The sequence below is a fragment of the Aulostomus chinensis genome, chromosome 19 (assembly GCF_037954235.1).
Source record: "Aulostomus chinensis isolate RoL2024-O1b breed Wild chromosome 19, RoL_Achi_v1.0, whole genome shotgun sequence".
NCBI lineage: Eukaryota > Metazoa > Chordata > Actinopteri > Syngnathiformes > Aulostomidae > Aulostomus > Aulostomus chinensis.
Window position 1 is genome coordinate 24,636,902 of NC_141338.1, and position 144,179 is coordinate 24,781,080.

The 144,179-nt window shown below is 44.4% G+C and overlaps 1 protein-coding gene and 1 long non-coding RNA gene across 2 annotated transcripts; one reads left to right on the plus strand and one right to left on the minus strand.

The window, feature by feature from the left end:
* Window positions 1-14,040: 14,040 nt before the first annotated feature.
* lyz (lysozyme) lies at window positions 14,041-26,930 on the minus strand. The gene is made up of 5 exons (XM_086186839.1): window positions 26,760-26,930; window positions 20,253-20,572; window positions 16,176-16,337; window positions 15,180-15,258; window positions 14,041-15,102 (listed from the first exon to the last, which is right to left on the minus strand). Exons 2-5 carry the CDS (start codon window positions 20,377-20,379, stop codon window positions 15,036-15,038), a joined length of 435 nt encoding a protein of 144 aa, XP_086042965.1. The 5' UTR covers window positions 20,380-20,572; window positions 26,760-26,930; the 3' UTR covers window positions 14,041-15,035.
* Window positions 26,931-27,103: 173 nt separating this feature from the next.
* On the plus strand, window positions 27,104-58,311 carry LOC147244475 (uncharacterized). The gene is made up of 3 exons (XR_015110313.1): window positions 27,104-27,198; window positions 27,307-27,377; window positions 58,118-58,311. It is a non-coding gene; the product is annotated as an uncharacterized LOC147244475 (long non-coding RNA).
* Window positions 58,312-144,179: the final 85,868 nt, after the last annotated feature.

The following is a 144,179-nucleotide window of genomic DNA, read 5'->3' on the forward strand; positions in this document are numbered from 1 at the left end:
TCCTGTCACTCTATAGAAATTGTTTCAGTACAAATTTACCTGCTATACAATTAACCATTCAATTGAACGACACCCATACTTCTTTTCTTCACATCCTGTGTTATGCGCTGGAGAAAAGATGTGACCCACAGAGTCCTACTGAATCGTATTTATCAAGGTTCCCTCATGAAGTACATCCCTGCATCTTCAACTGCTTATCCTAAGTTAGGTTAGGTAGCAGCTCCATCAGGGAACCCAGAACTTCCCCTTCCCTGGCCACATGAACCACCTTTGACTGGTGGAGCCAAAGGCATTCCCAAGCCAGTGTGGAGATATCGTCCCTCCACCTGACCCTCCTCTTCCCGGCTGGATGTAATCCTGACCAGATGCCTAAACCACCTCAGTTGGCTCCTTTGCAAAGGAGCAGTGGCTTTACCTGGAGTCCCTTCCAGAGGACTAGACTTCTGACTTGATCCCTCAGGCAGACAGCAGCCACCCGTCTGCTGCTTGTACTAAAAATCTCGCTCTTTCACTCATGCCCATATTTCCTGACCACAGGTCAGATATGATTTCGTCCATAATTCCAAATTCCACCTTGTGAGCAATAACAGTAAATCATGATCAGAATAATCACCTGTACATTCACAAATGTGTAACTTATTGTATATGAAGTGATCGTGAAGCAGTGAGGCAGTTAATACGTTTGCTGGGGACCCAAAGATCCCTAGCAGTCCCCAAACCCTGTATTTAACACATAAAGGAACAACACTGTCAGAAAAAATTGTAATAGGCTGTTGAAGTCATTTACAATCAGCAACACCTACACAATAAGCTGCAGTTTTAGATGACACTCCAAACTTAGTGGAAGTTAACATATTTTTACAATTTCAAGAAAAATATATTTGCATAATACATACCATATCCATGCAAATACAATGTTGATTAGATTGCCAAAGTAAGAGATGTTATGGTTGTGGGAGGCAACTGTGTTTTTATGGGGTTATTACATGAAGAGTTGCACATGTGTTTTACCTAAGTGCTTGACAGCGTTTATCCATCCATCCATTTTCTGTACTACTTCTGCTAAGGTTTGTGGTGGTGGATGAGGGAGACCCAAATGCAGACTGAGTTGGGAGGGTCCACAAAAGAGGTTGATTGCTGAGACAGGTGGAGAACTGTGACTTGAGAATGGAGATGAAACAGACGACTTGAGGCTGGAGACCTGAGACTGGAGACTTGAGCCCGGACACTGAGAACTTAGGACTAGTGACAAGACTGAGACGTCCAAACTTGACGATAGCACGTACCGAAAACAACTAACAGCAACAAACAACCACCAACAATGACCCAACACCAAACAGGGGAAACACGGAGGTGAAATACAAGTTGGTGAATGGGGCACAGGTGTGGAAATCAACCAGGTGAGACACACAAGGTAATCACAGGAGGGAGGTCAGGAAGACAGGGCATGACTTCAAAATAAAACAGGAAACACGAGACAGGGATCGTGACAACTTATCCATTAAGGGTCGGGGGGGGGGGGGGGGGAGCCTGTCCCAGCTGACACTGGGCGAGAGGCGGGGTTCACCCTGGACAGATCGCCAGTTAGTTTCAGGGGTTTATTGTTGGTGGCATGTTATTTCTTTTGTAGGTACCAGGACAATGGATCTGGCTCTCCTCAGACAGAGGGAAGTCCACCACAACCAGCCAGAGTCCAGCAACAGACACAAAGGCTGGTCTATGGGAGGACCAACACGGGTCCACAGTTATCAACCTCTGCTCACAATGTTCAGATGTGTTATTTGAAACAAACCATTTTTCACAACATTGTTTAGGTAGAATGCAGTTCCTGTTTAAAAAGTCATTTTTTTTAAGGGAGGCCTGATGTATTTTTTGAAAAAAAATCTTTTCAGCTTTGGGTTTGCTTTGATAGCACATCTGGAATCTGTCCATCTTTGTGATGTCAAAATTGGTCCACCTCAGTTGAGGAGGCAAGGCAAGGCAAGGCAATTTTATTTGTATAGCCCGTTTTCACAAACAGTTTGTCTCAAAGGGCTTCACATGGCATCATAACAACATCCTCTGCCCTCAGAGCCTCACATCGACTGAGGAGAAACTCCATAGAAAACCCTTTTAACAGGGAAAAATGGGAGAAACCTCAGGGTGAGGAGGGGAGGAGGATCCCTCACCAGGAGGGACAGACGTGCAGTAGATGTTGGTACAAACAAGAAAACAGTTTACAATGCAGAATGTGAGAAACACGGAAATGTTAATAACAGCTGAAGAAGGAAGCTTCTGGAAGGGGAGGCAGGGAGAGCAAGCCAGCTTGATGGGGGACTGGATGGTAGACTGGTTCATGGGAGGGGAGGCAGGGAGAGCAAGCCAGCTTGATGGGGGACTGGATGGTAGACTGGTTCATGGGAGGGGAAGCAGGGAGAGCAAGCCAGCTTGATGGGGGACTGGATGGTAGACTGGTTCATGGAAGGGGAGGCAGGGAGAGCAAGCCAGCTTGATGGGGGACTGGATGGTAGACTGGTTCATGGAAGGGGAGGCAGGGAGAGCAAGCCAGCTTGATGGGGGACTGGATGGCAGAGGACAGGACAGGAGGAGCCAGACTGTGGTACAACCCCCTGTACTTGTCTCACCTTCTCTTTTTCAATAATTATTTGCTCTGTCATAACATAAAAGATGACATTTTTGTGTTCAATTAAAAATATGCCACGGTCTCGACAATACTCTGTACTGATTGGCTGAAACAGTTGTATGTTCGTTAATCTCAAGAATGCCCTACATCTGTGTTTCCAAGCCCGCCCCTGGACCCCAACCTTGTGTAATTTTACAGGTTTCTCTGCTCTCACACACCTGATTAAAATGAATTGGTGGTTATCAGCCTTCTGCAGAGCAGGGACATGCAGGGATGGGGTTCCCCAGGAGGGTTTGAACAAGACGAGGCCAAAAACAAGTTGATGGCAGGACTGTAATCACTCAGCTGCAGTGGTTTCTTCTGAAATGTTCTTCATGGCAGGAGAAGGAACCTGGAAACATTTTTCCATCGTAGTAATATTTGTTTTTTGTCTCCACATTAGGTAATTGTGACAACAATCAGCTCATTTGAATAAATCTTTCACAAAATGATCATGTTGACACATGTCGAATTTTAAATTGATGACCTGAAATGCTGGAGCTTTCATAGCTGTTGTACTGTAAGGGTGGGCCTTCTGGTAGACCCCTCCACAGAGTAGCAGCACTCTAATTTTAGGTCGAGGCCTGCTGCAAGTCCATCAGCTCCCACTTAGTTAGTTCCAGGGTCATGAGCAGGGGACCGCCGCTCACAGAGGTTTGACAAAAAGATTAAAAACACAGCAGAGCTCCCCAGTCCAACTTGCCCAGTTTGAGCAGGTCTTTGAAAAGTGCTCAGAAGCGAACAGCAGCAGGATGTATTTCACCTGCAGATAAACTGTTTAAATGGGTGCTCTATATGTAGCATTGTTGTTGCTTTACTTTTAGGCTCAGCACTGCATCAGCAGCTGATGTGTGGTCGTACGGATCAGTGCTGAGCCAAATCTACTGAGGGGAAGACCTTTACCAGATGACGACCTCATACAACCCCCTTTGAAAAAAGAAAAGAAAAAGCAGAATTATGCCTTTAAGACTCACATAGCAGTGTTACCAATCAGTTCCTTGTCATAAATCCAGCATGCAGGATCAAGCACTAAAATAGTACCACTGTGGGCCATAAAAACTAGCAAATGAGCTAAGAGGAACTGCATCTGCTCTCTTGTTCACTCTGATAATAGAATGACTTCCTTTTTGTTCCTGAAGCTCTTTAATTTTTTTTTATTTTTCAAAGAGGGTTGAGCCTTCAAATATTTAACAGACAGATGTTGGCTCGAGCTGACCTTGGCTGTGTTCAGGATTTTGTCCTTGATTCACAATGTCTGTGTTCTTTCATTCGCTAATTTTGGGATTCCTTTGTTTTAAATGTGTGACATGTAATTTTCAACCATATTTTACTCCTCCTTGTTCCCTAATAACTTCAAGGTGCATACGGACAGACAGAGTGGAATCAAGATGCCCCCCTGTCGGCCACCAGGGTGCTCTGCTGTATTTGATCCTCATGTTACACCCTGTGAAAACAGCACCGATGAGAATACTGACATGATCTGACAAATGTTGCACAGTGAAAACAGGATTTAGAAGTTAGGAGGCAGGTTTTTCTTTTTGCATGCTGCTGATTTAGCTCATCTAAACTGTGGTCGACTATTTGGCAGGTATGAGTGTTGTCAACCATCTATCACATCAGCTACCACTTTTGTTTGGGGGGGGGGGGTGCCAGTTCAATCCCTACGACTGCCAGAAAGAATAGCTGTGGGAGTAATTGTATATCAGCACTTTAGGGGGAATTCAGGGGGACCAAGATGTGCAGAGCCAGACACTGGAGGTGGAGATTCATGAAGGGAAAATGAAGAAGCAAACCAGGGGCCTGAACTACTGTACCTACTTACTACAGTTTAGTCAGGGAACTTGAGGGTCACCCTGTGAGTTTTCAGTAATTCTGTAATAAGTATATCACCATGACATCTTGCACTGCAAACCTTACCTGGGGCTTCATGTATCAATACTTGCGTGGTTCTCACACTAAAAAACTGCGGGCACAAGAATTGCAAAAGTTGCGTACGCACAAAAAAATCCGGATGTCTCAATCTGTGCAGGTGCCGGAATCCACGCACGTTTCGTTGATACATCCCAATCAGCGTGGAATTGAGCGCAGATGTCGGAGGACTGGGCCCGCCCCCGTTACGCCCACCTATAAATACGCAAATTCATTTAAAGAGGGTCTCTGCTGTCGGCGCTCTCAAAATAATGTCAAAGAAAAAGAGGTTCACGGCGTGGAGCTGGAGGTGCTGGTAGGAGAGGTGGAGGAGAGACAGCAGATTCTGTTGGTCAGCCTGTCCAGTGGTGTCAGGATGAACAATGAATGTTGTGAGTGGATAAGAAGTGAGAGGGTGAACGAGGTGGGTTCAGAGCCACGCCCCCCGCAGAGATGAAAACAGTGGTGGGACCTGTTATTGGCTAAAGTTCCCTTCTCATCAGCAGTGTTGTTTATCATCATGTTCATACATCTGAACCTCTTCTAATGACGGAAAGAACGAGTCGCTACGTGTTTGAGGTTTGATGACGACGGTAGAAAAGTGTTGGCTCCTCCTTTACTGAACATCAAAGTGATACAAAGCTCAGTTTTCCTCTCTAAACCTGCGCCAGCATCACTACGTCATCAGCTTGCACCTCTGCTGGCGCTCTGAAAGATTTCCTCTCTGTTTCTAATGCATGTCTGCAATTCTAACTTCCTGAACCATGCAAGCTAAAGTAGGACTACATTCAACACTGCACAATCACTAAATGAACAACTGCAATCATCAACTGGCTTCACTCTAAATTGAAATAACAACATGGAAAATGGCACTAACAGGACCTCAAGGTGGAGCTCAAGCGGCGTACAGCTGTGGGGGGATTGTCGCCGCCACCCACGCTGACTCCAAGGGCCTGGAGGGCAGGGCCGGCCCAAGCCTCCATGGGGCCCTAAGCAAAATTTGATTTTGGGGCCCTCCATTACTGCCAATATTGATCACTCACATACCGACTATAACTCATTTCATGTTCTACTCTGTCATTACACTTGTAAAACTTGATGTCAGATCTTTTTGTCGTAGTTAGACTGTAATCCACAGTGATCAAGGCCATGGAAGCAGACAACAGATTTGCAAACTTGCAGAAAATTCTTTCAATTAATATTTGGCAAAGTCAGCAACTTCCCCTATTGGTCACACGGGAATCAATACATAAAACCTCAAAGAGCAGCCTGGCATGTTTTACCTATGGTTTATAATCTGAAATGGTACGAAGTTCAGCTACAAGAGGGTTGATTTGCTCTTAACATTCAAAGTGATACAGTACTAAGTGGGATACTGAAAGTAATCTGGGCTTAATTTAACATTTTTGGACAAAATTATTCATCTCAGAATGTTCTGCAGTCCGCTGAGCACTCACAAAGGCTGTTTGTTGTCAACTTACCAGGCAGAGCTGAGGTTGCAGCAGACACAGTGGGCACAGTGGATGAGGCAGAGGATGGAGATGGACCGAAGAGGAAAATCAACAACAACAAAAGCTCGCCATGTTAGATGTCATATTAAAATTATGCTGCTTATTTTCTAAATACGTGAACAGTAAAACATACAATATATTAAGCCAATTATATCTTGTATTAGCAGATCTTAATGAGATACTTTGACTAGAGATTAAATATATATGGTGACAGTTTTTCCCTCACCTGATCCAGTTGCCTTGGCTGAGCCTGAGGAGGCACTGCCCCTGGGCTGTGGCAGTGCCTCCTCTAAAATACTTCAACAGTGCTCCTGGGGAAATTTCACAGAACTTAGGAGCAGAATAGGTAGTTGATGTACTCACATAAATTACTATGCTCTGCAACAAACAATTGCAAACAACACATCTCCAACTATAAGTTAACGAAGTCAATTCATTAATGCAAAAACATATTGCTCGCAAATGTCACCACGTTTGTGATTGACGGTAGTTTTTATTAAACATTTGCTATCAAACGTTGTCAAAAATGTTATGATAAGACATGCAAACATACCTTTATCTTGTTGCCTTTTTTCCTCTTCCTCTTTCTTCCTTTTCCTCTTTTCAGCACCTGAAGGGTAGGTCCTTTTTTGCGACATCATGTGTAACCTGTACCGAGCCCCTTGGATAAGCAGTGTGCACTGCACTGCACTGCAATTATTCTATCAACATACACATTTAAATTGATATTGTGGAGTTTTATTTGAGTAGCCTAGAGTGTGCTGTGGAGCGTGTAAGATGGTATTTAAATGGCAGGCTAATGGGATCCTATCCACTTGCGCTAGCATTAGTGTTGCAGATAGCGTTGGCAGAGGGACCAGACCAAACTGGTTGAAAACTGATTCCAGTGACTGGTAGCACCCTGGGTAAGCTGGAAATAAGGCCAAATGTCCAAAAGAGTAACCCTCCTCTTTAAAGTGTTTGTTGTGTACTTCATGGGCAAAGACGAACCGGAGTCAAATTTCTTGTTTGCACTTGCTAATCAGCTGCCGGATTCACCAATCTGTGCTTAAGAAAGATCTTAAGAGCTAAAATTAAGAAGTTCTAACGAGAGGTCTTAAGTGCAGTTCCTCGATATCTTCTTAAGAACAGCCCACCACTTACAAATTTCTTTATTTTTCCTACTTACGAACTTCTTAAAATACGTCACAAGTGTAGGCTGCATCGCAGCACCGCAATGAACGCTGACGTCAGCATCATCAGTTACCAATGGAGAGGGAGAAAAAGCGGTCTGAAAACTTTTCAAAACAGGAGCTTGAGGTGATGTTGGAGGAAATTAATTCAAGGAAAAAAACTACCACTTGGGAAAATTGATAATATGGGAGTAACTGCTGAAAACAAGAGGAGGGGGCGGGCCAAAGTGGCTGAGGCGGTCTCAACGGTGGGAGGGAGGCTGAGAGACGGGTGAGTAGTGAAGAAAAAAATATGATCTTAGAGGCTCACCTTTTCACTGAAGCAATTTAAGACAGGTCTGGGTTGTCTTAAACTTGAGGAAAAAATCAAGAAAAAACTTAAGAATTTTGATTTCAAGAATGCCATTTCTTTTTAAGTACTTTCCTAAGACGAAAGATATGAAGAAAGGTGAGAAAATATTTCAGAACCTTGTTTTTTTTTTGAGAATATCATTTTTTCTCTATTTCCTTCTTAAGACTTAATTTAAGAAAAAAGTGACACTTAAGAAGATTTGTTTTCTTAAGAAGGTTTTGTGATGCATCCCAGAGGAAGTTTGGTTTAGATATTGTGAATTTCAATGGAGGATCTCGAGCTCATCTTCCTGGAGAACTTTCGGCTGGAAGAGTCTCTGGAGATACTTTGTTTCTCCTGTCATCTCACTTCTCAGGAACCTCCACCTGCTGGAGGAAGCGCGGTTCTCAGAATGCCAATCACTATCGCGTGTTTTGGGACTGTCCAAAGGTACTCCCTTTCTGGCACAAGATTCACTCTGAACTAGAAATCATATTTGAGAAAAAAAATACTTTCAACTGGGATGAACTTTTTTCGGACTCTTGACATCAATAACCACAAACACTAGAAATAGGAAACCGTTTGGAATCCTGAGTCTAGCTGCTAGAAAAGCTATCTCAAAGAAATGGCTCAAACCAGATACCCCAACAGTTAAAGAATGGTGTGATACTGCATATGAAATCTATGTAGTGGAAAGAATTGCTTTTTCTTTGAGGCTCCAGGACAGTGCATTTGAGGACATTTGGAAGAAGTGGAAAACGTATATCTCCCTACAAGGTCTGGCTTATGTTTAAGAGGTTTTTTTTTTTGAGTCTTTTTTTTGTTTTGTTATTTTTGTTTTTTGTTTTCTCTTGTATCTTTATATGACACCCCGTGTTCTATTCTAATTTACGTTGTTATAAGATAAGTATTGATACTTCATGAAGAAACATATGAGAGAAGAAAAAAATTATTTAAAATAAATAAATAGCATTGATCAGACTGTACAAATGAAAAACAAAAGAATATAACCCATGAAGATTATATGTATGCTATACTGTGAACTTTAATAAAGAAACAATAAAAAAAAGAAGGTTTTGTGAATCTGGCCCCTGGTCAATAAAACTGATTCTGATTCTGATAGTTTCCTCCACAGACTTACAGGCCAGCCTCCCCTTCCTGATGCTGATTGTCATCCTTGGCATCATCACGCTCCATCACTGAGTCCTCTTCAAGAGTCGTGGCAACTTCTGTGTGTGTGGAACTCAGGCACCGTATTGCTGCCCTTGTCAGTAATTGTTGAGAGGACTCTCTGGGGATCCCCCACTCTTCCATTGACTCCTCCACAAGTGCACTCATCGACTCAGTGGTGTGAAGGTGCACCATCTCCTTCAGGTTCAGGAGTTGTGTTCAGCTTTGTTGTCCTCAGGGTTGAAGTAACGGGCACTGACTCCCAGGATGCTGGAAACCCCTTTTTAGTCCAGATATCCAAACGTGTAGTTATTCTGCGTCCCGTGGCCAGATTTTGTTTGAACTTTTCTTTCTCTTCTTTTTACATTTTGACAATCATGTTTAAAGTTGTATGTCTTTTTGGCACCTTAATCTTTTTCCATCATGGCGATGAACTGTGGCCTATCCACTGCGCTATCCCCTCCTCTTTGGTACATTGCTCTTCTTTGTGGCAAAGAAATCTTGAGCACTAACAGTTGGCTGGTCAGACTTCTTTGATGGCCCTCACTTGGCTGGTGCTCTTTCTGGAATCGAGCACAGATACGTTGTTAGGACAGATGAAGCCTCAAGTAGTATTTATAAACCCTTGCTATGATTTTTACCCCAGCATATCAACCTCTGAGTGAGTGACTGTCCGTAAAAGAAAAAAAAAGGTCGACATAATCAAAACAGAAGTAGTCTCTGGGGCTTGCTAATGACAGTACCGTTACGACCAGCTCAAGGCTGAAACAAAGGGGAGGTGCAGCAGAACACAGTCGCGGTAAATGAACATTTATTCAAGTTAATAATCCATCATGTGAGGTGTGGACATCAGTGGTGGAGGTGAGTGTGTGGGTGGATGGTGCAGGTTGTTAGTGTAAACAAGGAAAAACAAAAAGTAACACAAAGGCACACAGGCTGAGGGCAACAGGGAGACAGCAGATACCGATGCGGGCGTCTGGGAAGGTGGGGTTAAATAGGCCTAACTGGGAACACTGGCCTGGTGCTCCCAGTTAGGCCAGTGACCTGGCTGCTTCACACCTGCGAAGACAAACACACCAACAGCACCGTGCACACAGAACTCCACACAGGACCCAGGTCAGGGGCCGTCACAGTGTTGATCAAGAACAAGGCATTCAAAGTCATGTTGTTGATGCCAAATTGTGTTCAGAGTGAATGACAAAACTACGCTATTTGCCCAACAAGGAAACAGAGTACACAGGGAGTCAGTCAGTCAGGTAGGAAGGCATAGGATATAAACCGCTTCACATTTCAGCGAATCAAAGAAGTGCATTTATGTATCACCTGCACCTGTGTATAACATGACCGATTTGTTCCTAGCTCACCTGAGAGAGAGAGTGCATCCTGAAGTTCACGTTAAGATAATGTGTCATTCAAAGGAAGAAAGAAGTTTTCACAGTACGCCATTAACTTGAGTTTTGCCTTGAAATACATATGAATGCTAATGGTGTTGCCTTCAGGTCTTGAACTACACAGACTGTAAAAAAACCTGCTAAATAATCAGACTTAATGCTTTTCCAGCTTTTCAGATGTATAAATATGTTTAAAATGTTGAATACTTGTTTCGACAGCCCAGTGGAGCAGTGGTCCTCACTGTGGCCCCCCAGCAAGAAGGTTGTGGGTGGAGCAGTGGTCCTCACTGTGGCCCCCCAGCAAGAAGGTTGTGGGTGGAGCCCCGGCTGCAGCACGGGGTCTTTCTTTGTGAGTCTCCATGTTCTCCCTGTTCCTGCTGGGTTCTCTCTGGTACTCCAGCTTCCTCCACAGTCCAAAGACATCAAGAGGGACCAGGTTAATCCAGACTCTAAATTGACCGTAGGCGTGGCTGGGAGAGCCAATGGTTGTCTGTCTCTATGTGTTGGCCCTGCCATGGACTGGTGACCTGTCCAGGGGGAAGGCTGCTGGGATAGGCTCCACCCCCACCACCCTCAACAGGAGAAGAGGGAGAACATGGAGGGATGGATTGAGGGATAGATGGATGGATGATGGATGGATGGATGATGGATACCTGTTCTAGAGGATGTGGAAGTGTGACATCATGAGGTCGGCAGGTGTTAAAGTCGCCCCGGGGCAGTTTCAGGCAGATCTGCGCTGCTGAAAACGTTCACATTTGTAGAGATTTTCTAAAGTCTCATTTTTTCACCTCACAACTTCAGGGGAAAGTCCATATACGGCAACTCACCTGGCTCACCGCTCTGCCACAGAAGTATACGGTGCAAACTATAGAGCTACGGTGTTGTCGTCAAAATGGCTGACAGTAAGTGTTTTTTTTTGGGTACAAACACTTATTATCTTTGCATGGACTTCCCAAAAAAGACAAATTTGGTCAGCAATGGGAAGATTTTTTTTGTTTTCAGCGGTGCAAGTAACTCTTCGCCTTCGCCACTCGCATGCTCTCGCCATTGCACGGACAGCAGTTTCCTAAACAAACCTCAGTTTGACGCTGGAAGCGTCAAAAAGCTAACCCTAAAGGCAACTGCTGTCTGTCTTTACTTTACTTGGTCGTGAGGAGGACACCGAACAACAGGCTTTAAATAACATTCTGTCAGTGTCTTGTCTGTTTTTAGCTCTGAACTGTGGTTAAAGAATTGGTCTCAGTATAAATACAAGACGTATAGCTGTATCGATGAAGTCAACATTTTTAAAATGCTACAATTGTTAACAAGCCGGTTACTGGGTGAGACAACTTCCTCGCATGTGAGAGGAGGCGTGTTACTATGCAGTGCGGGAGCAGGCCCCTCGATTGTCGACCAATCTCAGCGCAGAAAAAAAAGAATTCCCTGAACCAAATTGTGAGGTGAGCAGACTGATTGGAGAGCCACATCTGAACCTCGACTCCCGACCCACTTGGCAGCTACAGAGGCTAGCTGGGTTTATCTTAGAAGATGGATCCCACCCACTGTACAGTGAAATTCAGCCTCTCCCATTAGGCCACGGGTACAAAATGCCTGTCTGCAAAACTAGAGCCCCTTTCACACTGCACCAAAAACACGGATCAACACGGGTGTTTGGGCACTCTGAAAGGGTCGACTCGGCATTTTGACCCGGGTCGCTGTTTAGCGGCTCGGCTCGGCTGCAGAGTGAAAAAGGCAACCCGCGTCGTCTCAGGCTTCCCGCGACCTCCCTGTCGCATTTTGATTTTGTCACTGTCAGGCTGTGGAAGCTCCGGAAAAAAATGAATAAATAAAAAAAAATTGGCCTGCGCTGCGAGAGCTGCTCACTCATCTGTCAATCAAGTTTCAGGCTCCTGTTGAAGTCCCAGGACTCGACTTCACTCCTTTTGTTCTAACAGTTTCCATGTGGATGATTTTCCCTGAATTCATCTCTGCTGGGGAACTCCCACCTACCAGGAACCCTAACGTGAACTGAGCAGCCGCGACCGTGTTTATGAACAACTTGTCCCGCCATCTTAACATCTGTTTATCGATCGTGGCAGCGCACTGGCAACATGGTGAAGTCACGAGCTGCTCACCATCCTTGGTGATGAGGAGATCCGGCGACAGATGTCTGGAACGTACGGGACACTGTGATATATGGAAACATCACCAGCATTTAGAGGGAGCGCGGGTTTGACCGGACCACCAGGCAGGTCATCAACAAGCTGAAGGCCCTTAAAAAAAATGTTCTTCTTGGCTTCTGGCCTTATGACAACATTGCAATGCACGACAATGCTAACGTTCGACTGGACAACCTCCATGTTTTTTTGTGTACTTTTAAGTGTTCAGATGCACGTTTATGTGTAATGATGAGAAAAAACACAGGTAGGCAGCCTCACAGCGGGAGCTAGGACGCGGGTCTCTGGAAGCTTGAATGCGCCCTCATGCCGAGCATACGCGAGTCCTAAAACCTGCGTTGACACGCGTTTTTCAGTGTGAAAAGGGTACAAGAGGTACAGAGGCAGTTTTGTTCCCTCAGCTATCAAAATGTTAAATAGCACTGAGGCTATTGTTAGTCTCCACACTAACTTAACCTGTGGACTGCACAGCCTTCGTAATCTGTTTATATATTCTGGTTTAGTTTTTTGTATCTGCTATGATGGTTTTTATTCGGCATTTCATCCCTTGATTTTTGATACCAAAACATTTTTGTATACTTTTTATCCACGTCTCAGTGTCTGGAGCACTGTTGTCATTGTTATGTCACTGTTTTCTGTCCATGTCCTTAATGTTGTCTATGTGTCTGTAAGCAGCCAGTTGTTCTTTACCTGCAACCAAATCTACCATCGGGTACACTGAGAGTTACCTTACCTTACCGAGGAGAAGGTGTGTGTATGTGTGTGTGTGTGGGGGGGTGCAGAATAGAGGAGTACGCTGACTGAGATGTGCGCCAATTATAGTTTTTTTATTGATCGACTCTTTCAATCGTGCCCCATTCGGGTCCAACCCTGTATTGAAAGCCCCTGAATTGAGCATAAGGCCTCTTTAACCATACTGAGCTGAGCTAGGTTTTGTTAGTTGATATCCTGGGTTATTATGAAGTTAACATCTTTCAAAGGATGAATTGATTCGTGCTAATATGAACAAGTGGACATCTTCTCATGTTCGACAACTGAACTGGCCTGAACAAATGGACAGACAGACTGTGGCAAAAGCCCTGATTAACTGGAAAGTGATGTTAGCTTTAAGAGCTAATAGCTAACCTAGCCAATTAGCATCACAAACGCTGTTATAGAATCTGTTCACCATTCTAGCAGGCTATATTAATGCAAACCATGTGTTAGCCGCAATTTAGTATTCGTCGCAGAGGCACATATTTTTGGGGCAAAATTCATGTATTATCCGCAGTTCATTGTTGAGAAATTACAGCAACATTTCTCACAAACAAATGCACACTTCAGTCACAAACATTAGTCTCAGTCCTCTGCAGCTCCAGGGGCTATCAGCTGAAGAGTAAAACTAACTTCTAAATCTAACGTTAAAATGAGACATATTAGCCACAACCTCATGAGTTGGCTTGAGCTTTCTAAAATAGACAGTAATGTTAGGTTTATATCGCGACTTACTTCAATTTCATTGTGGAAAGCCTTGCAATGCCTCTTCAGGTTAGACGTGTTCTTTCCTTTTACTTTGTGGCCGCATTTCTCCCCATCTTTTTCAACAATACATTCCCTTTTATTTTCCGCTCCTACGTAATGGAAGTTTCTCCAAATATTATCTCTCCTTCTCCTCCCAAAACCACCATTGTTAGTCGACAAACATGAAGTTTAATTCAATAGGTTGTGGTAGCATGAAGGATATGAAATAAGACAAATTTTACTTCACTGACTTTATTTACCAGCTTTGTTTAGGTCAATGAAAATGCAGAGACATTTTAGTCCAGTTTTTACAGCATAAACCACATGTAGTCTCTTTTTATTAGTCAACAGTATACATTTATTCATCTCAACGTCACATGACCAGCATTAACATTATGTCTCATCTCATCTTTGTCATGTGATAAAGGTTCGTTGATGATGATATTTAGTCATACATTTTTTGACAAAAGCAACACTCCTCCACGGTGGCAGAGCTCCGGGGGTGGATGAGATCCTCCCTGGGTATCTCAAGGCTCTGGATGTCGTAGGGCTGTCCTGGTTGACACGTCTCAGCAACATTGCGTGGACATTGGGGCGGTGCCTTTGGAGTGGCAGACCAGGGTGGTGGTTCCCATCTTTAAGAAAGGGGACCAGAGGCTGTGTTCCAACTATCGGGGATCACACTCCTCAGCCTCCCTGGAAAGGTCTACCCCAGGGTACTGGAGGGGAGGGTCAGGGCAAAAGTCGAACCTCAGATCGAGAAGGACCAATGTGGTTTTTATTCTAGATGTGGAACCGTGGACCAGCTCTTCACCCTCGCGAGGGTGCTGGAAGGCACATGGGAGTTTGTCCAACCAGTCCACATGTGTTTTGTGGATTTGGAGAAGGCTTATGATCATGGCTGTTTTCACTGGGGTCAATAAAAGCAGTAGTCCAAAGTACAAATACAAGAGTTGTAAAGATAATAAAAAACAAAACAATATTTTGACATTTTACAAGACCATATTTGATGTCTTTATTTTAGACTCAATTGTGTGTGGCTCAGTGTTTGGTTGGGTTACCCAAACCCTTTAGTATAGTTTGATTGTGTAACAGTTGTCTAAAAATGTATCACTTTGAAGTGATTTGACTTTAGAAGTGTCAGGCTTTGGTATTTGAGTCAGCTTTAAAGTGGAAACAGTACAAACATTTTAATGTACTGCTGCTGAAGAAGACATTTTCATGTCCCCGGTTATAAACCACAGTCTGACACATAGGGGCTCAGGTCACGGTTCTGGCAGTGGCTGGTCCAGGCTACCCTGAAACCAGACAGAATGGCATCACTCATCTGCTACTTGTGAGGATTCAAACACATCCAATATATCATTGTTCTTACCAGGCGCGGATGCCATTGGGGTCCCTTACGACACGTTGGGCACATCTGATAGCCGCACTGACATCATCGGTCAAGAGTGCTGTGACAACAATAATAACAGCAAATCTAAATTAAACCTAACTCTTTCCCTGCAACTGCGAGGAGTATTTCAAGTAATCATTGCTGTCACTGCTACACTGAAGGGGGTACTGTTACAGTTTTTTGCTGACAAAAATAGGTCACGAGCAACAGAAGATCCATGGGGATGTGACTGAAGAGGTTAGCAGTCTGTGTCACGAGAGCTGTGTGAGCTTTGTAAGTGTCACACCTCATCCTTGTAAATACGGTGCTGCTTCAACAGACTTGAGCCGGAGATGTACATTTGTGGATCCTTTACCTCTGAACCAGCTGTTGTGTCAGTGAGACACCAAAAGTTGCTGCAGGGACTCGGGCAAGCGAAACTGGACATTCATAGCATTAGCACCACTGATGGCCATACCAATGAAAATTAAAATGTCAAGTCAACATGTTCATCTGCTTGAGAAATAAGTAATAAAGGACCATTGCTATTTTGTGTGTCATGTTTCAAATGCCCGAGTTGTTGGCATTTTAACCAAAAAAGAGGTATTCCTGCGCTCTCTGCCCCATGGCAGACAAAAAGAAGTCTCATGAAGAATGATGTTGAAGAACCTATGTGTTCCCCTTCTGATCATCATTCATCACTGCCCATACTTTTGCTCTCATTTGGAGGGGCTGAACCCTTCACAACAGTAAAATGCTGCGTGATGTGTGGATATTACAATTCAAAGTAAATGTCATTTACAGCATCTGCATTAATCTCCAGAGGCGTATTTGTCTTTGCATTGCGTCTGATCTGAGTAATCCTTCCACCTCTGGTCACCTTTAGCTCGTAGAAAACGGCTAAACTTCTTGACAACTGTCCATCATGAAGAGGCTTTTTGAAAAAAATTACTGGGGGATCAGGACAGAGTTTAGTGAGAAGACCACATAACTGACCACTGCAACTGATCCCACAGGCGTTCACTGATCCTGGGGTACGGCCATCTTCACACCACCAGCGGCTGTTGATCTGGAAGATGCCATAGTCCGTGGATCCATCAGTATTGTGATTAGTGGCTTGGGTGTTGTAGTTTGACTCCCACTGGCTCAGGCAAACCCCTGCAGAGGATCCAGAGCAGACCAACACACACACGAGGAAAGTGAACATCAGGCATCAAAACCTGTCGGTCTGCTGGAAGAACAACACATGGCATTAAAATCTACGACATTACAGTCAGTCATGGTCATGCAACATTGTTTGTTTAAAGCTAAGAAAAAATAATAACTGTATGTGGACTTTATGATCAAGACGAAGACGAAGACTTTATGATGTATTTTTCCAGAAAACTGTGTTTTAACACGATATGTGTGAGACATGCTTAAGAATATAAATGATGGCAAGGAAGGGGAGGGAGACAGGAAGGTTTGAGGTAGAGGAAAAAATGGAAGTAAGTGCACATTGCGATCAACACGTTTAAATTGAACGTAGCCGGAGTACCGGAGGGAACCCACGCAGGCACAGGGAGAACATGCAGACTCACCCACAAAGATCCCGTGCTCCAGCCGGGGCTCCACCCGCAACCTTCTTGCTGCGGGCCACAGGGAGGACCACTGCTCCCCCGTGCCACCCCATTTGATGTTATTTAAAAATTATAATTTCTGAAATATTTGAAAGGACCTCTAAGAACTTTCCGGGTTTTGGTCAAAACCCCAGAAAATACTGTCAAGGCAAAATAGTGAAAAACGTTTTGATCGTAAAACAAAAAAAGATAAAATTATGTCCTTTTTTTTCTTGGGCAAGTTACCACGGTGTAAGCTTGGTAATGTCCTCCAAGATGTCGATAATCAGGAATTATTGACTTCTCAGAGGCAGATGTTAGCCTGACCTCACTTGTGGCTCCTGCCAGCCATCAGAGCAATGAATAAATTCGCTGTGTTTGGCTGTCAAGCTCTGTATTGTTCCCAGCCATCTCCTGTAGTTGTGGACGACTCCAGTGCTCAGACAGTCCTGGTCAAATACCCTTTTATTGGAAAGGAAAACTGCACGGACTTGAGTTACGGTCCTGAAACCACCTTCTGAAATGAATGATGTCCTTGTAGAACCATGATGCAACTCAGAGCAAAAACAAATGGCTATAAAAGCTTCATCACAGAAGTGTAAATCAAATCAACAACCAGGGACAGTCTTGTGGTCTCTCACATGGACTTATTTATGACTGAACGTCACTCAACCCTGGAGGGTGGTCATTTAACTGATCTCAACTTTCAAAACAAAGTAGATCTGAAATTTGCTCTTCTGTATTTATACATGAAAACACACTTTTAACAGTGCCGCTGGCCAGTTTTGAGAACTGCAAAACATCCTGTAGCATTGAATGGTGGGGGAAAGTGGCAGTAGCATACAAGAATGAGACACTGCTCATGAGCATTTTGGGGTAATTTATCACGAGACTACAATCACTTCGACAAGTTGCCCCAAGCTGCCATGTTTATAAATGATAGCTGTATCTTTAGCTTAGCTTAACGCATGACAAGGACTTAAACTTCCCCTCAACCTAGTACAAATGTTAAGTTGGTAAGATTTGTGATTTAAAGATGATTATTACAAAAAATATCAAGTTCTTTTTCCCCTTTTTTATCTTTTGAATGTGAAAAATGATAAATTGGCGCTCACCACTCTCAGCAGTGTGGTTTGTCTTTCAAAGACAGGAAATATCTGCGATCCCCTATGTGCCGTCTGATGGTGAAAATACTAGCAAAGTGACAACTTACCCAAGAAACATAACCTAAAACTTTTCAAAGGAACCAATACTAAAGTGCAGATAATTGAAAAAAAAATGTTCTGAAGTACATGACTCAAGTAAAAGTTCTTCATGACTCTCAGAATCAGTAATGCTTCACGGAGCCCTGGATGGGAAGTGTTCTCTCCATGGTGGACGAGGCAGGTCATGCCTAGGCCTGCAGTAACGTCCTACTTAGTTCTACCACCAATATGGCACCACAGCTTGAGAATCCATACAGAATCACACTTTACACATTACATCACATTAATATAGACTAGTCGAGCAACACTCAATTACCCGAGCATTTAAAATAAAAAAACTCACATTCACAATTAAGAATTCAAAACTGAGATCAGGGACACTGTCAAAGCACAAAAATAAAAGGGGATTTTAAGAAATGAGTACTTAAAAGTTTTAACAAGGCCACCAAAAGTACACCGTAGGCATGGCTGGGAGAGCCAGTGGTTGTCTGACTATATGTGTTGGCCCTGCCATGGACTGGTGACCTGTCCTGGGGGAAGGCTGCTGGGATAGGCGCAGGGATGTTATGCCCCGGCCTGGAGCCAGACCCAGGGTAGGGGTCCATTGATGAGAGCCTGGTGGTCGGGCCTTAGCCCATGGGGTCTGGCTGGGCCCAGCCCAAAAAAAGTTACATGTATTCATCCTCCCATGGACCCACCACCCTCCTGTGGGTGGTGGGTCACAGGAGGAACCAGAAAAGTCTGGTGCAGTGTGTTTGGGCAGCAGACCAAGACGGGGGCCTTAGCTGTCTGATCCCCAGCTATGAAAGCTGGCTTTTAGGACATAGAAAGTCACCTGTCTGGCAGGGAAAGAGCTGGAGCTGGTGGAGGAGGTTGAGCGTTACCAGCTAGACATAGTCGGCCTAACCATGACACATAGCTCCGGGTCCAGAACCCAAGTCCTTGAGAGGTCCTACCTCAGGTGGAGGAGTTTAAGTATCTCGGGGTCTTGTTCACAAGTGAGGGTAGGATGGAGCGGGAGATTGACAGGTGGATTGGAGTGCCATCTGCTGTGATGCTGGTGCTAAACCAGTCTGTTATGGTAAAGAGGGAGCTTAGCCAAAAGGTGAGGCTCTCCATTTACCTGTCAATCTATGCTCCAACCCTCACCTGTGGTCATGAGCTCTGGGTAATGACTGAAAGAACAAGATCCTGAATACAAGGGACTGAAATGAGTTTCCTCCTCAGGGAGCCTGGGTTCTCCCTTAGAGACAGGGTGAGAAGCTCAGTCCTTCAGGAGGGATTCAGAGTAGAGCTGCTGCTCCTCCATGTAGAGGAGTCAGTGGAGGTGGTTCGGGCAACTGGTGAGAACACGCTGGAGGGATTATATCTCTCAGCTGGCCAGGGAACACCTTGGGATTCCCCTGGAAGAGCTGGTGGAAGTGGCTGAGGAGAGGACAGTCTGGGATTCCTTGCTGAGGCTGCTGCCCCCGCGACCCGGACCAACCAGATTAAGCAGTACATGATGATGATGAATAAAATTTACTTTTCTAAGTTTATGTAGAGCAACAGAGAAGGCCTTACTGGCCCTGATGCCCCACCACTGGTTCTCTCCACATTCAGATCATGTTAATGAGCAACAGTAAGCAAACAAGAGGCCAGGTAAAGATCTGGGTAAATATAATGTTTCAAAACTGTGGCCATAAGGTAAACAGTGAAATAAGAATTCCTGGATTTTCCCCAGTGGCCCCAGAATGTTGTTCAAAGCGTCCAGTCACAACTGGAGTCAACACTACGTGACACATCACTCTTGCAGCATTTATAATCATTTCATCCCCTGGTGCAAAGCTGTGTTGTCCCTGCAATCAAAAAATGCCACAGAGTCCCTGTGCTAAGAGTCCCCCCATACCCAAACACACACACACACACATGCTTGCACAGACACAAACACATCATGCACACATACACATACACACACACACATACACACACCATCCCTCACATGTCTCTGATAAATGATTTTTGGTCACAACTGTTTGTTCTGCTTGTTTGTTTTCAAAGATGTGCTTTTACGAATCGATGAGTACCTGTCTTAAGATGGTTGACCAATATTTGATATTAAATGAATCTTTGCAAGGTAATGAAATAAATAAAGAAAGTCACTGAAGTGGCTTCAACTCAGTAACTGTAAATGTACGTAAGTTACTTGTAGTCGACTGCTGTTCCGATGTAGCCCTTAGTTAAGAAGAGACAATGCAATTTTTCCTACAGACTAAAAAGGTGGTACTCACAGTTGGCCAGGCTGTAGCCACGGTATCCGTCCATCCCATTCTTCTTCAGCACACGGGCCCATTCACAGCGGTCGTAGATTTTGGTATATGCAAGAGAAACCAAGAGCAGGAACACCAGACTCCTCATATTGGACTCCAAAATGATTCTCCAGCTGCTGGTAAAACTGTTCCAGCTGCTGCTGTGATTCCTCAACAATCCTTTTCAGACAGCTTGTGACTGGGCTTTTCACTCAGTTGGGATCTGTGTTCTTGTGCTCTTGAGCCACTATTTGTGAGTGTTATCAATGAAGTGGACTGCCCAGGTAACCTGTTGCATCAGTCTGCAAAGACGAGAAGATTAAAAAAAGTCACATATTTTACAGTACTTCTAAGTCAGATTGGACCCTTACATCTACATTTCTTTGACTAAAAATAAATTAACTGTTTGTTCTGTATATCCTTTTTTATTTTATTTTTTCATATCCACATTTGCTTTTATACAATTTTATTTCTTTCATTTCTTGGCACATTACAGTCATTAGATGTCACTGAGGTGTTTAAACTGGTCGGCTGCCAGCGCACCAAAGCCTACTTTAGATGGGTGGTGAAATATGGTAGGCTACAATTTTAGGCGCTCAAATTTTGGTGAAACGGTTATATAAGAAACAAGAATTCTCTTTTGAAAAATCAAAGTCTGAACAGAAAACATCTCAGGTCATTAATTCATGATTTGTTGCGCACGGAAGCAAAAGGTCATTATGTAAAAACACAAAGTGGATCAGATGGTTTTCCACCCCGTCTCACTTCCTTATGTGGTCTGTGGTTGAAGACTTCACAGCCTGGTGTGGATGCTGTCTACCAGGCTTCCACTCGAGGTTAGGTGCACAAAAACCACCTTCACCCACCTGCGCAGTTCTGAAATAGGCTCTGCCCTCTGGGCTTTTCATCTACTTTACATCAACCAACACAGGGGTGGGATATAGATTTTCCTCAGGGGCCACATGAGAAACCCAAATTGTTGCCATAACAAACACCAAAAGTTGATGATTAAATATAAGAACGCAAACTGCAGACTTACTGTTATTCCTCAGCTTGTATTATTTTGAAAATCCCTTCCACCAGTGTCTTTTACAACAATAAATCAAGCAGGAGTCTTTGAAAATGCTTAGCAGCCAAGTAATTGGCTGTAACTCATAATTTATTAAATAAGATGAACTGTCATTTCAGTGCCCAGTGGGGTTTTGCTGTCTCCCAGCCTCCTACAGCAGGTCGACAGGTTTGTGTAGAGGCTCACAACTCTTGGAGAAACATTATCATAACCCAACTTTAACACACAAGTATGGCAAGTTTGTTCTTACAACTGCATCTGAAGCCTCTGTAGTTCAATCACTCAAACTTTATTTATAAAGCGCTTTTCGTACATATATGTAGCTCAAAATGCTGTACATAGAAAAAAGACATTCCCTCAAACCCCACGACCCACCCCAACCTTTGCATCGCATCGACAATTAAAAGCAGTCCCTCAAACACACAAGCACCCCACAGTTCACACACACACACACATGCACACACACGCACACACACACACACACACACACTAGAATAGTGGACATTCAGCTGAGTAGAGATGAACCAGCCAAGCAAGCGAGAAAGCGCCATCCCGTCTGCACCAGGAGCAGAGAGCCAGCGCTGGAGAGCCTCATGATGAAAGAGTAAAAATAGGTAAAAACTAAAACAGAAATAAATGCTAAGAACTAAAATAGAAATTGGTATAATTTAAAATTAAGATAGGAAATAATAAAATGCATAAATGAATACAAAATGAAGGCCTAAAATAAATAACTGTCATGAGTAAAATGAATATGAGCCAGAGCTCAGCTAAAAAGATGCGTCTTGAGCTGCTCTTGGAAACCTTAACATTGTCTGCGGCCCTCAGGTCCTCGGGCAGGCTGTTCCAGAGATGAGGGCCGGAATACTGAAAAGACGCCTCGCCATGAGTGTGTGTCCTGACTTTAGGAATGACTAGAAGCCTGCTGCCAGAGGAGTGCAGGGTCCATGAGGGCTCATAAGCTAAAAGCACTTCTGAACCATAAGAAGGCCCAAGACCATTAAGACATTTAAAAACCAGTAAAAGAACTTTCAAATCGATCCTGAAACACACGGGAAGCCAAAGCTGAACTATGTTATGTGTTTCTCTGCTTTGGTGCTATAATTGAACCACTACAGAAAACACACAAACATAGTATATCCAGGAATACACACGATGAACCCAACTACAGATTTATCTGGAAAACAATTCCTCCATATTTGAGCACACTGCCCAAGCGTCAAGCCAGGTTTCTGTTCAAATGTATCGGTGGGAGCCGTTGTTGCCAGTTATTTGGGAACTTTCACTGTGGGAACGCATGGTTTCTTTACGCATTTACCAGCGTGGGTGGTGGACTTCATCTATGATTAATGCTCATGTGAGTCTCACTTTAGTGGCATTCAGAAAAACTGGGCTTTCTGTGCATTTTACAGTGTCCCATAAATACGCGGTCACACGACACCGGTGTGCTCGATTTCTTAAATCATAGCTGATTTTTCTGGTGCTTGCTACTTTTTCTAAATCTTTACAGTAACAAGTCATGTTGACTTTGGCACTAAAGTTGCTTTCCTCTTGGAACTCTCTTTCATATACAAGGGCTTTGTAATGAGCCATTTAATCACATTTAATCATGTATGATGTCGGAACAAACCCTCTGTGCTGAGGGCAACGGATTGACAAATGAATCAGATTTCACAGGAAAAAAGAGGTTTCTAAATTTATAATAATTAAAAGAAATGTGCAACTAAAGCCCACAAACTGGCAATCACTCAGACTGGCACAGACTAACAGAAGAGGTTACAAAGTCCAAGAGCAGATGTTGAAAGAGGCCAGTTGTGATGTAAATGTGACCGCAATCATGGTCATGAGCCAAAGTCCCACCTTTCCAAAGACGGATGGAAACACCTGTGGCCCGGCTTTGTCAGGTCTATTCACCGGTGTGTCGTATTCCCATCGCCTTTCAAATAGGACACGACTGAATGAGCAGAAGTTTAAGAATTTATCATCATTTCTTTAGCTTAAGAAGATGCACCAGGCAAACACTGCAGGAGCAGTGATGTCTGCCCTGTCGGATAGTTTGATCCTCAACACTGAATCCGATTTAATTGAATCAATGTCATCTGAAAAGTAGTGAGTGCTTGGACTGTCTAGTGTGTGCACTTTGCTGTTGTTACTGAGGTTAAGACACATCCCTTTGGGGAATTTGAGAGAGGAACTGCTGCAACCCAGACTGCTACTGAAAGAGAAGTGGGGACTTTAGTGTTGCACAATGTTTGTCGGTGCAAGTCGACAGTCCAAACAAGACAAATCCAAATATGAACTACGAAACAACCTCCTTGGGGTTCTCATCCACGACAGCAGCCCAGGGCCAAAGTCAGACCGACACCATGGACATTGGAAAAGATCTGAAAAATAATCTGGTGATTTTCTCTTTTATTTCAATAAAGTCTTGAAAAGAATTAAACTTTTATTGAGATCTAATTTTGAAGTGACAAAATATATTTTGATTTGAAATCATAGGGAAACTGGCAAAACAAACAAATGTGAAGACATTTTCAAAAGTGAAGATGACGACCATTCTGACGGTATTTCAAAATTGTTGCTCGACGAATCCGCATGGTGGACGTCCCCTTGCTGAGTATAACAGTGATGTATGTCGTGTGAAAAGCAACAAGCGGAATGAAGTTGAGGTGATGGCACGGCTGACGTGCAGCAAGCGGCCTCATTCAAGAGATTATTTGCCTTTTGGGGCCAGTAATCTCTATAAACCCTTTAAATAGTAAATATGCAGAACAAAATGCACTTTAAGCACCAATACTGACGTACAAGAGTGCGTATGTTGACTCATGTTTTATGATCATTCATTTATTAAATTATATTGAGGGGTGAAATTGTTTTTTATCATCAAGTCAAGTTTGGTAGAGCAAAGGAATCCTGCTATCCTGTTTTGTACCTTCATCTATTTTATTGATCCTTATACAGAAGCTGCATCCCACTTTTCATTCTCCTGTGCTTCTGACACTTTACACACAGAACAGTAAGAGAAAGGGTGCTGCTGATTCTATTCAGTCACCCTTGATCAGACAAAACTGTGCTGCTGTAGTGAGTTCCTGAACTCCATTTACTACCCTCCCAACCACACACACACACACACGCACGCACGCACACATGCACGCACACTCCCCTCTGCCTTGGTCTCATCTCAAACCTGAAGCGCAGGCAGAAAACGCAATTAATCAGCCAGCCAAGGCAGTAGGATCAATTAATCTGCACACAGAGAGGAGAGATGAGAATGGATTCACCAGAGTCTGAGAGACAGAAAGGAAGGAAGAGTGTGAACAACCTGCAACCAACTGTGGCTGAGCTCCTGTTTTGTACGTTTCTTTGGAATGTAATGAATCTCTTGAAACCAAAATTAAAAGAGAGCCGGATCAGAGATTATTCTTTGAGAACAGTCTAGAATGGGGAACAAAACACCCATTTTAATTTTCAAATTTCATTTCCACTTTTCATGAAGATATAAATTAGTCCAGCCCAAACAAATATCTTGACAAACACATCAGCACATTTTGCCTCTGTGGACTTTGTTTTGTTGAGGGAACCAAGAGGAAGATCAAGCTCAGGAGGTGCATGAGGAACAATGATGCTCTGGTGGCATCATGGAGGCATCATGGTGGCATCATGGTGGCATCATGGAGGCATCATGGTGGCATCATGGAGGCATCATGGTGGCATCATGGAGGTATCATGGTGGCCTCATGGTGGCATCATGGAGGCATCATGGAGGCATCATGGAGGCATCATGGAGGCATCATGGAGGGATCATGGTGGCATCATGGAGGCATCATGGTGGCATCATGGAGGCATCATGGAAGCATCATGGTGGCATCATGGAGGCATCATGGAGGCATCATGGAGGGATCATGGTGGCATCATGGAGGCATCATGGTGGCATCATGGTGGCATCATGGAGGCATCATGGTGGCATCATGGAGGCATCATGGAGGCATCATGGAGGCATCATGGTGGCATCATGGAGGCATCATGGTGGCATCATGGTGGCATCATGGAAGCATCATGGTGGCATCATGGTGGCATCATGGTGGCATCATGGAGGCATCATGGTGGCATCATGGTGGCATCATGGAAGCATCATGGTGGCATCATGGTGGCATCATGGTGGCATCATGGTGCTCTCAAGTGTGGACCAATAATTAGACAGGAGACCGATTCAGGGAGTTTCATTACAAACCATTGTTTCATCAACATTTCATATTTTGCCACACTGCCAGTTAGTGGTGATATAAAGTGAAACGCTTGTGGAATAACGGTTTTGACACAAACTTCTCCTGGTTTTTGGGATTCTTGAAGACAATCTAGTTTTCGTCATCTGCAGATTTTGCTGCCAGAATCTCAGGTTGATGCTTGGCTGTAGAGCTCACAGTTGGGTGATTTACTCTCCTCACCCAGGCAAAACGTTACTTCCTTTGCAAAAAGGAACAGAAACGTAGATCATTGGTACTTGAATTACTTGCTGCATTCCAAAGATAAAATAATTTTATGTTAGGTTGTATCTAATTTAGTGTGTTTACCAGAAACACAATGTAGGTGAATTTCTTTTTCATTTTTCACAGTAAGTAATTTGATTGTGCTGCCACCTTCAGCTGATTCTGTTGAAGAGCATTTTCACACCAGTTGTTTGTTGTCGTGTCCGTTTTCTCCTTGGTTTGATGGGTTTTCAGAAAATGAAATGAAGTGAACTTTCAAATGCATCCCTGTGAACTGGGTGGAACGTTCATTCTTAATATTTGAGGGCAGATCGTATAAACGTCTATGGAACATAACCCCACCACACAATGTCAGGACCACTCCCAGCTTATATCATTCCACCTCTTGTTTCTTGTGCTGACGTGCAAGGCACAGTCACGCCATGATCCCTGTCCATCAGAGAAGTTCCTCCATTTCAGACCGCTACTTCCTGTTTCACCGTGTCAAATTGATTAAAGATCATGTTGGAGATCCCAGTGAACTAACATAACCGTTTTCATGCCATTATTCCATATTTTACATATTAAAGCTATCAACATCAGCCAGCCTCAGAAAAACGTTGCCAGCTTGTTACCTCGGTCACCGCTGTGATTGCAGAGAGAACTAATGAGGCTTCATCTGCTGTCCTTTCCTGTTTCACAATCACATTTAACAAAGCTGTTTCTCTGTGTCAGCCTCTCGTCTACAAACTGCATCTCCAATGAGTCCTCACTCATTCCTGCACAACTTAAGTCAGTGAACATAATCTCATCAGTGCCCACAGATTTGAAGACTGAGACTGTGACTTGATTTATGAGAACTTACACAAGAACCATACATACATATATCTAGATATCTATATCTAGATATATAGATACAGATATATATAGACACACACACACACATCTTTTTACCTGTGACTGCTGACTGTCTTGCTTAGTGGAAGCAGGTGGAGGCAAATGCAGTGGTTAAAAAAAAAAACTTGGAGTTCTTGGAGATGGAGTTTTTTTTCCAGAAAAAAGAATGAACCGAACGACAAAATGACTGATCCAAACAGTGGACCCAACAAAAACTGAAAGGACTATTATGACCAAAGAAAAACTGGTGACACATGACCACACAAAGAAGAGGGAAGTAAAGCAAAGCACAAAGGGGAAACCTATCACAAGACAAGAGAACATACACTACAAAAGCAGAACTGAAGTACAATGAGACTAAAATGTTCAGAACACAATATCAACAGTTCAAAAAGCACTTGGACACTAACAGGTGGTTCATAGTTAATATCATACTTAATAACATAATACGTAGCCATGTTTATTCACTTTTATGTCACACCTTTGTTATCACAAGGTAACAAAATTTTATTGTGATCACAGTGTTTGTTTGGATTTATGGTTTTGATATTGATATTTTTGGTTGGATGTTAATTTCACACTCTGCGGCGGCCTGGTGGAGCAGTGGTCCTCACTGTGGCCCCCCAGCAACAAGGTTATGGGTGGAGCCCCGGCTGGAGCACAGGGTCTTTCTGGGTGAGTCTCCATGTTCTCCCTGTTCCTGCTGGGTTCTCTCTGGTACTCCAGCTTCCTCCACAGTCCAAAGACATCAAGAGGGACCAGGTTAATCCAGACTCTAAATTAACCGTAGGCGTGGCTGGGAGAGCCAATGGTTGTCTGTCTCTATGTGTTGGCCCTGCCATGGACTGGTGACCCGTCCAGGGTGAACCCCACCTGTGATCACCTGGCTCATGGATGGATGGGTCGATGGATGGATGGATGGATGGTTGGATGGTCACGCTATGGCAAGGCAATTTTATTTGTAGAGCCCGTTTCCACCACCAGTTTGTCTCAAAGGGCTTCACATGGCATCATAACAACATCCTCTGCCCTCAGACCCTCACATCGACTGAGGAAAAACTCCATAGAAAACCCTTTTAACAGGGAAAAATCTGAGAAACCTCAGGGTGAGGAGGGGAGGAGGATCCCTCACCAGGAGGGACAGACGTGCAGTAGATGTTGTTACAGACAAGACAACAGTTTATAATGCAACATGTGGGAAACATGGAAATGTTAATAACAGTTGAAGAAGGAAGCTTCTAAATATGCAAACAATGACAGTGTCTCACAGCTTTGGGAAACTGCTGAATACGATAATTAGTTTTTCTTCCATTAGCAGTGAGGGCACAGAGCATTGCTAGGAGCTTCAGTTCATCAGCTGCTTGCTTCTTTGGTAGTGGTGCTCTTATCTGCTGTGAAACTCGACTACTTCTCGCCACTCTTGGTGCTGGCAGGGCTCCCTGAGAAGCTTTCACATTGAAGCCAACAACAATGTGTTTCACATTGACTCTTTGTCAGGTTGGCTCTTCCATTCACATGCAAATTCTCTGATCATTGTTTAACAAACTTTTTTGACCAAGTACCTCCTCATAAAAATCTAAACTCTCAAAGAATCACAACTGTGACCAAAGCTAAAAATGTAGTAGCGTAGCAACTCTATTCTGCCACAGCAGGGGTGGGAAAAAAATTTTCTCCGAGGGCCACACAGATAAAGTCGGCGAGGGGCCACTCTTCAGACAATCAGAACGAAACATGCTGGAATACGTCCCTGAATTTGAAGGGTTTTTTCAAACTTTGAATGTCAGTCTCATGAACTCTGAGGTTACAATGAAAAACCAGCCACGGATTTATATATTTATGCCCTGGCTACTGATGAAACACGCTGAATTATGTCGTAAATGTATTGATAAGTAACTGGCCAGTGGCTTTGGTATCAGCGTTCTGACCCAGTGGGACTGACCCACGTGTGAAAAGAGCAGCCCAGCAGACAAGAGTCCTCTCTGATAGCAGTAAGCGCTGATTGCACGTATGCCCCGTGTCCTGCGCACTGCTGGAATGTGCACAAGGTTGCTATGCAACCGAGGTGGGCACCAGAAACCTTTAGAGTCACACACATCAGAGTGTTTCTTACTGTTATTGTGAGGTTAGTGCTGGTTCTGGTTATTCTGTGGCGGTGAAGAAGTGTGTGTTCATCCTCAGGACAATACAGGAGTTGGCAGAGTTTGGGTTGCTCCAGGAGCTACAACTTCATGACCATCTCTTCCATGGTTACCTGACACTGCACACTTTTCCTTCCGCACCACCGTTATGATCTACGATTCCCTCCTTCCAGATTGCCTGCTATTGAGCTACTGGTGGAGCACGTTTGATTTAGGGACCTGGACTGCTTCAATGCATCATGTTTTCCCAGATTAGAATCCAGCTATTTGTCTTTAAGCCCTGGGTGTTTGGTTCAAAGGTGCCATCTTGGGTGCCCTGGTTTCATGGATTCACTGCTGAGGACTTCATCACATACCACAGACTGGGGCTTCGGCTCTTCCTCAGTCCAACTGATCTACACTGGAGATACTTTTGTGTTGTTGCCTGGGCTCTGGTTGTGCATTTGACAGAAAATATCGTTTAATAGTAGCACTTGCGGAAGCTTGCATCCCAAAATGTTTGAGAATTACTGCTCTGTCCAACAGACTGATAAAATGTTTGCGATGACATGATCATATTTAGTTGCTTTTCACATAAACAGGAGAAAAATATTATTTGCAGATATTTTATGAGCGAAGAACTGACTCAAGTTCTTTTATTTACAGAAATATGTATCATTTATGGCTGAATCCCAAGAAAACCATGTTTGTTTCGAGGAAACCTCCAGACAGGAGTTGCTTTAAGCTCAAATCAATGCCCAACAAAGTAGGACAGTGAAGCAGTGTGTATTAACCAGTAGGAATCAATCCTTGCCAGACCTGGAAGCACACACTCATTAAATACTGGGTGACTCTATTAATGAGTGAATTATTCTTTTCAGGATTTACTCTGTGTATAAAACCTAATAACTCAAACGATCAATTTAAATATTGTTTTCTGATTAAAAATTGGAACATAAGAGAATGTCTGTGACTGCAGACAAAGATCCAACAGTTTAAATAATGACTTGGGTATTCAGCAGGGACACACACTGACCTCCCTGTCTGTGTCACTGATTGGTTCGAGCAGAAAGAATGAAGAGGGAGAGGGGGGCAGGTGAGACCGATATGATGTCTGGGATAATGAGTTTTGGCTGAGAAGGCTGGGCTGAAAAAGTGAAGTGGAATTCCACTCCCACTGTTCATTTTACTGTCTGTTTGTATGAACGATGTGCATAACTTTCAGGTACATGAAGTACAATTGAGACCAGCTGAATGGGGATGGGAGCTGTGCTGTCACTTGTGAGTGTTTGTGAGAGAGAGATGAAGCGTAACAGTGAGGTCTTTATCCTTTGAGTTAAAAATACATGCAGGTGATTCTTCAGCAATCGCAATTTTTGCGTCACTGACAAAAATAAGAAAACCAAAAATACATTTTTGTAAGAGCAATATGTAAAGTGCTGCTGTATTTTTAATCTAATGTTATTGACACTCAAATGAGAATTTTAATGAAATGTATCATTGTTATAAGATATATGAATTCTTGATAGTATCTTCAATAAAAAGAACACTTGTCCCTTGAGGTCACTGTCAACCCCATCGCTGCACCGAGCGAGGACCCCCCGGGGCAGCCGGGTGCCCATATAGTCCTCCACGTATGGAGACTCTTGTTCTGCCGTCTTCTTAGCCATGAAACAAAGATGCTCCAAGAGAGTCATTATATGTGTTTGTGTGTGTGTGTGTGGGGGGGGGGGGGATTGTCTGCTGGGTCCTTTCTTGTGGTCGGGTCATTCTGTCACGTTCTGGCTGGCGGGGGAGTCGACCCAATAGCAGACTGGGACAGGGAGAGTTCACAAAAGGGATGTTTATTAATAATGAAACTTGTACGGACACGAGAGGGAAACAGGAGACTGAGGCTTGAGGGCTTGAGGACTGGAGACTAGAGACTAGAGAATGGAGGTTCGTGAACTAATGACAGATAACACTCATGACAACTGACACGAAACTGATGACAAACAACATGAAGATAATCAACACTCATGACAATGACCCGATGCGGACAAAGGGAAACATGGAGGTAATTCGCAAGGGAAAACGAGGCACAGGTGGGGTAATGGCCCCGGTGAGACACATGAGGTAATCACAGGGAGGAGCGCAGGAAGACAGGACACCGACTTCACAACACAACAGGAAACACGAGACAGGGATCGTGAAACATTTGTATACACCCGGTTGATTTTTTTTCTAATTCCTGGTTTTAATGTTCACATTCTTGTAGAATTTGGGCAGTACAGTCTTCAGACTGGTAGGGTTTGAATCCCCTGCAACAATAAATATGCTCCCCAGGGGTCTGTTTTGCAGCTTGCAGATGGCATCATCTAGCTTGCCCATATCTCGGGAAAATTCCCTGGGCAAATAATATGGCCTGCACTACACTCCAGATCAGGCCAGCAATGTTGCTCAATGATTGTAGTATCTGTGCACCAACTGTTGTGGATGTATGCACACATGCCTCCTCCTGACTTACCAGAGTCAGCTGTGGAGTCTGCACAGTAGAGGGAGTGGCCTGCTAGCTCTGAAGCTAGGTCGGGGATGTTGTCATGCAGCCAGGTCTCCATTATCACTGTAATACTGAAATCCAGAGAATTATTGGTGATCCTTATGTCATCCATTTTACTGATGAGGGAGCGAGCATTTGCAAGGAAGACGCTGGGTAGGGCAGGTTTGTGTGGGGCTTGCCGCAGTCTAGCCTGGATGCCAGCTCGCTTACCCCGCTTCTGCATCCTCTCACATCTCCTCGGGGTCTGTTGATCTTTGCACGTGCTGCTGGGTTTGCAATCTCCAGTGGCAAAGATCCAAAGTCACTGGGTGCACATTTGACACCAGTCCTTCAAATGTAAGGTTTTCATATGTATGTAGGTTGTAGTCTTACTAAAGCTGCTAACACAGGGAGAGCGCCAGGCCACTGTGACTGTGCATGCCGCCATCTTTATCTTTATCTATCTCTAAAGGATGGTCACCATTTCTTTAACTTGTTTGGGAGATTACTGCAACACCTTTTCCTGTGAAACACCAGCAGTGTTTTGTGGACTGAAAAACTTAATCTGCGATTCCATGATGATGTGTTAGTGGATAGCTGAATTTTCATTTTTTGGGTGATCAATCCCAAAAAATGAGGCGATTTATGGGAAAGTTCATTCAGTTTACTCAGTCATTTTACCAAAGCCAGGCAATGAACACCAGTCTTCTGCACGCCTGGCAATAATAAACCCACTCAACCACCTGACTAGGTTTGCCGAAGTGGAACTGGAGATGGGGCCTTTGAGCACACAGGAACATGGCAGAGCAGAGCAGCCCAGGGGAAGCTGGCAAAGGTGTCAACAGAGGGTTGGAAAACCAGACACTCTCACATGGATGGTGACAGATAACCAAGTGGTTTCTTGGGGCAGAGAGCCACACCTTCTGGCCAACCTGGTAGTCAGGAGTTGGAGAACATTGCTGCTTGGCTGAAGTGGTGTAGCACCACACAGACCGTTGGAGGGAGGAGCGAGCTTGGTTCCAGGTACAACTACAGCAGCTGACAAAGGTTTTGGCAGCAAGGCAAGCAGTTTCCCTCCCTTTGGAAGGGACGAGTGGAGGCTGGTAACCATTGGCATACTGGAATTGAGAGAGGATGGTGGTAAAACTTGTGCGGGAGTTTGGGCTTACTTGTCCCACATGAGCTGCTGGGACTAGGAGGATGGGTTCTGGGATGGTAGGCAGTGTCTCCATCTCCTGTTTCTTGTGTTCTGTCTGTCTGTTGGACTAGGGGTGGTACCTTGAGGAAAGGGTCGCAGTTGCTCCCATCAGATTGCAGAATTATCTCCAGAAGACTGAAACAAACTTGGAACACCGGTCAGACACTGCATCTACAGGAAGACCTTGCAGATGTAAGATGTGGAGCAAGGCCAGTTGTGCAGTCTCTTTGGCTGCTGGCAGTTTGGGCGGGGACAAAACAGTGTGCCATCTTGCTGAAGCAGTGAACTACAGTCAGGATAACTGTGTTGCCATTGAGAGAGATGTGGGACAAGTGTCTATGTGGAAGAGGAGGAGTCCTGTCTGTCCTCCTCCACATGGGCCTGGTCCCACATTGCACCACCTAACCCTGCTAAGAACCATAGCTATATCATAGCTATGGTCTGTCATGCTCTAATAGATTTGCTCACCAGGTCTATTTTTCTTTTCTTATCATGCAATGGCGTGGTCCACTTGGTGCTTATAAATGACAACATTGCCATAGAAACGGCTCCCTTTGTACTACAAGGCAAGCAGGATATGTGGAGCCATAGCTGGTGCATGCACAAGCTGTAGTATTTAAACCACAGCAAAGGTATTTGTCTAACCTTTACATTTGTTTTTTGTAGCATCACTTACTCGTACATAAATATCATATTAAAATTTAGACGTGGTTCTGGAAATCACTTTAAAAACTGTATTGTTAAGTTGATGCATTAACATGGCCTGAACCATTACTGATTGTTGTCAGTGTTCCTGGAAGAAACAAAGCCGGTTGAGAGGAGAAGAGAAGGCAGTGAATGAAAGAAAGATGAAGGTCTGATGAATTAAAACAGGAAGAACAAGAGCAGATGTTTGAAATGAAGGCAAGATGAGGGTGAGCGAAGAGAGGAGTTAGAAGTGGAAAGGAATGAGAATGGAGAATCGACACAGGAGAAGAGACAGTGAAGGATACTGAGGAACAAAGGGAGGAGGGGAGGAAGTGATGGCGAGGTGAAGGAGGAGGAGGGCAGGTGGTTAATTTCAGGGCTAGTATCTCTGAGACAGCAGAACGTTCAGGGTCACCAGGCCTCCAGCAGGACTTTCATGGTGTAATAGACAGTGTGACCCCAGCACCCAGTGATGGAGCCAGGCATGGCGCTGGACTGGCTTCAACTGTTGTCTTTAACAAAGTCACACCTCTGATGTCACTGCTTTTAATAACACATTTGCATTCAAATACAGATAATATAAAGCAGTGAAACACACTATGGTGTGTCAAAAATACGATATATAATGTAATTGTACAGGTGGTTCAATGTACCAGTATGTCACGACTTCTAACATCACATCATCCCGTCACAATCATAAAAATCCAATAAAAAGTAACTTGGATTTGAAAAATGAAACCTGTAACAACAAAAATCGGACAGAGCGCATAATAAATGGACTTATTAATACTGCCCTTATACTTTTGATTTTGTTGGACTGCCTGCAGCTTTGATCATAGCATGCATTTGTTGTGGCATTATTTCGATCATCTTATGCATTGATGAGCCCACTAAATTTGATCTTGGGTGTTCAAATTCAAGTCAATTCTCAATTCCCCTGAATTCTAAGTTCCGGTGGAATTAAAGATGAGTTCCACCTCATCTGGAGAGGAGATGATGGATCATCAACACAGGTGGTCTTTTTCTCCCCCTAAACTCCTCACATACTGGTGAGGGGGATCGACACCTCCTTTCATTTAGGGTGTACTCTCATTTCACCCAGCTGCCTTGTACCAGGGGGTAGCACAATCATCTCCCCGCACCACTCCCTGGCTGCCCTGTTCTCCTGCAGGTCTGAGCACACTGATGTCATCGCTAAGCTGTACAAGCCTGATATTTGGTTCTGAATATCATGGGTCAAGATTTTGATTTTATAGAGTGACAGGAGTGAGATGGAATGAAAGTAATCATGGAGGACCACAGGATGATACAGGAGTGAGTATCATCTTGTGTGTTGGCTCTACTTTATGCACCCTCTATCAAGAGGTGGGAGGTTTGCACCCCGAACTGTAGTTCGCTTCTTGGTTAAAGCAGGAGTAGGTACATACTGACAGAAAAGCGTCTCTGCTGTGGAGCCTATCCCAGCGGCTTTTGGGTGAGAGGCGGGGCTCCACCCACCATCTTCTTGCTGGGGGGCCACAGTGATGACCACTACTCCACCGGGCTGCCACACCCTGGGGCAAATTTTCTAAAAACATTTCATTCCTAACAGCATACAAAGAAGATTAAAAAGATCAAGAGCAAAAAGAACAAAAAAGCAACCCACAGCTGTCTGCAGCGACTGCAAGATCAGGAGCCAGGCTGGATTCTTTCATGTCTAAACTTGAGTCGAACTTCTCATGGTTACTCACAACTGTGACGTCACCCAGTGGTTTGTAGGTTGTACAGTATTCATGAGAAAACTGCTACCACTTCTTCACATATGAGCTGTGGTCTATTTATGATCCGGGGGACACCAGGAGGCAGAGGTGCCGTGAGGGGCTGAGAACCTTCTCCTTCAAGCAGCAGCTTGGCTGTTCAGATGTGTGTCATCAAGCGATTCAAATTCACTTCATGCTTGCTGTGTTTGTGTGTTAATATCTTTTGTCTGCTTGCTATCTGTTTAGACACCTTTACAAACACCACAGACACAGAATAATGGCTGCAGCGGAAAAGCAACACTGTTTGCTCATTCTGTTCCCTTCTGACTGCTTTCTGTGCCAGTGACCACAGCCTGATCGTGAAGCCCCTGTGGCAGCACACAAGTCACGTCAACTTTGATTGGACAGCACCAAATCACAACAAAATGATCTCATTACACTTCACAAGAAGAGCAGGTACACATTACAGGTGAAACAAAATCTGGAAAGCAGACAAAAAAAAACACTTGAGAGAAAACCAGATAGAAAAAAAAACAACAGTGTTCAAAGAAAAGTGCAAGTCAGGCTGATAATGGCTGGTACAGTACGTACCTGGTATGACAAATGCTGAGTGGCTATTAGCTTTGGAAAACCAACAGCCACAGTGGCTGATCAGCAAAAACCTTCATGACATGACCTGGACAATGCTAGCGACGAGCAACTTCTAAGATGTTCACGACCTTAAACATCCAAGGTGTCCTGTTTGAGTGTCACTTGCCATAATTTACATAATGAACACCATGTGGCATTGAGGACGAAGAATCTAGTGGGAAGAAGGGTCATTTACTCTAAAAACTGGTCACCTCCAGCTGCTCAGTAGAATAATTGCAGGTTGAAGACACTGAATCCAGGCACAGAGGCTAAATGCATTCTTATATAGCCTTTAGTCACCATCCAGAGTGACGGTGAGCGGTGTGGGGGATTCATAACAGGATCTTCAAATTGCTCAAGAGGTTTTAGCTCAGACATTTTGCTATGCAGAAGTATCACGAAGCACACTTACATTTCCAGAACATTAATGCGGTACGAATAGCAATATTCATAAAGATCTATATAAATGACCCTTTTGAGTATCCACTGATGGAAGACAAGAAAATGAACTGAGAACACAGACCCCCTATCGGAGCGATTTATTGTGATGCCTACGTGTAGCATTCTCTCTGATACTGGTGGCCTAGCAGAGTTCCCTCTGAGGAGCGGTTTGGCTGGGCCGCTGCTCCCTTCCACTGCCTCCTGAAGGTGAAGAGCACATCAGGGAGGTCATGGTAAGGCTGCCACTCCTTCGCCCTTCAGCTACTCAGTATCACCTTTTTGGGACCAAAGAGGACCAGAATTTTTTTTAACCTTTATTTTACCAGGTCGTCACATGAGATCAGGTGATCTCTTTTTCGAGCGAGACCTGGCCAAAATGGCAGCATCTAAAACAAACAAAATAACACAAAGTCAGACAAGAACAAACACAGCGACGTGGTACAGAGAAAAAACGAACAGTGAAACAAGGCCAGACGTGATAAAAGTCAAAGCAAGGAGGCAGGGGGAGGCGGGGCTTTACAAAGGGTCACTGAGGAGAAAAGGTCAGGTTCATGGAAATATGACACATTATCCAGCAAAACAATTACATTGACCCATTTCAGTCAGACAAATGTCTAATATAAAACCTAGGTATTTAACTGTCGATACATGTTCAATTTGCACTCCTTGTGAGGTGTGAAGAGAGGCGGCATGTAGTTTTATGTTGGATTTGGTGAAGATCATAAATTTAGTTTTCTCTGGATTTAGGACAAGTTTAAATTGCAGTAGCTGGGTTTCATTTTCCTTAAAAGCAAGTTGTAAAAGTTCCAGCGTCCTAGACGAGGTAGCAGCACAACAATAAATGACAGTATCGTCAGCATAAAAATGGAAGTTTGCGTAAGAAACATGTTTGCCAAGGTTATTAATATAGAGCGTGAACAACCGTGGACCTAAAACTGAGCCTTGCAGCACCCCCTTGTGGACAGATAGAATATCAGAATAGAAACCATCAGCATAAACACATTGAGTCCTCAGACAAATAATTAGAGAACCAATCAACAGCAGAGCCAGACAATCCACTATTACATAGCCTTTCTTTCAAAACCTTATGGTCTACAGTGTCAAACACTTTTGAGAAATCAATAAAAAGAGAAGCACAATGTTCTCTCCTATCTAGAGCTCCGATTATATCGTTGACTACCTTCAAGGTGGCTGAGACTGTGCTGTGAGGTTTTCTAAAGCCAGATTGGTTACAGGATAAAATATTATTAAAATGGAGAAATTCCTTCAGCTGGTTGCTTACCAGTGATTCCAATATCTTGGCTGGTGCTGACAGGATAGACACTGGTCTATAATTGTTGAGGGTGGAGGGTTCACCACCTTTAAACAGGGGAAGAAGGTGGGCCTTTTTCCAGATTGTGGAACAGATCATCAATCGAGAAAAGCTTTACAAGTTGTCCTTTTATGCTAAAGATTAGGTTACCACAAAGCTGTGCTGTAGTAGCATCGAATGTTGCTGTGCGTGCATTCCCTTTTCTTGTAGAGACAGTTGCTGGAGTTGAGAGGCAAGCAAAGATCCTGAGTGAAAACAATATCACAGGTCAATGGGTCAGGAGCCCGATGAACACTTAAAATTTACTCACAAAGGATCTAGTATGGAATATGTTGAAGTTGGACCAATAATGTCAGGCAATTACCTCACAGATTAAGAGTTCTTAGTTTAGTAGTTTATCATTTCAACCTGGAGCATCAGCTTGATCCTCATTAAACTTCAGTAAAATGTTGAAACAGTCTGAGTACAGCAGGACGAGGCACATTGACTCTGTATCTGTACGTGTGCTTGTGCACGCATGGAAAATAAGTCAAGTTTATCCACCTCTCACTCTTCCTGTCCCTCTCTGTCTGTGTCATGCTCAGACACCCTGCACCACCTTATCAGGGGGACTGATAGACAATGAGACAACACACAACACTGTGAAATATTGTGAGAGTGGGACTATAATAATAATTCCACCTGCTGTGAGGGTCTTCCTTCTCCACATTGATCCCTTCATGTAAAACACAAGTTACGCTGCAGAAAATCCTATTTTTTGATTGGCTAGCAGATGTTGTCCGACAGTAGATAAGGGTTATTCAACTACATTAAACATCCCTCACACACACACACACACACACACACACACACACACAGACCTGGATGGGTCACCAGTTCGTCAAAGGGCCATCAGGAGCAGTTAGGGGTTCAGTGTCTTGCTCAAGGACACTTGGACATGGTCACTGGGAGAAGTGGGGATTGAACCAGCGACCCTTCAGTTGCTAGATGGGCCACGCCACCCATGCTAGACACATTGTTACTGACAAAACACAGCAACAGTTGCAGGAGCACAGGACAAGTGAGTGACTGGTTGAGGAGATTAATGGGTCTGGGCCGGTCTGGATTTGACTAGGTCAGGGGTCGGCAACCCATAACACTCAAAGAGCCATTTCGACCCGGTTTTAATGGAAAAGACAACACTGGGAGCCGCAAACACTTTTTATATTTAAAATAATACTATATATGCACACACACACAATTTCCGTAATTTCCGGACTATAAGCCGCACCAGCGAAATTTAGGTAAAAAACAAATGTGTACATGTACAAGCCGCACTGGACTGTAAGGTTTACTGCCGGTGAGTCCTCATACGGGGCCCAGTAAAGCCCTGAACAGATCCCAGGATGTCCAGAACAACAACCCTGGCTGCTCTCCTGCTCTCTCTCCCTCCAACCGGTCAAAGCAGACGTCCGTCCACACTGATCCTGGATCTGCTCCACCTTCCTGCTGGTAAAGGAAGGTTCTGGTGGCTGCTGTTGCAGGATGTGCTTGCTGATGGAGAATTGTTGGGTAGAGGTTCATTGAAGGAGGGAGGTGCTGGACCTGCTCTACTTGGACAGAGTCAGGACAGAACTTTGGTTGGGGTTTGGTGACACACAAATAAAACTGACTTGACTTGACTGTTGGCTTTTGATCGAGTCCTGCATTGATTACACGATTATTACTCTCACCTTAATATCCCTGAAGCATTGAGACAGAACTAGAACTACATTCTTTCAATTAATTTATTTTAGGAGGACCCAACCATTCCCCACGTGCAAACACATCTGCGAAACAAACATCAAGCAGACTCAGGCTCTACAGGGCAGCCATCTGCTTCAGCCGTAAGCACAAAACAGGAAAAAGGGAGAGAGACGAAGAGACAGGTAAGGACAGAGAGGCTCAGACAGAGAAACAGGTAAACAAGAAAAGAGACAGACAAAGGCACAGGGATACTTCAACCCAACAAACAGTAACAACAAGAGCAGAAATAATGAAATGGCAAACAAAAATGAAATCTACCGACTACAACAACCCTGAGCAGAATACAAGCACATTTCTTAAGCAGTCCTGACTATAAGCCTGATCAACAAGGAGGTCTTAAGTCTGTTCTTAAACCTAGAGATGGGGTCTGGGTCCTGGACTGAGACTGGGAGACGGTTCCACAGGAGGGGAGCCTGATAGCTGAAGGCTCTGGCTCCATTCTATTGTTAGAACTCTAGGAACCAGCAGGAACCCTGCTTCCTGGAAGTGAAGGGTTCTAGCTGGATCATAGGGGACTAGGAGCTCTGTCAGGGATGAAGGAGCCTGATAGCTGAAGGCTCTGGCTCCATTCTACTGTTAGAACTCTAGGAACCAGCAGGAACCCTGCATCCTGGGAGTGAAGGGTTCTAGCTGGATCATAGGGGACTAGGAGCTCTGTCAGGGATGAAGGAGCCTGATAGCTGAAGGTTCTGGCTCCATTCTACTGTTAGAACTCTAGGAACCAGCAGGAACCCTGCCTCCTGGGAGTGAAGGGTTCTAGCTGGATCATAGGGGACTAGGAGCTCTGTCAGGGATGAAGGAGCCTGATAGCTGAAGGCTCTGGCTCCATTCTACTGTTAGAACTCTAGGAACCAGCAGGAACCCTGCATCCTGGGAGTGAAGGGTTCTAGCAGGATCATAGGGGACTAGGAGCTCTGTCAGGGATGAAGGAGCCTGATAGCTGAAGGCTCTGGCTCCATTCTACTGTTAGAACTCTAGGAACCACCAGGAACACAATAATTGGTTTTGTGTGGTAGTAAAAGGAAAAATATTAATCAAAAATAACTCCTATTATCCTTCCAGGTTTTACATTGGTGCGTGCTTGCTTTTGCTCCACTAATACAGGGCCTTATTTTTGCCACTGACAGGCTCAAGTTTCTGTCATGATTATCTTATTTGTTGGGGGTCCTGTTTGTGGTAGGAGGTGCAGGCACTATCACACACTATCACACTATCGCCTGCAGGCTCAAATCACTTTTAAAGATATTTATGTAAATGTCTTTTGATGTGCATGAGCATCAACTTTAGAACAAGCAGCCAAGAATCCCTCATAAAAATAGAGTATAGAATTCTTAATTTACTTTTCAGAATGTTAAAGACCCTCCCCAACCTCGTCCTCCCTCCCAGTCCTCCCAGTAGGAGGTGAACCAGTGTTAACAACCTCTAAAATAGTAATCTTCTCTCTATCATAATTGCCGTTCTTGACAAATGTAAAAATGATTTAAAGAAGCTTAGCGGCTTCAGCTTTGCTCCCTGGGGCATCCGTCTGTGTGTGTGTGTGTGTGTGTGTGTGTGTGTGTGTTACTCAAAGTAAGTATAAAGCAAATATAATTATAGACAGCATGAGTGTGAGGCTAAAGCTAACAGGGGTCAGAGCAGATGCTGCTGGAACATTAAACCGACTCTCAACCCAGTGCACGTACGCACACACACACACACACACAGACACACACACAGACACACGCACACACACACACAGACACACACACAGACACACGCACACACACACACAGACACACACACACACACACACACACACACACACACACACACACACACACAGACAAAATAAATGGACTGTTGACCCAAAATTTGCAAAATAAAAATTCTTTCTTGGAGATAGTTCAAGATGTCTCCTCAACCCCAATAAGATGGAGGTGAATGTTCTTACCCCTGGTCAAAGAATAGAATCGCTCCTATATTATCAAAAATTGGACACCAACAGTTCTCCAGACACATTTATCCTGTTCCTCTGGATACAACACACTGAAGACTGTGGGTCACAGGGAAGGTTTGGTCTGTGGATTGTAAATATTTAAGGCTGTTTACTTAGCCCCCTGGATGATAACATAAGAGGCACAATTAATGCAGACAAGCAAGGTGCTGCATGTACCTCTCTCACAAACCCCCCCCCCTCTCTCTGTCACACACACACACACACACACACACACACACACACACACACACACACACACACACACACACACACAAACAGACTGAGATTGGGGAGCTTAATGCTCCTGTCTGCAATGACTAATGTGTGCTCATGACAGTGTCTCTGTACACCCACTCCCCTAAACCCCACAAATGTGTGCATATTAGTTTTCTGATGCAGCAGTAATATGCATCCTGAATAGTGGATGAACTGAGGTCCGATCACTCAGAGATGGTCAGAACCACACTGCAAGATGGGTTACAATGAAGACGCACATAATAAACTGATGTCTCCAGCTTAACACTCATTCAATCACCAAAAACATCAGCATGCGAGGGCTTTAGCCGCAGCAGTTGCTCTGAGTGTCAGATGGAGACCTTAAAGGCTTTTCATGGGAGTCAGTTGAGATGCAGTACTTGACAAGCTGGGATGAGAACTGGCTTGTTTATTTAGATGCTTTATTGTCAACTCTCATGAAAGTTTGTCTTTGTCTTCAGACTGTCATTCAGAATTTTAAGTGTTGTTTGCCTCCTGGTTTGTATGATGCACAACGTCGTCATCTGTCTCTGGTGATCCATTAAAGTTTTCCCGGCTGTGCTAGCTATTTTTGTAAGCGGGCTTTTGCTCCAAGCCCCTAAATTTCTAGAATAATGTGACAATGCAGAAATGACATTTTGCATGTTAGTTGTGTAAACTATCAAAGCATCTCAATGTGCTTAAAAGACACATTTAATGAGTGTTGTAAAAAGCTCAAGTTAATGCTAAAAATCATCCCCTAAATGTTTACAGCTGACAAGCAACAGCCACGAGAAAATTCCAGGAAAACCACGATAGGCCCTTTCCCAATCTGTGACTGGATACTTGTCCTTGCTTGGAATGAGATTCTCCACGATGTCATAGTCAGAGCGGGGCGACCTGTTACACTCCTCAGCGCAGTGTGTGTAAAGCCAGTTGCAGGAACTTATCTATTCATCAGGAGAAAGAGTGATTAAGGAAGCTGAAGTGGTTTACTGCGCTTGAATTTAGCTCTTTGTGTTGGGCAAGTTGTTGAGAGTGATTCCCTCACAGACCATGTTACGAGACCATCATATCATATGGTAAGAAATATTTGAAAGAATTTTGAAGAGATATAAACTGCATGAAATCAACAATGGTAACTAACCCTTGTACATATACATCTTTACATAGTGACCTGATGAATGCAACTCTTTGATCTCGCTGATTCATGCTTTTATCTCTGACACTGTTTTCTGTAGGAGTCAGACTTTGATCTCGCTGATTCATGCTTTTATCTCTGACACTGTTTTCTGTAGGAGTCAGACTTTGATCTCGCTGATTCATGCTTTTATCTCTTACACTGTACTCAGGAGGAGTCCGACTTTGATCTCGCTGATTCATGCTTTTATCTCTGACACTGTTCTCAGGAGGAGTCCGACTTTGATCTCGCTGATTCATGCTTTTATCTCTGACACTGTTCTCAGGAGGAATCAGACTTTGATCTCGCTGATTCATGCTTTTATCTCTGACACTGTTCTCAGGAGGAATCAGACTTTGATCTCGCTGATTCATGCTTTTATCTCTTACACTGTTCTCAGGAGGAGTCAGACTTTGATCTCGCTGATTCATGCTTTTATCTCTGACACTGTTGTCTGTAGGAGTCAGACTTTGATCTTGCTGATTCATGCTTTTATCTCTTACACTGTTCTCAGGAGGAGTCAGATTTTGATCTCCCTGATTCATGCTTCTATCTCTGACACCGTTCTCAAGAGGAGTCAGACTTTGATCTCGCTGATTCATGTTTCTATCTCTGACACCATTCTCAAGAGGAGTCAGACTTTGATCTCGCTGATTCATGTTTCTATCTCTGACACCGTTCTCAAGAGGAGTCCGACTTTGATCTCGCTGATTCATGTTTCTATCTCTGACACCGTTCTCAAGAGGAGTCAGACTTTGATCTCGCTGATTCATGTTTCTATCTCTGACACCGTTCTCAAGAGGAGTCAGACTTAGATCTCGCTGATTCATGCTTCTATCTCTGACAATGTTCTCAAGAGGAGTCAACTCAGTTTCAAGTTCATTGCCATGCAGTTCCAAAAAATATTAAATGTAAATAATGTTGGGGTTAGGCCTCACAAAGAGTGCCAAAATGTTGGGGCTCATAAAGGGGGAGAGGATTGGCGATATCTTAAATTGAACTATAAAGAAAATAATCAATTATTAAATATGATTATTACAATATAATCTATTAACGGGGCACCACCCTGGAATCAGGGAACAGCCAATCCTCTGCTATCGACCTCAAAGGTGAACAGGGTAAGCAAACTGTCAAATTTGCTTGGCCAAATTCAACAGCTATTGAATCAATTAAAATTAAACAATTAATTCTTTAATACAGAGTCAGACTACAGAGTCCTAGTCGCGTGTGTGGAGGTGTGAAGATTCGGAGCAGAGTGGGGGAGGAAAGGAAAGATCTAACCTTACTGTAGATTCAGATTAAATGGCGCCGACAAAGACTAAGTGCTCGCTCCCGCTCGCCGTGTGCACGCGTACAGGTTTCGACCGAGTCTGGTACGTGCGCTTCCACAGACGAGGTTACAGCTCTTTCGACTTCGTAGACGGCCACCGATCATGAACTCAGCTCGGTTGTGGAAACCAAACAGTGATAACTCTTGTTGATCAGAGCTGAGGGCCCGGCGGCCCGTCTGATACAACAGAGTTAACACAGCACAGTGACACAGTGACAGTGATACAGTGATGAGAGCTCGGCGGCTCTTCACTTGCAGCGTTTACTGTTACACTCTTGACTACCATCTCTGCCCAGACACAGTGATGCCTTACTATCGTTGCTCCGCTCCGAGGCGGAGATGGAGGTGGCGCTTGCAGAGGGTCCGTTCCTTGGCTCGGATATGCGCCTCCGCGGTCGACCGGGTCGGGGAATTGTCCTGAGCAACACGTCCCGACAAAACTTGCGTCCTTCTGCAGGGTGGAGGAGATCAGCGGGTGCGGGCTGTCTCCTTTGGATCCAAAACAAAGTCAAAAAGAAACAAAAGAAGGGGCGCACGGATTCTCCGTGTTTGGGGATGAGGAAAACCGCGGTCACGTGACTGAATTGAAAGTGGAAGTCTGTGGACTGGACTCGTCCCGCGAGTTGTAGACTGCTGCTCCACGAACAAGAGGGGAGTAAAGGGAGACATGTGGTAGTTGCTCCCTTTCGGGAGACATTACTTGGTGAAGTTAGCGTACCTGGGCAAAAGCGGAGCTTTTCGGCAGTACGTCTGGTTTTATAGGTCCACCGCTGATGATGACGTAGCAGGGACCCCCTGGGCTCTCAGCCAATTAGAAGTGGGTTTGCCCCTTTGAAGAGGGTTGCCACACCTCAACCTGGTGGCTGGCTGGAAAGTTTTTATTAGTCTTTGTTCTGTCCCATCTTCATGTGGAACAGAGGGAGGAAGAAAATGGTGGATGTCAGCACATGGGCTCTGAATCCCAACAATAAATATTTATATTCCAAATTATGGTATTCATATTTAGTTCTTTTCATGCAATGTTTGAAGCATATGATAGAAATGATGCAGTGCCATGGGATCATTTGTGGAGGAGGGGTACAGGCATGTTTCCAGGTCCAATCACAAGCATCAGTCCAGTGACACTCATTTCAGGTCATGTGACTAATGTTGTTGTTGTGGCCAGCCAACAGCAGTGAATTACTGCAGAGACCTTGACCATCACAGGACTGCCAGCTTTTACCTCAATGAAAATATTTACAGTGCAAAAAGAGCTTCATTTTATGTTGGCACCATGCAGTTGAAGGAGTGGGTGTGGTTGCAGTGGAGCTGAAGCTCACACCATGTGGCTGTTCTGTGGCATGAAAGCAATATGCCTCCACAGTAACACAGTCCATAGAGTGAAAAAAGCACAAATCTTGCACTGTGATTAAGAGTTTCCACCAGATCTCCATTTAGTTTAAAAGCTATGGGAGATTTTGGACTAATGTGTCAGATGGTATCCTCCATCTCCACCAATGGAGAATTATATTTAGGAAGAATGGCATTCACTGGAGTTCTGAAGTTTTGAGGAATGAATGCAAAGTTGCTCTGAAGCTTTTTTCCGTTGCACACAGAACAAAACGGCAGCCCAAATTCAAAGACTTGTCCCCTGAATTTAAGACTTCAAACCCAGTACAATTAGTGCCTGACCAAGATTTTAGACAGGACTTACAGTGACAAGAGTTGAAACTTCACCTTTGTGGTGAGGTGAAGTTGCAGAGGGATTCCAGCTCTGTGGTGGGAACTGGAATCCACTCCTCAGCATTGCTACAGTACTTCCTGAAGTTTGTTCTGTCTTCCTGCATCCTGAGTACCTGCTGGTGTGAGAGGTCCTTGACTCTGCTCTGCTCTCCTGTGACATGTCCACCTCTCATTCTGGGGTTGTGCTCTAGCATTTGTCTCCAGGTGTATCATGCCTGAACACCCCAACTTCCTTTCCATTCTTGTTTTGTCCTCTTTTTTTGGACAGGAGCTGCTTTTTATCTGCGTCCTTTGCATCCAGTTACTCAATGGCACCGTGAGGATGGTTATGATATATTTCAGTTTCACAGTTTAACCTTTGATTAAGCCTATTTTGATAATCTGATGTCCAGGCCAATCATCTAATTGCTGAAAAAAAATCCATACTTAATTGCTGACCCCTGGTCTATGGTCATGCATATGGCTCAAAAAAAGCAATGCGGGAGAAAAAGTGTTGTGAGGGTAGCTGGTGCCATCTGGTCATCGTACAGAACATTATCGAAGCCCTTCTTTCTTAGCTGTGTATATTGACACCATGCCCCATCTCAGGGAGTTTGTTGGACTCACATTTATTCAAATTAAATTGCAAATCATGACTCACATTGTGATTGTGATTAGATTAATAATGCGGTACTGTGTGAGATGAAGGTTGTGAGGGCTGGCCATTGGGCTGCTGGCCATTGGGCTGCTGGCCATTGGGCTTTTGGCCTGCGATTTTCGTTTTGTACTCTTTTGAATGCAATACCAGACACAGTGGATCAACCGCAGCTGTTATTTTTGAGTAGCCAGAACAGAAGCCCTGTACCGGCAGCAGTGTTGGGACTAACGCGTTACTGCGTAACTTTGGCAGTAACTAATAATCAAACTCATTCTTGTTAAAATTCAATAACTCTGTTATAGTCACGAAACGACCCGTTTATTGGTTTATTTTACTCTCGGCTGAGCCACTGTGTCTACTTCCTGTGTCGGGGGGGGGGGGGCTTGGGTGAAGTGCAAGAGACAGTAGGAGAGTGAGACAGGAGGAGAGTGAGCTGCGCTGTGGGGGCGTGTTTGTTTTTCCACCAAGAACGTGCAAGACATCATGGCAGAACCTGGGGCGAGTTTCTCCACGTGGAAGTAGGCTCACAGAAAAATGGTTCTGTTGAATGCAACTCGTGTCTCGGCACTAAGAGCCTCTCTGGGGCCGCTAACAGCAGCTCTCATCTATGGAAGCATCCAGGCATCATGTTGCTAAAGCTAGCAGGGACCAGCACAGACACAGACACAGATGTCACCTCACCCGTGCACCTGAGTTGTTCTTTTCAACGAGGGAGTGCTCCTGCTAGCCAGGCTAAAGTCAATCAATAATCAATCACTTTGAAACATCTTAGTGTTTGTATGAATGTGGACCACATTGCTGAGCAGAGTTCAGTTCAGTGATGAAAATGCATGTCAGGTAGTACAGAGCTTACAATGTTGACAGTTCTGAACTTTCTTTGTAGCTCAATAGTTACTTTTCATAGTAATGCTTTACTTTTTGGTTTGAATAACTGAGTTAGGAACTGAGTTGCTTTTGAATTGCAGTCACTAGGAACTATAACTAATTACTGTTTTGCAGTAACTAGCACAACTCTGACTGGCAGCATGTGTCTTCAGCTCACAGCAGGAGCAAAACCAAGTAACCCTTACAACACAGTTGCCTCTGCATCTTCAGCAAACCAAAAGACGGATAGTTAAGTGCGTCCTGAGACGAGGGAGAGAGAAGCAGAGAGAGAGAGGCTGCTCTTTGAAGATCTCATCATAATTATTTCAGTAACATTGCACAAATGTCTTCCATCACACACTGCATTGTTGCTGTTACATACTGATGTCTCTTAGATGGTGATGATGTGAAGATGATGAAGAAGCTGTTGCTGACAGTCTCAGTTGCATACAAAAAGGCTTATTGCAGAAAGCTCAGTGTCGCTGCTCTCGTGCGTCCATTGAGATTCTTGTGGTCAAATTTGAACCTCTGGCTACTATGCTGAAAGAGGCCTGACTATATACCTTCCTATACATCCCTCCATGGTCTGTTAACTCAGACATCGTCATAATATGTCCCTTGGACCATACATGGTATAACCCAGCTGCAACATCTTCCTTTATACCAAGCCATACTTCACCTAAGGACTACCAGATACCCCAATGCCTTTATAGATTTGTATGTCGTTGTTAAATGTTTCTGTTTGCCTTTGGTATTTAGTAATTTAATTAATATTGGTGGTGAAATGTTAGTTATTGTGTTTTCTCCATCTCTAATGATATAAACCCTTTTATTTACGGTTCACAACAGTTCATCACACTAGGTTGTTAGTGTCATTAATTTTTGATTCATATATACTTTCATTCATCTCAACACTGAAAGTGAAGTCATTTTTTTTAAAGGTGCAAGGGCTCTGATTACAAAGTGACCAAGCTGAGGCTCTATTTCATGCTATATTTCTCAGCCTGAATAACTGTCCCAGTTTAGCCCTGGCTGTTCATCTGCTTCATCCTCACCGTCTCTCATTCTACAACCATTCACATGAACACTTCACCATCAGAGCATCCCATTCATACTGAGAGATCTGACCTCTTTCCCTGTTGCTCACAGCCACATGTTTGTGCTGTGCTGCTGCTTCCTTTAGTCAGGAGAAACTCGCCTAGAAAGACACTCTGAGCAGTCAAGTTCACACCTGAAGCTGATGTGTGCCCCGTTTCTGACAATGCACATTCGAGATGCACCCAGAACTGGCTGTGTCTTCAGACAAACACAGATGATGACATCCTCATGGAATTCCAAATTCCTATCATCTGGAAACTCACAGCATTACAGAGTAATAAAATAATCAGTGTGGACGAGTTCAACATGACCTATCAATCCATAACAGTGGACACAGCGTCGGCATGCATATGATGCATCGTTTACCAGCTTCAATCAATACTGCAGTAATCTCTGCCATGGTGACACAGCAAATTCAAGCTTCACACATTTCTTGACAACAAACTCACATTTAACTATAACAACAAATAAAGTCTAAAAAAGTTAACAATAACTGAAACAGCAAAAATTTAACAATACTGACATTTCCTTGAAGGGCGGCCCGGTGGAGCAGTGGTCCTCACTGTGGCCCCCAGTAGGAAGGTTGTGGGTGGAGCCCCGGCTGCAGCACGGGGTCTTTCTGGGTGAGTCTCCATGTTCTCCCTGTTCCTGCTGGGTTCTCTCTGGTACTCCAGCTTCCTCCACAGTCCAAAGACATCAAGAGGGACCAGGTTAATCCAGACTCTAAATTGACCGTAGGCGTGGCTGGGAGAGCCAATGGTTGTCTGTCTCTATGTGTTGGCCCAGCCATGGACCGGTGACCTGTCCAGGGTGAACCCCGCCTGTGATCACCTGGCAGGGCGATGAAGAACAGGGTAAAGTCACACTCGACCCAAAGAGTTCTTGTTTAACAAAGTAAGTGAACTTAAAGCAGTGCACTGCTTTTAACCCCAAGGGACTCAAGCTGATTTGGGGTAATTTGACATCCTTTACCTTTGAGCTCTTACCCTGATCATTGTAAGGTCAATCTCTTCATGCTACATCCTGTCTATCTTATCCAGATAGGCCTTCAGTTCACTTGCTACCACTTACATATATTTAGGGCCTGAGCCAGAAGGTACTTCTGGCGAAGACCCTATTATGTTTGCTCGGCAGAGCAACACATTAGCAGCACTAAAAACACTAAAAACACACACTAAACAGTGTCCCAGGCCCCCCCAACACCCATGAGGCAACTGGGCCAGACGGCCCGGAGCCAGTTTTCACATCCACACCATTCAAAACCTGGTATTATGCTGTTCTTGCTCTCAATGAGTGCGCGCTATATGCGCATAATGCGCATAACGCGCATAATCTAATTTGACCCCCTGAACATGCATGAAATTCGCTGAAATTTGGCACAATCGTTCGGTATGTCTCAACATTCACTAATCAAAAACAAAAACGCCGCAAAAGTCTATAGCGCCACCTAGGGAGCCACACAAAAAAAAAGATAATTTTTTTTAATTTCGCGCGCTATAACTCCTCACACAAAACTCCCACAAGCATGGGACCAACACCTTTGGACTCGTCTCATCAAGACGAACAATTCTTACACTCTGACCCCTCACCTATCTCCAACAGAATGTCCACAAATTGGACAAAACTGTCTAAATCAGGACTTTTTTTACTCCCCGAACAAAATCTATCTCCTCCTAAACCGTAAATGCCAGGGCTTCCAGACTTTCACACATTACTCTCCCAACTGTGCTGATTAAAAGTTCAGTAAGAATAATATACTACGCGCTCGGTTCCCATTTTATAAGCCGTCAAAGTGGGGGAGACACTTTTCGCCTTACAATGGAAGTCAATGGGGAGGCCGTGTCCTCTCATGGTACATACTCTCGAACAAATGCTTCTCACGTCTATACCATACATCGCACAGCTTTTAAAAACACACCACTGTATTCCTGACAAAAATCCCTACAAAAATATGGTATTTTGTGTTACTTTTGACCAAAGTATGCCGAGTTATTCAGCTTTTACACACTACATTTCTCTGAATCCTCCACTCTCTCCACTCCAGCACAGATCAGACACAGTGCAGCGGGGGAGGGGTTCTTAAAGGGCCAGCTGGCAGCTCTGCTCTCAGCTCTGCTCTCAGCTCTGACAGAGATGGCAGAGAGCGAGCAGAGAAGGGAGGGGCTCTTAAAGGGCCGGCTCTCAGCTCTGCACTCACACTGTGCAGCGCACTGAGGCTCGTATCTCCTAAACTACAAGGCCTAGGGATTTGCCGATTACACCGTTGGATTCGGGCCGGTGTGAAGGACGCGACCGTAGGCCGCGCGGGGGCTCAGGCCCTAACAACGCTGCTTGCAGCTTTAATTTATTAAAAAAAGGTTTGTATTACAATTTGGGGGGATTTTCTCCATGTTTCTCATCATAGAAGGTTTCCAGCTCACATATCTTTGCATGTTGAGTTAGGGGAGTTTCCCTGGAATCGGACAGTGTCAGCACCAGGATGGTGGGACGTTCTATGACTTCACAATCTGCAAAAACATGTGGGGTGTGCATGGTGAGGACAAAAGCCATTTTACTGAAATAAACACGTGTTCTGCTTATCATGAAAAATATGATTCATTTTCAAAGGAGCATGCACAAATAATAAAAACATACAAGGACACATCTCTTTACAGGAACACACAACTATATACAGTACTACATGCATCAAAAGGGATTTTCCAGACCCCTATGGTGTCCCTTTGGTTATCATATCAACGCAACAACTTGGATCATCTTCAGCTGGATCCATTCCATGAAAAAAACATGTCCTCATCAGAAACTCCCCTCTCAAAGCCTGAGCCGTTATCCAGGTCACTGGGACCAGAGTCTGCGGTGGCGTCCTCATAGATGAGTTGAGCCACTTCAGCTGCAGTTTATTTCTTTGGCGGTATTTGTTTTCCTGACATTGAACACTGCCCTGCCAAGCGTGTTTTTTCCGTGTCCGACACTGTCGTGACCTGACCTGAACCTGAAGCGATCTGCACGTGTACATTTACAGTAGCCTCCGTCTGCTAAATGCGTGCGTCTGGGATCATTTGTTTACTTGGAGAAAGTTTGGAGAAGCTTTTGAGAAGCAAAACTTTCCTATCATTCAGGAAAGGACACAATGTCAGGCTTCTACTGGATTTGCAGTGATCCGAACCGGACGTCGTTTGTCATAGAGGAAGACATGATGACCCAGGAGCCGGTGAGATACGTTGACCTTCTCTATAATGACAAGTACCAGTGAACTACTGGAGCAAACAAATAAGGCAACTTATTATTTTATCAGTGTAGTTGTAAAAAAGTACATTCAATGCACATGTGTCTGATATCATTGTAAAGCTCCATTTCTGCCGTTTCATGTGATATGCATAACCTATCTGTCCGATTCGTAAGTTATTTAGATGAGAGTTCGTAAGTTATTTAGATTCGTAAGTTACTTAGATGAGAGTAAAAGCAGTGCACATCAACGCACAGCTTTTTGCGAACCGTATTTATGATTAAATTCAGCCAAATTCATAAAATATTTTCTAAAAATACTTGAATGCAAAAATACGTGATAGGTACCACTGTAAAGGTACAGCTGTGTAGTTTTATGTGATATGAACTTTTCCATCCTCATCCTTCTCTATCTGAGCGCGGCTTTTGACACCATTTCTCACTCCATCCTCCTCGACCGACTTGCCTCCATTGGACTATCAGACATACCCCTGGACTGGTTCCGCTCATATCTCTCTGGCCGCACTCAATTCATTCAGTTAAAATCTTTCACATCCGATCCCTCCCCCCTCTCCTCTGATGTTCCCCAGGGCTCTGTCCTTGGCCCTATCCTTTTCATCATATACCTCCTCCCACTTGGACTGATATTCCGTAAGCATAACATCTACTTACACTGTTACGCGGACGACACCCAGCTCTACCTTTCCTCCAAACCCTCCTCCACCCTCCCACCCTCCTCCCTCTGTGCCTGTTTACAGGAAATCAAATCCTGGTTCACCTCAAACTTCCTCAAACTCAACAGTGATAAAACAGAAGTAGTCCTCATTTCCTCCAAATCCACACTCAACAAGCATCCCAGTTTCACCCACACCATTGACAGCACATCCGTTTCCCTTTCCCCTCAGGTTAAGAGTCTGGGTGTCGTCCTCGACTCCACCTTATCATTCCATACCCACATCAACAACACCATCCGGTCCGCCTACTTCCACCTCCGGAATATCAACCGTCTCCGCCCATCTCTCACTCCCAACAGTGCTGCAATCCTGGTCCACTCTCTCGTCACCTCCCGTCTGGATTATTGTAACTCACTTCTTTTTGGTCTCCCACACAAACTCCTCCATAAGCTTCAATTGGTCCAGAACGCAACCTCCCGAATCATCACCAGAACCCCTGTCATCAGTCACATCACCCCCGTTCTACATCAACTCCACTGGCTTCCAATTAAACACCGCATTGACTACAAGATCCTCCTCCATACATTCAAAACCATCCATAACCTCGCCCCTTCATACCTGTCAGACCTTCTCCACACCAACATTCCCACCCGGTCTCTCAGGTCTTCCTCCTCCATCAGCCTCAACGTCCCCTCCTTCCGTCTGACCTCCATGGGGGCTAGAGCCTTCAGTTGCTCTGCCCCTCGCCTCTGGAACTCCCTCCCTCCTGACATTAGAAACACTGACTCCATTGATACCTTCAAAAAACTTCTCAAAACTCACCTTTTCAGACAGGCGTATGGCTGAATGCCCTCTTCTGTGCTCTGCTAGAGACTTGTGTTGTTGTTCTTTTAAATTGTGCATGTTTTATTGTTTTTTTAAACTGTTGTACGGCGACCTTGAGTGCCTTGAAAGGCGCCTTATAAATAAAATGTATTATTATTATGAGTATGAACCATTGCTGAGATATTTGAGTGCAAAAATGCGTGTCTAAAGTCACACACTTTGCCTGAATGGGTTCCTAAGGGTTAATGGGCACTAGGAGCACATCCATATGCATCCTATGGAAAAGTGATAAGGTACACAGGTTCAGGACAGATGGCATCCAGTGTTTTGGAATTATGTAACACAGGGGATATGAAGGTCTGTGACATAATTTCGGTCCTCCTTAAGTCATTTATAGTTCCGGACCATAAGAGAGTAGAAAAAACTGTAAAATTCCTATCAGGATATTTGCATCAGTATTACTTCTGAGGTCAAGTTTTTCCTGCAGCTGCACATCGGTATATTTATCAAAAAACCTAATAAACCTAGTTTGTACAGCACCTTTCAAAAATAGTTGACAAAGTGCTTCACAAACATAAGACACAATTCATTTCCACATTGCAGTCAAAACAAAACAAACAAGATGAGACAATAAAACAAATAAAAGCATGGGTAAAATAGAACTCAGTTAAAAGCTTAACTATAAAAGTGGGGTTTTAAGAGAGGACACTGAGGTAGCTCATCTGATTGCTAGTGGAAGTGCATTCCACGAACGTGAAGCCGTTCCTGCAAATGCCGTTCCCTCTGTGATGAGCCTTGTTCTAGGTAACAGCTGATCAAAAGATCGAAGAGAGTGAGGAGGGGTGTATGAGCTGAGAATACCAATAATGTATGATGGGGTGAGGTCATTCGAATGACTTAAAAACAAACAAAAACATTTTAAAATCAATTCTAAGCACCACTGGTAACCGGAGCTAGGAGGCCAGAATAATGTGCTGATATTTCCGTGTCCTTGCGAGAAACCTCGCTGCAGTGTTTTGAACAAGTGGCAGATGGTTGATGGATTTCTGTGGCAGTCTGGAAAATCCGGAGTTACAGTAGTCAAGGCAAGGCAAGGCAAGGCAATTTTATTTGTATAGCCCGTTTTCACAAACAGTTTGTCTCAAAGGGCTTCACATGGCATCATAACAACATCCTCTGCCCTCAGAGCCTCACATCGACTGAGGAAAAACTCCATAGAAAACCCTTTTAACAGGGAAAAATCTGAGAAACCTCAGGGTGAGCAACAGAGGAGGGATCCCTCACCCAGGACGGACAGACGTGCAGTGGATGTTGTTACAGACAAGAAAACAGTTTACAATACAAAATGTGGGAAACACGGAAATGTTAACAACAGCTGAAGAAGGAAGCTTCTGGTAGGGGAGGCAGGGAGAGCAAGCCAGCTTGATGGGGGACTGGATGGCAGACTGGTTCATGGAAGGGGAGCGCAGGCCGGTGTAACAGTAGGGAATAAGGGGGGGGGGGCGATGCAGGCGGCGGTTGGGGCTCTGGTGGATCTGTGGAAACACAGAGAGACTGCGAGACACCAAGGCCAAACTACAAAGTGCAACAAGTAATGGTAATAATGACAGTTCCAAAAATGTGCAGGGAGGAGAGGAGGAGAGAGGGGGAGAGGAGAGGAGAGGAGGGAAGGGCTCCATGTAACCTGATGTGTCCCCCAGCAGTCTAAGCCTGTAGCAGCATAGCTATCAATGGTTCAGAGCTACCTGAACCAGTCCTAACTGAAGGCTCTGTCATAGAGGAAGGTCTTAAGCCTGGACTTAAACGTAGTTAAAGTGTCTGCCTCTCTGACCCATGGAGAGAGCTGGTTCCACAGTAAAGGAACCGGTACCTGAAGGCTCTACCTCCCAGTCTGTTTTTATTGATACTGGGAATCACTAAAAGACCTGCATTCTGGGAGCGGAGTGCTCTGGTCGGACAGTAGGGACTAATGAGCTCTTTCAAATAGGATGGAGCTTTGTCATTGAGAGCCTTTTAAGTTAGCAGAAGGACTTTGAAGTCGATTCTAGATCCTACAGGAAGCCAGTGGAGAGAAGCTAAAGTGGAGAGATGTGTTCTCTCTTCTTAACTCCCGTCAAAACCCTCGCTGCAGCGTTCTGGACCAGCTGGAGACTCTTTAGAGAGTATTTAGGACATCCTGACAGGAGAGAGTTGCAGTAGTCCAGCCGAGAAGTGATAAATGCATGCACCAGTTTTTCAGCATCACTCTGGGAAAGGATATTCTTAATCTTAGCGATACTTCGCAGATGGAAGAAGGCGGTCCTAGTCACATGCTTTATGTGGGAGCTGAAGGAAAGGTCCTGGTCAAAAATGACCCCAAGGTTCCTTGCAGTTGTACTCGAAGTTAGGGTGATGCCATCTAGAGTAGAGATCCAATTCAAGAGTGTGTCCCTGTGGTGTTTAGGTCCAAAAATGATTACCTCAGTTTTATCTGAATTGAGCATTAAGAAGTTAGAAGACATCCAGGATTTAATGTCTTTCAGGCAGTCTTGCAGATGAGTAAACTGGCTTGTGTCGTCTGGCTCCATCGACAAGTAAAGTTGTGTGTCATCTGCATAACAGTGGAAGTTGATCGAGTGCTTCCGGATTATGTCACCTAATGGGAGCATGTAAAGAGTGAAGAGAATCGGTCCTAAAACTGAACCCTGTGGTACACCATATGTAACTCTGCTATACTCCGTCAAGGTGGCTGGAAACAAAAGCACGGATTATTGTCTGAGTGAGAGAAATAACCTGATTTTGGCTATGATCCTAGTTTGACTGACAGTAGTTTTGTTGTTATTGCTAAAATGTTCAGAAAAACTCAAATCAGAGTCCAACACTACTCACAGATTCCTGTCCTCATGCGTATTGTACACTGTAAATCCAGGGACCAGCGATGACATGTTTAGCCACATGTCAACCGCTGGCTGTTGAGGTGGCATCCAGCAAACCAAGTGGGCTTCAAAGACAATTGGAAAACTTTCTGGGGGAGACCTGGGGCTTCATGTATCAATACTTGCATGGATCTCATACTAAAAAACGGCGGATGCAAGAATCCCGAAAGTTGCGCACGCAGAAAAATCTGGATGTATCAATCTGTGCGAGTGCCGGAATCCACGCACGTTTCCTTGATACATCCCAATCAGCATGGAATTGCCAGCCTGTCCAGTGGTGTCAGTACTAAAAAAAAAAAAAACAAATGTTGTGAGTGGGATAAGGTGTGTGAGAGAGTGAACGCGGTGGGTTTGGAGCAATGCACCCCCACGGAGATTAAAAAAAAGTAAAGTGGTCACACCTCGAGGTGGAGGTCAAGCCATGTACAGCTGCCGGCCAGCCAGGTGGGGGTCAGAGAAAGGGGCACCTGACGGAATTTGAGCAGGGGTGGCGGCAGTCATGGGCAGCACCTCTGTGGGGGGGGGGGGTTGTCGCCACCACCCACGCTGACTCCGAGAGCCTGGAGGGTCAGTGGCAACTCCATTTCTTTGCAACATTTCCACCTGCTATGCCACAGATGGAAAGGCAACAAATACACAGAATCAGACATAAAATAAACCAATATGTTTAATAGAAATTGATCCGTCAGACATGCTGCCGACGTGCAGCACCCCTGCCGGCTCCCGCGCCAGCCCGTCCACCAGCTCAGAGTCATCTGCCAGGACCAGCGGCATTCGGGCCAGCCCGTTCCCTGGCCCCAGCACAAGCACCAGGCCGACAAGTGGTGGATGGTCCTCCAGGCCACCCGGACCCAGCGGCGCATCCTCCGGCCCACACGGATCCAGTGGGAGGTCCTCACACAGGCGGTCCTGCAGTCTCAGGAGGACATTATTAGGGGAATAATGGGGTTCAGTGAGTGGCTCGACCGTCTGATAAATGTTCTGGAGCGTTTCGTGAACAAAATAAATTAATCTGGCTTCATGAATCGTGTAGTAGCTTCTTACCCATTCACACTGTGAAAATTAAATTCTGGCGTACAAGGACGGCTGCCCGGCCAGGATTGGCGCCCATCCCTCCAGCCTCTGGGTCATCCTGTGGGGGGACATGCTGCTCGGCCTGGGGGACGCCATGCAAGTTGCCTGCATTGTGCGGGACGCCACATGCCATCACAATGCGGCACACTTCTTCCGGGCGATAGAGCAGCACGCCCCCACTCTGGTCCAGACAGTGCCACCGCCCCTTCAGCTGGTTGTTGTACCTCCGGCCCCCTTCAGTGTGGGGGTTGTGGAGAGGGGTCATCAGCTAGGTTCTGAGGGGGTAGCCACTGTCACCTTCAGTAAAAGTACAGTGTTGCACACTTTTGGTTTAAGTGACTGGTGCAGGTTAAGTTCAACATAATATAATGAAGCATTTACTCACCCAGCAGCCAGCCGTCTGTCATGGCACCTGCCTGCAGCCTCTCCCCAACAGTGCTGTTGGACAGAGTGTGCGAGTCGTGCGTTGAACCAGGCCACCTCGCAACAATGTTGAGCAGATTCATCTGTGCATCGCTGATGATCTGCACATTGATGGAGTGGAAACCCTTACGATGAACGTAAGCGTGTTCCTCATGGGACGGCACTTTTATGGCAACATGAGTGCAGTCATTAGAAAATTAGACATTAGAGAATCCGGCTATTGCTGCAAATTGCGCTTTAATATTGACCTGGTCAACCGCACTGTAAGGGAATTTAATGTACCTGCAGGAGAGGCGGATGATCAGGTCCACCACCCAGAGCACGGCCCGGCTGAGAGTCAACTGGCTCACCCCAGAACGGTCTGCCATCTCCTGTTGGAAGGAGCCAGTGGCTAAGAAGCCAAGCATGATCAGCACCAGTGTCGGCACTGGCGCCGGTTGCAGCTCCGCACAAATTTGTAGGAGGATGGCCCGCGGTAGCCGGAACCGGCTCATCAGCCACTCATCAGATTTGTGGAGCAAGTCCTCCTGCTCCCTGAAATATCGCTCCCGTCTAGTTTTCTTAACTTTTCGCGTTGATACATCTGAACGTGAGCGCCGATCCTGGCATATGCAAGTTTTTCTTGCGTAAACAACATTGATGCATGAGGCCCTTGGTCTGATAAGGAGAGACAGCATTCATCCCACGATGGATGGAGCTGCTCTCATCAGAATGGGAGCCAGAGGGGAGCCTTCAGCTATCAGGCTCCCCTCCTGTGGAACTGTCTCCTGTCCTCATATGTGTTACTAAATCCTCTTCTTCTCCCCTCATCCCAGATCCTGGTGCTGCTGGAGGAGGCTCCAGACCTGAAGAGGCTCCAGCTGCCACCTGTAGCTCCACTTGCTCACGTCCCCACCTGTCCATCAGTCTCTCCTCCTTTCTCTCCCTCTTTATCTCTGTCCCTCTCTTTCCTTCTGTCTCTCTGTCTGCCTCCATTCTCTCTCTTTGTCTCTGTCCTGCTCTCCTGCTGTCTCTCCGTCCCCACTGATCCTGGATCTGCTCCACCTTCCTGCTGGTAAAGGAAGGTTCTGGTGGCTGCTGTTGCAGGATGTGCTTGCTGATGGAGAATTGTTGGGTGGAGGTTCACTGAAGGAGGGAGGTGCTGGACCTGCTCTACTTGGAAAAAGTCAGGAGAGAACTTTGGTTGGGGTTTGGTGCCACACAAATAAAACTGACTTGGCTTGACTGTTGGCTTTTGATTGAGTCCTGCATTGATTACAAGATTATTACTCTCACCTTAATATTCCTTAAGCATTGAGTCAGAACTACGGACGGACAGACAGTGAGGACAGAGACAGAGAAAGCGGGAGTTTAGGAGCTGTCTGCGCACCGCTGACCGCTTCCTGCTTAGCGCGGCTGGAGCGAGAGACACAGAGAGAGCGGCCATGACGACAGGCTGGCTGGCGCTGCTACCAGGAGCTCAGTGAGTTAGCCATTCACAGTCAGACCCCAGTGTAACATGTCCCCTCACAAAGTGTCACAATCAGACGGTCAGCCATTTTCTCAGTTAGTAGGTAACAACATTGTGGAGTCAAAACTCAGAATGGAAGTCAGGATGTCAAGCCTGGGCCATAAAAGATTACACTTCCCAGAATGCCCCAGCAAAATGGCTGCTGATTGGTGATTGAGAGCAGCTGAAAAGAAATGGAGCTTTCAGTCTCACCCAACAAACAAAGCTGCAAGGAGGAACAGCAAACTTTTACTCCAAAACAGCAACTTCCACTCCAAGACTACTCCAAAGACACCCATGGTCGGTGACTATGCTTTGTTTCATGTCTCTTGGCATGCTTCATTGAAATGTTTGATTTATACCTGCTGTGTTTTAGTTTGCTTATCTACAGTATTTTATTTTGTTTCAACTGCTAAAGTAAAGTTGAGCCACTGCATGTTCCAAACTGAATTCATTGATTCCGTTCTGTGTTTAACAAGTTTAAAAGCAAAAGTTAAAAGTCAAACTTACAAAAGGGTCACATTAAAATGGATAAATGTACATTTTGTTTAAAAAACTTTGCTAAAATGTGAGCTTGTAGTCAAAGATTTAAAAGGTTTAGAGAAAAGAGCCAATCTACAAGCTCGTAGCCATTTTGCTTAATTTCTTTATTCAATTTAATGGCTTGTTAAATTCAGTTGACAGAGTCCATTTAATTCGCTTAAAATGGTTAGTTCATTCAATAGTTACAGTACATTCATTATTGACACATGTATTTGTTTAACATGAGCGTTTAAATAAACTTACCTTATTTGGAGTTTAAAAGTTTGGAAACGTCATTTTAGAACTTCTTAAAGTTTAAAGGAATAGAGAACTTCTTAAAGTTTAAAGGAATAGAAACGCTAATTTTAAAAACAATGCATTTGAAAGTTAATATATTTTGAAAAGTTTAAAAACATTCCTTATGTGGAAAGTTGAAAACGTTAAACATTTAAAAGCTTAAAACATTGTTTGAAAATACTCACCTGAAAATACTCCCTTACCTATGTATTTACCTTACATATATACTTACCTATATACGTGTTTTCTACTTACCTTTTCCGTATATTGTTGTGAACCTGTTCTTGTTTCTGTGTTGTGAAGGTTTACAACCTGATGATTGTCAACTGATCAACGACCAATGAAGCCAATGCTCAAGTTGGAAAATAAAAGTTGATCAGAAATTGGAAAATCAAGAGTTGTCCTTGTGTCCTCTTTGGAGCAAACAAGTGTGGGGCTTAACAGCTGTAAACCAGCGGAGCAGCCTGGGACCAAAGATTAAAGGCTTCAACACCAGAAAGCTGCAGGCTGTGGACGCATATGAAATAAAGATGGCGGAAGAGGTCTTCGGGAAGACGGTCAAAGCCCTGAAGCAGGAGAGGACCACTGCGAAGAGGAGCAGACGCCATGCTTCAAGTGGAACTAATGGAGGAATTCAGAAAGTTTTCAGACCGGTTCAGGTCACTGCTGGATGAAAATAATGACTACCGGAACGGCCTGGAGGCTGACATCAAAAGGATGATCCAGAAGGAGAACCTGATGAGAAGCAAGAGGCCGATATTCAAGCGACTACAAAAGGAGGCTGAGATTAAAATGGAGGAAATCAAAGACATTGTCCAAACCACCCGGTGGTCCAGGTACGGAGAAGATGCCTTAAATACAGCAATCCATGAGGATGAAATCGATAAAGCAGACAAAGTCCCTGTTGAAAGCAACAATCTAGAGGGATATGAAGTTCACCTCACCCTATTGGAAGAGAAAATACAAGACGCCATCTCAGCTATGTCCGAATGGGAGAGATGGATACCTATACTGTTCAAGGATGAGCTAGATGGAAGGCCTAAAGAACTAAAAGCAGCCCACAACAAGCTCAAGCGAAGAGAGGCTGAATTTGCCACAGCAAGAAGGCTGGCTGATCAAGGTGCCAGTGGGACACCCGTCCAACCAACACCACCAATTCTGAGGATAAAACCAACTACTCTGCCCATTTTCCATGGAAGCAAAAGGGAATTTCACAGGTGGAGGAAGGACTGGGAGAGCCTGCAAAGGCAGGGGGAACCCACTGGCTCACCCGAGGTTCTCAAGATTCAGCTCCTTGAAAGTGTGACTGAAACTATTGCTAAAGAACTGAGACTGTCAACTTATACCACTGCAGCTGACATGTTTAGAGTCCTTGAGGACAGATACGGCAATAAATCCACCATCACATTCGAAATACTTGAAGAACTGGACAGGATGCCCCAGCTGAAGGGGAACCATCCCAAGAAGGTCATTGATCTGATTCAATCCGTGGAGAAGGCCCTGGCAGACCTGACAGAACTGGGGAACTTGGGGGCCATAAAAAAATCCCTTGGTCATCAAGTCCATCGAGAACAAGCTACCCGATTTCATAAAGAGAGAATGGCTAACGTTCATGATTGAACCGACAAACTACATAACCCCTGACAACCACTTCGACATGCTCCTGAAATTCCTGTAATACAAGAGGAAATACTGGAGAGACTTGAACAACTAAAAACTGTGGACAAGCCAGACAAGATCAAAGACAGAAGGTTCGTTTCCACCAGAGCCACAAAGAAAGATGTTGACGGGGTTTGTGGTGATCGTGGTCACAGCAACAAGATATTCTTCTGCAAGAAGTTTAAAAGTTTGAAGCTGTCTGAAAAGAAAGCTGCCTTGAAAAAACTGGGAGCCTGCAGGAAAAGCTTAGAATTCTATGACCACGATGGTCATTGCAGAGACAATTTCCTATGCTGGAATGCAGACTGCAAGAGGGGAGGCAGTGCACCTGACCACCACTATTTCCTTTGCCCAAAAGCTGAGGCCAGAAGAGGGAAAAGATGGAAAAAATGAAAGAGGAAAAAGGCTCACAGAGGAACAAGAGGAGTTCTTGGCAAAACTTTCTCCAGAACTGGAAGATCAGTGCAGAAAAGCATTCACCAATAAAGCCTCAGTCACACTCCAAACAGAAAGCCAGTCTGAACTGCTAGAGAAAAGTGGGCTGACAAAACTCCCTGTGATCATGATGCTAATGCTGGTCACAGCTAATGCAGGTCAGAAGATCAGCACCCTAATAGACCTGGCATCAGACACAAATTATATAACCCACAAAGCTGCCGAAAGACTGGGCCTGAGAAGTGAGGAGATAACCCTGGTCGTACATGGGGTTGGCGGCATGACCATGAAAGTAAAAACAAGAAGATATCTCCTAAAAGTTTGAGTCAAGACTCCCCGAGGCACCGAAAAAGCCCATCAACTGGTCTGTTATGGCTTGGACGAGACTGCAAAGATACATCAAGCAATTCAAGCTGAAAAGGTTCTTCCCAGATGTCCCACCTGAAGACTTGAAAAGACCCACAGCAGTAGAACTCCTAATAAGCCATTGGGAGGGAGGACTCGCACCACAAAGAGTCAAAGTCATTGGAGACCTCGTTTTGTGGGAAAGCCCATGAGGAAAAATGGTGGGCGGAGCACATCCTGACTTACTTGAAGAAGTGGAGGTTGCAGCATATGAGTCAAGAACCCACTTCGCTTGCTCCATGAGAACCGCTGCCGTCAAATATCAAGAAATCACAGTTCCAAGAATGGAGCCAGCCTGGCTACAGCAAAAAGATCTGGCCAAGACCAGATTCACATCTGCCAGTAACCGTGAGTTCCTTGAGTGGTGGCACTGGGACAGCATCGGAGCTGCATGTGAGCCAAGATGTGGAGGATGTCGATGTGGAAACTGTCCTCCAGGAGGAAAGGTCATGACCCTGGCAGAGGAGAGAGAGTTTGAGATCATCAAAGGAGGCCTCACCTACAAGGAAGAGGATGCTCACACACCAATTTTCTGATGGGAGTGACAAAACCTATGGAGCTCTGATGCACCTAAGATGGGAGACAAGTCAAGGCATTGAAGTTCGATTTGTGGAAGCAAAAGCCAAGCTGACACCCCTGGATCAAAAGGGAAATGCTGTGAAAGCAGAAATCTGTGGCGCAGTCTTTGCAGCCAGGATCAGGAAGTATGTTGAGAAGCATGCTCGAATGAAGATCGAGAGATGATTCCATCTACTGGACAGTCAAACAGTCCTGGGGGCCATCCAACGAGATAACTATGGATACCAAACCTTCTTTGCTAACCGAGTGGGTGAAATCCAGAAGGCTGGACCAGTACAGGACTGGTGGTGGATCCGTGGAGATCTTAACATAGCTGACATCATAACAAGAGGAGGCACTCCTGAAGACCTTAATGAGAAATCCGCATGGCAAAATGGACTAGAGTTCCTGAAGTGGCCAGTGGAGGAGTGGCGTATTCAATCAGCTGGAGAAGTTCCAGCCCAGGCCAGGGAGAGTGTAAACAAGCTCCAAAGGAAGGCATTCTCAGCTGCATTGACCAGAACTCAAGGTAAGATGAGTCAGCAGAAAGAAGACCTAGAAGCCCACTGCCAAGAAGAAAGCCCACTGGCTGGGTTAAACATCTTGTGGATGTAACAAGGTTCAGTAGCCTGACCAAACTGGTCAGAGTTATTGCCTGGGTTCATCGAGCTGCCGAGCAGTGGCTGAAGAGGAAGTCAAACCCCAAACAGTCAAAGGGGAAGGAAACGACACCCAAGCAAGCTGGGTTGACTGGCACAGAACTTGAAAGTGAAGCCCTCCTCCTCGCAGCTCAAGATGGTGTAACCTTTCCAGACACAACTCTCAGCAGATTGGCAGTATACAAAGATGTGGACTCTGGACTCATAGTCTGTGGAGGCAGAATCCAGATGTGCAACGAAGATGAGACGGCCGTGCCAGTCTTGCCATTTTAAGCATGGGTATCAACATTGCTGGCACGAGAATCCGATGAAGCTAACCATGAGGGGGTAGCAGGAACCCTTCTCCGGATGAGGAAGACAGCGTGGGTGATAAAAGGCCGGAGAATTGCCAAGAAAATGGTTGACAGCTGCATAATTTGCAGGAAGAACAGAGCAAAGCAATGTCAACAAATCATGGCAGACTATGCTGCTATAGGCTTAAGCTGCTGGGGGATCTTCCATGGTGCACTGGGCTTCTCTCGACTCCTCTCTGTCTTCCTATATTTGTCATACATAAATCATACTCATACATATTACTAACTCGTCTTCTTCTCCCCTCATCCCAGATCCCGGGTGCTGCTGGAGGAGGCTGCAGACCTGAAGAGGCTCAAGCTGCCACCCGTAGCTCCACCTGCTCACGTCCCCGTCTGTCCATTAGTCTCTTCCTTTTCTCTCTCTCTTTATCTCTGTCCCACTCTTTCCTTCTGCATAAATGTCTTCCTACATGATCTGTCTTTGTCTCTGCCCCGCTCTCCTGCTCTCTTTCCCCCCAACCAGTCAAAGCAGAAGGCCGTCCCCACTGATCCTGGGTCTGTTCGACGTTCCTGCCTGTTAAAAGGAAGGTTTTCGTCGCCGCTGTTGCAGGATGTGCTTGTTGATGGAGAATTGTTGGGTGTAGATTCATTGAAGGAGTGTGGTACTAGACCTGCTCTACTGGTAAAGTGTCATGAGATAACTTTTGTTGTGATTTGGCGCTATACAAATAAAATTGACTTGACTTACCTCCAGAGCGAACCAGCCCAGCCGCACCTTTCAAATTCACCACCATGGACCTGTTCGGCCCTTAAGTAAAAGATGAAGTCAAGAAAAGAACCAGACTAAAAGTGTGGGGAATCGTCTTCTGTTGTATGGCGTCCCGTGCCATACACACTGACGTGGTGAGTGACCAGTCATCTGAAGGCTTCCTGCTGGCCTATCAGAGGTTCACTTCAATCAGAGGACACCCCAGGAAGCTCTGGTCAGACCCTGGCACTAATTTTGTGGGAGCCAAACCTGTTCTGGAAAAACTGTACAAATTCCTTGACCAACTGGACAAGTCTCAAGTTGAAGACCTAGCTGCCAAGCATGGAACAGAATGGTCTTGGAAAATTCACCCAGCAGACTCTCTCCATAGAAATGGTGCAGCAGAGGCGGCTGTCAGAACAGTCAAGCGGGCCTTGGGCAACCTTGGCGGAGATGGCATCTTCACCTGGGGAGAATTCCAAACCTTTCTCTTTATGGCACCCAATCTTGCCAATGAGAGACCCATTGATGCAAGAACTCAAAGCAGGGAAGACTGTGTGGAGTAAATCACCCCGAACTCTCTGCTCCTCGGGCATGCCAACCCAAAGGGAGACCCTGGAGACTTCCAGTTTGATGGCTACGCATACAAAAGACTGCAAAGTATCCAAGCAGAGGCCAGCAAATTCTGGAAGAGGTGGAGCCAATTGGCTGGACCAAATCTGTTTATAAGGAACAAATGGCACACCAAGGAGCGAAATGTTGCTGTTGGGAGATGTAGTCTGGTTGGCTGACCAAAATGCCCTGAGAGGACAGTACAAACTAGCCAGGGTAGTCAGCGTCAACACTGACAGCAAAGGCATCGTACAAGATGTGCTGGTGAGGACCTTTCCCAGCTATCTTGTCCCCATCAGGAAGGCAATCGACAAGGAAGCGCCGACTACAAGAACCAAGAGGCTCAAACTCAAAGTCCTGGCCACAACCCTTCATAGAGATGTCAGACACCTTGTCATTCTAATTCCCACTGAAGAACAGTAGAGGAACGAAGGACTGGTGTGACCTCGCTGGGTTTAAAAACCCAAGAGCTCAAGTGGGAGGTGTGGAGTCAAAACTCAGAATGGAGGTCAAGATGTCAAGCAAACAAGTGTGGGGCTTAACAAACATAACTCATTGTAAACAACAAAGATGTGGTGATGACATTTTCTTTTTATTACTGAAACTATAGGGATATATGTCATATTAAAACTATAGGTATATATGTCACATTAAAAATAACATTACAAGAAATATACAAGAAAAATATGCACTAACCTTCAACTGAGTGCAAAACAAATATTAAAAGCAAAATGACAAAATAAAAATTTTAGGCTTTAGGCAAAGAAAATATAAACTTTAATGTGCAATATAAAATGTCAGACTGACCAGGTAAAAATAAGTATTATTGGCTAAAGTTCCCTTCTTATCACCACCAACCAGTGTTGATCATCATGTTCATACATCTGAACCTCTTCTAATGACGGAAAGAACGAGTTGCTACGTGTTTGAGGTTTGATGACGACGGTAGAAAAGTGTTGGCTCCTCCTTTACTGAACATCAAAGTGATACAAAGCTCAGTTTTCCTCTCTAAACCTGCGCCAGCATCATTACGTCATCAGCTTGCACCTCTGCTAGCGCTCTGAAAGATTTCCTCTCTGTTTCTAATGCATGTCTGCAATTCTAACTTCCTGAACAATGGAAGCTAAATGTAGGACTAAATTCAACACTGCACAATCACTAAATGAACAACTACAATCATCAGTTGGCTTCAATCTAAATTTAAATAACATGGAAAATGGCACTAACAGGACCTCAAGGTGGAGGTCAAGCAGCGTACAGCTGCCCTCCAGAGGAGTGCCGGCCAGACAGGTGAGGGTCAGGGAGAGGGGCACCTGACGGAGTTTGAGCAGTGGGTGGCGGCAGTCACGGGCAGCATCTCTGTGGGGGGGATTGTCGCCACCACCCACGCTGACTCCGAGAGCCTGGAGGGTCAGTGGCAACTATTTCTTACGCAACATTTCCACCTGCTTTGCCACAGATGGAAAGGCAACAAATACACAGAATCAGACATTAAATAAACCAATAATTTTAATAGAAATTGATCCGTCAGCCATGCCGCCGACGTGCAGCACCCCTGCCGGCTCTATTCTATATATATATATATATATATATATATATATATATATATATATTACCATAACTCCAAAATGACTAATTATTACCATCACAGTGAGACTTTTTATAGGCGTGAGAAGGCTATAATTGTTCGCAGGACAACTTTAAATCAAGTTTGAATGTATGTGCATTGTGCAGATGTGTAGTGACCCCTGCCTTGCAGGCCCAATGGTTGAGTCCAGCAGGGAACAACTCTCTGAAGAAAACATTACACTTTAGAAAACAAAGATGAAGGGCAGTTTTTTTTAAAGTCAAACATACAGTCAGATAAATTGTAGTTATTTTATTTTTGAATTACAGTGACACCAATCTCACATTTAGTTCGGAACTTCAAGCTTTAATTGAAGATCCTCTAAAGTCAAGGTTCCACAGCAATGATCTAGGTCAAGCCACTGAAGCAGGAGACAAGAAGGAGCCAAAGCTTGATTGACACATTCATGACTTTCTATGGCTGTACGTGACAGCAAAAGTAAAAATTATGCCTTCAAATCACAGACAGTATCACACGATTACAATGCAACTATAATAACAGTATAATAACTATAAGAACTATGAAATACCCTGTCAAGTAAAAGCTTAGTTATTTTGCTGTTTTATTTTGTACACGATTTGTTTTTCCTTTTTTTGCTTTGCTAATCATAATGTGTTCTTCCAATTATATGTGTTTCCTTAATCTGAAATGTGTAATAACGTACCATTCATAATTTTATGCTGCATATTTTATTTTTTAATTCTAGGTTACATTATCCATAATCTAATAATCTAGACATTTGGTATTCTTACACTAATGAAGCACCCCCCCCCCCCCCCGCTTCATATGATTCATTGATCGGTGAACGAATCTTTTGGGTGAATTGATTCAAGTGATTCAGTTCATCTAAAAGGAACTGTTGTGCCCATCACGAGGTGCTGGACCAGCTCTACTTGGAAAGTGTCATGAAAGAACTTTTGTTGGGATTTGGCGCCACATAAATAAAACTGACTTGACTTCACTCAGGTCTGGGCTATAGAATCCCTATGTTTTGGGACCAAACACCACAATTTCTGTTTTAGCATTATTTAACATTAAAAAGTTACTGGATATCTGAGGGCTTTATAAACAGGTAGATTTGAGAGTGATCTGCATAAAAATGGAAAGAGATGTTTAAGTTGCGAATGACCTGACCAGTGGTAACATGTACAGAGAAAAGAGAAAAGGGCCAAGAATTGACCCTTGAGGAACACCACCTAATATTTGTATGACTGGAGAAGAAATTGCCAGGAAATACAGAGAAAGTTTTGTTACTGAGATATGACGAACCAATCAAGAACAGCCTTGGTCACACCTACCCAGTTTTCCAGTTGAGCAGTATGTCATGACAACAGTGTCAGATGCAGCAGATGAGTCTAACAACACCAGGACAGTTCAACAGCCAGCATCAGAGTTCATCCTAATGTCATTCATGACCTTCAGAAGTGCAGTTTCAGTGCTATGATGACAATGAAAGCCAGACTGAAACTTTTCAAAGAACAAGTGTTCATTCAAGAGAGATAAAAGCTGAGAACAGACCACTTTCTCCAGTACCTTGGCAAGAAAGTGTAATTTAAATATGGGTCTGAAATTGTTAAAATTATCAGCTTCAAGATTTGTTTTTTAGCAACAGTTGCACAATAGCCGATTTAACAGCTGAAGGGATGACTACTGAGGAGAAAGACTTTTTAAACATCATTAAAATATCTGAAGCTAAAAAGGCAGAGACCTCTTTAAAAAAAACTTTGTGGGTAAAACATCTAATGGAGAGGAAGAAGATTTCATGCTATTTATCAACCTCATTCGCTCTGACTGGGAAACTGGATAAAAAGAACTGAAGGTGTGATCCAGTTCTGTATGGTGAAGTAAACAGAGATGGCACAATTTCTGATGTTCGAAACCTAATCACCAAAAAAGGAATGAAAAGATTCCCATCTCTCAGTAGAAGTTACTTCAACAGTCACAAGAGGGCAGTGGATTAGGGAATTGATGGTCTTGAAAAGCAGCCTAGGGTTTTGGGGGTTAGCAGCAATAAGTTGAGAGAAGTATTTAGATCTTTCCTGCTTGACAGTTGTGTTAAAATCCTTTAAAAGATCCTTCATCATAACAAGATCATACCTTAGTTTGGAGGCTTTCCATTTCTGCTCAGCATGTCTACAAGTCCCCTAATGCTCCGCACATGGTCATTTATCCAAGCAGGAGGTTTAGATGAAGCAGGACAGGGTTTGGATTGTTTAAGAGGAGCTACCGTGCCATTTAAAAATGCTCAGCAGTCTGCGAAGTGATGGGTCTAAAACATTGATGGCCTCTCTGGTTAGAGACGACAGACACAGGTGGAACATTGTAAAGGATAGCAACATGATCAGAAACATGTAAGTTGGTGATGATTAAATCGAGGGCATGACCATGTTCACGAGATGGGCCAGAGATATGCTGAGAACAGTCAAACATATGGATGAGGTCACGGAATTCAGAGGCAGGTCTGTCAACATGAGTATTTAAGTCTCCTAATAATACGACTTTCTTATAGTTGGTGGTAGTGAAGGAAATTAAGGGCACGTTTCCACAGGCTCACTTCGGCTCGGGTCAGGTCGGTTTGGCCCCGTTTCCATGGGCCCCAACACGGTACTAAGCATTACTATTTTGGTCCCTGCTCTGCTAGGGGTTCCAAGCGAGCTGAGTGGGAACTAAAATGTGATGCAAACACAGAGGGCACTGAATAGGTAACTTACCCACTTACGTCGCCTACTTCGTGTCATCTTGGCCTTAGCAGAATACTGGTCATCGCTTGGTTAAGTCTTTTATACTTTTATTGGTGCCCAATGGGAAATGTCAAGGTTCTAGTACCTCAAAAACATCACACCTGTCCTGCATATACAAACTAAACAATATTTTAAAAAAGAAGCATACATGAATGAGTAAAATGGACGATGAAAAAGAACTAAAAGTCCATGTGAATGATCTAAGGGCAGCATCAACATCACTTTGCAGTGACAGGGCAGGGACAGAGTGTGAGCAGTATGTGTGTTGAGGGTATGTAAATAAGTAAGGTAGTGCAAGAAAGCAAGGAGGCCAGCATTAAATAAGAACCATTTACAATAAAAAAAAAAAAATAGCACATTGTGACGGCCCAAGGCCTGGGGCCTCATGTATCAATACTTGCATGAATCTTATACTAAAAAAATGGCGGTTGCAAGAATACCGAAAGTTGCGCATGCAGAAAAAAATTCGGATGTATCAATCTGTGTGAGCGCCAGAATCCATGCACTTATCCTTGATACATCCCAATCAGCGTGGAATTGAGCGCAGATGTCAGAGTGACCCGGCCTGCCCCCGTTACACCCACCCATATAATTTTATTGGGTGTTCTGTTTTGCCGCTTGAAGTCTTGCCTGTCTGTCATCCCTTACTTTTAGTTTAAGGAACACACAGCACCTTACCTCTGTTGTTCTCGACCACTTTTGCTGGTATGTCCCATTGGGATCTGGGTACTTGTACACACCTGACTGACTAATTTCCCCCTCTTCCTCTGTGGTATCGCCACAGGTCACTACCTCCAACACTAGCTCCCCCTACCGTCCACCTCCAGCAATGCCCCATCCCACTGTCGTTTCTCCTCTCATCCTACCAGTCTCAACACTTTTCCAGTCTACTTCCGTATCCGGTATCCCTGTCAAAACATCAATGCGAGTTAAGAAATCATCTACTCCACGGACCATTGACCCTGTTAATTTAATCCCTGTCAAAACGGCTTCAAATTCTCAACATCACAATGACAACGGCACGTTCAGCACTAACATGAACTTGGCAGTGCTGAATGTGCGGTCTGTTTTAAATAAAACTTTTATTGTACATGATATGATTTTAGACAATAAGTTACACATTCTCCTGTTGACGGAGACATGGCTTGGCACTGATGCTCCAGTTGTTCTCACCGAGGCTTGCCCGTCAAATTTTAATTTTTTATTTTCAATAGGGGGGTAGAAAGGGAGGAGGCACTGCCTCAATTGTTAAAAACACACTGAACTCAAACAAGGTTTCTTTTAACAGTTACACATCATTTGAGTACCATGCATTTGTTTTTAGCAACCCTCCTATCCTTTGCATCACAGCTTATAGACCACCCCACCACGCTAACTATTTTATCACTGAATTCTCCGAACTATTAACAATTATACACTCTACCTACAACAGGATTTTAATCTGCACGTGGACAAAGTCTCGGACTCAGTGTCCAGAGAATTTTAAAATATCTTAAGTTGTATGGATTTTAAACAGCACGTCACACATCCAACTCACAACGGGGGACACACCCTGGATTTGGTCATCACCTGTGGCTTGTCCACTGCTGTGTCCTCTGTTGTCGACCTGGCTGTGTCTGACCACTACTGTGTGTATTTTAACATCACCAGTTTTAACCACCTGGAGGCCCCGGTGAGGACAGTGAGGAAACGCTACCTAACCCCCGAAGTGGCTGCAAATTTTATTGAGATTTTACAGGGCACTGCTGCTGCAATTTTACCTGCACCTTGTGATTTTATTGTGGACCATTTGAACAGTGCATTAAAAACAGCTCTGGACTCAGTGGCTCCACCTCTAATAAAAACCATTAAAACAAAACCTTTACCGCGATGGAGAAATAATGATGAAGTCAGAAACAAAGAGAAGATGCAGGAGTGCAGAGCCAAAATGGAGAAAAAACAAACTAACGGTTCATTTTGAATTACCGCAGCAAGAACTCAAAAATTACAATAATAGAGTCAAAAAGGAAAGAACTTCCCATTTTTCAAAAGTCATCACAGCGCATAAAAACAACCAGAAATTCCTTTTTTACACCATCCATCTTTTAACAAACTCCAATTTTAATAAATCTCTTAAGACCCCCACAGACGCCCTCTGTGAGGACTTTGCAGACCACTTGAAGTAAAGTCGATGATATCAGATCCAGTCTTTTAACTCATCACAATGTGATTTTGAACACACCTGACCAGCTGCTTTTACCTGAGGAAACCCTGGAGAGTTTTGCCCTGGTCGATGCAAGGACACTTGGTCGAGTTTTCTCCCAAGGTCACCCAACAACCTGCCTTTTAGATCCAATTCCCACATCACTTTTAAAAACATTTTGTGAATTCTTTGAGGAACAGATTTGAAGGATTGTAAATTGCTCTCTTCAGACGGGTGTCTTCCCCACTGCCTTTAAAACGGCGGTGGTGAAGCCCCTTCTGAAGAGAGCAACTTGGGTCCTGATGCCTTTAATAACTACTGACCTGTATCCAACTTACCATTTTTAAGTAAAATTTTAGAAAAATGGTTTTTAACCAAGTAAATTATTTCTTAAATAGTAACAATATTTTAGAGAAGTATCAGTAAGAATCAGTAGCCGATTCATCCAATAGTGAGCAAGGAAATTCCAACCAGTCCTGACGTCATTCTCTAGCCAGCTGTGGTGTCACTGCTCTTCATACGCTAATCAGAACCCTGCGGGCTCTCGTTCATTTGCAACAATTTGTGGCACAGCAAACGTAACGTTTGCAGGCTCTAAATTGCCATAAACTGCTGTAAATTTGTGGGCTCCATGGGTGTTTACGAGTATGAAAGTCCCACTTTTCATGCAATACATGTCACTTTATTGTTGTTTCTGTGTTCATTCACAATGAACAAGGAGTTACAAGAAGCAGTCAATAGAGGGCAGGATAACACCTTCTCAACAGTGTGAAATTACTGCTTTTACAATACTCCCACTTAAATTTAGACTGACATTTAAGCACTTCAGTGATTTCCATAAAGGAGATCAGTGCTTCAAACCTGCAAGAGTTTTTCCTTACTTTTTTTTAATCTTGCTCACTCTTTTAATAACATTGCACAGTAAACGGGCTACTTGATTGTCCTCAAGTGTCACTGTTGGTGAATCAGTCAGGAATCGCTTCAGCCAGGTACTTTCCTCAGCTGCTTGGCTGAGTGCAACATGCTGAGCTTCTGCTGTTGACAGTGAAACTGTTCCCTGTTTCTTACTTAGCCAACTCGCTGCTCCTCCACTCAGTAAGAATACATCACTGGTTGTTGAGCAACAGTCGTCCTGATTTCCAGCCCAGTCAGCATCTGCAAAACCAGTCAAAGTTCCTGACTCTGACCGCTCATACTTGAGGGCAAGGTTCACTGTCCCCTTCAAATACCGAAGACTTCTTTTCACAGCCGTCAGATGTGTTGCATTTGGGTTTGCACTGAACTTTGACACAACACTCACTGCTATTGCTGTCTGGATGTGTGGCCATTGCAGTGTACAGCAGACTTCCTACCATGGACTGAAAAGTACTTGGGTTCACAGGATTACTGATACCATCATCCTTTCACAGCTTCACATTTGCCTCAGCGGGGTTGCTATGTGGTCAGGGTTATTCATTCCATCCTTCTGGAGAATGGTTTCATTGTAATGCTTCTGATGAAGAATGACACAGTTCTTTCCCTGTCTTGGACAATGGAGATACCCAGGATACAGGACAGCTCACCCATGTCCTTCATCTCTTAGCACTTCTTGAGAGCTTGCTTCAACTCATCCATGCTTTCTGTTGAGTTTGTGATCAGAATCAGATCATCAACACACACAGTGAGTATCTCCAGCTCCTGTTGAGTTCTCACAAACACACACAGGTCTGATGTGCTCTGTTTAAAGCCCATGGCCTTCATAAACTCTGTGAAAGCCTTACTCCAACACCAAGGAGACTATACTATTCTTCAGTTTGAACACTAGATGTTCCTGGCCGGGTCTGACAAATCCCTCTGGTAGCTCCATGTAGATTTCTTCTTCCAGGTGTCCGTTTAGAAATGCAGGTACTACATCCATGTGGTGTACATGTAGATTATTCTGGGCAGCAAAAGACAGTAATATATGAATCAAGCTGAATTGTACCACAGGTGAAAAAGTTTCATCATAGCCAGCAACATTCATCTGTGAGGAGCCTTTAGCAGCATGTCTACTTGTGTCTCTCCACTTGTCCATCCCTGTGTTGACTGACTTTGAAGACCCATCTCCATCCTACGGCCTTGCGATCTTTTGGTAAAGTCACCAAGTCACACATTCATTTTCTAGCAGTGACTCAAGTCAGCTGGTTCTGCCATTCTTTAGCATTAGGACTCATCAGCGCTTCTTTGGCTCTGTAACACAACACATAATGAATGTGAGTGATGATCAGCAGTTACAATGTTAGCAAGCTCATCATATCCATATCCCTTTGGAGGCATTCTGATTCTCCCACTTTGTCTGCAGGTTCACTGACAATGGCCTTGTCATCTGGTGTTCCTGCTGCATCTTTATGGAGGGATATTTTGTGGGGTAAAATTTCTGATTCTTTACTTATTTTATCATGATTGTGCTGTTGTAACAACCTGATTGTATAACAACAGCCATTGTATGTGTACACTGATTGTGTAGCATTTGTGCATTGAAGTCTCTTTTGAAGGAAACAAACTAGTCAGAAGGCGGACATGCTGCCCAGTATGGACTGTGTATGTCAAAGCCTCTTTCATACTTTTTAAAACAACAACAACAAGGTATAAGAACTTTTGACCCCAACAGAGGACAGCTTGATTGGACGATCAGTGTATCAGCTCCCCTAGGCAAGGTAACATGATTCCACATGACCCTGTGATTCAAATGGAAAACTATGGATAGGGGAATTTTGAGGTGCTCCATCCTAATCTTGTGGTGTTCTTCACTAGATGGCCACCTGGATAGACATCATTGTATCTCAAGTAACGATGACGCACATTGGAAAAGAGTGACCTCATCCCTATGCCCACATTGAACAGTATAAAAGGAGATGTAATGGTTTTAAATAGGTTGTCAGCAGCTTCTGCAGAACTGCTGGGCTTTGTGCTCCAGTGCTTATTTGAACTCTATATCCTTCGTTTTTAGAATCTAGTTGTGTCTCAAACTTTGAAAATCTGACTGCAGAAGAAGGTGTCAAGGCTCAGACGGGAAGAGGCTCGGTCTTCAGCTGGCCCCTGACTGGGCCTCACAGCCACCTGAAAATCCACATCAGTTTCATTCTCTTAACAGAGGTCAAGTCAAGTCAATTTTATTTATACAGCACCAAATCCCAACAAAAGACATCTCATGACACCTTACAGGTAGAGCAGGTCCAGCACCTCCCTCCTACAGTGAATTTACACCAACAATTCTCCATCAGCAAGCACATCCTGCAACAGCAGCCACCAGAACCTGCATATCTAGGCTGCATATCTCCACGAACTTGTGCTGACATGGCCGATGCACCACTGGATGCAGTGCCACCATAATTATGACCAGCTTGCACTCTCTTTTGTTCATTTGTAAATGCGTGCTGAACAAACAGCAGAGTCAAGTTGTCAGTCTTTAACTCCAGCGCTGTGACGATTGGAGCATAGCTTGATGGAAAACTACCCAGGAGAGTTACAACTGCATCTTCTTCTTCAATTACAGCACCTCTTGCTCCAAGCTGATCAGTCAATTCCTTCATTTAAGTTAAACTTTCTCCTTACCTCATTTCACATCTGAAGAATTTTTTTCTTTAGGAACAATTTGCAAGAGTGTCTCTCTCAAAATGTCCTCTCAGCGTGTCCCACCCTTCCTAGAGGGTCTGACAGCTTGTTGTCAGATACAGCTGGGGTGTACTTGCATTCAGCACCAAGATGGAAAATGGCTTTGAAATTCTACTTGTGTATTAGCAGTAGGATCCGCTGCTAGTGCATCCATTTCTAGCACCGTGCCCCACAGTCCTTTTGCTTGCAGAAAGTGCTCCATCTGAAACTTCAATGCTGCCCAATTCTCTGGTCTGTTCAGCCCGTCAATAAACTGTTTATCCTCCATTGTGAGTCCACAAGACCGTCTGTGTCACACCAAACAGCTTTTCAGGGATGTTCCTGGGCCCATAACCTATTGTTCTTTTACCATGTTTATTCAGAACAAACAAGCAGTTACAAAAAGCAGTCAGTAGAGGGCACATTCATTGCATATTATCAATGATTCTGTAATCATATGCAGCTTGTTGAAAATAAATAAAGTACTCCTCTTCAGTTGATGTGGGTTGACCAACAGCTATACATTTCATTGTATGTCCAATAATGAAAATGTTGCCATTTGTATTGTTTTCTGCCTGATGAGTCGCTTTTATCTTTGTGTCAGGCTAAAATACTGAAAAAAAACCTATCTGTTATATTGAAAATACAGAGTACCTGGGCATTGTAATCATGGAGATGTACACACCAGCGGGGCAGAAAGCAACAGCCTCTCCACAGTCTCTCCACAGTCTCCAAGCAGTGATGAGATGATGACAGTAAACTACAACAATCACATGAAGGGCCACTGAGCTGATAGAAACATTGTTGCTTGGTAAATGTTGCTGTTACGACAGGCCTTGACGTCAGTGTTTGCTGCCAACCTATTTGAATTTTTCCTCTTTGATACAGAAGGTCACAAATGGATGCAGGTCCCATCTTGGCATTGTCTTTAAATTAATTAAAAAGCACATCTGAATCGATTCTATTGAAACGTAATTTTTTTTTACTCTTATTCAAAATAACTCAAATCAGAGGTCCACATGTGGCCAGTACAAAATGATAGTCCACTGTTTGTATTATATGAATGTGTGTGTGTGCGTGTGTGTGCGAGCGTGTGTGCGTGTGTGTGTGCGTGAGTGTGTGTGAGCGTGTGTGCGTTGTGTGAGTGTATGCATGTGTGTGTGTATGAGCGTGTGTGTGTGTGTGTGTATGAGCGTGTGTGTGTGTGTGTGTGTGTGTGTGTGTGTGTAGAGAGAGAGTGCAGATTGATCACTCCTGTCATGGCTGGATTGCTGCAGAGTGCTGAACATGGGCTGCTAATTGATAGAGCTCCTCTGGGCCTCATTCACTCAAACAGCAACAAGAGGAGACAGAAAAACTCTCTAGGTTGGAAAGGATGAAGGAAACAAGGACAGCACAACAGAACTAATTTGAATGAAATGTGAAATATGTCATCACCATGGCTACCATCATCATGATCATCTAAATCATGTAAACTCATGTTCAGCAGACTTGCAGGCTGTGTGCAAAACATCAACATTAAACCATTTGATAGTTTGCTTAGTTTAGTTTAGTTCACAGGGACAAGTACAGAATATAATATAAGATATATCTTAAATAATGACTATGTAAAGAAATAAGTGAAATGTAGAAAGACAAGACAGTAAAGGAACATGTATGTGAGGAAACAAATACAAAACGATGAAATAGAGAGATGTATAAATAGAAAACCAAATAGATACAGTTCTGTTCAAAGCACACAGAGAGGTCTTGAGTTTGCTTTCCAATGTGCCCACTGGCTATTCCTCTCAGGTCTTCAGACGTGGGACCATCCCTCCATCCATGTTCTCCCTCTTCTCCTGTTGAGGGTGGTGGGGGTGGAGCCTATCCCAGCAGCCTTCCCCCTGGACAGGTCACCAGTCCATGGCAGGGCCAACACATAGAGACAGACAACCATTGGCTCTCCCAGCCACGCCTACGGTCAATTTAGAGTCTGGATTAACCTGGTCCCTCTTGATGTCTTTGGACTGTGGAGGAAGCTGGAGTACCAGAGAGAACCCAGCAGGAACAGGGAGAACATGGAGACTCACCCAGAAAGACCCCGTGCTGCAGCCGGGGCTCCACCCACAACCTTCTTGCTGGGGGGCCACCGTGAGGACCACTGCTCCACTGGGCCGCCTCAAATAAACATGGTTTGTTATTAACTAATTAAAATATAAAACAACTTAACAGTATAAAAATAATAAAGTAATTCCCATTATAATAGTTTAGTCAGTTTGCTAAAAGTGCCTCTCTGATCACCAATCACGCAGTGGGAAAAATTACTCAATGCTGGAGATTACCTGAAAAGCCTCTGCCAGAGACCTCGGTCCCTGTGAAGGGGGTCTTGTTTGGGTTTGAGGGTCTCCCCCCTCTTCCTCAACTTCTTTTGCAGCTCAGAGTGGGGTGAGCTGCTTTAATATGTCTGTGTAGATTTGTGGTGTTACCACAGTGGCGAATGAGTTTATTACACAGATTACATGTGGCAGTGTCCCTATTAGCTGCAGTGACTGAGCTCCACACTTCTCTTTTCTTTCTCTCTGCCATCACAGGTTTCTCTCAGTTAGTGCTCGGACTCTCCGCTGTGTGGCAGCGGGGGGGCAGAGTGTGCCTGAGAGAGCAGCAGAGGGAGAGAGAGAAAGAGAAAGAGAGCAGCAGAGATAGATAGAGAGAGAGAGAGAGAGAGAGAGAGAGAGGTGCGCTTTGCATAGACAGACTTGGAGAAAAGCTGCGCTATCATGAACGCTGTGAGGAAATACAAGCAATTTGCTGGACGTATAGAAGAGAAACTGCAATAAAAGTATTGATCTCATCACGCAGGTATTGATTCGATACTGATACTCACCTTGGTATCAATACTGTCGATATTTAGATAAATTCACTCAGCCCTGAGGAGAGAGAAGCCCAGCCCATGGGAGATCCCCCTGCAGCCTACGCCTGTAGCAGCATATCTAAGAGCTAGCCTAAGCCAGACCTTTCTAGAAGCTTTAAAATGAAGGTCTTAGGTCTACTTCTAAATTTAGTGGTTTTTTTCTGATGTGAGCAATGTTACATAGGTGAAAGAAAGCAGTCCTGGAGATTTGTCTTATTTGGGAGTTAAAGGGGAGCTCCTGATCAAAGATCTCTCCCAGATTCCTTGGTGGTGCAGGAGCTCAAGGTAATGCCATCCAGGGTCGCTATGTTAGTAGATAAGGTGTTTATAGGGTGTTTTGGGCCCAGCACAATAACTTTGGAACTATGTAATAGGAACTTGCAGATCATCCATCTTTATTTCCTTTAGAGAGGCCTTCAGTTTAGTTGATTTGTCTCATGTGGGTGTATTGATGAGTACAGCTGTGTATCGTCTGCATAGCAATGAAAATGAATCACATTTTTCCTTATAATGTGACCTAGAGGAAGCACATATAGATTTTGGAGGACTGGTCCAAACACAGACCCTTGTGGAACACCATGGTTGACGGTAATGGTCACAGAGGCATTGTATGCTGACTATCAACCTTTAATTCAATCCAAATCTCTAGCCAGACTCTTCTCTTGTGTTGTTCCCAAATGGTGGAACGAACTACCGAACTCTGTGCGTTCTGCTGAGTCCCTTTCTACTTTTAAGAGACAATTGAAGACTCAATTGTTCAGAGAGCACCGAGGCACTGAACCTGACTCTGCTCCTCTCTGTCCTGTGGGGTAGAATCAGTCAGAGGGTCCAAGACCCAGCACTTAGTGATTATGTAGCACTAACTGTGTTGTGTGATGTTGTATGTTTGTCCCCCCCCCCAAAAAAAAAAATAGGAAGGGGGGGGGGGCGACACTTCTTCTGCCACTAGATGGCAGTACCTGTGACCAAATCACAACTGAAGCACTTTTGCACTTCCTATGGGCTTTTCCTTAATTAAGTCTAAATTCTTGCTTGTGTTGTACGTCGCTTTGGACAAAAGCAACTGCTAAATGAAATTGTAGAATTGTAGAATTGTAATTAGTCACTGAGAGGGAGAGGGCAGGGATCTGTCTGACACGCTGAGTCCAAGGAAAACATGAAGCTGTTACTGCAATTTCAGGATGTTTATTTATCCTCCCAGTAAGAATAAAACTTTACATGATATGCAGATAGATTACTGGACATTTAGATGGAAAGTAACTTTGCGGTCAACAGAAATATGGACACCCTGCCTCACCCTCACTCTAACAAACAAAAATGATTCCCAGGCAGGTACAGGTTATTTCAATCAAGCCATCACTCTAGTGACACCCACCACATAGACACATCTCCATACAGACACACCCTCAGCCCAGTGACAGGTGAGAAAACACATCCCTGCTCCGACAGGCATCATCAAGGAAGCTGGCGTGTCGCCACTCTCTGTTGTGGATATAGAGGACCTCAACTTGTTTGGATTCATGGTTGTGGGGCTTCTCCTCCTCAGACTTGGAGGTGCCCTCGCATTCTGCAAAGTTGGCAAGATGACAGCTGCTACCAAATCTGCATCTCCACACCTGTCCGTCATGATTAACGAGGTTGGCAAAGCGGTGCAACAACTGACTGTGTTAGTTCATGAACTGAAACACAAAGTGGAAACCAACTCGGAGGAGTTGGCCGCTTTGCGAAGAGGCTGATGTTGAGGACCAGTAAAATTTAGTATAATAAGAATTTGGATTGGACTGTAAGAGCGGACGAATGGAACGTGTGCTCCTCTGCCCCAAACACGGCCATCTTATCAGCTGCTGAATGACATCTCCCCATTGTTTGTCCTCCAGGAGAATTCCACCCGCGTTGGTGACACAAATTGCATGCACTCTCCCCCTCCCTCTCATGCTCCTGCCATCCCCCCAATCCTCTCTACCCTTCCCCCCACCCCATCCTGCCTCTGTCCTCTCCACCTCCTCAGGTGGCAGCACCGACGCCCTGGCTGCAGCCCCAGGAACGGCAGCGTGGCGCACGCTGCGAGGCCTCACACTCTCTCTGCCTCCATTTGGACAACGGACTGCTGAAGTTTAGCGTACATACACAATCAAATGTATATGTGCTTAATTCTGATGTGTGGCATGATTTTGATCAACCAGTAATAATTGTGACTATTTGTGGGAGCTGTATCAGGCAATTGAGTGTAATCTAATTTGCCCTGGGCTCGTCCCTTGGTGACAATAAAAGCTTCTGGTATTCTGGAATCATCAACAAGTACCAACCGAGATTGACGGAGTAAATTGGATTTGAACCAGGATGTCAGCAATGGTCAATGGTATCAAAGCTGCACTGAGATCTAACAAGACCAGCACAGAGACCAGTCCCTCATCTGGTACCAGTAGGAGGTCACTGGTAACTTTGACTAGTGCTTTTGTCTGGCTGAGTGAATTACCCTCCTGTGATCAGCTGACGGGCAAGAGACATTCGCTGATGATGATGAGGGAGCTGATATTTACCAGGTGTTTACTAGTCAGAAATTAAAGGCATAACAGATGAATGTCATTATTGTTCCTCAGCATGTTCCTGATGAAACAAACCAAATATATTTGATGCGTCAGTAATTCTGTCTCTCTATAAGCTTTTCACGTGATCAGATGTGGTGCATGTTTACGCTTAAACAAAGGTTATGAGCTGATTAGGCAGCCCTTCAGTATGACCCAGGACACACACAGAACAAAACAGAACAAGGATCCACACATCCTAGCTGGTTTCATGAATGCAAAACTAGTGAGAATGATCTGTCAATGAGGATGTTCTTGTTTGCAAAAAATACATTGGACCGATAGATGGATAGATAGATGGATAGATAGATAGATAGATAGATGATAGATAGATAGATGGATGATTGATAGATAGATAGATAGATAGATGACAGATAGATAGATGATAGATGGATGGATAGATAGATAGATAGATAGATAGATAGATAGATAGATAGATGATTGATAGATAGATGATAGATAGATAGATGGATGATAGATAGATAGATAGATAGATAGATGATAGATAGATAGATGATAGATGGATGGATAGATAGATAGATAGATAGATAGATAGATAGATAGATAGATAGATAGATAGATAGATAAATGATAGATAGATAGATGGATGACTTTATTGTTCTTGTATACAAGAGACAACAAAATTGGAGCGACTCCTCCAGCGGTGCACATAAAGTTCAGGTTTCTTCATTGTTATTGAACATTTCTGAACAATGAATTGTAGTTGGACACAGGCCGTCACACGGCAACAGAAAATAAGAAAAGAATAGAGGAGAGTGCAGTGAGTCCAGTGGTGATGCAGGCTTGTGAACTGAAGGTCCATCACAAGTAAAGAGCAGGACTGAAGGAGCAGCAACAGTCCAGTTCAGGCTGTCCTCAGAGCTTCCACAGCCCTGGGGAAGAAGCTGTTTCTCAGTCTTTCTGTCCGTGCCATCATGACCCAGAGCCTGCCAGAGGGAAGGGGGTCAAAAAGACCTTGTCCTGGGTGTGTCCAGTCAGACCTGATTTTTCCAGCTCTGTTTTCCAGGCGGGCAGACTAGATCTGAAGCAGGGGTGTGAGAGGGTTGCCGATGATTTTTTTGGGCAGCCTTGATGATCTGCTGCAGGTCTTTTCTCTCCTCTGAGGTGCTGCTGGAGAACCACAGTGCATCCATGGCTCAGGACTCTCTCTATGGTGCACTGGTAGAAGTTTGGGAGGCGTTTCTGTGGTAGGTCGGTTTTCCTGGGGGTCCTCAGAAAGAAGAGTCTCTGCTGGGCCTTCTTCACCAGCTCCCTGGTGTTCACTCCCCAAGTCAGGTCCTTGGAGAGATGAACTCCAAGGTATCTGAAACTCTCCACCTGTTCCACCACTTCTCCATCAATCATCAGACTAGCGTGTGATGGGTCCCTGTGTTTCCTGAAGTCAATGATGAGCTCCTTTGTCTTGCAGGTGTTGAGGAGCAGGTCAGTGTTCGGGCACCAGGATGTGAGGGCCTGGACCTCCTCTTTGTAGGCTGCCTCATTGCTGTTGGCGATCACCCCCACGATGGCTGTGTCGTCTGCAAACTTGAATGAGTGGTTTGTTGAGTGAATGGGATTGCAGTTGTGGGTGAAGAGTGAGTAGAGGAGGGGGCTAAGAACCCAGCCTGGGGGTTGCCGGGGTAGAGGACCTCCCTGCATAACAGGCTGTGATGTTGTAGGTGAGGATGCTTTCTATGGCTGAATGGTAGAAAGCCACAAGCAGCTTCTTGTTCAGGTTGTTCTTCCTAAATAATCTGAGGAAGTGAAGGTGCTCCTGGGCTTTTTTGTGATCAAAGTGGTGTTAATGGCCCAGAGGACAGTGTTGGAAATATGAAGCCCAAGGTGAACGAGTGGACCTGCTCCATACACAGTGGAGTGAGATCATCCCTCTACAGGCTCCTTCAACCTGACTCACATGTTGGCGTCCATTCAGCCAACCCTCCGTCCAACATCTGGCACCTGGTGAAGAAAATTTATGAAAGGATATTGATGGTAACATTTTAATTATTTATTATTATTTAATATCAGTCCATCTGGCCTACTGGTAGAAATGTGTTTGGTATCTACACCAATGGGAACAAATCCAATGTAACCTACTTTAATCCCACAAATGTAGATTCACCCAAACTGACTCGAGTCTAGGGTTCCTCCAAATACAACGCCTTCAGACAGCACTGGACTCAGGGGGACAAGCTGACCATTGTGACCTGTTACATCACACCCACGTCTTGTAGATAATAAAATAATGATAATAAAATGTCTAATATGCTCACGGTGCAGCGACAGTTGTGGTTTGGCCAGGATCTGAGTTTTATCAAACTGCACCACCATTTTGATGCCTTAACCAAATGAAATTCAATTTGAATTCTTCTAGATTGTAATTTAACCCCATCAGAATTTGACTTAAACCCTTTAATGCTTTAGTTTTTATCAAAATAACAAAGACAGCAGGCCTGTTTATTCAAGCTCGTTACTGCTCATCAGGTTGTAGTTTAAGGTGCCTCAAAGTCCACTTTGAATTGTAACTTGAGAAGTGACGCTTTTCATCGAGCAGCACATTTTTGATTTGTTCAGAATTATTCAACAGTAGTATGGATACTTAAAGCATCATAGTTGTTAACAACCCAGGTTTTTGAAGAGTTGACAGGGGTTTCTCCTCCACTGAAATAAGCTTTAGGTCCTGAAAGTAATCAAAACAAAAGAGGGCACAAGATGGAGTTTATAAATGCAATCAGTGCTGCCACACAACACTGGAATCAACACATTATTTCCATATATGCACAAAAATAGAGCAAATCAATAACCTACATTTGGAAAACTGCTATGACTGCTCTCATGCCTGAGTGCAGGTATTTGGAGGTAATTTTCTACAGGACCATACAGTTAATGTCAGAGCTGCTCTCTGCATTGGAGGACAAGGTAATGAGCCTCTGGCCTCCCAATCGATCAGCTCCTTAACAGGTTTGATGATCAAACATTCAAGCAGCATCACAGTTTCCCTGCTATGTTGTCAAGTTCCTTGGAGGCCCTGCCTTGTGTCTGCGCCTCACATTTCTTCCTGGCGTGCCTTCTGTTTTGACCTTTGCAAGAACCTTAATGAATCCTTTCTTGGTTTCTAGTGTTTTCCGGCTGTGTTCCAAAGCAGAAACATGACATTAACCAACCTTTGAGATCGACTGTCAGACTGCCAGATATCTCAACAACTGCTGGAGAGACTGCAACAATAATCTCTGAGGATATCACGAGCTTCGTTTACATGGATGACAACATTCACAATTCATAATCTGAATGCCATGTAAACAGCATCTTCCGACTTTAAACTTAATGGGGCGTGGTCCAATTGGATGGAGCGATTGGATTAAAACATGGACTATTTCAATCTTAGTCTCACTGTAGAAATGCATAAATTAACTCCAGTTGAAAGCTTTTCACATCTCTGTGAGGGCTCTTCACGTCCCTCTTAACCTGTCCTTTCAAATTGTGTGTGTGTGTGTGTGTGTGTGTGTCCAAACAACTGCAGCTCATGCCCTTTAATTAATTGGTCATTTATCAATGCTAATTAGGAACACTTCTATGTTATGAGAACAATGGAATTCATCATTAGAAGAGGACAGGGGTGAACAATCCTGTGTTTCAAATGTCATCAATCTAACTCAGTCTTTTTCAAGAACCTATCTTAGAAGATAGGAAGTTAAAAGGAAAGAATGAGTTGAATGAATGTGCATCCTCCTCTGCTCTGAGTCTGATGTGAAACATGTCCTTTTAAATATCTACATAAAGTTTGTGACTGACATTCAATAGAGCTTGTTTTTTCTCAAAACTAATTTCTTCTTTTCTGAAACAACAAAAAAATACGGCACTAACGGACAATACAGGGCAGCCCGGTGGAGCAGTGGTCCTAACTGTGGCCCCCCATCAAAAAGGTCGTGGGTGGAGCCCCAGCTGGAGCACAGGGTCTTTCTGGGTGAGTCTCCATGTTCTCCCTGTTCCTGCTGGGTTCTCTCTGGTACTCCAGCTTCCTCCACAGTCCAAAGACATCAAGAGGGGACCAGGACCAGGGGGACCAGACTCTAAATTGACTGTAGGCGTGGCTGAGCCAATGGTTGTCTGTCTCTATGTGTTGGCCCCCTTTGCTCTACGAAATCATGAGATCCTCCTCTGGCAAGCTGAGGAAACGTGTGCTGGTGAAGTCATCTCAGCGGAAAGGAGGGTTACTGATGTGTTACGAACACAAGTTTGACTTTTCAGAACAGAGCAGGAGTTACAATTTGTTGATGGAAGAATGACACACAAACAACTAAAGAGAACCACCAAACCCTAACAGCAGAGCGGGACCCCAGTGAACAAGCAGCCTCGACCAGGACGATTAGAAACATGAGTCCCAAAAATCAACATGTGCTGTGTGGGAGCTGTTGACTGCACAAGCACATTACAAGAACAACAGTATTTTAGTATGAAAGGGGGCGGTAGAGCAGTGGTCCTCACTGTGGCCCCCCAGCAAGAAGGTTGTGGGTGGAGCCCCGGCTCCAGCACAGGGTCTTTCTGGGTGAGTCTCCATGTTCTCCCTGTTCCTGCTGGGTTCTCTCTGGTACTCCAGCTTCCTCCACAGTCCAAAGACATCAAGAGGGACCAGGTTAATCCAGACTCTAAATTGACCGTAGGCGTGGCTGGGAGAGCCAATGGTTGTCTGTCTCTATGTGTTGGCCCTGCCATGGACTGGTGACCTGTCCAGGGTGAAGGCTGCTGGGTGAGTCTCCATGTTCTCCCTGTTCCTGCTGGGTTCTCTCTGGTACTCCAGCTTCCTCCACAGTCCAAAGACATCAAGAGGGACCAGGTTAATCCAGACTCTAAATTGACCGTAGGCGTGGCTGGGAGAGCCAATGGTTGTCTGTCTCTATGTGTTGGCCCTGCCATGGACTGGTGACCTGTCCAGGGGGAAGGCAGCTGGGATAGGCTCCACCCCCACCACCCTCAACAGGAGAAGAGGGGGAACATGGAGGGATGATGGATGGATGGATGGAGGGATGATGGATGGAGAGATGGATTCCTGTATTTTCATTCTTAACCCAAGTACCAAGCTGCACAATTGTGTTGCTCTCCACTACAACATGCCCACCTCCACCCTACCCCATGAGGTGAGCTTCAGTGGCAAAGTGCGAGCAGCCAGGTGCCCAAGCTACATCAATTTAATTGGCAAAGGGCAAAATGGCAAAATCCCCCCCCCCCAAAAAATTATCATTATGTTTTTTTGTTGCTTTATTTATACTTTTTCCTAGAGTGACATAATCTGATTCAATGCTGAACAATGAGCTTAAACGGTCCTTAACCTTAAGCTACAGATTTTTGGTACATCAGGGTGCCTCTCATCCTGCATCCATACCAGCACCTGTCTGAGACACTCTGATCCATTCCCTTCCATTTAGATGGTGTGATTTATGCTCTGAATAGAATCTTCATTTGGAGGACTTCACACCTTACACACTTAGAAAGGTGATTTCAGCATCTCAAAACCACATTCCATTGGTGTTCCATTCCAAATCTTAAAGTCCACAATGAATTTTTCCATTGAGTCAAAGGTCCATTTATTGAGGTCGCTCAGGCCACATGTGATCATACTGTAATATTCAAAACAAAATGGCCTTTTCATTCAAAACCATAACAAAAATACAAACTCAAATAAAATGTCATTTCCATGTTGACATAAATATAAATAACCAGTTGAATAAAAGCAAACACGACCCCTGTCATGAATCTGAAATAAGTATGTTGGGGGGTTAACATCACTTTTCTTTTAAAATAGAAACACAAAAAACCACAAGGAGGAAGGAAAAATGTATTTCAGTTCCGTGGTCAATCAGGCATCTCAGGAATTCCACACCAAAATCAAACTAAATTTCCCTTTCAGTTTCACAAAGTGATGAAAATGAAAAACAAATGCTCCAAAAATGAAAGTGAGAGTTGAAAAACTGCACTGTCAGCAGTGAACTCTGAGGGACTCAGTAACAGGCTGCCTGGCCCTGGTTGGCACAGAGACAGGTCACGGCCAGTGTATCGCGTCCCGGTGGGTGGGAGCATGAGTGAAGTGAGACAGATGATGGGTGTACCTGTCTGTATGTGCTGCAGCCGTAAGGGCAGGGTGGAATATACGCAGAGCAAAGGAAGAAAACACTCCGGCCAGACCGGGCATTCAGGAAACCTCCCAAACCTCCCTTTGGCCACCCAGCCTTGATGTGCCGATCCAACCAAAACACACAGTGGAGGAATAACAGTTCAGGGGCCACAAACAGGCGGCTGGCAGGCCGGATGTGGCCCAGGGGCCACCTATTGACAATCACTGACCTCCACTCACCAGAGAATTTTTGTGGCCACCACCAAAAAGAATCAAAAGTCGTTTTCATTGGAACTGTTTGAATGATGCTACCACATAATTTTAACATATTAAATGTGTCGCCACCCAACTAGCTGTTTAGAGGTGGAAGCCAAGTCACATAATGTCTGCAACATGGTCTTGGATGTGTATCCCAGGGCCTGTCACGGTCGGAGAGATGAACATGAACCCACATCAGCTGCATGCTCAGAATGCGACTCCGCAGAGGTCCTATAAGTGCAGTAGAATGTTGGAGCAGAGCATCAATTAGTGTATTTTTCTGTCCAAGCGAAGCAGTGTATGCAGTACTCAATGTCCCTTGCCAGAGAATTCATTTGGAGAAGAGACTCCTCTGAAATAAAAACACAGATCTGTCGACACGTCATATTTTACAAACAGCAAGATACAGAATACTGTTTTCAGTTCTGCTCAGGTGCACAGTTTGCCACTCCTCCACATCGGAGAAATATGTTTGGTTCATGAAAGAACTGACATTCAGAAGTCCTGACCAAGAATCAAATCCAGACATCAAAATCTAACATAAAACCTTTGACTTGTTTTTGGAGTTCACTTGTTCAAGGGCCAACTCCTCGTGTACCTTTATGTCTACAGTTCGACTGTCAGGTACAATCAGACTTAAATGGATGCATGGCAGTATTTGTGCACCAATAAAATCCCACAAAAACTGCCATTTAACACATTTTGTAGAGAGAGGAATTCCCCGAGGTTGGTTGCCTCTATGGTTTTGAGGGCAGCCTCAGATCCCAGACTCTACTGGAACAATTTGTGTCAAATTCAGTGAACAGTTTTAACACACTTTCTCAAGCTGAAGTTGCATCTCACAGGAACACTCCCTCTGAGCATCAAAGCTGGAACTGAAGACAAGAAAATCTATTTTATCCTTAACTGTCTTATTCCACATACACTGGAATTCAGAGCTGAGATTAATGAACCACTGTCAGCCTGTCCTCAGGCACAGGCAACCTGGAACTGTAGCTGTCTGAAGTCCCTCTTTCTGGCTGGTAGAGACTGAACATCAATAAGAAAGCAAGAGCAATAATTCAAAAATGTATTTTTTAACCAAATAATTAATAATAGTATAATCACTGAGTGAAAGGACCTTCAAGTGTCTGTGTGGCAGCCATGATAGGAGCTGCTGGCCTTTTGCAAAGGAAAGGAGGTTCAGTGCCTCCTTTTTTATGTCCTTTCACCATCAGAGGCAGCAAATGGTTTTGACTCGTGGTGAGTCTTCCTGACCAAAGTAAAAAGCAACAACCATCCACTAAACCTTGAGAAAATCGCTGCTAAATGTTGAAACATCATATAAATGATCTGGTGTTATCCACATCCTGTATTTATCTACTGGAGGAGATATTTGTATGAGACAAAAACACAGAGAATAACACCGCTCATACAAAAGAAGAGGTGTAATCAACAGAGAGGCTCTCTAGAGAGGAAAGGTTTGTGTACAAATCAATGCAGTAAATAAGTCCCCCCCCTCTCGCTCTCCCCCCCCCCCCCTCACACACACGTACATCTTAGTGTAGGTTCAGGATGATTTAGGGAAATGTTAAGAAACATGATCCACTAAGCAGGGTTGAGAGCACGAGCACTGACTGTGTTCCAGAATATCAAATGATGTGCTACATTCTCCTCAGCCTGCAGACGGGGATTTACAACAGAGCTGCATGACCAGAAGAGACTGCTTCAGGAAACACCCTGTAATTGACATTTAGCCCAGGGCAAGCATCGACTACCTGAAAACGACCAGAACAGACATTGCCCGACTCCCACTCAGACCCTCCTGTCCCATCCCAGTCCCATCCCAGTCCCATCCCAGTCCCATCCCAGTCCCATCCCAGTCCCATGACTGCTCCTTTTGTTGATTTGTTTATTTATTTTGATGGAGAGCCTTGAGGCAATGCCTTTGATGTTCCTGCCATCCTTCTCTTTAATTATTTTGTATTCAACCTTAGTTGTAGTTTCTGCTACAGGGTACACGGGAATAGTGGAGGCAGCTGATGGGAGATGTGGAGGGTGGGTGGAATAAGCAAGTCTTGAGCAACTGCAACACCTGAGGGCATACCGTAGGCAAGTTTCCTCCACCCCCTCATTTTCAACACAAATGGTATGTTCCCACCAGCACTAAAGTCTGCACTTGAGCCCAGGACAGGACTGTTTTTTCTCTCTGACCATTACGCCTGCACCTGCAACATGAATGTTACTCCCCTGCCCATTACCCTGATGTGTGAGTCCAGCTTTTTTAAGATAATAAAAGGCAGCATTTGCATTTAGGCCAGGACAACACAACTCAGAGTTCAAACTTTTCCATCAGAATTCTCCAGTGTCAAATTTAAAGAAGCAAAATAAGCATTTTTAAAGTTGTTCCCATGTTGTCTTAAGGAAAAACATGAAAAAGTATGAAAACATTATTTGTACAGGCATCATGATTGTGTTACTTTGACTTTACTTTGAAAAATGTTGTGCAGTCCAATGAAAGTAAAGAAGCAGCAGTCATTCAGCTGCATTCTGATGGCTCTGCAGCTCAAGAGGCTGCGTGCGTGATGTCACCCTTTCACTGCCTCCTGATTATGTTGCACCTCTGCTCATGGTCTCCTGAACCACATGGCAGGGTCACAGCGGTCTGCAGTGTCATGGGTGAAAAAGACCGCTGAAGAGCTGCCCGCATATTGAAAGGAATGCTTTCAGTGAAACTTCCCCCCCTACAGGGTAACAATATGATGATGTTGTCATGGTTGATGATGAAGGGAGGGCAAAAAAGATGTACATGGAGGTGCTGTTGACCTGCAGTACTGTATGTACGACTGGAGTTGATCTACTCGGAATATCTTTCAGATCAACTAGTGAACTGTGACTGACAGGACAGTGACCTGGTGTAGAAGATCTTTACTGAACAAATCTGTTCTTAGTATTTTAATGACAGTGGATTTCTTTTTTCAGTCATTGAATGACAGTCTTTGAAAAGACTTCCCCCATTGTGACTGAAGATTTTCCATCACTGAATATCCTATCTACTTGATAGTGTCAATTAAACTGTGGCTAATATCAGTGAAGAAAGTATTAGGAAAAAAAGGAACTTCCAGGTCTGACAGAGTGCCAGGGGGTGGCGCTGTGTGTGGCAGAGTCGTCACCTCATGCACTCACTAGAAGAAACCTGCAGTGTGTTTGGTATCCAACTAAAACCAAAACACACATTTTACATTTTCACACGGCAAATGTAAGGCTGGGATACACTTGTTATTCATAATGTCTTCGTGCAAGCTCACATGGTCATAGCCTTTTCATTAAATACCAACGTTTGGTCGACTCCCCCATGACGTCCATAGCTGACGGTGAAGGTACCATGGTTGAGTCTCTAAAATTCTCATCCATTTCAACGTGCGACGCAGGACTCTGTCCTACAAGCTCTGATTGTATCTGGTCCAGTTTGCTTACTTATCAAATATTCTTTGTATTGTTAGGGTCAGGGTCAGGGACAGGGGCGGCACTGTGTTGCCTTGATGGATAATCATATTTCCTCAAACTAACTCCCTTTACGAGGGGGTACCTTTGGGGCTGTGGACATCGGGGGGAGTTGACCAAACCCTGGTCTTTGACAGACTGGGATGAGACTGGGCTGTGTGAGTATGTATCAAGAGTTAATTTAGATTATATACTCTTTATTTGCAAAAAGCTTATTGGCCTGTATTTTTCACAGTGAAAGGACCACTGCAAATCAAATGTATTGATATTATCACTCTTGTATTGTTTTACTCAACATAAAGTTTATCATTATGAATTATGCCTCTTCAACTCAATATAAACTGTGCTTTCTTGTTATTCTCCCTCATATATAATAACAACAACAACAACAACAACAATAATAATAATAATAATAATAATAATAATAATAATAATAATAATAATTATTATTATTATTATTATTATTATCCATCCATTTCCCTGGATGGGTCACCAGTCCATGGCAGGGCCAACACATGGGAGAACATGGAGACTGACCCAGAAAGACCCCGTGCTCCAGCCGGGGCTCCACCCACAACCTTCTTGCTGGGGGGCCACAGTGAGGACCACTGCTCCACCGGGCCGCCCCCAGCAAATATTCAATAAGATAAAATCAAGTCTGTCGAAAAGGAACCTAAGTGGTGGAGAAACCATGCTTTGTAGTGTCTCGTCAGTAAGATCTGGACAATCACCCCGTTAGACAGGACTGAATTATTAGAGTTAGATAGAGTTTGTTAGCAAGGTGTGCAAAAAATATCAGGCTTTCAACGTTGGTGTAAGAGTGGAACCTGGGCAAAGAAGGGACCGATGAAATTATGGACAGATCTTAGTGAATAATAAGAATATTAAATGAAGAAGTAGAATCGGAATATCTGCCCTGCAACTAACACTCATTTTTAAAGATAACGTAGTAATCATCTTGATCTTTATAGTAGGTAATATGATCATAAAATAAAAAGTGACCAATTAAATAATGAACCCTATGTTATAACAATAGTAACTCATGCGTACATGATTTACATTTACTAACTAAACCAATGATATGAGTGATGATAATATACCATATTATAATAATATTGATATTATTATAATATGGAATATTATCATATTGGTAGCTATTATCATAGCTGTTGTCCTATAGGACTATATTTACAACAGCCTGTTCAAAAAAGGCTTGAGAGGTGAATGTGAAATATGACTGTGAGGCTTCTGATGTCCAAGTGTAGCAAGCAAACGCTAATCTGGATGCTACTGTCAAAGCTTCCCTGACCTACGTTTTCAACCCTCTGTACAGCTGTGGCACCTCTGCCTCAGGAAAGAACCAAAGATGTGCCATGTCATATCCTGGCTCAGTGATTTCCTTCAGAAACTTAAATCCTCCATCTTGGACAGCATTGTCGGGCTCCATGTGTGTTGAAACCGGCGCCAGCATGACTTGAATGTTTTGCCCTCAGGGCGTTCTTTGGGAGTTGAGCACAGTCACGCTGCCTGCGTTGGCCATCAGGCACTGGTCTTTTCTTCTTTTCTTCATTTTCCAACAACTCTGGGTGGAATCATCCCATGTGCTTTCTGATATTAGCAGTGTTGTTGTGGCATTTAAACTCATCTTTGCAAGCCCTGCTGGTGGCTTGAGTCATATCAAGCTCCTTCTTAGCTGGAGTGGAGCAGAATCCAAACTGCTCCCCAATGGTAGCTTTCAGTGATGCTGGGTGAGCTGTATTTCTGTCTCATCTTCAGCACCTCCCATAATCACGTGCCACCTATACACTTCTTTGAGGTAATCATAACAGAAGGAGCTAGCTTTGTTGTTTGGCTTTAACTCAACGGCGTGCTACAGCAACTCCTAGTCCACTGGTCGACCTACGGGTACAAATAAAGTAACCTGAACCTGAACTGACAACAAAAAAAAGCTACAGACATAAGTTGCTACTTAAAGCTTAGCAATGAAACTGCATAAACAGTATATTATATATACACACACACATACATATATAGCAAGCTGACTCTGAACAGGTGGAAAAAAGAGTGTGTGTGTGTGTGTGTGTGTGTGTGTGTGTGTCTCCCCAAACCCCTACTGTAAATTTCCTCTAATCAGTCTCCCATCTGAAGCTTGATGATGACTTTCGTCCTGGTTGGATGGGGGGGGAATGTTCTCCATCAACATCTGATTCTGCTGGGTTCTCTCTGTACTGGTCGTTTGATGCCAGTCTGCGCTGGCGTGAAGCAGTCAAGTGAGAGTGGAAACAGATGAACCTGCATCACAATGCCCTCTTAGTCTGGGCTCATTTAAAGCTGCTTCATGCAATTGACAACTGTTTGTTTGCAGATCTGTCAGGTTCAGCAGGTCAAAGTTGAAGCAAGAGGTTGCGTTAATGTTATGGTTTGGTTCACTTTTTCATGCCAGATGAATGCGTTTACCTTGAAATTCCTCCTCTCAGGTGGACTGACTGCTGTCAGACATCCTCTGTGCTCCGGTCGACATCAGTGGTTCACCTCAAATCATGTCCCAGCTGTGGGACTCTGCCGATTCCCAAATGAACCAAACTGAATGGGACCGCATCCTATAATTCAGTTATGTCAGCAAAGGCTGCTGTTGCTGCTGAGCAAAAACAGTTTTATTTATATTCTGCACACAGAAACTGGAGCTCTACGGTGAATTGAGCTGAACTGTGTGCACAGACTGTGTAAACTGATGCGGGCCAAAGTCAATAATCTTGTTGGTCTGTTTGTTTGTCTCATTGGAATATTGACTATATTCAACATTTGCAAGTATTTCTGGAGGTTGGATAAATGCTGGTTTCAAGGGACCTATGGTTTAATTACTGTGACCTTTGTGGAAGTTTGACACATTTACTCGATCTACATTCTTGACTTTAAGCACTTTTACACTTTGCCAAACACTTCGCATGCAGTCAAATTTGTACTTTTTGACACAGTAGCAATTGCATTTGTATGTCTCTATGCGTGGCAGTTTTATTTGTATCTATTCTTTTATTTTCTATATAATTTTTTTTGCACTCCTAAAGGGAAAAGGTGTTATGTGTTATTCAGAAAGTAGAAGAGTATCTAAACTTAGTAAACATTGCTTGATGATGTCACATTCTAATTTCCATATGAAACACATTTTCTGAAATCATGTGTTTTGCACATCAGTGTAACCATCCATCATGCTTTCTCGTTTCAAGATCAACACATGTATAAAATATTTACAAGTAAATCAAATATAGTCACAAAAAATACAGTATACAACTGGCCAGATCTAAAAAAAATATCATACAATGAAGGGTTTATAAAACTCACAGGTATCACAAGTCATCAAAAATCTCATAAAACAGTCAATCACTACATCAATAATAAAAACTCATGAGTAAATTCTAATCTAAGATTTACACACACACTCATATATATGATTTTAATATCATATATATGATTTTGATTTCATATCAACCCTTCCTATTTACATGTTTAACCATGAGGCTTTTTTGTGATCATGACCTGTGGTCTTTTCTGTCCCTGGCAGAGGAACTTCCCAAGTGTGTGCACAGGATATCACTTGCTTCATTTACATGGATGACAATATTCAATATTCATAATCTGAACGACCGACTACCTTAACCTTAAGATGTGGAGAGGGGGAGAGAACCACAGGCAGATGGTGAGTAGTGCACTTCAACAGTGTTTGAAGACTGAGCAAGGGGGGGAGGTGAGGCGAGGTGGGATCCAAGGAGGGGCGTGAGTCCAGGGATGGAGAGCAAATCCAGGGGGAAAAGCCAAGTGGGGGTTCCAGGGAGGTGAACGGGTCCAGGGACGGCGACGAGGAGGCAGGGCCAGGAGGCTGGGGAGCGCAGAAGGAAAAAGTGAGGAGATGAGAGATACAGGAGGCAGGTCAAAAAACAAAGGCTAGCACTCGAGTTCACCAGGGGCCTGCACAGTTCCGGCTATGGAGACTGTAAAGATCTCGCAGTGTGGGATGAGGAAGCTGGAGGAGTGATGAGTTGATGGGAGGCAGCTGAGTACCCTGCACACCTGTCGCCAATCCCTGGAGCACCACCTGCAGTGAGCACAGTGAAGGAGAGAGAAGAGGCGGACCGCAACACGTAGTCCACTTGGATGGAGCGACTGGATTAAAACGTGGACTATTTCAATCGTAGTCTCACTGTAGAAATGCATCAGTTAACTAGCTGAATGTTTTTCACATCTCTGTGAGGTGCTCAGGGTCTTCATATCCCTCTTAACCTGGCCTTTCAAATTTTGTGTTTGTGTGTGTTTGTGCGATTATGTGTCTATCAGGTGTGCAGACTGCAGAGTGACAAACAGTGATGCCAATGAGCAGGAGCATGCTGTGTAAGCTGACTCTGAACAGGTGGAAAAAAGTGTGTGTGTGCGTGTGTGTGTCGGGTTCACACCTGCCGACTTTCTTTAGATGCAAGTGTTTGAGCTGGGAGCTGTTGGACACTGCAACTTGTCATGAGATCTTCTGCCGAGCTTCATTACTGAGCTGCTGCTGCTGTTGCTGCACTAAACTGTGCTGCCAACACAACAATGCAGAGCATCCAGCCAGCATCATGTCTGGTATGAAACGCGGGAACTGGCTTCTGCTGACAGAATCAGACTTGGCACCAGCGCTGCTACAGTGGAGTTCTATTCATTCACATGGGGCACACATTTACTGGCAGTTCCAGAGTCCATGTGTGTCGAATAGCTCCCCTTCCACTGCGTTGGAGTGGTGGCCTTCAAATAAGAGCGGGTTACAGCTTGGGTGCATTGTGGAGGTTTAATTCCAATGCTGTTGACAAAATGTTAATGGAGCAATAATTCTTAAACATCTAAAACACTCAGGAGGGCAGATTATTTTATAGCCCCCAGACCTCAGAATTGACACCAGGCATGGTGCCATGATCTGTTTTGGTCCCACGTCCAATGTCATTCTGGCGTGAGCCCCTAATGTCAGAGGTTAATAGCCTGTTATTGGCCATGTTTTAGCAGTCCAACAGGTCGACTCAACTAAAAGCTTGATATCATGTTGTAGAAAGTCATCTATTTTTTATTACAAGCACCACATTGACAACTTTTAACATCATTAAACTCAAATCCTACAAAAAATACAATGCATTCATTTAACACAGGGTCACTGAATTTTAGTTACTAAGGGAGAGTTGCTCACTGCATGATCACCCAGGCAAGAAATTTTAGCCGGACAGATGGCATCTTGTGCATGGTTTTCTAGGTTCTTAGCATGAGATACATTTGTCTGCATTGTTGGCTCTCTAACCTACCTCCATGTCGTCACTTACATTGACGCTCCACCTCATCTCCTCAAATTCCACCAACATCCCAGTCTGTGTATTCTTTTTATGGAGTATAGCGGGTGTCTTCTTCAAGCTTCTTTATATTTCATGCAAATCTACCACCTTTATATGTTTTGGTGAGTGGTGACCATAGTTGACATGTATTACCACCAACTATGCAGGAGAGAGATCTGCCCCCTTAAACAAACTTGTGTGTTTCTAACATACATCTTTTCCATAGCTTTTGTCTGGTTTCTTTTGCATCAAGTCAAGTAACAAGTCTTTTTTTAAAAGTAGGTTGTAGAAAGTACAGATATTTGTGGTAAAGTTGATTTACATGGTCCTGGCATAAACCAAGGAGATGCACTGTCACCACTCCTGTTCTGAGTAGGTCTGAACCCCTCAGTGGTAACAGATACCGATTCTGAAGCGGGGCAACAGTCAGCCACCTGCTCTACATGGATGACATCAAGCTCTACGCCAGGAATGAGCGAGAAATTGACTCACTGATCCACACCACCAGGATCTACAGCAACGATGTAGGGAGGTCATTTGGATTGGACTAATGTGGCCGGATGGTATCAAGCAGTGGCAAGATGATCAGAACTGAAGGGGTCGACCTACCAGAGGGGAATTTAGGTGACATCCAGAGCAGCTACAAGTACCTTGGGATCCCACAGGCTGATGGAAACCACAAGGAGGCAGCAAGGAAGTCAACCACTGTGAAATACCTCCAGAGAGTAAGCAACCCAGTCTCATGTCAAAATGTGAAAAGGCTCCGTTTGTCCACAGGTCAAAACCTATCAGTTCTACCATGAAGGCCTAAAAATTGTGAAATGGGTACGTTTTTTTCCCCCTATTCTTTTCTATTGGATCGCTGGTAGGTCATGTGACTCTTTCATGCGGGCCTCTCAAAACAAAAACATGGTGGCCGCTCCTGTCATTTTCGGAGGAAAGTGCCTTATTCCAAGAGAGTTTTGATTTAGTAAAGCATTCTGATGACATTTCTAGCAAGAAATATACATTTTGTTTTCATAATCTTCGCTCAGTTCTTGTGTAGAATCTTTGGTTTGTTCGTTATTACCATGAATCTGTCACCTCTCGGTTTCTGCTGTTGCTATGGTGGTTGCTAAGGACACTACTAGCCTCATTCCAAGTTTTCTGCAGTTGTTATGGTTCAAACCACGGAAACCTAAATGGTGTTCATGTCATTGTATTTTGTCGTTCCATTGCGTCGTTATCTGAGTTGATGTGGGATTGTTGACTAATAAAAATAATATAAAACGTATTGGCCCAGGAATTACCATCAAAATATAAAATAGCTACGCTTGTTTGTTGTTGTTTGTGTGATTGTTGACTACAGCTGTTCAATAAAAATAATTCCATATATCCGCTTCCGTGGAAGTTGGCCCCCGTTCTTCTGTGAGAAAATCCGGAAGTTGTCGCTCACTCCGAGGAAAAAAAACAAACATTTTTAATACTTTATCTTTTGATTAATAAGACAATCTACAAATTCATTTAATTTCTGGATGTTTATTCTCCCTACAAAGTCCATTTGTAACCATTATAGGTCTACCAATCAGCATTAAGAATATAAACAATGATTCAAACTAATGGGCGTGGTCTGCTGACGTCACATCCCTCAAGGCGAACTCCTGCATTCAGAGGTGGCCTTTTAGTTCCATCATTTCACGCTATATTTACAGATTTATTATTGAGTGGAACAAAGCACACTGATGTCTGGGTTCATCAAGGATATCATTACAGAAATCCTAACTATCTGGCCAGTTAAATTGATCCTAACTGTTCTTCAGATATTGTGCTGGTAATGTCATGTCATTTCTTTTCAAATGTAACTTTTGTCGTTCTGATGTGTGTATTTTTACTGCTCCAACAAAGCTGTTCCTCTTCTGGGGTAACTCAGTCATTATCATGGTGATGATTATCATCATCATAGATATATATATATATGCAGAACTGACATCGAAGCATCTTGAATCTCTTCCTTTCTTGAATTTTTTTCAATTCCTGGAAAAATTCCCATTTTCCCAGGAATTATCTGCTTTTAATCAGTGCTGTAAACGATCTATCACATGGGCATCTACAGCATCAGAATGGTGTAGTTTCCATACACCATGCACCTCCTGTTTCCTGTAGCCCCCTGCACTTGGTCCTGTTTGGCAAGATTGCAATACATGTGTCTTCCTTAGACAAACATCCAGTGGCAGTCTCATGAGGTGAGAGAAAGGCTCCATGAAATTCTGGCCGTTGATGGGACACTGCAGACTTCTCTGACTGGACAAAGTAGCCGGTGGACCATCTGGACATGATGAGCTTTGGTGGAGGTTCTGGAGGGGACACCTGTGCAGGAGGGGTTATTTGTAGTTGGTTGGTGGGGAGATGACCTTCCTCTACCCCTTTCACTTATTTAGTAGCCCAGCTTGCTCATATCCATGCTATGGAATAGTTAGCGCATCTCTCCCATTGCCTGTTCCACCTTCCAGCCTCCTCTCCCCCGAGGTTGTTGCCAGTTACCGTTAGCAACTGTAATTACTGCTTACAACGACCTCCACCACCTCTCTTGTTCCCCTATGGCAGCCTTCTCTGAGAATGGGATGACTACAATTTTCTACAGTAATTGATTTATTTCAAATAATGAAATTAAACCCAACATTATTTTACACTAAAGAATGTTTATTTTTCACTCTATAGATTCCCTCAGACACAAAGAGACAGACAACCATTCTCACCAACGAGAGAAAGAGCATACAAACTCCACCCAGAAAGACCCCAGATGGCTGTCTGATGAAACTAAGAGCCTTCTTGCCGTGTGGTGCCACCACTGTGCCAACAAAACATTTTCCATGTAAAATAAACTGCCTGTTTTCCATAGCCTTGAGTTGAACTGTTTTTCTCACTGTGCACTATGGATCAGTGTTTTATACACATTTGAATCATGAATTTTAGGTCTGCTTATGATTCTAAACTCTTTGATTTGTAGAGTTTATTCACAGTATTTTCTCATTTCTACAGAAGAGAGTTGATTTCCACTATTAGGTGCAGAATTTTATGAACAGTATATATTTTTGTAGTCGCAATGTATCAGCATATTGGATAACTTAAAAATATTCAATATCACACCGCTAATTTAGACATTTTTGAAATGTGACTTAAATTAGAGTGGCAGTTTTTCCCCTCGTGTCTCCCCATTACGGATCTTGAATTCACAAATATGTTTTTCCCCTGCATGACTTCATGGTGACTCCAGAATTCAGGAAATGTCAGACACAAATTTGTAGCATGACGCTAATGGAGACAAGTGCCCAGCCATGGAACCCATCTTTGTCCTGCTATGTTGATGTCCAATACTCCAAAAACACTTTGTTTTAAAGTAAAAAAAAGGGGGTCGACAGCACCTCAGTTCCTTCTGTGACATGTGCTTGTAACAATGACTTTGACCTTTGATCTCCAAAAAGGTTTAAAGTAAAACTTTTTGTGCTTAAACCTCAGCAGAGCTCGCAAGTGTGAGGACAACTTAAAACATCATTGACCTGACGTGAATGACAAACTTGTGACCAGTGACAAACTTGGGGTTGTGAATATTGATCTGATTAAATGCATCAGTGGACTGATAACACTGGCAACAGGGGGAATGTTGTATTTTAAAGTGAGAAAAAGATGGTGCCACCTCGTCGACTTCAGTTGCTGTGAAAGGTTCTACTCTAAATAGCCTTTCTTTAAACTAAACCAGCACTAAAAGCAACATCAACCTGAGCTGCAAGACTGCAGGCAAACGACTGAAACATTTAAAAGAGACAGTTTGCTCTGCAGGTAACAGACAGACAGACAGATTGACAGAGAGACACAGAGGCACTTAGTAAGAGGATATAAATCAAAGGTAGACGGTTTGTAGTCAGCAAGTGGAGTGATGGAGAGGATACTAATGATCAGCTTGCCTTCTGTGGGTGTGTGTGTGTGTGTGTGTGTGTGTGTGTGTGTGTGTGTGTGTGTGTGTGTGTGTGTGTGTGACCCTCGGGTCAGATCTATAATGGAAGATCCTCTCCTCCATCTCACTGCTGTGCCCTTTACACCTCTACTGAAAAAACCCTCCACATCATGCAGTTGTCTGAGAATCTGGCCAGCACCTATCACACAAATACTGATATACAGTCCATGGTATGCATGCACATACATACACTCAATAATATGAGTGGTGATTTCATGGGTACATTGACCACAGTGCTGTGTCTCTCATTTCAGGCAAACTGATGTACTGTATAGTGTAGAATACAGCTTTGTCAGAACAGGCACCTGCCTGTGCCACAGAGAGCGTTCATTTCCAGTTTTGTTGAAAAGGTCTACAGATGAATTCACACTGACATAGAATAGTGAATACAAGTCACAGTGAGCCAAAGGTTTGTGGCCATGGTCTGACCAGACGATGGCCAACACAAGGGTCACTGGTTTGGTTCTGTGTTCTCTCTGGCTTGTTTGGGCTTGTATGTGGATGGGAAACTGGATGAACTGGACAGTCAACTTCAACAAGTTTCATCTTCATCAGAGGCGTCACTGGGTGGTGAGTGACGTGTATAAAGCAAGAACGTTCCCGTGTCCCGGTTCATGGCTGTGCAGGCTCTTTTCCTCATCCCCACTGCTTCCATGATCCAACGCTGGTGCCTGTCGTCTTCAGTACGGATGACTTTGGTCTTTTCCCAACCCACAGTGTGATTTTCCCACTTGGAGTGGTACGTTATTGCTAATTTCATGCTTTCTTTTAATGCCTGCTCTTTTTTGTTTTGTCTTTTTGCAGTTTCTTTTTTCATTGTTCTTTTTCATGTTGAGAGATGTCCTGTTTCTCCCATGTGTGTTTTCTGCAGGACTGACAAGGTTTTTCATATATGACAGTGCATTTATTGTTTTGGTCAATCGTGTCTTTGGGTGTGCCGGGAGTTGTCTGGGTTTAATGTGTGGTTTGACCAGAGTGCTGATGTGATGCTTGCTCATTGTCCTTTGGATGCGTTCTGCGGTGCCTCTGATGTATGCCAGTGTGACCGTTCTTTTATTTTCTGTTTTGCTTGCTGGTTTCTTTTTTGCTCCACCTGCTGCGACATCCTTCAGTGGTGAACCGTCAGGAAGGGATGGCGTCGACCTGCCAATCTGAGGAACCGGCTGACAGGTCGACGCCGCTTCAGTGAACATCAGCTGATTTATACACGTCACTCACCACCCAGTGACGCCTCTGATGAAGACAGTTCACCATCGCAGCATGTCAGGTAAGATTGACAAAATATGTGTGTGATAACAGGAGAAACTTTAAAACTATCATGAACGTAGTCACGATGAACTTTGTTGGACTACTGGTCCTCCCTAGTTTGTCAGGATGCAGTCATTTTCAAGTGTGTCAACTGCAAATTCACCAGGCAATGAACAGTCAAATTATTGGAATAATTCTTTATCGGTTTGTTAAATAATTTCTTTAGTAAGCAGCTGTGTCGGGCCTTGCAGGACACCAAGCGATTAGGTTTCTGATCCTGCACTAGTTTGTGTTAATTCACCAGGTTGAGCCACAACACTGACAGATTGCCCTTGTTCTCTCTTGCCTCCCTGATGGGTTGTGTCACCACGCTTGTGTGTTTCAGACAGCCTAGCATCTTAACCCCAGGATTCCCTGGCTCTGGCTCTGTGACACTCTGGCTGTGATGCTGTCTACATCTGTTCTCTGCACAGCTGCCTCGCCCAGAGGCATCTTCCTCGCTGACCAGCAGCTGCATCACCCACTGGCAGTGTTTGCCTGCCCCATTTTGTTAACTTGCTCAGATTCAGCTGATTTGATTGTTTCCCCTTGGTTTATGTATTTTTTTGTGATGTGCCCGTAGAGTACCTGGTTACACTGTGCCCTTCTCTGTCTGTTTTTGCAATCATGAGTCTACATGTGAAACTGATTCACTACGACTCACAGATTCAGTTGTGTGGGACTTCCTGTCTCGCTCCATCTGCTCTATGCAAATTGATGCATCTCTGGTCAAAAATAGACTGAAGATTTTTGTATATTAATTGTTTCATTTTTAGGAAATCAGAATTCATAATACAACACAACAGTGACTAAACAGGACTCCGTTTATTGATGCTGAATGTTAACTCATTAGCTCATGCTGCTGCCACCACAGGCATGACCATGCTGTGATTCCTAAGTGAAATGATTGCTCAGAGTGAATGTTAAAAGCTATGGAGCACACAGTTGTGCTCCTCACATCTGTGTGGTTAGTGTTGGTACTATATGGCCAGCCCGGTGGAGCAGTGGTCCTCACTGTGGACCCCAGCAAGAAGGTTGTGGGTGGAGCCCCGGCTGCAGCACGGGGTCTTTCTGGGTGAGTCTCCATGTTCTCCCTGTTCCTGCTGGGTTCTCTCTGGTACTCCAGCTTCCTCCACAGTCCAAAGACATCAAGAGGGACCAGGTTAATCCAGACTCTAAATTGACCGTAGGCGTGGCTGGGAGAGCCAATGGTTGTCTGTCTCTATGTGTTGGCCTGGACTGGTGACCTGTCCAGGGGGAAGGCTGCTGGGATAGGCTCCACCCCACCACCCTCAACAGGAGAAGAGGGGGAACATGGAGGGATGAATGGATGGATGGGTGTTGGTATTAGCTCGCCAGCTACTCAAATCTGTGTGGCTGCAGTGTTAGCATGAGCTTGCCGGCTGCTCATGTCAGTTTAATGTTAACATCAGCTTGGTACCAGCTGATATTGATCCTCGTTAGGCATCTCTAGTTCTGAAAATCAAGCAAAGAAACTAAAGCAGTCCTATTTTATTTGGAATGTAAAATAGATTTAGTTTGATTAAATAGTATACAACTGTCATTTCAGTCGATTTTCCTGCCAAAATGACCAAATTTTGTCAGTGGAATCATAATCCTGCTAAACTGAGGAAAATTTGTATTTTAAGAAAGCCATTATCTAAAATCCAAGATGGTGACCATAGTAGCTCCTGGGAAAATGGAATCACACATTTTCTGATTAGTCAATCATTTTCAGAAATGTATAGTTTTCCTAATCCAGCCAAAATAAAAAAAAGAATAAATATCACATGTACCTGTCATGTATCTGGAGGGCTGTAAGGGTTAATGATTATGGATCAGTGGGTGGATATTTGGTAAGATAACGGGATTTGTCTCTTCAAACTACTTTGTTAGAGGAGTAAACAGAAGCAATCATTATAACATTTTCTCTTTGTTCATGAAACAACTGACAACACTTGTAGAAACCAAGCTGTTTTCTACAATGTGATGACCTCAGCCTCGACCCAAATGACTGCTGTTGTGTTACTTCTACTTTCACCGCTGCTAATATTCTCGCCAGTCATACGGCTTGAACCCAGCCTTGTGAGAGTTCATGACCTTCTCCCACAGCCTCGTTTCGAGGGACACTGGGCTGGAATTCATGATCGCCTTTGTCTTACAGAGTTAGACTTGAAACAGGAAGCAGTGGTGGCAGACTACGTTTGGTGAACAAGCCTCATCTAATCTTCTGCGATCTTGGTTTATCTGCAGATCAGTTTGGATTAAGCCTTTACAAGTGGGCAGATTAGCTCTCTCAGCAGCAGATTTTACAGTTCCAATGGGCCCCGCTGCATCACAGATACAGTCGAGCCAAAGAGAGGCTGTCATAAATCCTGCGAGGAACATATGGAAGAGAAAATGAAGGATGCAAAGCGTAGAAAATCGATCTGAAAGCAAGTGAAGAGATATGCTGCCTTCTCAAAGTCATTAATGCTTTGGCAGTAAGACATCTTGCTAATATGAAGATTTAATGGAGAGCCCGAGGCTGTACGTGGTCATTGGGTGGAGAGAGCATGGAGGAGAATGAGACATAAAGAGAGAGAGGGAGCATGGAGGAGAATGAGACAAAGAGAGAGAGAGCATGGAGGAGAATGAGACATAAAGAGAGAGAGAGAGAGAGCGACAGTGACGATGAAGAAAGGAAGAAGAGGAGAGACGCTAAATTAAAGAGTTATAAGTTGAACCAGTAAGAGACATGCAACAGTTCCCAAAAGTAAGAGTCAATCACTGTTGTGAATCATGTTTGTGCATCTACAAAAGCTTATTATTTATAGTTCAAGTTTTTTGCAGTATTTAGTATTTAAATCATATTTAATTGTGCGCTATTTCTATTTGTTTCCTTTGTTAGAGGAAACCATTTAAACTATGTCATCCTAAAAAGAATTTATTTGTGTGAGGTCTTTTTGCATTGAAAGCAAAGAAACAGACTTTTCCTAACAGACACTTGATCACTCCACCTTCCTTCCTGCTGCCAAGGGTTACAAAGATCCTCCATGAATTTCAAGCTCCTGTTTCTCAACTTCACAAAAAGATGCAGTTTGATGCAACTGGAATGTTTTCTTAGTGTTATTACAGGATGACAATGACAAAGGGATAGTTTGGAATAGATGGAGAGATCTAAACAACTGAATTATAGAATTTAAGTTTTTTCTGTTATATGATAATTCCTTAGAAAAACGGACACCGATGGTGCAGCACTGCACCAGAAGTACCACGCTGCAGTTGTATGATTGTCTGTGAGTCCCGGTGGATGTTTGTTCTGTATTTGAAGGCTTTTCTTCATGCTGTTCCAAAGATATCATGGTAGGAGAAACAACCTGAAAACATAAGGAATCTGTTTCCCTCAGCAAAGGTGGTCATGTGATCAGTGCCATTTGTCAGCAGTTGGTAGGATTATGTAAGTATTATCAGGCAAATTTTCACCAAAGCAGTTGGAGTCTTGTAGCATGAGACAAGGAAAAGCCAATTCAGTTTTGGGGCAGAACCATTTTCACTTGACATACCAGATATTTTGTTATTCAGAACCATTGTACAGGTCCTCCTCAGAAACTGTACTTGGGAGGAACTTTCAAGAAATATTTGACAGGTGATTGGTTGAACCATCTGTCGATCACCATCTATCAGCTAATTTCAAGCAGTCAAATCAAACCATGGATAGAATCTCTGGCTTGCCAGTGGAAGGAAGAGAAAAGCCTCCTACAGCTTTAATGAAGAAATAGTCCCTCCAGTTCAGATGTACCCGATCCAATCAGCATCTTCAGTAGCCTACTCAGAGACCACCATTGTTGTTTTGAATGGACAGTCTTGCTGTGGTCCCACCTAAACCACAGCTCAATCTCCTCTAAGGATGACTGGCTGAACCTGGTGACGACACAACACAAACACATCACTTTGAGCATGGCAAGATGGATCCTCCTGGTCTCATGAATCCAGCTTCCTTGCAGGGTATGCATGTGTGCATTTGTGTGTAAAAGGAAATGGCAACACAATTAATAACATGACATGAGGATTCACACAGCACCAGTTACCTGCAACGCTGCAGTGAAGAGTGCAACAGTGTGTGTTGTATAAGTGACATCATTACCTAAGTCTCCTGTGCAATAAATATTCATAGGAGTTTTGGAAAGGTGTATATATATATATATATATATATATATATATATATATATATATATATATAGGTTCACCAGTAGCTGTTTGTCAGTCTGGAAGCTGAGGTCCCACAGCACCTTAGCCCTGTTGTTCTCCATCACTTTTGCTGGTGTGTCCCATTGGGATTTTGGTACTTGTAGTCCATACTGGGTACAGATGTTTCTGCACAGTATCCCGCCACTTGGTTGTTCCTCTCCATGTACGCTTTTGCGGCTCGCATCTTCCACCCTGCTACTATGTGTTGGACTGTCTCAGGAGCATCCTTACATAGCCTGCACCTTGGGTCTGATCTGATGTGGTAGAACTGAGCATGAGCCTATCCCAGCTGCCATTTGGTGAGAGGCGGGGTTAACCCTGGATGGGTCACCAGTCTGTTACAGGGCCATCAGGAGCAATTAGAGGGTATTTTGCTCAAGGACACTTTCAGCTGCAAGACAGCCGCTCTACCTCTGGGCCATATGCGGAATGTTTAGATTCGGCATTACTGATCTAGTGCCCGATATCACTAGTATGATTGTTTTTGAGGGGAACTCAGAGGTGCTGGGGGAGCTGACTCGACCTCATCTCACAGCAAACCCTCTGCCTCTGTCGTGGATGTCCAGTAACGTGTCCAGTGTAAGCCATGTCTGAGTCTCCAGCCTGTTTCTTTTGTCTGTCAAATTCCTTCATCAAACAAAATTCCTTTAAATAAGGTAAAACTGATGGCCTAAGGCTCTCCATTTTACTGCATAGAAGTTTTTTTGAGTGCTATTTAATTGGTTGTGGTTCTGCTGGATGTGTCATACTGTAAAAAAAGGCAAATTTATAAGGCAAAATATGAGGGCAGGTAGAAATGGAGGGATCTCTATGTGGTTCTCTGTTAATAACAAAATAATTATTAGAAATTTAATTGTGTGTTTGTGGTCAGAGTTGCACTTCCATCTTTCTGCCTTCCTATCTGATTCTCATTTATTTTCTTCCCTTCTCTTCTGAGTGTGTGTGAGTTTGTGTTCAAGGCTGCTTCCCAGTCCCCACACGTGCGTCTCTCGTCCGCAGCAGCCGGCTGTTCGATGAGAACATTCAGCTAAATGTCTGATCGATAGGCACCGGCATCGCTCTCTGCTGCTGCCGGAATACTGAGGAGGAGGGGGGAGGGACTTCTAACATGTTCTGTTGGTGGTGGCCATACTGAAAATCATCATCAATATGCTTGATCACAAGCAGTGTTATAGATGTGTCTAAGTGGTTTTGATTGTATGATGTGGATGTTTTGGAATACCAGAGGCTTCTGTTTTGCTGCCAGTGTTCCTGCTTTGTGTTTTGTTCATTTTCATATTCAGATGTTCTTAGAAAACACAAGGTCTTTATCTCAGCTCTTAAAGACACCTGCAGAGCTTCCAAATCTAATGGGACTTTGATCTCCTTCTTACTATTGCAGAATCAAATGAATTTTCTTCTCCTTGTTCTTTCCCTCAGCAGATGAAAGACAATATACATTTTTTAAAAAGAAGAAAGTGTCAACCTGCTGTTGTGAACTAGTACAAACATGTTTTCATTTTCAACATATTCTCAGCCACAGGCACATTTGTTTGTTTTTAAAGACCTTTTTAGTATAAACTACAAAAACTCTTTTTCAGTAGAAGTTAAATGGCGGATCAGCTGCTGCATATCCTGGATGCTGTGCTCAAAGCGACCTGCACGCCTACCTTGAACACATGTCTGATAAAAACCATTCCACATTGAAAAACCATCACCTCACCCCTTATGTTTTGTTTAAAGACACCTCCTCATACCAGCAGATGTTTTCTTCTCCATTCAAAGGAACACAGCAATTTTTGGGGAAATATGCTTATATTTCTTGTGCCAGACAAGCAGATAGACAGCCATTTCTATTTGTTCCCGTGGCCAAATGCTTGGGTCAATCAATCAGTCAATCTTCAATTATGTAGGGCCAAATCACAACAAAAGTCATGTTAAGGCACTTAACACTAAGCGCAGGTCTTACTCTGTAATTCAAATGAAAGAGAACCAACATTCCCACATGAGCAGCACTTGGCGAGGTGGCCTGCAGGACGAGAGACCTGCTACCACAGAACGATCTGGCCACAACTATGGACCCCACAGACTCTCCCTGAGCAACCCTCTGCCAGCGAGGCAGTGGTGCATCAAGCAGGTCTCCCCACCGAGCTCCTGGACTCGCCTATTGTCGTCAGGGCAAGATGGCAAGTTGCTCGAGCGCATAACTCATCAAACCATCCCACTTCAGGTAATCTAATCCACACATTGTTTGGGCAGCCAGCAAGGTCATCAAGTGGAGCAGCCACTCTCACAGCGATCGGCTCAACTTCCCACAGGGGACAGTGTCACGCCACCCCTGAATAAACCCCCTGACATGTCACTTACTCTGGTTACCTACCATGATTTCGCCAGTGTTTTCTGCAATGACAGCGTCCTTTCCTTGCCACCACACTGCCCTTATGATTGTGCCATAGATCTGTTTCCTGGAGCTCCCTTGTCCTCTGGTCGCCTGTACAACCTCTCTCGCCCAGAGAGATGGGCCAAGGAGAAATATATTTTCCAACTCTGTGGAAGTGGAAATAATTCATCCCTCTTCTTGTCCCCTGGGAGCAAGTTTCTTCTTCATGTCCAAAAAAGATAAGTCCCTCTGCCCCTGCATCAATTTCCATGGCCTCAATCGCATAACCATGAAGAACAAGTATCCCTTGCCCCTCATCATCTCTGCATTTGAATCCTTGCATGGAGCCCCTATCTTTACCAAGCTCAACCTCCAAAATGCCTACCATCTGGTCTGTATCCGGGAGGGAGACAAGTGGAAAACACTTTCAACACCCCATTTGGCCACTTCAAATACCCGGTCATGCCATTTGAGTTAACCAACGTGGCAGCTGTTTTCCAAGCTGTTTTGTCGTCATCTTCTGAGACGACATTCTGATTTTTTTTCCTGAATCTTGGAGGAGAACATCAGCCATGTCCAGCTGGTGCTTCAATGGCTCCTGGAGAAATGGTTGTGTGTAAAGGCGGAGAAATGCGAGTTTCATTCATCAGCAGTCACCTTCCTGGGATATATATCCGGAGCTGGCAACTGGAGGCGGTCACAGAAAAATTAAAGCAGTGGCAGAGCGGCTGGTTCCAGCGACGGATAAACAGCTACAGACGTTCCTCAGTTTCGCTAATTTCTACCGGAGATTCATTAAGAACTATAGCACCATAGCAGCCCTGTTTCCCCATCTCACTTCCTCCAAGATTCTGTTCATTTGGTCCCCACTGGCTGAGGCTATATTCCAGCTCCTCAAGGAGCATTTTACCTCAGCTCCAATTCTCTCTCAGCCCAACCCCACACTGCAGTTCATCATGGAGGTTGACGCCTTGGATGTTGGAGTGGAGGCAATCCTGTCCCAGCATGACAACACCACCCAGAAGCTCCATCCCTGTGCCTTTTTCTCATGGAGGCTTACACCTACAGAGCAGAACTATGATGTGGGCAACCAGGAGTTGCTGGCAGAAAAGCTGGCCTTGGAGGGGTGGAGGCTTTGGCTTGAGGGGTCGGATCTTCCGTTTTTGGTATGAACTGATCACAAGAATCTCGCCTACATCAGAAAGCCAAGCATCTCAACTCCCACCAGGCACGGAGGGCTTTGTTTTTTAACTGAGTCAACTTCACCATTACATACCGTCCCGTTTCCAAGAACGCCAAGCCAGATGCCCTGTCTTTTCAATTCCCACACCCACGTCCCCCTCGAGTCCTGACACCATTGAGCCTTCCTCTTGTGTGCTTGGGGGGGGGGGGTCACTTGGGAGATCAAAGCCAGTATTAAACAGGCACAGTGCAATCGGCTGGATCCTGGCAGCGGCCCACCTGGCAGGCTGTTTGTTCCAGACCCTGCGAGGTCTCAGGTCCTTCAGTGGGGACATGGTTCCCACATCACCTGTCACCCGGGTTCACCAGAGCCCTCCAGTTCCTGCAGCGCTATTTCTGGTGTCCTCTATGGATGCTGTCACATGACCCTTTGCTGCTGCCTGCCAGGTGTGTGTCCGTGGGAATGCCTCACATCACCCGATGCCGGTCTCCTCTCCCCTCTCCTGGTTCCTCATCACTCCTGGTCTCACATCGCTGTGGATTTTGTCATGGGACTGGTCCCATTCCAAAGTAAGACAACAATACTTATCATCATTGACCATTTTTCAAAATCTGTTCACTCCCTCGCTCTCCAGAAACTTCCCTTTGCCCAGGAGACAGCAGACCTCTTTGTGCTACTTGTGTTCAGACTTCATGGCATCCCGTTAGACATCGTCTTGGATCGGGGCCCCCAGTTCACCTCCCATGTCTGGAAAGCTTTCTGCTCCACATTCAGGGCATCAGTCACTCTGTCTTCTGGTTTCCACCCACAGACTAATGGGCAGGTGGAGCAAGCCAATCAGGACTTGGAAGCAGCCGTGCAGTGTGTGGCAGCCCAGAACCCTGCTTCTTAGAGCTCACATTTCAGCTGGATAGAACATGGGCATAACTCCCTTTCCAGTGCTGCCACAGGTATGACACCTTTTGAGCGTGCTCTCGGTTACCCTCCCCCTTTGTTCCCAGTCCAAGGGGGAAGATTGCGGTCCCATCTGTGCTGCATCATCTCCGCTGCTGACGGAGGATGTGGAGAAGTGCTCGCTCCACCCTGCTCCGCTCCGCTGAGAGGAACCATTAACAGGCTGACCAACACCGGACATCTGCGCATCTGCTTTATATAGTCTGGCAGCTTCAGGCCATGTGCTACCATGGGATTCCAGGACCTGGTGGACTGGGAGGGGTACAGTCCAGAGGAGCATTCCTGGGTACCACGATCATACATTGTGAACCCCGACATTGTGAGGGACTTTGATCGGGCTCATCTGAACAAGCCAGGTGGCGACTGTTGGGGGGGGGGGGGGGTGGGCACTGCAATACCTTACTGCAGAACATGAGCTCTCCCCCTCCCTTTCTTGTTTTCTCCTAGGGGCTGGTCCCAGGCAGCGGCAGTGACACACACACCTGGAAATCATCGCTTCATCCCCGCTTAGCTTAAATACTCCAGCTTTCCTGTCGTTCCTCACTAGATCGTTACAGTCAACCTTGCGGTAACTTACAAGAAAGGCCAACTTTAGTTTCTAGTTTTTTCACTGTGCTCCCCTTGTGTCTCCTTCCAACTAACTACTGTTTGCTTGTTCTACAGAAGATCGCCAGCCCCCAGCCTTCGCCTCATCGGACCCACTCCAGCCTGATCCCCCTACTCTCACAGTCCTCCACCTGCTCGTCTCTATTCATCTCCACGCCTCTACTCCCCTGTTTTCTCTGGACCCACTCTTTGCCTCTCTGCTTTCTTCCCCCCAACTGGTCAAAGAAGAAGGTCATTCCCATTGAGCCTGTGTGCTGGAGGACGGCCAGAGCAGGCAGTTCAGCAGATTAGTGGCAGAACTATGCCCTCTGCTGTCAGGATTGAAAAACAGCTATGGAGTCTCTCGGGGCAGCCAGAGAAGCGTCCGTTAATTAATGATAGGGAGAGAGTTTCTTCTGAGCATTATTATTGTTGCTGTGGTGAGCTAAGCGTGTGTTCAGATACTATTCAGTATAATGTTTTGTTACCTTGCTCCTCATGTTATCTCCTCGTGATATGTTCGTTCTGATGCATGTATTTATGATAGCTTGCTAACTGTTAATTACCAGTCTGAGTATTTACGGTCACATTGTATTGTCATGGTTGAGTGCATTTGTGTTAATTATTGTTCATTTTATTTTTTAGAACCACACATGCTCATATGTATGTGTACTATACTCTACCAAGTGGAATAAATAAAAGAAGAAAGGAACTTCGAGAAGATTTCGTGCATTCTTACCAATGCCCCTCAGCAGCCACAATTTAGTTCAGTACCAGTTTATTTACCGTCCTTCTACAACGCCAGTACAAATTTTGGTCCTTCGAGCCAAATGAGTGTGGTTGCTGTGGGATTACCAGAGATGATCCCAGACCAACGTAGCATGCCTAGCCCCTTAGATGTTTGGCTCCATCGCACAACACGACCTCCAGTCTGGATGGTAGACTGTGAAGTCTTCAGGCCAATAGGGTCACTACAGCCCTATGACAGCAGGGAAAGATCTCCAGAGTGACACGTCAGGATGATGCCTCTCACACTGCCATCGCTAGATGATGACTACACATCAGAGCATGGAGCAGCAGCCCCATATCCACATCAGTGCTTTTACATATAATCAGATTCCGTGATCCAGGGTGGGCCGGCCTCTTCTCAGAAGATGCCTCCTAAAGAAACCTCTCCTAAAGTTATGGAGGCTCTGTACATGTTGATGGAAGATAATCAGCGTCTACAGCTACAGACGAGAGACATGAACTGGAGACTCAACACCCATGTCCCTGTAGGTGACCTGATACCTCCACCACTACAATCTACCCTCCGCTCCCCGCCACTGATGATGATCCACCTGAGCAGCGAAGCAGACAACACCAGCCTTGGCAAGAAGAGGACGACTGGCAACCACCACGACCTCCTGTGGCAGATGATGATATCTAGTACTACCATCATAACTTCCAGGGGCAGAACTGGAAGCGCTGTTGAGAAACATGAGCCACCACCACCACCACCCACGCTGACTCCGAGAGCCTGGAGGGTCAGTGGCAACTCCATTTCTTAGCAACATTTCCACCTGCTTTGCCACAGATGGAAAGGCAACAAATACACAGAATCAGACATCAAATAAACCAATATGTTTAATAGAAATTGATCCGTCAGACATGCCACCGACGTGCAGCACCCCTGCCGGCTCCCGCGCCAGCCCGTCCGCCGCCAGGACCAGCGGCATTCGGGCCAGCCCGTACTCTGGCCCCAGCACCAGCACCAGGCTTCAAGCGTCCTCCAGCCCACCCGGACCCAGTGGGAGGGTCCTCACACAGGCGGTCCTTCAGTCAGGAGGACATTATTAGGGGAATAACACGGCTCAATGAGCGGCTCAATGAGCGGCTCAACCGCCTGATAAATGTTCTAGAACATTTCGTGGACAAAATAAATTCATGTGGCTTCATGAATCGTGTAGTAGCTTCTTAACCATTCACACTGTGGAAAGGAAATTCTGGCGTGTGAGGACGGCTGCCCGGCCGGGATCAGCGTCCAGCCCTCCAGCCTCTGCGCATCGATGATCTGCACATTCATGGAGTGGAAACCCTTACGATGAACGTAAGCGTGTTCCTCATGGGACGGCGCTTTTATGGCAACATGAGTGCAGTCATTAGAGAATTAGACATTACAGAATCCGGCTATTGCTGCAAATTGCACTTTAATATTGACCTGTTCATCCGCACCGTAAGGGAATTTGATCATCCTGCGGGAGAGGCGGATGATCAGGTCCACCACCAAGGGCATGGCCAGGCTGAGGGTCGACTGGCTCACCCTGGAACAGTCCGCCATCCCCCGCTTGAAGGAGCCAGTGGCCAAGAAGCCAAACGTGCTCAGCGCAATCATGAAGGCTCTTTAATAGCAGCTTAAGTAATGCCAACATGTGTTTGTGTTTGTGTTGATGGCTTTTTTTGTGCCCAATGTATGAGCGGTTGTCAAATAATGTCAGTTACCAAACACCACCACAGGGTGTCGCCAACGGACCAAAGTGCAGTCAACGCAAGAATCAGCTTTCTGTCAACTTCTAGGGCACCTCTGGAGTTAGCGTGAAACAGAGCAAGAATCGCCGAACTCTTCGTGTTGATACATCTGAACGTGAGCGTCGATCCTGGCACATGCAAGTTTTTCTTGTGTAAACGGCGTTGATACATGAGGCCCCTGGTCCTGCATAAAGTGAGTAAGGTGTTGCTGCGCAATGAAAGGCACACTATGGAGACTTTCGCCATTCTTGATGACGGATGTGAGAGGACCATCATTCTGCCTGCAGCTGTTCAGAGACTTAGACTCACAGGTGAACTGAGGGATTCGCTACTCTTCCTGTTTGGCAGGATTTGAGAACATTACATGGTGCTGCAGTGTCATTTTCCATATCTCCAGCAGATCAGCCCCAGAAGTCATTCAAGATCCATGGAGCATTCAGTGCAGATCAGCTGGGCCTGGCTGAGCACACATATCCTGTGAAAGCTCTTCAGAGAAAATTCAAACACCTAAAGGGTCTTCCCCTGCAATCATTTACCAAAGTGCAGCCCCTGTTATTGATCGGGTCAGACTACCCCCACTTCCTTACTCCAGTGGAACATGTATGCTTGGGGCCACCTGGGGGACCAGCAGCAGTGAAAACCAGACTGGGTGCTACAGGGCCCAACCAAACATATATACTGAAGCAGCAATCATCCCCGTCACAATGTCTGTATATCTCAACCTATTCTCCCACAGCTGTGCTTCTGCAGAATGTAGAGAGACTGTGGCCGATGGATATTCTCCCCTACCAAAGCAAGAAGCTCGTGACCCACTCCAGGCAGGGTCAGGAAGCAATCCACCTGTTGGAGACAAGGACTACGCATATACAGTAGAAGTTGAAGGGATCCATCGTTATGCCACGCCTCCTCTCAGGGTGAAGAATATGGCCCAGCTATGTGCATCAAAAGAAGCTGTGTTACCCAATCTATGTCGTACATAGAGATGCCTGTTAAGAGACCTCCAAAAAGCAGAGGCATATTGTGCAGAGATTGTAAAGCTAAAGAGGGCAGGCTATGCCATGGAGGTGCCAGATGAGGAGGTGAGCAAATCAGCAGAGTCCTGGTTCATCCCTCATCACATGGTAAGTCACAATGGAAAGAACAGGATTGTTTTTAATTGTTCATTCACATATAAGGGAGACATTCTGGGAGCGGAGTGCTCTGGTGGGACAGTAGGGACTAATGAGTTCTTTCAGAGAGGATGGAGCTTCATCACTGAGAGCCTGATGAGTCAGCAGAAGGATTTTGAAGTGGATTCTAGATCCTACAGGAAGGACAGAAGCTAAAGTGGGAGAGATGTGTTCTCTCTTCTTAACTCCTGTCAAAACCCTGGCTGCAGCGTTCTGGACCAGCTGGAGACTCTTTAGAGAGTTGTTGGGACATCCTGACAGGAGAGAGTTGCAGTGGTCCAGCCTAGAAGTGATGAATGCATGCACCAGTTTTTCAGCATCACTCTGGGAAAGGATCTTCCTAATCTTAGCGATACTTCGCAGATGGAAGAAGGTGGTCCTAGTCACATGCTTTATGTGGGAGCTGAAGGAAAGGTCCTGGTCAAAAATGACTCCAAGGTTCCTTGCAGTTGTCCTCAGGGTCAGGGTGATGCCATCTAGAGTAGTGATCTGGTTAGAGAGGTGTCCCTGAGGTGTTTAGGTCCAAACACGATGACCTCAGAGGACAGAAATGTACTCATACTGTACCCTTTTTTTTGAGAGTGTGTGCGCATGACAATAAATGTATGGTGCTTGTCCATCTTTTTTGAATTTGTGCTGAAAGCCACTTTTTGAGCCCAACATAACTGCAGCGCCATCATAACACTGTCCAACACACACGGTTTTGTCAATATTGCACTGTGATAGAGTCTGATGTATGCTTCTTAGGAGCAAGTCAGCATCCAAGCCAAGTGAAGTGCAGGAATTCCTCATGCCCTTTGTCTCCTTTTAAATACCGCACAACAATGGAAATCTGTTGACTTTTACAGATGTCTTTGCTTTCGTGGTGAAGGATAGGCTAAAAGACAACGCCAGTTGATTATCAAAAAGGGGCTCCCAAACACACCCATACACAGGTTTAAGGTCGCAAGGCGAACTGTGGCGCCCCCCGCCCTTAGTTTGTGTGATTTATTATCATTATTATTATTATTAATACAGTGTGTGGGGCGCCACAGTTCGCCTCGCGACCCTAAAACTCAACTGTGAGATAAGCACAATTGTAGAGAGATGGAATGTTAAAAGGCTAAAGCAGAGCAGACCTGGTTCCTTTTTTTTGTACGTCACGCTAGCGCGAAAACCCTGCGGGATCCTTAGAATGTTGAGGTGAAGCGAGCAAAGGACGCCAGACCAAAACAAAACAAAAACCAAGAAAAGGAAAAAAAAACAAACAAACAAAGAGGCAAGGCAGGACAATGCCATCGGAGGGCCTAAAAACCGAGATGCGTGATTAATGCCTGACAATCAGCTCTGTCCTGTCGAGATTGTTAACATGGCACGTACACTCACCACCTCGTACCTCCTCCCAAGCGTCGGCGCTTAAGAGCACTCCCGAAAGCCTCCCCGCAAGTGATCAGGGCTCCAATTAGCAGAGGATGCGATCCCGCACCGCACAGCAAAGTCCTGACCTGGACGTGAATGGCGGCGAGTGTCCCAACCTGGAAGCGAAAGCAAGGAGCGAAAGAGTGCAGCTCCCCACCTTCCCTATATAAAGCGCCCTTTACTCATGGGCAGAGCTCAGGGCGCACACGTAACCATAGGCTTGATGCACTACGGTTACATTTCCATCAACCATTAGGTAGAAATATTCTGCTTCTCAGATATCTGCACTTATTTCATTTCTGGCCGTGTCAGCCATAATCTCAAAAATCTTCTTATAAATGTCTTTATTTGTGTATTTATCATTTCTGGGATTGTCCTTCAGTTTCTTTGTTCCTGTCCCATCAAATTCACCAATCACATTCAGCAGCTCCACAAAGTTGCCCTTATTTCCTGACTGCTCATGCTCTCCGTGACCTTGCTGAGAAATGCCTTGGCATGCAGTATAATGTAGGGACAAAACCACAGCCCTCATGTACCTTTATGATTTTTGAATTATCCACATCTATGATGTTTCCTAATCTCGAGCCATCTGTCATTGCCAGTTTAAATTCAGCCCTCGCCCCCATGGTGAACTTTTGTCCCAAACTTGTGCTGTGTTTTTTCAAGGCTGCTGTTGTGTGTTTCCAGTTCTTATATCCATTAGAAAAGGCCGGTTCCGAATGAAACCAGTATGCACCACCACCCAAAAAAATGTTGGTAGGCAAAGCAGAAAGTTGCATCCAAACTCAACCAAATAATCAAGCCAGCTGTGTGTGTCAAACCAGGCAGCATTGAAAGAACACTGCTAGTTACCTATTAGCCTTGAAGGGTATTTTTGTCCTGATGGACCACCCCGGTCCATCCCTGGGTCACTGGCTAATGGCAGTGGCAGCATTTGCATCATAGCCAATGTCTGTGCCTGCAGTGGCTGTGGCTGGCCACGCCAGCCCCTTTCCTCTTCCTCCTGCTCCTGCTGCTCCATCTCCTCTTCTTCTCTCATTTTCATCCAGCCCACTTGGAAGACCCGAGACCTGACAGATCTTTTTCCCCTGCAGGTTAGGAGCGGTGTCAATGGTTTGTCTGTAGTTTTTTTCCAACACGCCCGCCACCACCATCTGACAATGATTAAAAACAAATTTATCCATGACAAATTTTGACCAGCTTACTAACGTTAACTTAAGAATGTGAGTGACTATCGGACACTAACACTAACTTCTAGAGCCAGGTAGCTCACAAACTAGTAGCCTCCTGGCTCTGTGTCGAGCACACACTAAAAGCACGCTCACATGAATGACATACGACGATACGATATGGACATACAAGTTCCCCACTGATCTCAGCACATTAAGAGTCTGTTAACAAAACCAGATCAGTGACAGTTGTCATTGCAGCTGTCTGAATGCCATTGCAATGTGGTGGCACTGTTGGACACACATTTCTTGGTTGTTGTTTTTTTTTCTTGGTTTTTTATGGTAGGGTTAACACAATTCTCAAGGGGGTCATAGCACAACCAAGCCCCATCCTGTCACCGCCTATGTTCTACTGGGGTTCTGGAGTTCCCTAATGCATGTCGAGAGGAAAAAAGCATCTGTAGCAGTTTGTCTGGCTTTGAAATGGACAATAAGCCTATTTCCAAAAAAGTTGACATGTTCCTTTAAGAGGACGGTTCCTTCTCGACTCTCATCGGTGCCTCTAGCAGGATTGTGCTCTGGCTGTTGGAAAAGCAGCCCACCAGCAGACTCACACATGCCACGGCATGATAATTTCCCTCAAAATACTATTATTTTAATCTTCTGGCACATGTTTCTTCACTTTCCCCAGAGTTCATTGAATCTTAATCAAAATGTTAAAAGCAAGGCATTTGGTCTGTTGATCATAACTGTATCTGCTCCCTGCTGGGGCTGGGCTCCACAAACACACATAGCTCTCCTACATATGGCTGCTAACATTTCCTGTGCACACCCTCTTGCTGTTGTAGCACAGATCAAGGCTTCATCAGCACAACATGAGTTTGATGTTTTGAGGTTTTTGTTCATTAGATATAGGACTATCTGCTCCTTCTGTTTCCTTGTTTCATACCTGTACCTCTCATAACCTGGCTGCTTCTGACTCTCGCTGCTTCTATTTCTATCCCCAGTTGAGCAGCATTGATTAAAGCCCCCATCCTCTTCTCTCTCTTCATTTGCTGGTTCTCTGGTGCTCTTTGTTTTGCAGATACAATCCGACTTCTAGCCGACAGACACAAACAACAGCTTGTTCAGTCCATTTAGCTGCTGTTTGAGGTACATTACAATCTTATCATGAGAGTTGCTGGCACACCACCGCTGCTAATAAACTGATAACACCTCTGGGTATTGACTCTGCCCTAAAACAGGCTGACTTTATCCAACATTCTGGCCGTTACAGATAATTAGTACCAGGAAGTGGTCTTCAGCCTTAAAGGGGATTAGCATGTTTGAACACATTCACTTTAAACCTTGTACACTTCACATTCCTGCTGTTACTTTCCAAAAATCCATTTATAAATCTATTTACTTCCCTTCTTCCAGGCACCTTGGCTTTCAGTTCACTTCACTAAAAACTTAACATTCAGAGACTTGCATTGAACATACGCCTTCTCGTTTCTTTTTGACACAAATTTAGTATCAAACTAATTATTTTAAACTTTGTCTTTAGGGTGGACTCAACATCTTAGTTTAAGGGACAACATATACATAGTGTAACATGGTGAATTGACATCTTAGTGTGAATGATGACTTTCAGAAAAGAGAGCTCTTTCTGTTGTGTTTTGACAAAAACTTGCTGAAGTCAAAACACACAGGTAAGAATCTTAACTTGTTTTCCTCTGGAGAATTTTCTCTATCCTGTCATGTTAACAACATTTTTTTGTTCCCAGAGGATCATTACTATATGCATTACTGAAAACATTTACAATCGCTTGGTAAGGTCTAAGCATGCTTTCTATGAGGAGACAAACTAATCATGTGCTGCAGGGATGTCACTGCAGACCTGAAACATGCAGACCATCAGAAGGAGCCACCAAATGTCCCTGACATGAAACATACTTTCAAATTGAAATTATTGACATGTTTTGCATTTTTTTGTTGCTGTTCATTCCTGTGTGTTGAGTACGGTGGCCCTGAGGGTAAAAACACATCGACATTTCCAAAAACACAAAAACATTTCCCAAAACACAAAAATATTATATATATATATATATATATATATATATATATATATATATATATATATATATATATATATAATAGGGTAGGGACAACATTCTTGTTTGTGATTGGACGGACTCAAGTTTGGCGACAGTTCAATTATGTCATTTCCTGTCGCTCCTCTTGTGTACTACTCTCAGCAGCATCCTTGCGGGAATTTTAAACTGAGTTTGAAAGGATGGAAGAGGATATTGAAATCATAAGGGACTGTTTTAAAACTGTTGATAACTCACGGGGTGGCTAACTGGCCAATCATTTAGGCCTTCGGCTGGCTGGACTGAAGAAACTAGCTGTGTTTTGACAAGCCCATTTCCTACTCCCGCTTCTTCTCTGCAGTGTGTTGTTTGAGTTTGTGCTGGATGGGCCTCGCCATCTCGTGGCCTCTGTACAAGACCAGCTGCAGATATGCAAAAAGGTTGGTAAATGATGTCTTGTCCATTTTGTGGGAAGAGTCCCTTCCAAATTTTTGCGATTCTTGTGGGAAGGCATTGACCTTAAAAGAAGTTATCTTAATTTGCTGTTATTAAATGTATTTCTTTGATGGTAACTGTGTCTGTGTGTTTTCATTAAGATTGACTTTGTAGACTCTTTGAATTCTCTACGAGATGCGTTACTGAAGCACAGCTCCTTGCTTCAACCTGCTGGATGCTTCAGCTCTGTGGAAGACACACACACCAGTGTAGCAGAATACCTTAAATGGTACATCATTGGCAGAAATCACAGTGGAACTGAAAGGTTTTGCTAGGTGTTTTTAAGGAAGTAAATGAATGTGTTGAGTGGGGGCAAAGTAAGAAAAATTAACATCCAATGGGGCACCTGCCGTACTACTTCTGCTGCTGCAACTACAACTTTGACTATTTTGGGATAGCTCAGCTTGTCTTGGTCATATATCACTTGATTGGCTTACATAGTATTTAAATACTACTCAAAAGGCCTGGAAAACTGAGATGCCTCCTAAAGTGAAAATACAACCATAAATACTATACTGTATATGACCTGAAATAATGTGCCTATAATTATCTTGCATATTGTAATTGAAAAAAAGTAAGATTAGTTTTACTGCCTGTTTACCGCCTTCAGTATCATCTAATAGATTCAAAAAAGGACTGGCCAGCCTACACTTTTTTGATGCCCTTTGCCAACATCCCACTGTACTGGCCACAGTGCTGTGCCATATGGACAAAAGGCTGACTGCTACAGAACTTGAACAACTCTTTATGCCACAGCTCAGTCCATCAGGGAGCAATAGGAGGACTGCAGAAAACTTGGCACTCAGCTTCTGGGCAGACCATATTATGGACTGTGAAGGTTTGTAAAGTACAAGTTCTGTTCTGATAACAACATCTGTTCATATTACATAATTATAAATACATTTAATGACAGCTCTTTGTTTTACAGAACAAGGACCCGTGTCAGTGGAGGACTTGGTTTTGTTTGCCACAGGCCTGAAGTCAGTCCCACCTGCAGGAATGACACACCGTCCAAACATCGCATTTTCACACAAGTCCATGTATTGCATGGCAAACACATGCACAAACACCATCAAACTTCCACTCAGGCCAGTATGTGCTCTTTTCAAAGCAAATATGAACTTTGGTATTAAACTCACCAGGTTTTGGATGTATGTGAAAAGTACAGATGACAGGGAGGTAGGACAAGTTCTACTTAGTCTGGCTTTCTTTTGGCTCCCTGACTTCTCTGAGCCTGAAATCCAGTGATGACTGCAAAACTTTTACCACAAGTCCCTTAGATCTGAAACACAAACCCTGAAGCGTTAGCGTGGGCCAGTGGGCCTGTGTTCTTGTCAGGTTGAGGTGTGTGTGTGTGTGTGTGTGTGTGTGGGGGGGGTGCCTGTTTGGTCTTTTTTGGCAAATTTCCTTTTCACAATAAAACCTGGTACTTTTATTTTAACGATTGATGCCGAATTATAAAGACAGCACTTAATTTGGACTTCATATTGTTTTAATAAACACTACTCTTTGTTACGACTGGCTCAAAGTTGCAACACAATGAGGAGCACAACACAGGATTAAATGTAAAAGAATGACATTTATTGAACAGAAAATACTTAAATCAAACAACACAAACAAAAGGCTGGATGATGATCGGTGGAGATGAGACAGAGAGTGGGAGAAGGAGCCATATATACTGTATATAGGCTCAGCCCACAAGGCCAAACAGGTGCCCTCAATCACTAATCAGCCTGCAGTGTCAGGGAGAGAGAGAAAAGAAATTAGCAAATACAAATATACATGAAACAATGATGTGGCAGCGACACTTAACACCCCTGCCCTTAAACATGGCAGCCGTACACGCGCTGTCCAATCCTAAGGTACACGGGAGAGGGCATTGGCCACAACATTATCCCGTCCCTTCTTGTGCCGAATTTCCATGTTAAAATCCTGGGCCATCAGAGCCCAGCGCATGAGCCGTTGGTTGCTGTTATACATGCAATGTAAAAAAACAAGAGGGTTGTGATCAGTAAATACCAACACCGTTTGTGGGGCTGAACCAACATACGCCTCGAAATGCTGGAGGGCCCAAAGCATACAGTAGCTAAGGCCTCTTTTTAAGTTGAGCTGCAGAGAATTTCTCGGAGAAATAGCAAACCGGGTGATCAATACCAAAAGAATCTTCCTGCAACAGTACAAACACTAGCACCAGTACCGCTTGCGTCGACCTCCAACTTAAAGGGCACCGCAAAGTTGGAAGCCAACAACACCGAGGAAGAACTGAGGATAGCTTTGGTTGTCTGAAAAGCTGGGTCGCACTTAGCATCCCAAATCAACTCCTTGGTGGGACTAAGGAGGTCAGTCAAGGGAGACACGATAGAAGCAAAGTTACGGCAAAAACCTCTATAATAACCAGCTAAACCAACAAAACGATGCAGCTCTCGCTTCGTAGTGGGAACTGGAAACTCAGCAATAGCAGCGATTTTTGCATCAACTGGTCGCACTTGACCCTGACCAACCTTCTTGCTGTGATAGGTGATGGTGGCCTTGGCAAACTCACATTTGGCAAGATTCAAAGTGAGTGAAGCCTTTTGCAAACACTGGAACACAACAGACAAAGTTTCTACATGAGACTGCCAGTCTGCAGAGTAGACTACGACGTCATCAAGGTATGCCTCGCAGTTTGCCAAACCAGACAACACCTGCTGCATAAGGCGCTGAAAGGTGGCAGGAGCATTACGCGTACCAAATGCCATGACAGTATACTGCAGAAAGCTATCTGGAGTCACAAATGCAAAGATTTCAGAAGCACGCGATGTTAAGGGCACTTGCCAGTAAACCTTTAACAGATCTAGCTTTGTGACATAGCGAGCAGCCCCAACTCTGTCTATACAATTCTCCACACGAGGAAGAGGGAAGGAATCTGACTCAGAAGCAGAATTAACTTTCCTGAAATCAGTACAAAAGCGAGGTGTTCCAACGGACTTTGGGACCAACAAACATGGGGAACTCCACTCACTAGAACTAGGAACAGCTAAGCCATGCTCTTGTAAGTACTCAAACTCCTTCTGCATTTGAGCTCTTTTAGTGGGGTTCACATGGTAGGCGTGCTGCAAAACGGTGGTTTGGGTTGGTACATCAGAAAAAAGTGCACGACGACTTTCTATCAGCTCAACTATGTCACTCTTAGCTGTCCCAGAAAGGTGTGACAGACTATTCTCCAACTCACACAGCACTTGCGAATTCTGCAACCAAGCACACAACACAGGAGCATCCTCCATCACTAAGTCATGTGGAGAATAGGATGGAAACACTGCTGTTAGAGCTACAGGTAACACCTTAGCTGGGGGAGAAGGAGCTGGTTCACTAGTTCTGGCAACATAGAGCTTTAGCATGTTCACATGGCATACACAAGTCTCTTATCAAGGGTACGCACGTCATAGTCCATTTCACAAAGATTCTTTTCAATCACATATGGGCCCGTGAACCTAGCCTGAAGAACTGAACCAGGGATAGGGAGGAAAATGAACGCAGAGTCTCCAGGTTTAAACCTACGTTCAACTGCACTCTTATCAAAGTGAGCCTTCATTTTACATTGTGAACTAGACAAGGCCTCCTTCACCATCTGACAGGCGTGGCGAAGACGCTCTCGGAAAGAACTGACATAGTCCAGCACATTTTGACAAGGGGAAGAATCTCCAACAAGCTGCTCAAGCAACAATTTCAATGGTCCACGAACTGTATGGCTAAAGCCATACACTAATGACTACAGCCTAATGACTCTCAGCTTCTTCCTGTGGAGCTTCAAACATTTCTGAAAGGTCAACCACATCCTCCACCCTACGTGACTGAGCACGAGTTACAACACAAGCAGGAAATACGACTGGCATCAGGGATGACTGATCACTCTGGGTAACAGATGGAGAGTCAACTGGGTTATTCACCACAATTGAAGTAGGAAACACCTCCCCACCAGCCAGATCATTACCGAGGATCATATCGACTCCCTCTACAGGAAGCTCGGGGCAAATAGCCACAGCCACAGGGCCTGTAACCAAATCAGACTGCAAATACACAATGTGCAATGGAGACTCAAGCCATGTCATTCCAACGCCCTGCACTAAAGTACTTTCACCTGTAGAGGTCTCCTCAGAGAGGAACAAAACTCCATCCACCAACAAAGACTGAGCGGCTGCTGTATCTCGCAAAATACGAACTGCGACGAGCTGGTCTGACTCAGAGGTAGCTACCAAACCCTCCATACGGAAAGGTGCAAAAAGGTCAGGCTCAGAACTGTCCTCAGTGGGACATTACACCACACAAGGCCTATCAGTGCACTGCTTGAAACCATCTTCCCCACAAGGGAGACGTGACCTGAAGACAATAATGTCACTGCTTTTTACTGGGAGCGTAACAATCAACTATAACATGACCATGACCTTCTCAGAGTTTCCAGTGCTGGGATTCGCAGGTTTTGAAACAGCAAATGAAGAACCAGGACCATTGCTACCAGCTCTAAAGCGAGATGGACGAGGAGAAAAATGGCTCCTTGTCTCACGAGGTTTGTCATTAAAGCTTGCTCTATGAGCCAAGGCATATTCATCTGCAAGTACAGCCTACTAACCATCGGCGCCCACTGCTCACTCAGATAGGTTGCCACTGCCTCAGGAACACAATTTTTGAACTCCTCCAGGAGCATCAGCTCACAAAGTTGCTCAATTTTTTCCACTTTTTGAGACGCGCACCACCTATCAAACAAGAGTTCCTTCTCTCTGGCAAACTCAACAAATGTCTGCTTCTCACCCTTACGACACCCCCTAAAGCGCTGCCTATAGGCCTCTGGGACAAGCTCATAGGCCCGCAACATGGCCGCCTTAACAACATCATAGCCAGCACTTTGAAAGACTGTTAAGGATGAGTAAACCTCCTGTGCTCTACCTGTGAGAACACACTGAAGCAGCAATGTCCAGACATTTTTAGGCCATTCAAAGGTTGTGGCTACATGCTCAAAGTGACAAAAGTATTTTTCCACCTCTTTCTCAGAGAAAAGAGGGAACTAAACTGATGTTCTTACCAACATCAAATCGAGGCAAAGAAGATGCTTGGGAACTGGCCTCCTGTGACTGCGTGCTACCAAACCTCAGCTCCAATTCTTTCATTTTCTCTTCATGTTGAAAACGCAACCTCTCCATTTCCAACCTGCTCCTGTCCTCTTTCTTTTTTCTCAAGCTCCCAATCTTTTGCCTGCAACTCTAGCTGTTCTAGCTTAAACTGCAACTGCAACTCCAACTCCTGCAAATGCACAGACTGAGCATCCTGAAGTTGTACCGACACAGCCTCTTCCTTGCTGGCAGACGCCTCAGCAGACTGACCTGAGTCTACACCTACAGACAAACCCTGGAGCACTCCCTGCTCAACAAGTACAGTGACAATTCTAGCTCTCAGCTCACCTTTCTTAAGAGAAGTGGATACAGTTTCAATGTGATAATGCTCGGCAATGGATATAAGCTGGGATTTAGTACACTGATTGAGCGGCTCTGTCGAAGGAGCTTCACTAAACCTCTCCAGGTCAAAATCCATAGTGAAATGGCCAAGCGTACTTTAAGACAAAAGGAAACACTGGAGGCCACACCACCACAGACTATCCCTAAGAGAAGTTTCTTAACCACAAAACCTCAAATCAGTAACACAAAGCAATACTACCACACAGAACAAGTGCCACTACACACAGTACAGTGAACAGACTACAAACCAGCCAGCACAACCCTACATAACACTTTCACACAGAACCGAAGTGTCATGAAACCCAAAAGCGCAGTTACCACAAATACAGCAACACAAGCCAAAAAGTAAGCAATCAACTTACAAAACACACTAGGTTGATAATAGCTTACTCCACAACTACTTCCTGCCCCACAGAAATAGTATGAATACTACCACCCCTACATGAATAAACACAACTCAAGCACTAAACCCTACTACTCTTCTCCACTGACAAGAAAGTAGGTTACACAAAATGCAGTCTACACCACCATATTGTTGAAAATAGAGGAGGACAAAAAACACAAAGGAAAACCCCTCCCTACCCCAGACAACTGGTGGCTCACTATAATGTGACTACAAAAACACAGCTCACACAGAGCACCAGGGTCACAAATGTTCCAGAGGAACACACTACAGCTTAGCATTTAACACAAACTACTGCACAAAACAAAACAAGCTCTCACTCTCCACACAGCGTGTGCAAAAACCACAAGCCAGCACATGCTAACACTAATTTAGAAATTAGCATTTCTAACTTACCTACTCCAGAGCATACCTGGTTTCCTCTGTACCTAAGACTGTTAATCTATCTTACTAGACCTCAACTAGTCTTCATCAGCTCTCCCAGGCACGCCAGGAGCCACCCCAGGATCACTGCACAAAAATAATAAAGTGGTGCTGGTCTCTCCAACATCTGACGGCTGACTAAACCAGGCAAGCTCTGAGGGAAAAAAAAAAACCTGCCTCGTGTGGCAACACATGCACGAACCTCCTCACTAACAACAAAACGAAAAAAAAACATGGGTGTAGGAGTACAAAAATGAACTTACTTACTCAAACTTTTAACGAGCCCCCATTATGTTACAACTGGCTCAAAGTCGCAACACAATGAGGAGCACACCACAGGATTAAATGTATAAGAATGACATTTATTGAACAGAAAATACTTAAATCAAACAACACAAACAAAAGGCTGGATGATGATCGGTGGAGATGAGAGAAGGAGCCAAATATATATATATATATATATATATATATATATATATATATATATAGACTCAGCCCACAAGGCCAAACAGGTGCCCTCAATCACTGATCAGCCTGCAGTGTCAGGGAGAGAGAGAAAAGAAATTAGCAAATACAATATACATGAAACAATGATGTGGCAGTGACACATCTTTTTCAAAGGATTGTTTTCTTGAGATTTATTAACTCCCGTAACATTTTAAAACAGGGGGCCGACAGGGGGCCGACGACTCGAGACCGTGGACTGGAGAACTAGCGACTGGTGAAACTCGGCTAGTGACACTCTCAACATGCACGCAAAGACACGCAACAACACGACAATGGACCAACACCGAACAGGGGAAACACAGAGGTTAAATACATGAGGGAAAACAAGACACAGGTGGTGCAATCACCCAGGTGAGACACATGAGGTAATCACAGGAGGGAGGACAGGAGGACAGGACATGACTACAAAACAAAACAGGAAGCACGAGACAGGGATCGTGACACTTATGTGCATTCAAATTTTTTCAGAAATTCACAAAATTGTACATCATACACTTACAGTTGGCTATAAGCTCTCATCACAAGACTTCGTACAGCGAGTGACAAAAGTAAAAAAGGAATCATTCTGATTCATATGGTAATTATATTTTACTTAAACAAGCACGAATATAAAATATTTTCTGCAGAATGCCATACATCAATAAGATAACAGTTATTTTCACTCGTATATTAATTTCACTGGTATATCAAACAGTTGCAATTAACAAGCTGGTCAACAACAGATTGTGTTCTGGGTTGTGGTGGATTGCAACTTACATTGTAGTTTAACATAACTACGTTTCTCCTTAATATACAAACTGAAAAGTGACGAAAAAATCCTGATTTGAAATACAAGTTGAATATGAAGTATGAGCAGTAGTCCAGGTGTCAGCCAGTCACCAGTTGCAGGTGAAACTGCCATCTCTGAGCATTGCTACTGAAAACTGTCCTCCATACTGATGCTTCAGGATTAATAAATCAGGCAGAGGAACCAAACCAATACTTCACATTACATTTTGCTGCTGGTACTTTTATTTATGTTGGATTTTTCATGTAAATGGACTCAATTTTATAGAGCACTTTTCTACCGCAGCAGCACTCAAAGCTCTTTACAGTGTCGTCTCATTCACACACACACTCACACACTGATGGTGGAGCTGCCATGCAAGGCACCAACCTACTCATCAGGAGCAATTATGGGTTCAGTATCTTGCTCAAGGACACTTGGACATGGTCACCGGGGTCGAGGATCAAACCAGCGACCCTTTGGTTGCTAGACGGCCACTCAACCCCTGAGCCATGCCGCCCATGGGACTTTTACTAATAGGGCTGTATTGGTACTTTGACTCAAGTAAAGGATCTGAGTACTTCTTCCACCACTGAAAATAGTTGGCTTTCGGCCAACGTCTACGTCACGTCCGTAGTTGGTGTGAAACAGAGCGAGAATCGAGGAACTTTTCGCGTTGATACATCTGAACGTGAGCGTCGGTCCTGGCGTACGCAAGTTTTTCTTGCGTAAACCGTGTTGATACATGAGGCCCCAGGTCTTTACATGAATTTTTGGAATATTCCAGCCATATTCCTGTTTACATGCTTCAAAAAACAGTCTGACTAATGAATGATGATGCACACCCACGTCTCATCCCTACATCCTATGTCAGGTTCTCTTGGGAATGTAGAAATGTCCCAAAAGTGTTGGAACTTCTTTGTAATGATGGTAATCATCTTTTCTCTGGTAAACAAGTTTATAACACCCACTGCAGGCTGCAGCATGCATCATTAAACAGCTTGACTGTTGTACGAATCAGAAAAAGGCTTGTTGGGTAATGAAGGCAAACCTTCAAAAGTATATCTTAGTTCAGTTACTATTCTGACAATGACCTCATCATCTCAACTGTTCACAGCCTTTAAATTTGTTTATTCTTTTGCAGTTTTCAAATGATTACATAGTCTTTACAATTTTGTATTATAATTGTAATTTTCAAAGGATTATATAATATGTAAGTGTAACACTTTCCTGAAAATGCGGAGTCGTGTCATGCATCATGCAAGAGTCTCTCTCAGCAGTCTCTGCTCTCACACATGGAAAACGTCTGCTTTGAAATGGAATGTTTGAATAAGTTCTTGAATTAGATCATGATTGCACAAGCCAGGACAAGAGGCTCAGAGCGTTAGCCACATGCTTTGACTTTCTTCTGCTTGCTGCTAAATGATAACAACTAGTTCATTAAAATAATGTCTTGTGGGTTGGGTGCAGGGTTTGGGAAATGAGGAAGAAGCTGATCCACTGAATTGTTTCCATTAAAGACTTCATTAGATCTGTGGCTCTCTGGGTTTGTCAGACTCTTGTGATGAGTGTAAAATGAAGACAATTAGCAGTGTGAACATTACTTTACAGTGTGGACACAAAGGTAATTGGATGCAGACACTGAACTACACATCCTGCAATGTGATGATGGTCCAATAGGTCAGTCTCCTCCTTACATGCTCTCCTCCGTTTTTGGGGATGCGTACTCAAGGCAGTTTCTTAATTTTTCTCTGTGATTTATTTAACTAGACTTCCAGGGTTATTCAGGGATTTTGTCTTTATGATGAAAAGTCTGCTCAGCAAAAGTTGACTTTAAGACAAAGTTGATGGCATTTGAAGTTAGACAACAGATTTGTTTATACCTCCTGACATTTTTACTTCAATGAATTTACTGGGAAGATTAAAAAAGGCTTGATGCGTGATGAAAAATTAATACTTTTCTGAAGTCACCTAGTGACAAGAAAACTCTATGCTCACGTCTGTCCACACATTTGTTGCTTCGTCCGCCTCTGCTGGCAAAATGATTGTTCTGGTTCCCCTTTGATAGACTGCAGTTATATTCCTTTGGGTTCCTCAGGTTTCTAGAACAATTTTTAGATCCCAGACTTTTCACACCTCAGGAATTAAGAACTTTTAAGATTGTTACACAACTGTTGTTTTCTTTCATAATTTTCCCACGAGCAAATACTGACATTATGATATTAGGGTTTTTTTTCTGTTGTCTTATATATTATCTTTTAATAATACTTTGTACTCACGTATACTTACAAGTCAAGCATATACATGATATAAGCTTACGTAGATCTAAAAGACAAATGTTCTTGGAATGTGTGTCTGTGTTATCTCCACTATTCCCAGTCCCTTCCTGTTGTCGGAATGGCACCAACTAGTCCTGGTGCTCAGTAGATTTGTGAGACCCCCTCTGTAAAACCCCTTTAACTACTTCCAGATGTTCAAGAGTTCAAATAAGGTGACTTGCAGCTAAGTCATTGATTCTGCTTGGGATGCATGAGCAGGAGATCCCGGTACCGTTACTAACATTAAAGAAGTACATTGATGAACTAAATACAGTGTTGGATCATTTTCTACCTCTTTGGGAACTGCCACAGAAACATCTTTATTACACATTATTTCTGGCAACTTGTTCTTATCGGTAGCATTTACATGTTTTGCATGTTATCATTTGTACAGTGTGTAGTTATTATTTACGATGTCTCCGTGTTTGTTCATATTATTTCTTTCCATCTATCTGCTGTAATGCAATGCTTGAAATATCATGTTTGCTCCTGCTTGTTGTCTGGGTGGAAGTGCTGTTTGATATTCTTAGTGTCACATAGGAGCCCTCTGAGCTCAGCTGCTCCACCAAAGTTAAAGATTTTACAATTGTTGGGAAGAAGCATTGAAATAAAGAATCTACAAAAATCTATTGATTTAGGAAAAGGCATCAGTCACAGAATGACCTTCAATTCTATTCTTAGTGTATGTGCGCTGGAGTTCATTTCATTTTTACCTCAGAAAAACAGATGAATTCTTAATCAATGTTTCAGAGAGCAAGGAGAGTGTTTTTATTTTTTAGGTTTCACACCACTTCATTTTGGATAGAAACATCCACTATCACACTATGTGATATCCTGTTATTACTCAAGACATGAAAGCATAATAGCCATAATAATTTAGATATATTTCATTCAAAGTAAGATGGGCAAAAACATTGGGATTCATCATATAACCATTACAACACAAAACACAGTTCTCATTGCCGTAACCCAAAAAAGCCCTGCTGCTATGACGCAGTCTTGTATCCACAGACATGTCAGCATGAAATGTTGGTCACCCAGCAGCAGCACTGCAAAAACTAGCTGCAGCCTCAGCTTGGGACCAGTACCCACCAGCCAGTGTTAGACGCCCCATGTAGGCATTGAGGTCAGTCACATCCATGGTCTGCCACTCTCGACCATACCGTCTAATCCCTTCCATGTTCGTCATTTCTCTGACAATATTTGTCAGTGGCTGGAGGGAGGAAGTGCTGAATGGATGGAGCGGGATGCATACGAAGTAGCCAGTCTTGCAGGTCCTGGTGTCATTTCAATAACATTCTTTCGCTGCCATCCTCCCTGCGACTGCAGGTGGAAAATTATTTTTTGACATTAATGTCTCCCTTGCTATCTGCTGCTCCTTCTCAGAGTCATCTTCATCCAAGGGGCTGTGATCAGAGTTTCTTCCGCCATGTTGTCTTTTTCTATCAGCTTCCACATCTTGAAAGATGAAATCAAGTACCTCTTGCACGGCATGTTCTTCTGCCTGAAATGTCAGTTCAGGTACCTTTGTGCAGTGTTGCCAACTCCTCAGTAAGGAAAGTCACTATTGGCTGTCCTAAAAGTTGCTAGAAGTCGCCAAATGACGTCATCGCCTAATTTGCATAATGTGCACGTGATCTCAATGATGCTGTAGAAGAGACTTCGCAGTAGAGACAAAAAGTGAATAAAAACCCTAAATGTTTTAGAACTACAAATACTGTAAAAATGTATATATAAAATAGGATATAATATAATATACATATGTAATACTGTATAATGCAGTGATTTGGTGACAACTAATGAAATGAATGAAGCTTTACGTTTATTTAACATCCCGCTATCCGATCCCACTTTTAAGAAGGATGGTGTCACGACCCGGCTCACAGATCGTGACATCGAAGGAGGGAAACGCGGAGTCAACGTCACACACAACTAATAATTTATTATTAATAACGCAAAATCAACACAAGGCAAACCATAACGTACAGTGGAGTGTGGTTATCAGTAGTGTCAGTGGTGAGTGCGAGTGTGTGCATGAGTGTACAGGGGGTGTATATGTGTGCGCGGTGAGATGGATGCAGAGAACTAAACAAGACATAACTGAAGAAACACAACCATCGCTCCGACGTGGGCCAGGAGGAGTCAGCGAGAGCCAGCCGGCCAGGTTGGCCGCCTGCTTTATAGCTGGGAGACGCCCGGGCCCAGGTGCTCCCAATTAGTCAGCAGCTCCGCCCCGTAAAGCTCCTACCTGGGAAGGGAAGGAAGTCACAAATGATGCCACGCCCCCATGCCCATGACCATGGGGACGTGACACCCCCCCCACAAAAACGGGGTCCCAAAAGGAACCCCGACAACAGAGCAAAAAACAAAAACAACTAAAGTGCGCGCCCACAAGCCAGCACGTGTGCCACTACAACTGAACACCAAAGAAAGAGGACAAATCCACCGACAGAAGGACCAAGAGAGACCCAACCAGCCAGAAGAGAACCACCACCGATTGTTCTGGAAGCTTGACAAATCCCGAACCAACAACCTACCCCAGCAACCGGTGCACCTGGGAAGCAAATTAAGAGGCAGGAGGAGGCCAGGAGAGAACAGCAAACAGAACACATGAAGACACCGGAAAGAATCAGGGAACCTTGGACAACGCGTCTGCCACCACGTTATCCGACCCTTTCACATGCCGAATGTCCAAGCAGTACGACTGCAGGAAGAGGGACCATCTAATCAGGCGCTGGTTTGGACACTGCAGTGAATGAAGGAAAGTCAGGGGGTTATGATCTGTAAAAACAACCAGCGGAGTGCTGCCGCCTACATAAACATCAAAGTGCTTCAAGGCTAAAATCAGAGCTAGCGCCTCCTTCTCAAAAACAGAGTAGTTCATTTGGCATGGAGTAAACTTTTTGGAAAAAAAACTGACAGGCCTCTCTACTCCCAGGTCATCAACCTGCATAAGCACAGCTCCTGCTCCGATGTGACTGGCGTCAACAGACAGCTGGAACGGTCGGTCCAGCCGTGGTGCCGCCAGGACTGGAGCCCTGCAAAGGAGTGTTTTAACCTGTTCAAATGCGTTGTGGCAGGCTGGCGTCCAGACATACTTGGCTTTCTCCTTAAGTAGGTCAGTGAGAGGTGCCACCACTGTGGAGAAATTCCTGCAGAAACTTCTATAATAACCCACAAGGCCAAGGAACCGCATCAGCTCCTTCTTTGAAGTTGGAACTGAATATTTCGACACAGCCTCAACCTTCGCACCCACCGGACGCACCTCACCCTGCCCAACCACTCTGCCAAGGTAGGTCACAGTTGCCCTTGCAAACTCACACTTCGCAAGATTAACTGTGAGCCTAGCCTCTGATAACCGGCTGAACAACTCACGGACGCGGCCCATGTGAGCTTCCCAGGTGTCAGAGAACACCACAACATCATCTAAATATACGGCGCATCCCTGCATATCACCCACCACACGGTTCATCAGACGTTGAAATGTAGCTGGAGCGTTCCGCAGCCCAAACGGCATTACCGTGTATGAGTATAAACCTGTTGGAGTGATAAACGCTGCAATCTCCCGTGCTCGCGGGGAAAGGGGAATTTGCCAATAACCCTTCAGGAGGTCAAACTTGCTGACAAACTTTGCCGCGCCAACCTGGTCAACCTCCAGCCGGGCCTGCTCGCCCTGCTGGCGCAACCTCTCCTTTTCGAGCTTGAACTTCTCCTGTTCTAACTGCAGTAGGAGAAGCTCCTTCTGCTGCTCGTACGATAAACTCGACGCCGACGGGTTCAACCGCAACTCAACTTCCGGCAGAACACCCTTCTCCTGCAAACTCGCTCTTAACACGGCCTTCACTCGCTGTTTCTGGCCCCGATCATCAACTTCTACATTATAATGCTCAGCAATCCTACACAGCTGCTCCTTGGTGAACAAATCAAGCAAGTCCCCCGAGGGGCAAGCAAAAAAGTCGTCCACTGACGCCATCTTACTGCGAACCTAAGAACAAAGCGCACAAGTGCAGCCCCAACCGGTGCACTGACTGCCGCAGCGCAAGTGAGCAAGCGAACCCCACTAGCTCACTGCCTAGCCGTGTCTACCTACCTAACTCAACCCTGGTCTTCGTGCAGGTACAGGTGGCGGGTAATTACGCACAGTAAACCAGCGGACGAGTAGAGCAACCAGAAACTGGCGACCCACTCGGACCCACGGACGTGCTCCCGAGCATGTAGCTCTAACCACTTTCTCCGCAACACTAAAAGAAAACAACAACCAGGCGAAACCCAAAGGAGCAACGCCTCTTTACCTGGCAGGGGAACACTCGCTCTCCACAAAAGCGCATACAACCAACACCAGGAACATTCACTTACCTATAGCCGAGCCATCATGCCCGCGAACAGGACTCCGCGCCCTCCACCACGACGCGGCCACCGCTGGCACTGCGGCCACCGTAGCTCCAGTGACGTCACAAATGAAACGCACCCGGAAGAGCGCCGAACACTGCCCGACCACCAGGCAGGACAGACAGACGAGCCACAACCAACAGAACTACAAGGATCCCGGACGAGCCCCCATATGTCACGACCCGGCTCACAGATCGTGACATCGAAGGAGGGAAACGCGGAGTCAATGTCACACACAACTAATAATTTATTATTAATAACGCAAAATCAACACAAGGCAAACCATAACGTACAGTGGAGTGTGGTTATCAGTAGTGTCAGTGGTGAGTGAGAGTGTGTGCATGAGTGTACAGGGGGTGTATATGTGTGCGCGGTGAGATGGATGCAGAGAACTAAACAAGACATAACTGAAGAAACACAACCATCGCTCTGACGTGGGCCAGGAGGAGTGAGCGAGAGCCAGCCGGCCAGGTTGGCCGCCTGCTTTATAGCTGGGAGACGCCCGGGCCCAGGTACTCCCAATTAGTCAGCAGCTCCGCCCCGTAAAGCTCCAACCTGGGAAGGGAAGGAAGTCACAAATGATGCCACGCCCCTATGCCCATGACCATGCGGACGTGACAGATGGGATCTCCTCGGCGGCTTTGCGCATGCGCGATTCCTTTGCTGCCTGGACGCAGAGGGGTGAGGGTCTCTGCTCCTCTCCTGACTGCGGCGGTGATCGCCAGTGTGTGACGACTTTCGGGCGGAGCAGGAAGAGCCCACGAATTGCGGAACAAAGATACGTGAATTTACCTAAGTCTCCGAATGTCAGAGAAGTCTCCAATAACACCAGGAAAAGTCGCTGAATTTGTCGCTAGTCACTTTGGACAAAAAAAGTTTGAGAAGAGTCGCCAAGTTGGCAACACTGCCTTTGTGAGCTTACGACCACCCAAACCTCTTTTTTAGCTCCCCAGAACGACTAACTTGATACTTTGTTTACTTTATCCTTCTACATTGCAGGTACTTGTTTTTGCAGGTGCAGATCTGTGTCAAGGTACCCTCTGACCTCTGTATGACCTTTGTTTCTTGTGTATATTATGCACAGTCAATCTCATGCTGTTTTACTCTGTCACTGTTTCGAGATTCCCGCTTAACCCCTCGAAGACCAACGGATGCATGTTTCTGCACCTGCCTGGGTAAATGTGATGGGAACACAGACGGTTTCAAGCTCCCCCTTGAACACTGTCACTACTGTCCCATAAGAAATACACACATACATGCACAGTTTCAAAGTTTCAAGATTCCCACCATTCCCACAGACAATTTCAGATTTCAAGCTAAAAGAATTACATTTAAGTTATTTACATTGCCATCAAATGTCGAAACAGGTCAAATTTTACCCAAACAGTATGTCAGTATTTATTTTACCACCAAAACCCACCTTTCAGTGTATAATGCTGATTACATTCAGATACTGACATTGACGTAAAAAAATATGGTTGTTTGAAAACTGTGAGTGATCAGGAAGCTGTTTGGCAACATCGTAGTTCATGTTCCGCTTGGCTGAGTTACCAGGATGAGCTGACGCTGACCAACACTGCACTGAAATGATGATGGTACTGTCGATGTTTCTTGCTGGATTATGTGTTACTTTCAGTTTGGCATACCTGAAAAAGTGCTCTTTACATAACAAGGTATGCTGGTCCAAGAAGGTTGTGGGTGGAGCCCCGGCTGGAGCACGGGGTCTTTCTGGCTGAGTCTGCATGTTCTCCCTGTTCCTGTGTGGGTTCTCTCTGGTACTCCAGCTCCCTCCATAGTCCAAAGACATCAAGAGGGGACCAGGTTAATCCAGTTTCTAAATTGACTGTAGGTGTGGCTGGGACTCCACCCAGAAAGACCCCGTGCTCCAGCCGGGGCTCCAACCACAACCTTCTTGCTGTGGGGCCACAGTGAGGACCACTGCACCACCGGGCCGCCCCAACAGGAAACAATGTCATGGTAAAAAAATTGGTTTGATAAATCCTTTGACATCCAAGAACATCTTGTACACATACTGGGTGTCACCAGTAGGAGGACAGCTGTGTGCTACAACAACTGCTCATCTGTAGTGTTTTTTGATCCTGCAAGACCAAGCTGCACCACAGGCAACCAAGCTGCAGTGTGTGTGTATGCATGTGCTCTGTTCTGGTCACTCAGATACACACAGATTTTTCCGAGCATTTAATTTCCCGTCTGACATTAATTTCCGTTCAGAGATGATGACAAAAGCACACATGCACTCTGGCTCCCATTGTCTTCCACTGTAGCATATCTGAGATGCTGATCTTTTTAATGAAAAGGGAGAGAGGGAACAAAGCAAGGAGGAGAAATGAGGGCAGAAAAATATCATTCCATTCAATAGGGTTATGCTGGTTGTATATTATTGTAGACATATTGTCCTCAAAATTCTACCTTAATTCTACCTAGAACATGCAGACTCACCCAGAAAGACCCCGTGCTCCAGTCGGGGCTCCACCCACAACCTTCTTGCTGGGGGGCCACAGTGAGGACCACTGCTCCGCTGTGCTGGCCACTATCATTATAGATAAATAAATCAAGACAACCATGCACTCCCGCAATACAAACCTTTGATTCAAAGTAAGGTTCAACTCACACCTATTTGACATTGTTGGTTGTTGGAAGTCAGAGTAATTGTTAGAGACACGACTGAATCCATGTTACCGAAAACATTAAAAATTCATGGGTTTTTTTGCAGCCCAGTTCAATGGAGAATGTTGAGTCTTGACCTGCTGCATTTAAAAGATGCCTAGAGATAACTTGTGCTTTGACACCATACGGACCTACATGAAACAGACCGACTCCATATGAAAAAATGCAATAATATTTCTGTGGTTACTGTGTTGATAAGGGATTGCAAGCTTTTGGAACAAGGATAGCTTTCCCCTTGTCACAAACCACACTCCCTGGAGAAATGTTGTCTAAGTTAAAAATAAAAGGAGTCTACAACAGGTCCTACCTCAGGTGGAGGAGTTTAAGTATCTCGGGATCTTGTTCATGAGTGAGGGTAGGATGAAGTGGGAGATTGACAGGTGGATTGGGGTGGCGTCTGCAGTGATGGGGGTGCTAAACCAGTCTGTTATGGTAAAGAGGGAGCTTAGCCAAAAGGTGAGGCTCTCCATTTACCTGTCAATCTACGTCCCAACCCTCACCTGTGGTCATGAGCTCTGGGTAATGACTGAAAGAACAAGATCCTGAATACAAGGGACTGAAATGAGTTTCCTCCTCAGGGAGGCTGGGCTCTCCCTTAGAGACAGGGTGAGAAGCTCAGTCCTTCAGGAGGGACTCAGAGTAGAGCTGCTGCTCCTCCATGTAGAGGAGTCAGTGGAAGTGGTTCAGGCATCTGGAGAGGACGCCTCCCTCAGGAGGTGTTCCAGGCATGTCTGACCGGGAGGAGGCCTCGGGGCCGGCCCAGGACACGCTGGAGGGATTATATCTCTCAGCTGCCTGGGAACGCCTCAGGATTCCCCCGTAAGAGCTGGTGGACGTGGCTGGAGAGAGGACAAATGACGACAACAAATCTGAGGGTCTATTGAGACTGATGTAACAGCCAGTTAACATGATTTCAAGTTGTATCATGCTTGTTAGCTAAGCTGTCCCGGCTCAGAGGAGCTAACATCTCTAACAACAATCCCTATACCAACAAAATTCCCTCATGCTAGGCTGTGCCTCAGCGGGCACTGAGCAAACACAGGCAACAGAGTGCTAGCCTGCTACAGCTGCTCTGAGATTCTGATGTGACTGCTGAATCCATTTTATCTGCTGTCTCCCTCTCACCTTTATGATGACCTTCAGAATGAGCAAAATGATCCGTTTTTGAAACTCGTGTCTGAGGAAGAGGGCTAGGCACAGGAGTGTTGTTGCAATGCTAACAGCACCTCTCATTGGTCATGTCGAGCACTTTTCTACTGACCTCATGTGAGAGAGAAAGAGAGAGAGAGAGAGAGAGAGAGAGAATTTGAATTTCAAGAAATAAAAAAAATTGAAACAAAAATATAATCACACTAATAGAAATGTGTTAATTTGAACCCTACATTTTCAATTGTACATAAAGCTCCATTCAAACACCAAATACTCTCAAGCATATTTCATTTCTCAGTTGCATTGTAGAAGCGGAAGTCTATGCGTATTCTAGATTTAACCAGAGCAGCGAAGACCATAGCAGCGTCCTGAATCTGGCCATTACACTGGCCTGCGTTTAAAAACTTTTTTAAAAAGGTCAAAGGTTTTTCACTTGATTTGTGTATATTTTGATGCGCTGAATCCAAAAATAACACCCATTTTCTCTGATCAGGTCAAGTTTTTAAGATATGATCAGTGCATGTTTTGACCCTCAAATAGTACTAGTTCAAGAAAAACAAGGCTTTAGCTGGCCCAATCTTTGATTTTATATTAAAAATGAAACTATGGCAGCCTCAAACTGAAACAATAACCGGAACTGAATATATCTTTTACTTTGGGAAACTGAAACTGTTTCTGTTCATACCTGGATGCTGATTTATTGTTTAGCAGAGCTCCAGAATGGATCAAAGATGTACAAATCACCCTGACAGGTTCTGTTCTATATGTGGCACTGTGATTCTTCCTGGTCGCCATGCAAAAATAGCTGATTTTGTGAAGAAGGAATATCATGCTTACTTTGGAGTTAAGCTTGGAGACCAGGACAAGCCATTTGCGCCTCATGTTAGCTGCAAACAATGTGTTGAGAACTTGCGTAATTGGAAAAATAAAAAAAGGAAAAGTATGCCATTTGCTGTTCCTATGGTATGGAGAGAGGGAAAAGATCATGTGATAGACTGCTGTTTTTACATGACAAATATTCAAGGAATCAGTCTCAAGAACATGCATTGTGTTAAGTATCCTGATATTCCATCTGCCAGAAGACCAGTCCCTCATGGTCCAGACCTACCTGTTCCTGATCCAGATGTTGCAAAGGAATCTAGCTCTGAATCTGATAACACACCTAACAGAAGAGATGGTGAAGAATACATACCAGAAGAGAATGACCGGCCAATACCTCTAACCCAAGCAGATCTCAATGACCTCACACGAGACTTAAACCTCTCAAAGGAATCAGCACAGCTTCTGGGTTCTTGTCTTCGTGAAAAAAATTTGCTTGCACCTGAAACAACGTTCTACTGGTACCGAGAGTGTGAAAGAGAATTTAGACAGTTACATATCAAATTGGGACTTATGAAGAACTTTGTAAAGGCAATGGACAGGGAAGGCAGAGGGTTTACTTTTCTTCGGCAGAAGTTTCCTAGGATAAGCTTAGAAAAGCTTGAGGCTAGCATTTTTGATGGGCCTCAGATTCATGAAGGACTCAATGTTTGACGCTGTGCTGAGTGCCACTGAGCTCTCTGCTTGGTTTCCGTTAAGTCAGTAATGACAAACTTTCTTGGAAACAATCGGAGTGCAGAATATGAGAAGGAAGTCGACGAACTCTTGAAGAACTTTCAAAAATTAGGGGCTCGCATGTCAGTCAAAATGCACTTTCTACGGTCTCACTTGGACTATTTCCCTCAAAACTGTGGAGACTTCAGTGAGGAACAGGGAGAGCGCTTCCACCAGGACATTTGTGTCATGAAAGAATGCTCCCAAGGCCGGTGGGATGTGAATTTTCTTGCCAACTACTGATGGTGTTTAAAACGGGACGTGGTGGCTACTCAGCACAGGAGAAAGTCACTAAAAAGGCCCTTCATCCATGATTAGCTTTTGGCTAATGTATAATCATTATTTTCTGAAGTTTGTTAGATAAAATGCTTGCTTTTTGTGAAGCACATTATCCAAAATAAAAAGGTAGTAAATAGTAATAATGGGAGTTAATAACAATTATTTTACAAACCCATATCTCAAAAACTTGACCTGATTGGACAAAATGAGCATGATTTTGGGATTTTGCAGAGCAAACTATCCTAGGATCACCTATCACATGCCTGACCTTTTTTTCTTGGCAGGCCAGTGTTATCAGTCTTGTTTTTTCTGGTCAAGTAAGAGGTAAGTAGCCATTTTTGCTTGTCCCAGAATGAAATTAAGCAATTGACAAACAGATTTCTGCTTTCTAACTTAACGATACCCAAAAATGAAAATCTTCTCTGAAAATGTTTCACTAAAAACAATCAAAAAGCCCCTCCAGTACGTGAAAGAGTCCCACTAATCTTCAACAATGTATAAACACATGGAAAGCAGCTTCTCTCCCTAAACTAAAAGGACAATTTTGGCTGACTTAAGGATTTAAAACTGAAATAAATGCATTCACAGCAATAATACCATGCAGACCTCTCCAGTGTAGGTCCCCAGTTCTTTTGGTCAGTTCTCTCCACTCTGGTTTTACTTCATGACCAAAACCAATACAGGGCGCCAAGAGGTGTCAAGTGTCTTATTTAAACCCTTCTGATTAAAGATTTGAACACAAGTAATATAAAACATTTTACCACAATTCCTGTACTAAGACAAAGAGTCAACTCCATCTAAGAAAACACCAGGGGCCTCATGTATCAACGAGGTTTACGCAAGAACAACTTGCGTACGCCAGGATCGACGCTCATGTTCAGATGTATCAATGCGAAAAGTTCCTCGATTCTTGCTCTGTTTCACGCCAACTCTGGAGGTGGCGTAGAAGTTGGCAGAAAGCCGATTCTTGCATTGACTGCACTTTGGTCCGTTGGCGACACCCTGTGGTGGTGTTTGGTAACTGACATTATTTGACAACCACACATACATCGGGCACAAAAAAGCCTTCCAGCAAGAGATGGCGGGCCGTTCTGGGGTGAGTCAGTCGACCCTCAGCCTGGCCATGCCCTTGGTGGTGGACCTGATCATCCGCCTCTCCTGCAGGTACATTAAATTCCCTTACGGTGCGGTTGAACAGGTCAATATTAAAGCGCAATTTGCAGCAATAGCCGGATTCTCTAATGTCTGCACTCATGTTGCCATAAAAGCGCCATCCCATGAGGAACACGCTTACGTTCATCGTAAGGGTTTCCACTCCATCAATGTGCAGATCATCGATGCGCAGAGGCTGGAGGGATGGACGCCGGTCCCGGCCGGGCAGCTGTCCTCGCACGTGTGAATTTCATTTCCACAGTGTGAATGGTTAAGAAGCTACTACACGATTCATGAAGCCACATGAATTTATTTTGTCCACGAAATGTTCCAGAACATTTATCAGGCAGTCGAGCCACTCATTGATCCACGTTATGTCCTCCTACGACTGCAGGACCGCCTGTGCGAGGACCCTCCCACTGGATCTGTGTGGGCCAGAGGACGCGCCACTGGGTCCGGGTGGGCTGGAGGACCATCCGCCGCTTGTAGGCCTGGTGCTGGGGCCGGGGGACGGGGGACGGGGGACGGGCTGGCCCGAATGTCGCTTGCCCTGGCGGATGACTCTGAGCCGGCGGGCGGGCTGGCGTGGGAGCCGGCAGGGGTGCTGCACGTCGGCAGCATGTCTGACGGATCAATTTCTATGAAACATATTGGTTTATTTAATGTCTGATTCTGTGTATTTGTTGCCTTTCCATCTGTGGCAAAGCAGGTGGAAATGTTGCTAAGAAATGGAGTTGCCACTGACCCTCCAGGCTCTCGGAGTCAGCGTGGGTGGTGGCGACAATCCCCCCCAAAGAGGTGCTGCCCGTGACTGCCGCCACCCACTGCTCAAACTCCGTCAGGTGCCCCTCTCCCTGACCCCCATCTGTCTGGCCGGCACTCCTCTGGAGGGCAGCTGTACGCTGCTTGAGCTCCACCTTGAGGTCCTGTTAGTGCCATTTTCCATGTTGTTATTTCATTTTAGAGTGAAGCCAGTTGATGATTGCAGTTGTTCATTTAGTGATTGTGCAGTGTTGAATGTAGTCCTACTTTAGCTTGCATTGTTCAGGAAGTTAGAATTGCAGACATGCATTAGAAACAGAGAGGAAATCTTTCAGAGCGCCAGCAGAGGTGCAAGCTGATGACGTAGTGATGCTGGCGCAGGTTTAGAGAGGAAAACTGAGCTTTGTATCACTTTGATGTTCAGTAAAGGAGGAGCCAACACTTTTCTACCGTCGTCATCAAACCTCAAACACGTAGTGACTCGTTCTTTCCGTCATTAGAAGAGGTTCAGATGTATGAACATGATGATAAACAACACTGCTGATGAGAAGGGAACTTTAGCCAATAACAGGTCCCACCACTGTTTTCATCTCGCGGGGGGCGTTGCTCTGAACCCACCTCGTTCACCCTCTCACTTCTTATCCACTCTCAACGTTCAGTGTTCATCCTGACACCACTGGACAGGCTGACCAACAGAATCTGCTGTCTCTCCTCCACCTCTCCTACCAGCACCTCCAGCTCCACGCCGTGAACTTCTTTTTCTTTGACATTATTTTGAGAGCGCCGACAGCAGAGACCCTCTTTAAATGAATTTGCGTATTTATAGGTGGGCGTAACAGGGGCGGGCCCAGTCCTCCGACATCTGCGCTCAATTCCACACTGAGTGGGATGTATCAAGGAAACGTGCATGGATTCCGGTGCTCGCACAGATTGAGACATCCAGATTTTTTTGTGTGTACGCAACTTTCGCAATTCTTGCGACCGCAGTTTTTTAGTGTGAGAACCACGCAAGTATTGATACATGAGGCCCCAGCATTCTGGCCCTGTTCTGGGGTCAGTACTAGATTAGGAAAAGGATCACTTTCATTTGGCTGAATTTTCCCCTCAAAGTAATCTTTCAAAAGCACATTCTCCCCAACTGTAAAAGAAGAATATTTCTGCAATAATTGGAAACAGCACGCATTGATCTAACCCTTAGAGCATTGGCCACATTTTTACAGTTTTTAAATCTCAACCAGCCACATTTAAAAGCTGCTCAAGAGTCCATACATGTGGTTTCAAGAAGATGTCAGGAGTTGTGGTGCTGCTCTCAGCGAAGTCAAGGCATAAATAAGGTGTTCCTTTTAAAGACAATACAAAGAAGTCACCTTACCAAGAATCTTTACATTAAATAAAGTCAACACTTTGAAAAGATTCCTGTAAATGATGGGCAGCTGTGAGGTATTCAGTCTCTTGGGATCCATCAAGAATAGAGACTTATCCATGTCCCACCCTCCAACAGTTCTTAAAATGGCACCAGCCACAGGTTTCCATCGCAAGTCATTTTGGTCAGTCAGCAATTTTTTAATGAATTGCATGCAGAAGGCTGCTGTCCTGCTTTGCAAATGAACCAGCCCTTGACCTCTTTCTTCTTTAGGCAAGTATAGGACCTGAGTGCAGTTTGTCCCAGAACTCCAGCAGCAGTGATTGGATACTTGACAACAGTTGCCACAGAAAGGAAGCCACCAGATTATTGATTACTAATGCAAGTCCTCTGTAGGACATCTGAGGTTTAAGCCATCTCCATTTATCTAAACGACCTTTTACTTTATCAACGAGCCCCTCCCAGTTCTTCTCAACAAAGTTTCATCTGCAAGATAGACTCCTAGGTACTTAATGCCACCTTTTTTCTAGGTTAAACCACCTGGCAAGCTTGGTAAACTCCCCTCCCATCTCCCTGCAGAGAAGGCATCACTTTTTGACCAGTTAATTCTTGCAGAAGAAATTATTTCAAAAACTTTAAAAACTTCAAGTACTCCATTGATCTCATTCTTATTATTAATCACCAAAAGTACATCATCAGCATAGGCTGAAAGATAAAAGGTATCATTGCAATTGGATAGCCCATGTAGAGCATTGCTAAGTTTGTACAGAAAAGGCTCTATGGCCAAGCTGTAAAGAATTCCTGACAAAGAACATCCTTGCCTCCCCCAAGACCTTAAAAGAAGCACATAAGAAGCACATATTTTCAGTGTCATTATACAGTAACTTCATTTTATCAGTAAAAGCCATGAGCCAATTGCATTGATTGTCTTCCAGAGATAGACATACTCAATGGGATCAAATGCCTTCTCTTGATCAACGGAAATAAAAGCTGTTTTTAAACCAAAGACCTTGGGTGCATCTAAAACATCTCGAACCAAAGATATTTTGTCAAAGATTGACCTGCAAGGAACACAACAGGACAGATCAGGATGAATAATTTCTTCCAGCACTTACCCAACTACATGGCGAGTACTTTTGAGAGCAACTTGTATTCAGAAGCAAGCAAAGACACTGGATGCCATGACCCTACATGGTTGAGATCCCCTTCTTTGGGTAGAAGGGTAAGGACAGGTTCTCTGCGGCAACTCACTGGTAGCAACCCCCAAGTTAAACTGTCATTGAGCACCTCTAGCAGATCTTCCTTCAAGTCAGGCCAAAAGTTCTTGTTGAACTCCATTGGAATTCCATCCAAAGCAGGTACACTGTTGCTCTCGGTGCTTTGGAGTGCCTCCTCAAGGGTTGTCACCCAACAGGGTTGCTCGTTTTAGTGACCTGAGACTAGTGGAAGCCCCTCAAAGAAACATTTCTCAGCCACCAGCTTCTCTTAAAACTGGCAAGTATAAAGTTTAGAATAAAATCTGAGGGCCCTTTTACGAATTTCAGTTGAATCAGACAACAAGTCACCAGCTTCAGATTTTGAAGTGTGAATAATGCGCCTTTGTCCATTCTTTTTCTCAAGATTAAAAAAGTATTTAGAAAGCGTGTCCATCTCATTCACACTCTGACAGCTCGATCAAACCAAAGCCCCGTGT

Excerpts from the sequence above, each read along its gene's own strand:
- lyz (XM_086186839.1), bottom strand. The coding sequence starts at position 20,379 with ATGAGGAGTCTGGTGTTCCTGCTCTTGGTTTCTCTTGCATATACCAAA. Across the intron at positions 16,338-20,252 it reads TGGCTACAGCCTGGCCAACT|GGGTTTGCCTGAGCCAGTGG; the intron begins GTGAGTACCACC and ends GATCCTCTGCAG. Across the intron at positions 15,103-15,179 it reads CCCAATGGCATCCGCGCCTG|GGTAGCCTGGACCAGCCACT; the intron begins GTAAGAACAATG and ends GTCTGGTTTCAG.